General features: G+C 43.2%; 3 protein-coding genes across 3 annotated transcripts; all 3 read left to right on the forward strand.

The window, feature by feature from the left end:
• Positions 1-8,996: 8,996 nt before the first annotated feature.
• On the forward strand, positions 8,997-103,859 carry PASD1 (PAS domain containing repressor 1). The gene is made up of 18 exons (XM_082609689.1): positions 8,997-9,112; positions 12,745-12,962; positions 35,333-35,373; positions 36,303-36,457; positions 38,902-38,990; positions 41,134-41,223; positions 48,561-48,660; positions 49,079-49,192; positions 51,132-51,259; positions 52,952-53,034; positions 78,461-78,533; positions 87,352-87,478; positions 93,046-93,227; positions 98,623-98,823; positions 99,158-99,355; positions 99,706-99,908; positions 101,205-101,466; positions 103,255-103,859. The coding sequence occupies exons 3-18, from the start codon at positions 35,342-35,344 to the stop codon at positions 103,381-103,383; spliced, it is 2,166 nt and encodes a 721-aa protein (XP_082465815.1). The 5' UTR covers positions 8,997-9,112; positions 12,745-12,962; positions 35,333-35,341; the 3' UTR covers positions 103,384-103,859.
• Positions 88,406-89,607, forward strand: LOC309796497 (stAR-related lipid transfer protein 7, mitochondrial-like). The gene has a single exon (XM_082609688.1). The coding sequence runs from the start codon at positions 88,458-88,460 to the stop codon at positions 89,343-89,345; it is 888 nt and encodes a 295-aa protein (XP_082465814.1). The 5' UTR covers positions 88,406-88,457; the 3' UTR covers positions 89,346-89,607.
• Positions 103,860-130,840: 26,981 nt separating the features above from the next.
• On the forward strand, positions 130,841-131,836 carry PRRG3 (proline rich and Gla domain 3; the record flags this gene model as incomplete). The annotated part of the gene is made up of 2 exons (XM_082610528.1): positions 130,841-130,915; positions 131,309-131,836. The coding sequence occupies exons 1-2, from the start codon at positions 130,856-130,858 to the stop codon at positions 131,834-131,836; spliced, it is 588 nt and encodes a 195-aa protein (XP_082466654.1). The 5' UTR covers positions 130,841-130,855.
• Between the last annotated feature and the right edge of the window lie 1,674 nt (positions 131,837-133,510).

The raw sequence follows: 133,510 nt of genomic DNA on the forward strand, positions 1-133,510 counted from the left end.
TTATGATCAGGAAGGAGATGACTGTGCCATACATGCCACCATATTGTTTTCTGAGGATTGCCGGACTTGCTAGCCTAATGAGTCACCCAATGTTTAGCTACAACACAGAGCTGCAAGATATATTTTATTTCCCCCAACTTTGCATACCTGGGGCTTCCAAATCCTTACTCGAGTTATGCAGTTTTTTTTAGCTCCCTTTCCTTACCTGTTTTTGTTTTGGTTCTTCCTCATTTGGGCCCCCAGCATATATAGAAACATCAGGCATGCATTCATCTACTTCACATTGTTTTTCCTGTTTTTGTTTCACTTTCTGTGAATGTTTTCACATCTTCTCCCATTGGATTTTGTCAATCTTATGGAATCTGTTCACTGCGACAATAAACACAGTCCTAAATTCCATCTCATCTACCCTCAAACGTACATTAATTAGTGTTCTAATTAGATTTTATTCCACATAGTATTCCTCTGCGTGTTTTACAAAATCATATTATAACCTTTCGCTTATGTGTTCTCTTTTTTTAAATTTAGAGCAAAATTTTTTAATTAAAAAAGATGTAATCTAGTTTGAATATAAAATGAGTCCAGAAGTTGCTAAACCTACAATTAGGTAATTGTGAGCACAATTAGCTACCGGCTGTTCGTTGTAAAGTAACAAGAGTTTGCCTGTGTCACTAATTATTTATAGATAAAATTTTGCACTTTGCAATTTGGCAATTAATTACATCATGCAGTTAAATCACGCATGATAATTGGGCATGAAAGGACAAAATGCAAATAGAGAAAACTTAGAAAATGTAGCCCTCATGAAGAAAATATTTTCTAGCTATATAGGAAGATGCGTGTTGAGTAGCCATCTGAAATGCCTTTTTATGAAACTAGTTTTGCAGTTAAGGGGAGAGATTTGCTAGAAAGTCTTTCCCTTTATGCTGTATGTCCTGGCTTCTCCCAGGAATTCCTGGGGACCCAGGACAGGTTTGGGGGTCTCTGAATGCCCTCCTGTTTATCTCTGCCTGCTGAACCACCCCCCCTTTCCGCTTCAAATTACAGAAGTCTCTGGGAAGTGACTTGTCATCTCTTCTAATACCCATTTTCCTGATCTGCCTGTAGGCAGCAGGCACTGTTCTAAGCACTGGAGTTACAGCAGTGAACAAAACAAAGTCCCTGCCCTCATGGATCTGACTTTCTAGAGTGGGGAGACAAGATAAATATACAAGTTAACTGCACACAATTTTAGGTTGTGATAAATCCTGTCATAAAACAATAAAGTAGGAGAATGGACTAGAGATAGGGAATTGAGGTCTATTTCAGTGGTTGTTGGGAAAGAATTCTTTGAAGAGGTGATACTTGATCAGAGACCAGAAGGAGGTGAGGTAGTGAGTCATGCAGATGTCTTGTGGGAAGAGGTTTCTGAATGTAGAAAGCAAAGGGTGAAGCCCCCAGAGTGAAAACATGTATGGTTCAGTGACCACTAAGAACACCAGTGTGGCTTGAGCAAAGAGGGTGAGGGGAAGAGTAAGATGAGTACAGAAGTCCTTCAGATCAGAGGATTTTGTAGGCTACAGTAAGCACTTCTTTTGGATTTTACCCTGAGGGTCCTGGGAAGTCAAGGGAGAGTTTTGAACTGTACAAGCAAATCACCAGATAGAGAACTTTTTATGGGGCCAGACACTTGACCTCACCCAACTGCAAGGGAGGCTTGGTCCTAAAGTTCTGGTGACAGAAAAGGAGCATGTTTAACACAACTTATCTTCTGGATTAGTTAACAACTGCTCTACTGTGGCATTACAAATTACCACCAAACCTAGTGGCTTAACACATGTTTATCATCTCATGGTTTCTGTGGGTCAGGTATCCAGGCATAGCTTAGATGCAGTCTCTGCTATAGAGTCTCTAACAAGGCTACCATCATGGTGTTACCTGGGGCTGTAGTCTTATCTGAAGGCTCATCCTAGGAGAGATCTGCTTCCAAGATCACTCACATGGGTAGGTAGCAAAATTCAGTTAACTATAGGTTGTTGGAATGAGGCCTGAGTCCCTCATGACCTGTTGACTGGAGGCATCTCTTGGTTCCTTGTCATGTGTACCTCTCCATAGGGCATCTCACAACATGGCAGCAAACAAGCAAGAGGAGGAGACAGTGACAATGACAAAGAGAAAAAGAGCTAGTGAGATGAAATTCAAAAATCACAGTCTTTTGCAATCTAATCATAGAAGTGTCATCCCATCATTTTTGCCATATTCCATTAGATAGAAACAAGTTACTGGATCCAGCCCACACTTACTGGGGAGAGGATTACACAGGTCATGAATACTAGCAAGTGGGGGTCAGAAGTTGCCTACCATATCCTTTATCTTCAGGGGGCTCTGATTAGCCTACAGCATCTGCAGTGTGGTTCAGACCAAGGCCCAGCCCAGGCCCAGCATGTGAATAGGAGCTAAGGACCTGGGACAGAGTGAGCTGGAGCAAGTCAAAGGAGAAGATAATATGTTCAAAAGATCTTACAGTATTCAGGAATATTAGCAGTCAGAAAAAAGGAAGTAAGTAACAACCAGAGCAAAGGGTTGGATTAATAACACTCTTCTGGGCACATTCTCATCATAAGTCTATGCAAAGCCCTGCTTACATTTTTATTTACTTATCTATATCATGTATTCATGCATTCCTTTTTTATTTAAAATTTTTTAAAAAAATTTTTATTCTTTTTGGCCACACCATGCGGCTTGCAGGATCTTAGTTCCCTGACCAGGGATCAAACTCGGGCCCTGGCAGTGAAAGGGCCGAGTCCAAACTACTGGACCACCAGGGAATTCCCCATGCATTCCTTTTTTTTTTTTTTTTTTTTTTTTTTTGCTGTACGCGGGCCTCTCACTGCTGTGGCCTCTCCCGTTGCGGAGCACAGGCTCCGCGGCCATGGCTCGCGGGCCCAGCCGCTCCGCGGCATGTGGGATCTTCCGGGATCGGGGCACGAACCCGTGTCCCCTGCATCGGCAGGCGGACTCTCAACCACTGCGCCACCAGGGAAGCCCCATTCCTTTTTTAAATAACAGATTTATTGTAATATAATTCACATACCACAAATTCACCCATTTAAAGTGTACAATTCCATGGTTTTAGTATATTACAGAGTTGTGTAACCATCACTACAATCTAAGTTTAGAACATTTTCATCACCCGAAAAAGAAATTCCATACCCATTATCAGTCAAGTTCCTTCTCCCCCCACCTCTAGCACCTGGCAACCATTAATTTACTTTCTGTCTCTGTTGATTTGCCTATGCTAGATATCTCATTTAAATGGAATCATACAATATTTGTCCTTTTGTCTGGCTTAGCATGAATCAGTACTTCATTTTTATGGCTAAATAATATTACATTGTATGGATAAAGCACATTTTAAAAATTCGTTCAACAATTGACGGACATTTAGATTTAGACTGGCTGTTATGAATAATGCTGTTATGAACATGTGTGTGCAAGTTGAGATTTTATATCTATGTATGCACATATATATACATATAAATACATAAAAACATACCTATGAAAGGAAAATTGCTGGGCCACTGGGTATACTTTTTAACTGAGTAATGCTTGACTGCTCTCTAAATGACTGGCCGTGTTCTGTATTCTGACAGCAAAGCATGAGGATTTCAACAATATCTCAGCTTTGTCAACACTTGGTAATCTTTAGCTTTCTAATTTTTCTGGGCCAACGGGTGATATCACATAGATGTTTTAATTTACATTAATCAATGAGTAGGAACATCTTCTTATATGTTTGCTTTTAGAGTCGCTTCTTTTATAAATGTCTTGGTCCTTTATCCTTTGCCCATTTTCTATTAAGCTTCCTATCTCTTTTGTAATGCTTTAAAAATATTTTTGTAATGCTTTTAAAATATTAGTCTTTGTTGGTTTTAAATATTACAAATATTTTCTCCCAGACTACCATCTGTCTTTTTTTTTTTTTTTTTTGGTGTGTTAGTTTCTGATTCATAACAAAGTGAATCAGTTATACATATACATCTGTTCCCATATCTCTTCCCTCTTGCGTCTCCCTCCCTCCCACCCTCCCTATCCCACCCCTCCAGGTGGTCACAAAGCACCCAGCTGATCTCCCTGTGCTATGCGGCTGCTTCCCACTAGCTATCTACCTTACGTTTCGTAGTGTATATATGTCCATGCCTCTCTTTCGCTTTGTCCCAGCTTACCCTTCCCCCTCCCCATATCCTCAAGTCCATTCTCTAGTAGGTCTGTGTCTTTATTCTCGTCTTGCCCCTAGGTTCTTCATGACCATTTTCCTTTTTTAGATTCCATATATATGTGTTAGCATACGGTATTTGTTTTTCTCTTTCTGACTTACTTCACTCTGTATGACAGACTCTAGGTCCATCCACCGCACTAGAAATAACTCAATTTCGTTTCTTTTTATGGCTGAGTAATATTCCATGGTATATATATGCCACATCTTCTTTATCCGTTCATCTGTTGATGGACACTTAGGTTGCTTCCATGTCCTGGCTATTGTAAATAGAGCTACAATGAACACTGTGGTGGTACATGACTCTTTTTGAATTATGGTTTTCTCAGGGTATATGCCCAGTAGTGGGATTGATGGGTCGTATGGTAGTTCTATTTTTAGTTTTTTAAGGAACCTCCATACTGTTCTCCATGGTGGCTGTACCAATTTACATTCCCACCAACAGTGCAAGAGGGTTCCCTTTTCTCCACACCCTCTCCAGCATTTATTGATTGTAGATTTTTTGATGATGGCCATTCTGACTGGTGTGAGATGATATCTCATTGTAGTTTTGATTTGCATTTCTCTAATGATTAATGATGTTGAGCATCCTTTCATGTGTTTGTTGGCAATCTGTATATCTTCTTTGGAGAAATGTCTATTTAGGTCTTCTGCCCATTTTTGGATTGGGTTGTTTGTTTTTTTGATATTGAGCTGCATGAGCTGCTTGTAAATTTTGGAGATGAATCCTTTGTCAGTTGCTTCATTTGCAAATATTTTCTCCCATTCTGAGGGTTGTCTTTTCATCTTGTTTATGGTTTCCTTTGCTGTGCAAAAGCTTTGAAGTTTCATTAGGTCCCATTTGTTTATTTTTGTTTTTGTTTCCATTACTTTAGGAGGTGGGTCAAAAAAGATCTTACTGTGATTTATCTCAAAGAGTGTTCTTCCTATATTTCCTCTAAGAGTTTTATAGTGTCTGGTCTTACATTTAGGTCTTTAATCCATTTTGAGTTTATTTTTGTGTGTGGTGTTAGGGAGTGTTCTAATTTCATTCTTTTACACACAGCTGTCCAGTTTTCCCAGCACCACTTATTGAAGAGACTGTCTTTTCTCCATTGTATACCCTGGCCTCCTTTGTCATAGATTAGTTGACCATAGGTACATGGGTTTATCTCTGGGCTTTCTATCCTGTTCCATTGACCTATATTTCTGTTTTTGTGCCAGTACTATACTGTCTTGATTACTGTAGCTTTGTAGTATAATCTGAAGTCAGGGAGTCTGATTCCTCTAGCTCCATTTTTTTTTCCCCTCAAGACTGCTTTGGCTATTTGTGGTCTTTTGTGTCTCCATACAAATTTTAAGATTTTTTGTTCTAGTTCTGTAAAAAATGCCACTGGTAATTTGACGGGGATTGCATTGAATCTGTAGACTGCTTTGGGTAATAAAGTCATTTTCACAATATTGATTCTTCCAATCCAAGAACATGGTACATCTCTCCATCTGTTTGTGTCATCTTTGATTTCTTTCATCCATGTCTTATAGTTTTCTGAGTACAGGTCTTTTACCTCCTTAGGTAGGTTTATTCCTAGGTATTTTATTCTTTTTGTTGCAATGGTAAATGTGAGTGTTTTCTTAATTTCTCTTTCAGATTTTTCTTCATTAGTGTATAGGGATGCAAGAGATTTCTGTGTATTAATTTTGTATCCTGGAATTTTACCAAATCCATTGATTAGCTCTAGTAGTCTTCTGGTGACATCTTTAGGATTCTCTATGTAAAGTATCATGTCATCTGCAAACAGTGACAGTTTTACTTCTTCTTTTCCAACTTGTATTCTTTTTATTTCTTTTTCTTCTCTGATTGTCGTGACTGGGACTTACAAAACTATGTTGAATAATAGTGGTGAGAGTGGACATCCTTGTCTTCTTCCTGATCTTAGAGGAAATGCTTTCAGTTTTTCATCATTGAGAATGATGTTTGCTGTGGGCTTAATTTTAATCTAATCAAGTTAATTAATTTTCACCTTATGTCTTTGGTTTTAGAGTCTTATTCAAGAAATCCTTCCCTACCTCCAGACAAAATTTATTTTTAGAAATTTCTTCGTTGATGTTACTATTTTTTCCTTTCATAATTATTCTTGAAACAATCTGGAATTATCCTTCATACAAGTTGTTAAATGGGAACATATTTTGATTTTTCTGCTCATAATGAGACAATTTTCCCAGCACCACCTACTAAATAATCTATCCTTTCCCATAAACTGTGATGTCACTTTTATTGTATCCTATAATTCCGTATGTACCTCTGTCTCCCTCTTAACTCTATTCTATTCCAATTGCTACTGAAATTTGATAGTTATTTCTAGCCATGCTTTTAGCTTGGCTCCATTTGCATTCACCTTGGTAATTTTCTTCAGTGCTAGGAAAATAATAACTTTCCTCAAAAAAAGAAAAGAAAGAAAGCCAAGTTTGGAAGACAAACCTGAGAAGAGGCTCAGCTGCTGGATTCAGTGTAACAACCCCTTTGGGGAAGAATTAGGTACACTGTGAAGAATATTCACTCCAGTGTGCCATTAGTTCCAAGGAAGGGCTCCTTGTAGAGCTGAAGGCTCAGTTCGGTTTCCAAGAACTTCCTCACTGTTCTTCATTCTAAAAGGTTTGTGGCAATTCCTTGCCCCATGAGGCAGCCAGGAACTTGTGTTATAAACTGCTATCAATCAAGATCTTTGATGCTGTTCTGAGTAATCCAGTAGGAACCAGGCTTTCTCAAATAGTTTAACTAAATGATGCTTATTGTTAATTTACCCTAGCATCCCATTAGCTTTCCACAGAGATTTTTATTATCCAACATAAATAGTGAGAATGAGGTGGATCTTGTTTGAAAGACATGGGGTTAGGGTATATAATTACCTTCAGGTGGTTTCAAATAGAGTATTAGTATATATTTATATTATACTTATTTTTGAATCCTCTAGTTAGCCATTATGACTAGTATCAACTGTGTTTTACAGTGATTTTGTGTCATGTTTAAAATAATCATAAGGATGTATATATATTTTGCTCAAACATTTGATCTCCAGATGAAGCCCACCCTTGGTTTGAGCCAACTGTGGTTCATGATTGTGTGCGAGCAGAATATGATGAGATCTTTGTAGCTGGGCATAATCATCAACTTCCTACCCTTCTCAGTTTCATGTCTGCCATACACACCAGCTCCCACTCCTAGACTTCTATTTTATCATATAAAATTTGTAATCGATATATGATTTACTTATCCTAAAATATACCCTTTAGAAGAGTACACTTTAGTGGTTTTTCAGAGTGTTCAAAAGGTTGTGCAAACATCACCATTATGTAATTCTAGAACATTTTTGTCAGCCCCCCAGGAAACCCCTTACCCATTAGCAGTCATTCCCCATTCTCCTTCCCCCTAGATCCTGGCATCAGTAATCTATTTTCTGTCTCTATGAGTTTGCCTATTCTGGACAGTTCATTCATTATAAATGGAATCTATTTTTATTGTGGTTAAATGCACATAACATAAAATTTCTATCTTAATCATTTTTAAATGTACAGTTCATTAATGTCAAGTACATTCATATTGTTGCATAACTAATCTCTAGGACTGTTTAAATCTTGCAAAACCTAAGTTCTATACCCATAAATGACAATTTTCCATTTCCTCTTTTCTCTAACCTCTGGCTACCAGCCCACCATTCATTCTACTTTCTGTCTATATATATTTGACTACTCTAGGTACCTCATATAAGTGGAGTTATACAGTATATGCTATTTTGGGAGCAGCTTATTTCACTTAGCATAATGTCTTCAAGCTTCATCCATTTTGTATCATCAATTAGTACTTCGTCCATTTTTATGGCCCAATAATATTCCATTTTATGGATATTCCATATTTTGTTTATCAATTCATCAATTGAGTGACATTTGGGTTGTTTCCATTTTTTTGGCTCTTCTGAATAATGCTGTATGAGCATTCCTGTACAAGTTTTTGTATGGACGTATGTTTTCAATTCTCCTGGGCATATACCTAGGAGCTGAACTGCTGGGTCCTATAGTAACTCTATGTTTAACCTTTTGAGGAACTGCCAGACTGTTTTCCAATGTGGCTATATTGACATTCCCACCAGCAGGGCATGAAGGTTCCAATTTCTCCACATCCTTGACAATATTTCCTCACCCACCACCCACCCTCATAATTTCTGATCCAACCCAGGGCAGAGGGAGCCAGATGAGAGGGGACTATAGCTGTTCCCAAGGTATACTGACAAGAAGGCCAGTAATTGGATCACAAAATTTTTTTAAACAAGAACTCTTCGTTTTCTATTTTTTTTAAAGCTCATTCTGAACCCTCAGTTTTTGACTGATTACAATCATCAGGTGATTGTACTGCTCGAGGTAGGCTGGGTGGAGCCAGTCCACTCTGGGTTTGAATGCCAGTTCTATCTCTTGGGACTAGTTATTTAACTTTCCTGGGTCTGTTTCTGTCTTCTGTAAAGAGAGGTCAAATCACACTTACATGAAATGTATGTGAAAGAATCTACACACATCTGGTGCAAAATAGGTACACAGTAAATCTCCATTTATTTGTTTTTTGATTGAATGTTAAAATCTTTTAAAAATTGAATGTTTACTAAAATTTCCTTTGATTTCAGCCCTTGGGTATTTCTTGTTGAGGTCTGCTGGTTTTTCATGACAGGTAACACAGAGAAAGTGGTGAATACTCGGGTGGCTTTTCTGGAGAGAAGAACATTTGGTTGATGTTTTAAAAAGGAGGGACATGAAACCCCTACACATTTCAGTATTTTTGAAGCTTCATGGCCTGAGACGAGCTGTGCACCTTAAGCGGCTACAGTTGTCACAGTAAGTGGTGTTTTCTTTCCATAGCAACGGAAGCCACAAATAATTACACGAATGCTGGAAAAAAAAAAAAAAAAAAAAAAAAGACCAGAGGGCAAAAGATTGCCTCGCTCACAGTCTTTAGGTGAGGATGTTTTCTCCTACGAAGTCATCTTAGGTTCTGCACCAGAAGCCTGTGCTTTTGGTTTCAGCTGCCCCAGGATGGCTCGGGCAGTAGTAACTACTTCAGAACAGAAAGGAGTAGAGTCCCAGGGCTCTTTACTTGGGGTGGGGAAGTCAGCTCTAGGGTCTTTATCATCCACCTTAAAAAGATGGAAGAGGTCAGTGATGGCCCAACCTTCCTGAGGTCTCCCATAAAAAGAGAACTGAGCAAAAAGGCTGGAACTAGGGTGAGCAAGGGAGGTGCCTAGGGCACAAAATTTAAGGAGGCACTCAGTCTCAGTGTTGTGGAAGACTACATGGGCTGTTTGGAGATATGAAAGGTGGGACTCTGAGGCTGCTCAGAGGAGAAATTTATCTGACCTATGTAGCATGAAATCACAAATTAAATTCACCCCCGCACCCTGCCCTGTCCTGTTCCTCTACCACACATGGGCTTGATGCTGTAAACCCCCATGGGATCTCTGGTCTCTGGAGTTGCAGACGGTTGTGGTGGAATGGAAGAGCGTCAGACTTGAGAAGCTTTGGGCAGGTGAACAATGTGGCACGGCTAGCACAGAGGTAGTACCACTGCAGGAACCAGGAAGCTGGAAAGGAGTCCTCGGGCTAGATTGGGGAGGCAAAGACAAACTAACATCTATCAAGTCCAGTATTTGTCAAACAAAGGGAAGCCCCCCTCTCTCTGCAAGCCCCAGCCACTGGTTTGGATGGCTAGAGAGGCCAGAGAAAACCAGGACAGCTAAAGAACCATTGTCATGGTCTAGCACCAAGGTCTACACTAGGGGTCCAGAACAATGACCAAGATTCTCAACTGAAACTGACTTGAATGCACTGGAATGGGAGGTGTCTTGTGCCCACTATATTTATTTCTTTACCAAAGAAGTTACTGAAAAACTGCGTATAGTTTGGAAGGCAGCTTTTGCCAGAGACCCCTTTCTTTTCTTTCCTTTTTTTTGTTTTGTAAAAATCAAACAAAGACAAATGAACCAATGAACAAAACTTGTTTGCTTTTATTTTTGGCTTCTTTATTTTTAAAAAAGAAAGGTTGATCTTAAGAAATTGGGATAGCAACTCATCCTGTCATGTGAAGTCCAGGCCACCTGTAACTCCCCCACATCCCTGACCACTTGGCCATACGTGGGCATGCACACACCACGTACCCATACGAGAGTCCTCTTAGATTCCGATAAGAGGAAAAGATGGTGTCAGTGGCACAGAGCCGGGGACTCTCTGGTCACCTTGAACCAGAGTGTTCCCTGTTGCAGATGTCCCAGAAACATGCCCTTCTATTCTTTCTTTTGTTTTCTTTTAAACTAGATTATCAGTTTATTATAAAAGGATATAATTCAGGAACAGCCAGATGGAAGGGATACATAGGACAGGTATGTGGGAAGGGGGACCTCCTTGGTTAAGTTTATTTCTAAGTATTTTATTCTTTGTGAGGCTGTTGTAAATGGAATTGTTTTCTGTTACGTCTTCTTAAATTGACTCTTTTATTATTATGAAATGTTACTCTTTATCTCTGGTAGTATTACTTGCTCTGCAGTCTACATTGTCTGATATGAATATAGCCACTCCATTTTTCTTATGACTAGAATTTGCATGGTATCTAGTTTTTCATCCTTTAACTTTAAACTGCTCTTCATCTTTGTATCTAATTGTCTTTCCTGTAGAAAAGAGTAGAGGTCAGCCTCGATTTATTTCTCCAGTCTGACAATCTTAATCTTTTAATTGAGGTTTTTAGACTATTTTCATTTAATGTAATTACTGATATGCTTCTGTTTAAGTCTATCTTTCTGTTTGTTGGGGATTTATGAAGAGCTTTAGAAGCCCGTTCATCCTCTGTTTCAAAGCAACCTTTTTGTAGGGGCAAAATACATGTGGGCATGATAAAGTGGGAGCAGCCCAGGCTTGCCGTCTGGGCACAGCCGAGCTCTAGCCCTCAGATTCTGCACTATCCTTCTCACTGGATTCAATGGGCCTCAGTGTCCTCAGTTAGAAAGTGATGGGCTGGGGCCGGGCCACCTAGGAGGCCAGCCTGGATATGCCAGCATCACCAAGGCAGGAGCCCCAGCAAGTTCCCTACTCACACCCACCCACATCATTGTAGGAGCCTTTTGGGAGCTTCACGAACACTCTGTAGGTTGAAGAACATAGGTAATGTCAATGTTCTAAACTGATTCTTTAAGTTGGAAGTAGAGGAAGAAGGAAGCATGTTTGTTTGAGCTCTCTGAGAACATATTTTAACATCTTTTTGTTTTCTTTTTAGTTAGTGATCTCCCAGAAGGAACCATTATTTTTTTCAGGGTTCCAATGTCAAAACATGTCTTTCCATAGTTCGTCACATCAAAATATTTAGTAAAAGTTATAGCAAAGTTATATGTATATAAGATATATATATATAATATATAATAAATATCGTGTATATAGTAAGATCACCTATGTATATGTATATAATAAGATTATATATATATCTTCTAACTGTTGTGGAGTGAGGACAGAAAAGTAGCCATTAAAACTGGGATGGTATTAGAGGAGGTGAGGACGGGATTGGGCCTTCCTCAATAGCCAGGAATGAGGGAAGCCAACAGCATCCCTGCCATGGGAATGATGTAACATGAACACTTTTAGAGGCCACTCTGGCTGCTGGGGGGAGAACAGTTTGGAGGGGCCGAGAGCGTGGGTAGTGAGGACTCTAGTCAAGAGTGCAGGTTAGAGCTGACGCCGTCGTGGACTTAAACAGGGCTAGTGATGGGGGAGGACAGTTCACACACCTTTTTCGCCTAAAGAGCATTTTTAGCACCAGAAAGTATGACTCTGTTTTTGGAATTTTTGCACGGTTGTTGTCCAGAGCAACAACCATGCTCTATAGGAGGGGCCTGGCATCTAGAAGCAGATCTTTTTTCAGGCACATACTCCTGGCTTAATGGAGAATGTTGTACATAACAAAATAGCGGCCATCCACTTTCTATTTGATGGATAGAATGGAAAAGCATAAGGATATTAAGGGAAGATCCTTCCAGAATTCCTTGATGGATTTTTAAAACTTCAAAATGAATTAAAATAGCACTCCTTAAATTCCTCTCATGTGTTTATCATTGAATTTTCCGAAAAGTAAAATAGACCATAATTCATTAAGGTATACTACTCTATATTCATATCATACCAGGAAAAATGGGGGACTTTTAATGGAATCTCAAATCACACACTGATCAGTGTTTTTCAGATGTAGTAGAAATATTACCACAGCTCCACAAAATGGCCTCTGAATGAACTGGAGATGGACGAGTGTGTGGGTGGCCTTACAAGCCAGGAGTGACTTGATGTCGGTTTTGTACAAGCGCCTTCTCTTTTCCCTTAAGAGATGTGAAAATGAGATACTTATCTCCTTTGGGGATGAAACAAAGAACCAGCAGTTTGATGACCACACAGAGATAAAACCTTACATCACTTGTTTTTTTTTTTTTGTCTTCCAGGGAAATTCTTTGGAGACGTCCATGGAATTTGGGGGCTTGCTATAGAAGCCACTCATGGCTGTCCTTTCTTTGCAGAGGAGTGCTTACCTAATGTCTGATATCAACTGGTCCCCTGTGAGAAAGACCAGAGATAAGGTGGTACCTCCAAGCAAGACCAGTGGAAGTTCCTCAAATCCTGCATGCTGTGTCCAGGGGGGATGGAAGCCCTCCCTGGTTTGGTGAGCATTCTATTGTGATTCCTGATGGTAATTACAGCCGCACTGACCAGGGCCTCCTTCCTCCTAGGCCCTGTGCCAGGCACTCTGCATGCATCATCCCATCAAATCCTCCCAACTCTATGAGGCAGGTATTATTTATTATTGGGCCTGCCATGGCTTCAGAGATGTTAATTACCTTCTCCAGGACTGGCCAGGATTTATACTCAAGCCCAAGCTCTTCCTGCTCTGCTACTGCTAATCTCTCTGCTTTGGGGGGTGAGTTATGCCTCGTTTCCAAGGAAGCCTGGCTGATGGTTATTAGGATTAATGCATTTAATAATCGCTCTCTTTTGAATGTTGTCTCTGACAACTCAGCACTAATTGCATAATTAAAGTTAATTAATGCTAATGATGTGCTCTACAAATGACAAGCATTACATACCTATATGCTATCATTACCCCCTTGCATGCAGTCTGCCACTGAAAGAATCCATTTATTTAAGGATAAAAAGAACATGAAAGTTGGTGAAGATGGGACCTGACCTTTCTGCCCCCCTTGCAGCATTGTGCTTTAGGACTTGGGAAGTGTTACATAAATGCCTGCCTCACTAAGCATCTTTTTGCTCTATTGTTTCCTGGTTCTTGCAGATGTAATGCCATGCTGAAGCTTTTAAACTAAATAATTAGAGTTTGTAGTGCTTGAAAGGTGTAATACAGCTACAAATCAGAATGGTCTACTTAAAATACACTTCGGGAGGACTCATGCTGTTTCAAAATTAGTCCCTCCTGAAACTGAGTTCAGGAGCTTCTTTCTAAACTCCATAACCGTTCAGGATTTTTATCTTTAATTTTAGCATGGAGAAAAGAATACATCCAAAGACTACTCCACAGAGCAGTGCATCCCACCTCCCCGAGTTTTAATGAGATATGATTGACAAGTTAAAAATACATATTTAAGGTGTACCACGTGATTTTTTATTTTATTTTATTTTTTTGCGGTATGCGGGCCTCTCACTGTTGTGGCCTCTCCCGTTGCGGAGCACAGGCTCCAGACGCGCAGGCTCAGCGGCCATGGCACTCTGATTCCTCTGCAGAAACTCCGCGGCACGTGGGATCTTCCCGGACCGGGACACAAACCCGCGTCCTCTGCATCGGCAGGCAGACTCTCAACCCCTGCGCCACCAGGGAAGCCCCCACGGGATGTTTTGATATGTGTATACATTGTGAAATGATTGAGTGATCCAGTTTTTTGTTTCTTTGTTTGTTTGTGGGTTTTTTTTTTGTTTTTTGTTTAGTTTTGTTTTTGCTGCACCCTGCTTGGCTTGTGGGCTCTTTGTTCCCTAACCAGGGATGGAACCCGGGGCTTGGTGGTGAAAGCGCAGGGTCCTAACTACTGGCCTGCCAGGGAATTCCCTTCAGTGATCCAGTTTTGAAATCAGAAGGATTGCATTGGAGATAGAAAGCTCTGGAGAACTTTTTGTGGCATATCCTCCTTGTCTGAGGGGCAAGGGTTGTCACTATTATGAATTAAGTTTAATATTAGTGGTGTTAAATTCATACTTTCTTTGTTCATCGTGCACTGCATGCTGGATCTGGATTAAAGTTGGGTACCCATCTTTCAACTCACTGAAGGTCCTTTTCCCTTGTCACAAAATTGGCCAGCTTGAGAAAACATGTAGTGGTAAATCTTTCCTCAGGCAGGGTTATTCGATTCTGGAGGGGCTGACTGAGGGAAGCTGCGAAATTGTCTTCCCTAGAGAGTCTTTAGAAACAGACTTGATGCATTAGATAACGTAATAAAGGGAAACTGTGAAAACTCTGCTGGGGGTCTCTCCAGAGAAAGGCAGGAAATGAGCGCAGATGGGGGAGGGTGGAAGAAACTTTTGACCTCTGGATGGCCCCGCTTTTAGCAGGTAAAATGCAACCTTCATTAGTTGCTCTACCTCTGACCTCTCGGGGTTCTGGGCACAGCTCAGCCCACCCTGCAGAGCAGAGAGCGGCGAGCAGCGAGTCGAGCGGTGAGTGGCGAATGGCGTCAACCGGTCAGGACTGAATACTCGACACTTAGCTACGGACGAGATTTTAGTTCCTCTCCAGGTACAGCAGACCTTTTGATTAGGGGAGATGTGAGCTTGTTTAGTTCCACTTTGGAGCCCAGATTAGACCTGAAAAGCCTCCATCTTCTGGCTCCACGCCCCTCATCCGGCACTACTTGGTGGGAATCCGGGTATCCAGGAAGGGCGGAGCGTTCCGCCCCTCAGGCCCCCAAAAGGCCTCTGGGACCCAACAGCCAAGAGCCCCCGCTTTGCACCCTGGGAGTCTCACTTGGGAACCTTTAGTGACGACTGGAGGCCACGGAGGAGCTTCGAGGGCTCGCCGTCCCCACCTCTTATATAAACCCCTGGCTCTCAGCTCCCTGCACACGGTGGAGACTTCGGACAGGTTGAGTGCGGTGGGCTGGGGCCTTGCTGGTGAGGGCCGCTCTAGCGGAATGCACCTTGAGTGGCGGGGCACCATTTTGTCCCGTGCTGTGTGAACCTCTTGGAGAGACGTCTCCCCTGGGCCTTTGTCTTCCTGAGCACCCCGGCAGGGAGGGCTGGTTGGGAGGCCCACGGGGTGCCTCGGTGTGAAGCCAGGCATTTTGAGGCTTCCATGTGGCAGACGTTACAGGTATCATGGCAGGAGGCACTCTGATTCCTCTGCAGAAACTTCGACAAAGTTCCCAGCATCAGCCTAAACTTCAGAAACAGATTTTTGAGTAAGGAACAAAGCCAGAGGCTCTCCTGGGCTCTCCTGGCTCTCTGATGGGCCCGGTGGGCCTCCATTAGCACAGTGGAGGGGGTATGGAAAGCAAGAGACCAGCCTGCTGTAGTAGACCAAGCAGTTGGTCTGCTGGGAGGCTGTACACTTTCTGGTTCTGAGGGCCGCTTTGCAAGGGTAGCTTTTCGAAGGAGCCACTTGAGGGTTTTGTTTGCTTGTTTTTGTGAGTTTTTTAATATTAAAAATTTAAATATTCTATCATTTCAGTGTTTTTTTAGAGATTGAAGTACAGTTAATTTATAATATTGTGTTAGTTTTGTGTTTATGGTGTAGTAATTCATTATTTTTGCAGATTATATTCTTTTATAGGTTATTGCAAGATAATGGGTATAAGTTGCTGTCCTATACAGTACATACTGTTGCTTATCTATTTTATACCTAGTAGTTTGCATCTGTTAATCCCATACCCCTAATTTGCCTCTCTACCCTCCTCTTTCCCCTTTGGCAACCTCTAGTTTGTTTTTCTGTCTCTGTGAGTCTGTTTCTGTTTTTTTTTTTTTTTTTTTGCGGTACGCGGGCCTCTCACTGTTGTGGCCTCTCCCGTTGTGGAGCACAGGCTCCGGACGTGCAGGCTCAGCAGCCATGGCTCACGGGCCCAGCCGCTCCGTGGCACGCGGGATCCTCCCAGACCAGGGCACGAACCCGCGTCCCCCGCATCGCCAGGCGAACTCTCAACCGCTGCGCCACCAGGGAAGCCCTGACCCATGACTTTGAAAGTACTTGGGCCAGTGTGGCCAGGTGGGAGAGGCCTCTGGGCTTAGTGATGAGAAGGCCTGGGTACCGACCCTCTCATCAGTCAGTCAGTACACAGGGAGATACCTGCCTCTGAGCATGGGCCTGGCACTTGCGGGGAGAGGAGGGAACTGGACCCTTCCATCTGCCAAGAGCAGGCTAAGCTGGAAACAAGACCCAGAATCGTCGAGGTTTCTGTGGACTCTTGGCATCTCTTGATGGCTCTGGTGTGGGAAAACTGAGTCATGTCTACCTGCTCTACCCATAAAAACTGCTCTGTCTGTCATGCCCTGGTCACTTGTGCTATGTCTGAATGTTGATAGGTGCCAGCTACGTGTGGCAAAGGTTCCCACTGGGTTTTCAAGGTGATAATCCCAGAACATCAGTCTCTTGAAAGACAAGAGGCAAATAATTGTCAGGTTTTGTAATAGAGCACATAAACCTCCTTTGAAGTTGGCCTCCCTGTTTAGGCTCTGCAAAGAAATTTTACATTTTCCCTTTGTCCTTTATCAAGAGCTTAAGATCTCTGGCAGGCTTTTCCTAAACACCACATAAATATTAAACTGACTTACAAATATTGTTTATGAGAAACAGAATATTGTTCTTGCTGTTTGATATATATTTTTGGGTATGTGTCTTGACTTGAGTCTAGCTAATGTCCCACTAGGGAAGGATGCTTTGGAGGTTGATGAGTTTTTCGTCTGATTCTATTTCTAACTATTACGTGGACTATTTAAGTAACAGGTTGTTCTTTAACTATACAGTGTGCATGACCACTAATAAATGTGCCCCATATTTAAATATACAAGTGGTACCTTTGGGAGGGCAGAGAGCTAAGGGCAGTCAGCCTTTCGTATGCTAATACCTGAGATCAAGGCATACTAGATAGTACTCAATCAAGCCATAATATTTAGCTTTGGAAATTAAAGCATAAATTCATGAATTTGATTAGCATTCTTCTCTCTGCATTATATATTTAACCATAATATATGCATGCACCAATGTTCCAAGATTTTTCCTTTTTGTTTTTAATTTTTGGCAATGTATCTTTTACTTCCTACAGTATTTGTTGAATTTGTGAAGGCTGTTGTTTTTTGGGACAAAACCAAGAGGTTTTGAACTCCCAGTGTGTCTTCTTGTTGCTTGTCCCCTTATTAATGTAAACCTTAGACTTTCCATGGAGCTGCCCCTCCTTTATGGTATCTGATGCTCCTCAGAGAGACCTTATGGGTTCGTGGTGTTAGGACTTAGCACCATTTTACAGGTGCTCAGAGAGGCCAGGTGACTTGCCTAAGGACACACAGCTACTGCAGAACGGGGACTGGATTCTAAGCATTCTGACTTCAAGAATGTTGATTTCCACTTTTTTTCTACTTTTTATTGAAGCATAGTTGATTTACAATATTCTGTAAGTTTTGGGTGACAACACAGTGATTCAACATTTTTATTGATTATACTCCATTTAATGTTCTTATAAAATATTGGCTATATTCCCTGTGCTGTACCTTGTAGCTTATTTATTTTATACATAGTAGTTTGTACCTCTTAATTCCCTACCCCTTTTTTGCCCCTCCCCCCTTCCCTCTCCCCACTGCTAGCTACTAGCTTGTTCTCTATACTTGTGAGTCTGTTTCTGTATTGTTATCTTCACTAGTTTGTTGTGTTTTTTAGATTCCACATGTAAGTGATATCATCCAGTATTTGTCTTTCTCTGTCTGACTTATGTCCCTAAGCATAATACCCTCCAGGTGCAGGAGTGAGCAAGCTTGTGTGCACACTGTTCATGAGTGGAGTCTAGGTCTCCTGCAGCCCCTGTTGTAAGTGCCACTGGTTTTCATACTAGCTAAGAGGTCTTCGAACTGCTCACTCACCGGGGGGCATCTCTGAGCCCACGATATCCCCCTCTTCTCCTGTGTCCCCCAGTAGGGGAGTGGGTCCTGACCTGCTCGCTTCTCTTCCCTTCCTACCTGACTTCGTGTGGCTATTTGTAGCCTTAGTTGTAGAAGGGTCTTTCTGCCAGTCTCCTGTTTGTTTTCAGTGAGGATTGCTTTTCATGTAGATGTAACTTTGATGTGTTTGCGAAGGGAGGTGAGCTCCAATCCACATCCTCCTACTCCACCATCTTCCTCCTGTCTGATTTCCATTAGTTTTGCAACCTTGTTAAGCCACTTGAGTAATAATTTTTAAAGCGTGGATTAAAGCAAGTTTTTTTTTTTTTTTTTTGGCTTGCTATACTCTAACTTCAGGTCTCCCATTTGGGGGAATGAACTTGTAAGTCCGTTGCTTCTTCATTTAAAGCAATAAATATATTCCTTAGTCTAGGCATAAGTTGTGAAAGCTTCACTATGCTTCCCAGGCTGGGTCAAGACCACTTTTAAGCATTCCTGGGTACCATGCAGACAGAACTTAGTCAAGGCTGTTTATTCTTTGCCTTCTCTAGTATCGGCTCTGTTTCCTGATCTTCTCAGGAAACCTAGGTGCGAGCTCTGCTGTATAGCATGGACCACACAGCGCTTTGAAATGAGGAAGTTTTAAAGTCACAGGCAAGAGTTTGACTGGGAAGTTGAAGGTCGGTCTGCAGGAACAGATTGTACTTTGAGGTGAAATTCACAAACAAAGGCAATCAACATGCAGAATCTGGAAACTCCCAGTGCGAGCTGTTTCATTTTTCTGTGCAGTCCCCAAGAAACAAGTGGAAACTTTTTGTGTAAAGTTCCAGCATATGTGATCCCAGAAGGTATTTGAAGTGTATTGCGCAGGGAGGATATTGCAGCTGTCAGCGAGGGCATTCGCAGAGCTTCCCTTTAACGTGGCTGTATCTTAACCATTAATTCGGAGAAAAGGAAATGTGCGAGAGTGGAGCCGGGAGGAGGGTGTTTGGCGTGGGCACAGCCAAGAGTCAGCAACAACGAGGGAGATCATTTTAAGTGAGGAGGTCCACAGTTTTTCATTCAGGAAATGGAAGGTTTCTTTGGCCCCTCTTTCTAATTCGAGAACTGTGTAGCTAATAAATTGAGAAAATTTTTAGTAAAGTGGTATATATATATTTTAATCTTTTATGTGATAGTGGCACATAATTCATATATAGATCTTAAATTATTTTTGTTGTATATGGGTTTTCATTATTGAATATGGCCCCTTTTAAAGAAAGTGTTCAACAGCTTCTGGGAGACAATTTCCCTGCTTTATTGGGTAAGGCAGCCTAGGGTACACAGAAGAATGGAACAGAATTCAGTAAAACTGGGGAATTACCTTAAGGTAAGGGGGTTAAGATAACTTAGGAGAAACCACTTCAATTTGAAAGGGCTTATTTGTTAGTTGAAAAATAGGGATCAGTTAGACTTGCCCTGAGGACAAACTGTATTTACAGAATTTTCAGAGCTACATTAAAAAGACTGGAAAGAAATCATCTGAAATGGCAGTATTTGCCTCTGAGTGGTAGAATTGTTTGCGTTGAGTCTCCATTCTGTTTTGTAAATTTCACACTCTCAAAAGGAAGAAAACAAAAATCAATTTCTTTTTAAAAAAATGAAATCGCAAAAGAAACCAGAAACCTGGCTCTTTCCCAGCGTTCTAATAGGAAATGATTATAGATTTCTACAAAACTGTGGAAGGGGCTTCACGGTGCTGAAAGGTTTTTGATCTCTTTAGGAAGTATTGTAGGGCATGGCTTTGCCGGAGCTCCCAGCTCCCTCAGCCCCTTTCCTCTGTGGAGGTCGGGCTCCAGGACCTTTGTCTTGAGTGGTGAGCGCCCAACATGCAGCCAGGAGCACTAGCAGTACGCACTCCCTCGTGGAGCACCTTTTGGGTCTGAGGCTGACAGTTGTCCTGCCTCTTATTGGGTAAGCCCTCAGCCTGTGGGCTGCCAGCTGCCTGAGTGTTACCAAAAGGAGACGGTTCGTTCATTCTTTCACTGTGGATTGTCAGCTGAATAAAGCGGCCCACCACAGCCTGGGGGACAAAAGCTCTCCATTAGGATTACACTGCCAGGTTGGAGAATGGCTCTTTCAACGCTGCCAGGCCTCAAATAGGGGCTGTACTCAGCAGACCACCTTTATGCAAATCCCTCTTCTTTGTCCAAAGGCCCCCGTGACAGAGGCCAGCTAAGCCTTTCTGGGCAGATAGGCTTTGTGCAGGGCTGGGAGGGAGATCACCCAGGTTAGGTGTTTCCAGGAAGAAAAGCAGATAGAACTGGTTTTGTAAAAATGCTAGTACTAATAAATTGAATGTGTCTGTTGTTCCCAGTTCTCTCCTGGTTTCTTTCCTGATCCTGGACTTCCTCCTAATTGTCCGGGGTGGAGAAGCTGCTTGGTCTGTGCTCCTTGCTTGCTTGGGCTCTCTTCTCTCTCCTGGCTGCTGCTCACTCCCTCTATTCTTCTCATTGAATATTTCCAAGGTTTTATCTTCCCCTCCTCAGGTCACTGCCTTGGGGCACTATAGTGATGGGTCGAATTTCAAATATTCTTCATGTGCCTCTCGTAGAATAGACTAGAAGAGATCGCCAAGTCATGTGTCCAATTATTGCTCTTATCTACGTGGTCGAATCGATAATTCTTATCAAATAGAGGGTGGGTTTTCCTACATGTTTCATTGATGCCTAAACAAGCAAGAGAACCCACAGCTGGTGAATTTTCTCTCCAGACTCTTCCATAACCCAGTTTCCCTCTAGTAAAGGACACCTTTGGCCTTGTGACCTTCAGCCTCTTGAGCCCCCGCTGCCCCCAGGCCCATAACGGAAGTATCACATCTGCCTTGTAACCCATTCTTTGTCTCTTCTCATTTTTGTCTGCCTCCTTTATGCCATGTCTGAAATCTGTCCTGTCTTGCAACTTTCTTCTGTTCCTTCAGCAGACCTGCTAAACTCATGGCTTTCCTCAGCCTGTCTGCTTCAGCCCCTGGTATCATCTCTCTTAAAGTTGCTTTGATTGTATTAGTCCCTTCTCAGAAATTTGCTGTAGTGCCCAACTAGCTTACAAATTAAATTAAAATGTTAACATCTTCAGTTAGAGAACCCAGCCTGTCTGACCACATCAATTTCCCCATCTGATTCCTGTACTTTTCAATATTCCACCTTCTCAATTTTTTTTTTTTTTTTTTTTTTTTTTTGGTGCGGTACGCAGCCCTCTCACTGTTGTGGCCTCTCCCGTTGCGGAGCACAGGCTCCGGACACGCAGGCTCAGCGGCCATGGCTCACGGGCCCAGCTGCTCCGTGGCATGTGGGATCCTCCCGGACCGGAGCACGAACCTGTGTCCCCTGCATCGGCAGGCGGACTCTCAACCACTGCGCCACCAGGGAAGCCCTCAATTTTTTATTTTCATTTAGTTTTGGCTGCGTTGGGTCTTCATTGCTGTGCACGGGCTTTCTCTGGTTGTAGCGAGCGGGGGCTACTCTTTGTTGCAGTGCGCGGGCTTCTCATCGCAGTGGCTTCCCTTGTTGCGGAGCACGGGCTCTAGGCGCATGGGCTTCAGTAGTTGTGGCACACGGGCTCAGTAGTTGTGGCAGGCGGGCTTCAGTAGTTGTGGTTTGTGGGCTCTAGAGCGCAGGCTCAGTAGTTGTGGCACATGGGCTTAGTTGCTCCGCAGCATGTGGGATCTTCTGGGACCAGAGCTCGAACCCGTGTTCCCTGCATTGGCAGGTGGATTCTCATCCACTGCACCACCAGGGAAGTCCCGAGATACACTTTTAGATCTGACTTTGTTTCTCTACGGATCTGGGTTTGCCTTTGTTTGTTTTTTGTTTCTTGTTTTTTGTTTAACTCATCTGTCTTTTAGGAACAGGATTAGCTGGGTGAGAGGCGTTCAGCAACGTTTGGCTGCTCATCAGCATTTTGGCAGTTAGGACTCGGTGCTTTTTCATTCATTTATTCATTCAACAAGCATATATGCAGCATGCATTTTCTACCAGGAACAGTGAGGGGTACCCGGAAATACAACAATGGACACAGTTGACCTGGCCCTGTCCTCAGAAGAGGCCAAAAAATATGCAGAGAATGAGCCTCAGCTTCGGTCTGGGAAAGAGTGGACGTGTGACCTGTGTAGATGTGTGTGTGCCTGTGCTATTGGGCTCATTTCCTTCATTGCTGCCTTCCCCCACCACCTCGCCCAGTCCAGCGCCCAGGTCTGTGCAGGGAGAGCCTGATGAAAGAATTCGTGTTCAAGAAAAGAAAAGCCACTCATTAGGGACACCCCAAAGGAATCAGGAAGTCTGATCCTGTTTCTGGATCTCAGTTGCAGCGTGACTTTGCCACTTGCCATTCTGGGCTTATTTGGCACTGTACGTGGTACATGAACTACATAATCCACTCTAGTTTAATTTCCATTCTTGATTTTATCCATTGGAAAATTATGTTTCCTTCAGGTGGATGAATAAGTGATGAGATATAATCTTATGAGTTGTAATTTTTTAACATCTTTATTGGAGTATAATTGCTTTACAACGGTGTGTTAGTTTCTGCTTTATAAAAAAGTGAATCAGTTATACATATACACATATCTCCATATCTCCTCCCTCTTGCATCTCCCTCCCTCCCACCCTCCCTATCCCACCCCTCCAGGTGGTCACAAAGCACCCAGCTGATCTCCCTGTGCTATGCAGCTGCTTCCCACTAGCCATCTACCTTACGTTTGGTACTGTATATATGTCCATGCCTCTCTCTCGCTTTGTCCCAGCTTACCCTTCCCCCTCCCCGTATCCTCAGGTCCATTCTCTAGTAGGTCTCTGTCTTTATTCCCATCTTGCCCCTAGGTTCTTCATGACCTTTTTTTTTTTTTTTTTTTAAGGATACTATGCTTACTTATTTAACCATTTCAGGATAATATTTTTTTAGGTTTTTTTTTTTTTAACAAATTTAATCAGTTATACATGTCATTGACATGACCTTTTTTTTTTTTTTTTTTTTTTTGCGGTACGCGGGCCTCTCACTGCTGTGGCCTCTCCAGTTGCGGAGCACAGGCCCCGGACATGCAGGCTCAGCGGCCATGGCTCACAGACCCAGCTGCTCCGCAGCATGTGGGATCTTCCCGGGCCGGGGCACGAACCCATGACCCCTGCTTCAGCAGGCGGACTCTCAACCACTGCGCCACCAAGGAAGCCCAACATGACCATTTTTTGATTTTGTTTTTTAGATTCCACATATATGTGTTAGCATACGGTATTTGTTTTACCCTTTCTGACTTACTTCACTCTGTATGACAGACTCTAGGTCCATCCACCTCACTAGAAATAACTCAATTTCATTTCTTTTTATGGCTGAGTAATATTCCATTGTATATATGTGCCACATCTTCTTTATCCATTCATCTGTTAATGGACACTTAGGTTGCTTCCATGTCCTGGCTATTGTAAATAGAGCTACAATGAACACTGTGGTGGTACATGACTCTTTTTGAATTATGGTTTTCTCAGGGTATATGCCCAGTAGTGGGATTGATGGGTCGTATGGTAGTTCTATTTTTAGTTTTTTTAAGGAACCTCCATACTGTTCTCCATAGTGGCTGCATCAATTTACATTCCCACCAGCAGTGCAAGAGGGTTCCCTTTTCTCCACACCCTCTCCAGCATTTATTGATTGTAGATTTTTTGATGATGGCCATTCTGACCTGTGTGAGCTAATATCTCTTTGTACTTTTGACTGACATTTCTCTAATGATTAATGATGTTGAGCATCCTTTCATGTGTTTGTTGACAATCTGTATATCTTCTTTGGAGAAATGTCTATTTAGGTCTTCTGCCCATTTTTGGATTGGGTTGTTTGTTTTTTTGATATTGAGCTGCATGAGCTGCTTGTAAATTTTGGAGATGAATCCTTTGTCAGTTGCTTCATTTGCAAATATTTTCTCCCATTCTAGGGGTTGCCTTTTCGTCTTGTCTATGGTTTCCTTTGCTGTGCAAAAGCTGTTAAGTTTCATTAGGTCCCATTTGTTTATTTTTGTTTTTATTTCCATTTCTCTAGGAGGTGGGTCAAAAAGGATCTTGCTGTGATTTATGTCATAGAGTGTTCTGCCTATGTTCTCCTCTAAGCGTTTGATAGTGTCTGGCCTTACATTTAGGTCTTTAAAGCATTTTGAGTTTATTTTTGTGTATGGTGTTAGGGAGTGTTCTAATTTCATTCTTTTACATGTAGCTGTCCAATTTCTCCATCACCACTAATTGAACAGGCTGTCTTTTCTCCACTGTATATTCTTGCCTCCTTTATCAAAGATAAGGTGACCATATGTGCGTGGGTTTATCTCTGGGCTTTCTATCCTGTTCCACTGATATATGTTTCTGTTTTTGTGCCAGTACCATACTGTCCTGATTACTGTAGCTTAGTTGAAAATAAACAAATGTTGTAACCTCAGTAATAGCCAAAGATGCATTCACCCCTATATTCTGCTTTTTTTCAGACCCTCTCTGGTTTTCTTTAAAATTCCATATAAACATTTAAAGTGATGTTTACTTGAGCCAACCACTTTCTGGCCATTATTGTGTGGAGGAGGCCACAGGGGCTTCCTTGTCTCTGTCAGCCTCGCTGAGCTGACTGACAGACTGGCAGGGGGCTGGGTGGAGGAAGCTCAGCGCAGTTCTGGCTGCTGCTGAAGTAGGACTAAATCAGCGTGACTAGCTCACGAGGCCTCCCAGCGACTGCCTGGGATTCAGGCAGCCCCGCAGAGAGGGCAGTTTTTCCTTGGTGATAGGGCACTTACTAGTTAACTTCAGCCCCTTTGGGGGTGTGGAAAGGTGAAGATGTGCTCGCTCTCTCGCTCTCTCTCTCTCTCTCTCTCTCTCTCTGTGAAAAACAATATTTTTCATGATTGCATTTGGTATTACCAGAACCGCTGGTGACATTTTCCGCTCATTCTCCCCAGTGATGCCCCTAACCTCCTCTTCTTCCACTGCCCTTTCTGTGATACGTTTAGTACCCTTGCTCTTCTCCCTCTTCTAATTCATTCCAGCCACTTGACTGCTGTCCTTTTTCCTCAGGGAACCTCCCCCATCCCTGCCCACAGCTTCTTTACTTAGTTAATCTTTACATTATGGTCCAAGACTTCAAGAACTTTTTCTGGCCAATATCCTTAGTGCCTCTTGTCCTCCTTGGTGCCCAGAAAAACTCCGAGCAAGGGTCAATCTCTTCATCCCCGCCTCCATTCCTACAGATGGGCAGCTGCACACTGCAGGAGGAAATGAGGCTTCTGTGCAGCTCGGTACCACTACAGAGTCAGGCTCTTCCGCCTCATGTTGCTGTTGATGAGGACATCCATTAGGTGTCCTGATGCCCTGACTCTATACCCAGACCTGAGACACCACTTGTCCATGGCATGTTCGATTTACCCAGCTTGATCTCAAGGTTCTCTCCTTCTTGCCCCAACAAGTGGCATCAAGAAACCTCCCTGTATTGCCAATTTTTTGCCATTGCTTCCCTCTCTGAGAAGAATGGAACTTCTTCAAAGTCCTTTAGATTTCTTTCTTTCTCTTTTTTTCCCCGACCAGGATTGAACCCGTGCCCCCTGTAGTGGAAGTCTTAACCACTGGACCACCAGGGAAGTCCCAGTCCTGTAGATTTTATCCTGCTGCTAATACCTTTAATTAAAGCTACAACTTATTGAGTGGCTACCATGTGCCACTTTATATATATATATATATATCAACTTAATTCTTATAAAAACCTTGACATGTCAGTATTATATTCCAGATTTTACAGTTGAGATACTCGAGACTCATAAAGGTTAAGGAACTCACCAAAGGTCACACAATTATAAAGAGGTAGAATTGGAATTTGAACCCAGGTCCACTTGATTCCAAAGCCCAGACTCTTCACTGTTCAACACTGACTCTCATATTATTTTTGAAAGGTGTTTCTTAATTTTGAATGCTACACATACTAATTAGAGCAAACTTTAAACATGCAAAAAAAGTTTTAACCTTCCAAAGTTCCATCACCCAAGGACACCTCTGAATGTTTTTGCCCCCAGTCCCATTTTTACACAGTATTTTATTTCTTCATTCATATATCATGCTTTAAATGATTGGGCTGATATAGTATATACAATATTGTTATCTTTTCCAGCTAATACTATAACAATTATTTTTTCATAAGACAGATTCTTCACAAACATGCTTTCCAGTGGACTCTGCATTGATTAAAAAAAATATGAAAAATCTACTGGGGAGTGTCACAAATGCTGAGACTTTCCATGAAATAAGGAATGTAATCTTAGGAGGAGAAGGATAAAGGGAGCTTGGACTCCTAGTTCTGGGCAAATGTTACTCTATTTCAAATTGCAGAATGCAACAAGTGTAGATATTTCACATGGAACTTCATTAAAATTCAAATGTATAAATCCTCAGGCAGAACAGGCAAAGGTGGCTGAGTTCCTGTATCTGTCTGAACTGTGGGAAAATTTGTTGGAAAGGCCATCAACCTTGAGATATGTAAGTAAATTTGTTACATTACAGTGTTGCAGGCTTTGTTCTAAGGCTTTCTGCTCCCCTAGGTTTGCACCCAGAGAGTCATGCTCTTGCTACTCTGGTGCTTGTTAGCCCATTTTCTCTGCTTTGGCAGCTGCAGAGTGTAGCAACTCTGAGACTCTTGAAAGCAGTGCAGGGATGATGGAAGATTGAACACACACGGGGACTAGCTGAGTCCTGCAGTAGTTCTCAGGATGTGTTCACTTTAATTCTAATTCAGGATTAAACTTTTAGTGTCGCTTAGTCCTGAAGTATTTGTACTGGGAGACGATGGCACATGTTATGTGTGTCACATAGGCCCCAGACGTGGCCCCTGCAATATGTTTTCAAGAGCATTAGCAGCAGAAGCCCAGATTTGATCAGCAAGTCACTTGTATCCAGAGGTGAATACTGCAACGGAGCCTGAACTGTGAGTATGTTAATTTATTTGGTTCTGGCAGGTATGAGACTGAGAAACTGAGTGAAGATTCCTTTGACTGTGAATTTTATCCCAACAGAACATTGATAACCTATGCCATCATAATTGTCACACTAGAAAGTATCTGCGTAAGTGATTCCCAACCACAGAGAGCTGATCATAACCCATCTATTCAGTGTGCTTTCTTGTGAACTAAAAATATGTGTGTATGTGCGTGTACACACACACACACACACTCACACCAGAAAATTGAAAGTGCCTTGCCTTCCCAAAAGAAGAAATCTTTGCAAGCATGACCTGCTTGAGTTTTGACCTTTATATTATACTTTAGGAATAAAATTTGATGAGGTTTTAGGTTATTTCCCATTGATTTTGGAAAAAGGCACTTACACTCTGCTATTCTGAATGAAATAATTGTTACTTTGCATAGGAAGGCTGGCTACTTTTGGCCTGAGAACTTTTAATTAACTATATTCTTTTTTTAGTCTTTGTATGTTCTCCCCCTGCCCCCCAGACCCGTGTAAGTTTTTAAGTCTTTGTTTTAGAATGAATTACTGAGTGGAACAGGCCAGTAATTAACAGGTGTCTGTGCTGACCCTGTCCAATGGATAAGGAAAGTCGTTAGATATTTAGTGGCGTGAGCTTTTTAAAAATAATGATTAACATTTATTTAGTACTCAGCATTTACCACTATGCCAAAGTGATTTACATACCCATTTAACCTTTACAACAAGCCTATGAAAGTGGGTACTATTATTATCCCCATTTTCCAAACAAGGAGATTGAAACTTAGTTTAACTTGCCTAATCAATGGTGGAGCCAGTATCAAATCCTGCCCCTTATACTTTATATAATCTGAGAATTTATTTGGAGGTTCTGGCAGGAGAATTTAATGGTGTGTTTTGAGTGTCTTCTCTGTGTAGAGCTGGGTGCTGTTGGAAATAGCAAAGACATATAAGGCGTGACGCTTGTATTTAAATAGCTTGCAAACAAATTTTGTTGCCTCAGTATACAGAAAGGACTATATTAAAACACACACACACACACACACTCCATGGTAGAAATTTCAAAAGTATAATGCTTCTTTTGTCACAAATCAAATTTCAGTTTATGCATCGATATGTTCCTAATGGGTCTCTTCTGTCCTGTTTTTCTCTACTTATGCTTTGCACCATTATCCATTTACCTAAGCACTACATAGCTTTACAAGAAGCCTTGATGTCTAGTAGAGCACATCCTTGTACATTGTTGTTCTTAAAAATTATTGTGGATATTTCTGACTTTTTGCTTTCCATGGGAATTTTGTAATTAACTTTTGAAGTTACATAGAAAACCAAACCCAAAGCAAAATATCTACTGAGTTTTGATCAGTTATGTTAATTTGTAGATTAGTTGGGGAGATCAGATAAATTTATGATATTGGGATTTCTGTCCAGGGATATGACCTACCTTTCCATTCATTTAGATCTTCTTTTATATTCATCAATAAAGACATTATTTTCTGTGAAATAATTTTGCACATTTTTGTTAAATTAACTACTAAGCACTATATAGTTTCTTTTCTATATGAAGAAACATAAATGTAATTTTAGAACATGAAAAAGTGATTTGAGCAATTATATAGATTTGACTTTTCTTGATGGAAATATATGATACCATAAATATGCATAATGCAATTTTAATACATTACAATTAGATTATTGAAGTTTGGGGAATTAAAAGTTAATATTATCATTCAGTTAGAAATATTGTCTAATTTTCTTTGTTTAAACCTTTTCCAAAGGTTTCTTCTTTGACTCAGAAATGATTTAGAAGTGTGTTATTTAACTTCCAAATATTTGGGGGTTTTCCAGAGATTTATTTATTTATTATTGATTTTCTTTTTTTGTTTGTTTTTATAAATTTATTTATTTATTTTTGGCTGCATTGGGTCTTTGTTGCTGCACGCGGGCTTTCTTTAGTTGTGGTGAATTGGGGACTACTCTTTGTTGCGGTGCACGGGCTTCTTACTTGGTGGCTTCTGTTGTTGCGGAGCGCAGGGTCTAGGTGCATGGGCTTCAGTAGTTGCAGCACGCAGGCTCAGTAGTTGTGGCTCGCAGGCTGTAGAGCACAGGCTCAGTATTGTGGCACATGGGCTTAGTTGCTCCGCAGCATGTGGGATCTTCCCAGACCAGGGATCAAACCTGTGTCCCCTGCATTGGCAAGCGGATTCTCAACCACTGTGCCACCAGGGAAGCCCTCCTATTGATTTGTAATTTAATTGTTTTCATCAGAGAACATAATCTGTATGATTTTAATGCTTTAAATTTACTAAAACTGGTCTTATGGCCCAGCACATTTTGAATCACTATTTCTGTTACAAATTGAATGGAAAATGTGTGTTTTACAGTTGCTGGGTGTAGTATTCTGTCAACAAATGGGGCCAAGTTTGTTGGCACTATAGTAAGTCTACAATATCCTTAATTATTTTCTGTTTACTTGTTCTACTGATTACTGATAGAAGAGAGTGAACTCACCAGCTGTAATTGTGGGTTTGTTTATTTCTTCTTTCAGTTCTTCATTTTGAAACTTTATAATTAGGTGTATACCTATTTTGGATTGTTTTGTCTTCTTGATTGACTCCTTTATCATTATGAAAATGATAAAGGAGTCAGGTCAATCTTTTTCTCTAGGAACATTCCTTACCTGGAGTCTTTGATACTAATTAGCCACTCAAGCTTTACATCATTAGGGTTACATAGCATATATGTTTCTAATCTTTTACTTGCAAGCTATCTGGGTCTTTATAATTAAAGTGAGTATCCTGTAGACAAGATAGTTGGTCTTACTTTTATACCCACTTTTAACAATCCTAGGCTCTACATTTGTGCCTTTAGTCCACTGACAGTTAATATAGTTATTAATATGGTGAGGTTTAAATCTACCATCTTGCTATATGTTTTCTGTTTGTCTCATTTGATCTTTGTTTTCTTTGTCTTTTTCTGCTTTCTTTTGGATGAAGTGAGTAATTAGTATTCCATTTTATCTATTTTGATTTATAATCTATATCTCAGGTGAGTTTTATTTGTTGCTCTAGGCAATTTATAGTATACATCTTTAATTTATTACTCTCTGTGAATTAATATTGTGCCACTTCATGTATAATGTAAGAACCTTGCAACAGGAGATTTTTGTTTTCCACCCTCCTGTTTTCTATGTTATTATTGTCATAGGTTTGATGTCTACATGTATTATAAAGCTTACAGTTCTTTGCTTTTATTTCAGTTATCTTTTAAAGAAATTAAAGATAAAAAATTTATTTTTATTCACATATATATTATTTCCAGTGCTTTTCATTTCTTTATATAGATCTGAGTTTCTATCTGGCATCATTTTCCTTCTACCCGAAGTCCTTCCTTAACATTTCTGGTAGTGCTAGTATGCTGGCCTTGACTTCTTCCAGATTTTATTCATCTGAAGATGTCTTTATTTTACCTTCAATTTCTTTGAAGGGTATATTTTTGCTGGATATAGAATTCTGGGTTGATCTCTGCCCCCCAGAACTTTAAAGATGTTTAATTTTCTTTCGGCTTGTGTTATTCTGATAAGGAGTCAGACAGAGGACATTCTTCCCTACTCTGTATTAAATGTATCTTTTATTTCTGTTTGCTTTTAAGATTTTCTCTTTGTAATTGATTTTCAGCAGTTTGTTTACGATGTGCCTTGGTAGGTTTTTCATTGTGTTTATTTTCTTGGATTCATTGAGCTTGAATATATGAGTTTATATTTTTCATCCAGTATGGGAAAAAGATTGGCCATTATTCAAATACTATTTTTCTTGCCCCTTCTGGGAATCTAGTTACATATATTTTAGATTGCCTGATACTACCCCATACCAAAGCTCTGTTAATTTTTTCAGTCTTTTTCCTACACTCTGCTGGATGAAACTCAAATGACTTCCAGCCATGTGTAAGCTGTGATTGTTATTTAGTTTTGGATTTATTGTATTTGTTCCTGGTAGTTATTCTTTGACTGGTCTTGTAGAGTGTCACCTTGCACGGGCAAGCTTAGTATTCAGCCAAAGGTTCAAGAGAATGGATATTCAGATTTCTGGAGGATTCTACCCCACCCCCACCCCCACAGGTTCTTTCTTTCTGGTGTTCTGCTCCACAAATTCCCTCCATCTTGGCCTTCCTGAACTCTTATTTCTGTCTCCTAATTTTAGTGAGACTGCTGTGCTCTGCTTAGGATTCTGCTCCCTGAACCATGGTCTGGATGTAACTTTAGGTAGGGCTGCTCTCATTTTTGTTCTTACCTCAGTGATCACAGTCTTGAGCTGCCTACTGTACAGTGTATCCGAATAGGTATTTCCTATGATTTGTCCAGTTTCTTAGCTGTTCATGGTAAGAAGACTAGTCCCATATCAGTTATTTCATGGCCATAAGCAGTAGTCCCTATAAATTTTGGTTGTTATTGTATCTTTAAAAATATTTTCTAATTTTGGTTGCCAGTATATAGAAACAAAATTAATTTTTAAATATTTTTCTTGTATACAGTAACCTTGCTGAACTATTTAATGATTTCTAGTAAATTGCAGAATCTCTTGGATTTTCTATGTAGATAATTATAGTATTCGTGACTGAGGACGGTTTTATTTTTCCTTTCCAAGAGTAATTCACTTTAGTTTTTTATATTAATGCATTCGTTTGTACCTTCAGCACTATATATTAAATATTTTAGCAACCACTCTTGTTTTTTTTTTCCTGAATGTAAAGAAATCTTTAATGTTCCACCTTTAAGTATGTTTTTAGTTGATTCCCTTTACCGGGTTAAGAAAGTTCCTGTCTATACCTAATCTGTTAAGAATATTTTTTAAAGTCATATACGTATGTTGAATTATATCAAATGCATTTTCTGCATCTACTGAGGTGATCACATTCTTTTTCTCTTTTTGTCTGATATGTTGAATTATATTTTTTCTAATGTGAAATTATCCTGGTATTTCTGGAATTAGCCCAAATTTTTAAATACTATGCTGATTTGGGTTTGATAATTTTATTTAGAATTTTGAATATGAATCACAAATAAAATTGGCTTATAACATTTTCCCTTTTTCCCATTTTCCCTTCCCAGCTTCCCTTTTCTGGTCTGGTATAAAGAATATACTAGCAGTATAAAATGAGTTGGGTGGGTGGCTTCCCTCTTTATCTGTTTTCTGGCATAATTTGCATGTAATAGGAGATACCTGTTATTTAAATATTTGGAAGCATCCATTTGTGAAAACATTGGGGCTGTTTTGTTCGAGTTTGGTTAGGTTATTATTCTGTGGATAAATTTTTAATTACTGAATTTCTTTCCATTTATAGGATTTATTCAAATTTTCTTTGTATTATTAAATAGGTTTGGGTAAAATACATTTTTTTCTAGGAAAAACTCCATTCTGTCTCTGTTTTCAAATGTGTGGGCACAGAGTTGATAATACTGCTTTTACCATCTCTCTTATTCATAGGTATGCATTTTTCATTCCAAAATGTATCTTCTCCCTTATTTCTTGATCTGGTTATAACAATGTTTTTTGAAAATTTTATTTTAGAAACATATTTTAAAAATCTATTATTTTTTTTGCATCATTTTTTTGGTCCTATGTTTATTATTTCCTTGCTTCTCCTTTCTTTAGCTTTACCCTTATTTTTACAATTTGTTTTGATGACTGTTTAGCTCATTTACTTTTATTTTTATTTTCTGATAAGCATTCATGCGTATAAATTCCTTGGTACTGCTTTAGGTGCATTTTAGAGGTTTTAATATGTAGTATTCTTGCAGATCTTCATTTCTGAATATTTTCTGATTTCTAAAGCTATTTAGGAAATGTTGTTGTCATTGCTATTGTTTTAAGTATTCAAGTGTAGAGCATTTTATATTATCTTTTTATTCTTGATGTGTAATGCAATTAATTGCATTAGGGCCAGAGCAGATGGTCTGTATGATACTATTCTTTGGTATTAATCTGTTTTATTGCCTAGAATGGCCTAGCTGTCTGTCTTTCATGTTCTGAAATTTTGCTATGATGTTTCTAAATGTGGTTTTATTTTAGTTTATCCAAATTGGGTCGCATTTTACATTCTGGAAAAATTTCAGCTACTGGCTCTTTACTGCCTGTCTCCCATTCTTACTAGTCTTTTCATATGGAACTCCTATTAGATATATTAGGCCTTTCTATTCTGCCCTTCATGTTTCATAACCTCTTGTTTCATATTTTCCATTTCATTATCTCTCTGTAAAGGCAATATGGTAAATTTCCTCATATCTGTATTTCACTGACTAATTTTCTCATCTGGTTTGTCTTAATATATTGCTTAATCCATCCTTTTGAAATTAATTTCATTGAACATGTCTTTACAGAATTTCTCTTTTATTCTTTTTTACGTCTACCTGGTCTTTTCCCATATTTTCAGTACCATCTATTTTGTTTTAAATATTTTTAAACAATTATTTTATAATGGCTTTCAGATATTTTAATTATCTGAAGTTCTTGGAGGTCTCATACTGCTGGAGGGGAAGGGAGTATATGTGTGTGTCCTAATTCTAGCATATGGTAGATTGGTTTCTTTATTTTATTTTTTATTGAAGTATGGTTGATTTACAATGCAGTGTTAGTTTCAGGTGTACAACAAAGTGACTCAGTTTATATATATATATATATATATATATATATTATTATTATTCTCAGATTCATTTTCCTTATAGCTTATTCCAAAATATTGAGTATCGTTCCCTGTGCTATATAGTAGGTCCCTTTTGGCTATCTATTTTATATATAGTAATGCATATATGTTAATCCCAAACTCCTAATTTCTCCCTTGGTAGATTGTTTTCTTACGTATTTTCTAATTTTGGATGGTGAGCTCATCTTCAGCCGGTGCCTTATCTGTGGAAGTTCTGTGGAACCTGGCTTTAGAGAGTCTCCCTCCGGAATGGGTTTGTCTTTGCTTCTCCTGGAACCCTGAGGTTTACCCAGTCTAATAACACCCCATTTTTTCCCACCCCGAGAATATGCTGAGACAGACAAACTTCCTTGTTTTCTTCCTTTGTTGGTGGGACAATTCTTTAAATGAAATTGTAGCCCCTGGGAGTCTGGGCTATACCTAGGGAGGGGGTGGTAAGTTTTAGTTTCAATTCCCTGCTTGGATTCTCCTTCACCAAAGAGGGCATTTAATGCCCAAGCTCCCCTGTTGCATAGCTATGCTTCCCCATCCCCACAGCATCACAGGTTGGTGTACTAACCAGCTTGTTCTCAGGATCTTCCCAGTGTTTGACCCCTGAGCTTTCTCTTCCTTCCTTGCGAGCATTTAAAGATGTTTGCTATGTTTTAAGGGTTCCTTCTTATTTAACACACATGTATTTGAATGTCATTGGCTTCTATCTTGAGGTTTTGACCTTGAGGTGATGTGCGAGTCTAATTATACAATCCAAAGGAGAGGACTGTGGTGATTTCAAGGTCATTTTTATATGCCAAGGATTTCTGTGATATCAACGATAAATGCAGATTTTTGTCTATTGTGACATGATATTGTAGCTAGATCTGAAGCTTTCAACGTACATCTGTCTTTGTTTCACTGTGTTCTTGGAATCAGTGGAAGTTAAAGGAATCTAAGGGTATGCAATTAAACCTACAAATACTTGACTTTGGGATTAAGTTATGTAGCTTCACAGAGTGTTTTTGTAACTTTTTCAAATATATTCATTTGTAATGTTATTGTGACAGACATTCATCGAGGATCACACAATAAAGCAAGTCTTCAACATCTACATAACGTATGAGAAGGTTATTGGTATTTAGTGAAATTCTATCTTTAAAAGAAGTAGGCATTCCTTGAGGGAAAGGTGCTATGCAATTGAGAATTTTGATTAGTCTTATTGCTTTATGTGATTCATCATAGACTGATTTCTTAGTAAAATGTGGCTCCACCTTGATTTCAGAATTCTTTGTTACAGCACTGAATAATGGATGAGGATGGGAAAAACCAAAAGAAGAGGTATGAATTCCTAACTGACTGATATTTCCATCAAAGCCCTCTCCCCTGCCCTCCGTTCCTATTTCACATCTAGCAAAATTCTCCTTCCTTGGGGAAACCTGACTGTCTGGCGGGTGTTCCATAACCCCAGCCCCAACTCTATTCTAATACTGTGTACACTACCTATGTCCTGACAGCCTCCCTCATCAAACTGTGTCCTCCATGCCTTGCACAGTGGCTGCCCAGAGCTGACACTGAATAAATGGTTTATAGTCCCTGATCGGTTGAGAAACCTGTTTGGGGGCCTTGGCTTGCCTAGAGTTGAAATTCATTTACATTTGAGAAGATAAATTACCGTATTTTTCCAGTTCGAGAATCTAAAGTAAATTCCAGTCTACTGATCAAAAAGTTTTGGTCAGAATTTTTCAGAATGGTCTGTGTTTTTTTAAAGGTAAAAAATAAAATCTCAATTAGCATTTCATTGCTCAGCCTTCTCTCTGAGAAGGATCATTGGCTTTTAGAGAGCCTCTTGAATAATTACAGATCATTTAGAAACAATTGTATTTAATCAGAGGTACTCTTGAAAAAGCAGGTAAGAATGTATGGTGGAACAAAGGCCCACCATTACATTCAAATTATTTTGGATTTATTTTATATAATTCATAGGCCACTGTGCCAGACACTGTGTGGGCTTTGGTATGGGAGACATGGAGACAGATACCCTCAAGGACCTCACAGTCTGAGGGAGATGAGATTGGCTTTCATTTTCTTATTTTAATATTGACAGTTTTTGTTGTTCTATGAGTTATCAAGGGACCAGATTTTTGCTCAGATGTTGACATTAACATCTCCCTTTCTCTCTTCTTATTTCTCCCCATCCATTATCCATCATCTGAATTCCTAGCCCTACCCTTATTATTAATAACCTTGATTGTTGTTTTGTCAATTAGGGATGCACCTGATGTATCTGAAAATAAAGCGAAGGACTCCGTCAGCACCTTCTTCACAGCACTGCGTGCTATGCTGCAAAGTCATGGTTATCCTGTGAAAGGAGGCAAAGCTAAAACATCGCAGAATGCTGCTGCCCTTTCACAGAAGAAGAGAGGTTGGAACTGAGCACCCCGACCCATCCTTATAGCTGTGGGTGGGACAGCTGGGTCTCTCCCTTTACCTCAAACATCTCCAGGAGGGATTAATGACGAGATGATCTCCTGAGGCACCTTCTGATACATGGCTATTTATTTTCTCTCTATTCATAAGTTTGTTATAGTCAATGCTGAAAATATTATTGAGGTTCATGCAAAAGTAGAAAAAGGAAATGAGAATTAGTAGAAGTATTCTGGGCAATAACAATGCAAATTTCTGTATCTTAGGCACTTGAAGGCATATGATAAATTTTTCGAAGGGAAACAGGACCCCAAGGGTGTCAAACAGTACCTGTAATATTTAAGTAGATTTAACTCAAAACATCTGAGCAGGTTATACCCATAGCATGTAACCATGCTGTAAAGAGCTCTTACCTAAAAAAATGTTTTCTTGACCAGATGACACCTTCAGCTGTTGCCTTATTTCTGTGCCGTCTTCACAGCAGAGCTTTTTGAAGTGATTGTATAGACCCTGTGTCCACTTCCTCACGCCCCATTCTTTCCTCAACCCACTTCACTGAGGCTGGAGCTCCCACCAGTCCAGGACAACTACTTTTGTCAGGAATAGCAGTGGCCTCCACATTGCTGAATTCTTTGGTCCCTTAACTGTCCTCATCTTTCCTGGTATTTCAAAAACATTGGACAGGTGACCACTCCCTCCTTCTTGAAGCATTTTTCTCTTGGCTTCCAGGATAACTGCATAACTTGATTCTGGTTTCTCTCCTAACTCATTGGCCATTCCTTCTCTCTCTTTCTCTGTCTCTGTCTCTCTCTCTCTCTCTTTTGCATCCCCTATTTCCCTCTTCAACTTCTAATCATTGATGTGCCCCAGGGCTCAGTCCTAGGACCTTTTCTCTTCAATATCTACACTCATTTTCCAGCCCCTTAATTCGAAGGGCTACCTGGATGTCAGTGCCCCCCAACTTTTTAAATCTATCTGTAACACTGACCTCCTCCCTGAGCTCCATACTTGAGAATCATACTCATTATTAAATCAGCAAGAGAGTTTCCTCTGTGACTTCTTTGCTTGGATATCTAACAGGAAAGTTAATATGGCTTTTCAGGACCTCTTGATTCCTCTCCACTCCATTACCTCTCACACCCCCAGCCTTGGTTCTCCCAATTTCAGTAACAGGTACTACCATTCTTCTAGCTGCTCAAGATAAAAATGTAGATGTCATTCTTGTGTCCTCCACCCCCTCAACCAATCCATCAGCAAATCCTTTTGGCTTTACCTCTAAAATATATCTCAAATCCATTCACTCTGCCCACTTCCATAGCCTTGGTGTACCAACCTAATCCAGGCCATCATCATCTGTTCCTTTCAGAGAAGCTTTGCAGCGAGACTCCCTTGCTTCTACTCTTGTTCCCCAATTTGACCTATTTTTCACAAACAACCATAGTGACCTTTTAAAAACATACGTCACTCTCTTGCTTAAAAGCACGTCCTGTGCCACTCAGAATATTGCCAACTCCATACCATGTACCCTACATAATCTGGTCCTGCCCATCTCTCAGACTTAATTTCCTACTGCTCTATCCCTTGGTCACCCTACCGTAGCCCCTTTGACCTCCTATCTCCCTTTGTACTTACTGCTTCCTCTGTCTGAGATGCTTTTTTGGTCCCAGGTCTCTAACATTTTTGTGAGGAGAAGAAACGAACGTTTATTGACATACATTAAAATAACTGGAGACTGGAGGGCTGTGTTTAGTGAGGTCCCTGAGTTACTGAAGTTAGGGGTGTGGGTGGGATTGGGGGAGGTGGAGAGGGGCAGATGTTGATAGCAAAGTCTCTGAATGAGCACAGGAGCCGGAACACTGCTCATTGGGAAAACCAGAAAACATTGAAGAATGGAGAAGGTTGTGTGAGAGATAGAACATTGTCAGCAGCTTTGGAGAGTTACAAGATATGACTTAAAGATTTTCTAGTTAAGGGGCCTTGCTAAAGCTTAATTCGATGAAACTAAATCATGGAATTCCTTATTTTCGCTACGGATTGAGGAGATTTTAGATGTCTGAATACACCTAGAGCATTCGACACAGCCTGTACCTTATCTGGTTTATTATGAATACTGGGTTTTGATAGAATTCAGAAGACTTAAAGAAGTCAAGAAAAGAAAAGAATTGGGGGTTGAAAATCATAATGTTGTTAGAGAGGTCATCATGTAGATGAGTAGAAATTCAGGTGGATGATCTTCAAGGTCTTTTTCAATTCTGAACACTTCTTTGTTTATGATAATTTATAAGCAATTAGTTAGTCTACTTCAGGTCCTTCATTAGCACTCAGCATTTTCTCATGAGAGTCGTTTCCATAAAATTAATTATAACTTTGAAAAATCTAATACCCATAAGCTAATCATTTTAATGTGACAGTTTTTTATCCTTTCTTCCTTTTTCTAAAAAGGCAAAGTCAATCCAGAAGCCTCTAGAGAGAAATCTAATTGGATTCCATCACTTCCTAGCTATGAAGAGTTCAACCAGGTGATGCTACAAGTAAGAGGGAGTTTGTTCTTTGATTACTTCATATGTAGAATACGTGCAATAGAAGATAAAGAATAGTGGTTTTTCAAAGTGTGGATAGGAGACCATGCATTCAGAATTACCTAGGGAGCTTGGTAAAAATACAGGTTCCTGGGACCCACCTTAAACTGTCTGAATTGGAATCTCAATCCTGGTAGGGCCAGGAGACTTCATGTCTAACACACTGCCCAGATGCTTCTTATGCCAAATGAACCCACTGATCTTGAGTGACAACACAAATGAACAACTCTTTCTATAGCTTAGTGGCAAGTTAAGTAATTATCTGGTAGAGTCATTCAACACAGGTTGCTAGACTCTACTGAATAAGGCTTTTAAGTCCTTATTTTTTTCCTCAGTGACGTGAGGAAACATGTTCATGGTTTCTATCTCCAATGGAACTGGTAAGTTTCACTGAGTTCAAAGGCCACAAACTAAAGCCCGAATGACCATGGTCTTTCTTTTGAGTGAGACAGACAGGGATATGAATTGTGCCTTTGTCACTTACTCGTTATGCATCCTTGAGAGAATTACTATTACTAAGATAACTTGATTTCTTTCTCTGTAAAATATCTCTGTTTCACAGAGTTGTCATGAGAATAAAGGGAACATGTGTGAAATGTCTAGTTCACTTTTTCACTCTCTTCTCTGTGTCATTTAATTTCTCTTATTTTCCATCCCTTTGTCTCCTTGTGTTGCAGTCTGAGTCACTTCTTCAGCTGTGTCTTCCAGTTCAAAAATTGTCTTTCCAGCTATGTTCTAACTTGCTATTTAACCTACATATTGAGTTTTTATTTTGATGATATTATTTCTAGACATTTTGTTTATTTTTCACATCTGCCTAGTCAGTTATGAGTCTTCCTCCTTCATTATATTTTCAATACCCTTTTAAAATTTATTTAAGCATATTAAACATGCTTATTTTATAGTATATCCGTGATATTTCCAGTATCTGCACATTTAAAATCTGATTCTGCACTTTATTATTTATACTGCCTCTTGTTCACGATGTTTCATTTTTTCCTGGTTGTTAATCATTCATTGCAATCTCATGTTATTTGGGAATTTATCTGCATGAATTCTTTGAGGGCTTTAAAATCATTCTCTAGAGATGATTTCAACTTCTTTTTACTAGATATCTGGGGTCAGGACCATGTGAAAGTAAATAATAGGCTTGGAGTGTTGAGGGCTACACAGGTAGTTTGTGAATTCCAGCTCCGAATCTGTGTGAGTGTAGGCTTCTGTTTGTAATTCCCAGATGACACTCGTTTTTCTTTTCCTTTTCTAGTCTGAGTGGAAGCTGAGGCAGGATGGGCAGGTTGTGAATCCCCTGGCTTCCTTTGCCGGATAAGATCTTTCTATTTTGTCTGCTGAGAGTGTTACCCTTTGGGAGGCCTGGCTTTATGCAGGAGTTTCTGATTTCACCCCCGACCTTGTGCGGGCCCAAGCTTTGCTTTCTGTCCCCCCAGCTCTATGCCATCAGTGTTGTGTAGATATTCCCAAGGCATATGCAAGCTCTGATATCCCCTTACCTCTAATTCTCATGTTCTAGTCATTTCTGATGTCAGATCATTTCCCTTACTTTACCATAAGCTTGGCCCTGTTTTGAAATATAAGTTTTAATATATTTTAATCATCATTTTAGGTATTCTCTACCAGGAGGCATTTGTCTGGATATCTAATCCTTTATATAGTAGGGAAGTGATGACAATACCCATATTTATAAATAGATGACTAAACTAACCACAAATGAAAATGCCCTCCAAAATAGCCGTACAGTTTTTAAAATTAATTTTGAATTAAATATGAAACAACCTACACACGGAAATGAATCTTCATAGCTTGTGTTGGAGAGTTTTGTGTTAATTGGTTATACATTGAAATTTGTTTGTCTTAAGTGGCACATCATTTGATAAACATCTCATGCTTAAGGTTAAGTAGATTCTGTGTAGGAGGCAGAATAATGGAATTTTAATTAAGTCTGTGCCTGCTTTATTGATATTTAAGGACCACAATACACTTTCAGTGTGTGATCATAATTATTTATGCATTTAGAAATAAAGCTATCATTTTATTATTGTTCCACTATTTAATTACATTATTATTCTCTCTTCATTAGTCATTAGATGGCTTTATGATAATAGTGAGCACAGATGGAGTGATAATTTTCGTGACTGACAACATCTCTTCTCTCCTTGGCCATTTACCAGTAAGTTCTCCCAGCTTTTGGGAAAGGATCATTCGCTTTGTCATTTAGGGGTTCATTATTTGTTTTCAGCAGCGTATAACTCATCAGAGAAGACATTCTCAGTGTTGTCAAAACGTGCACCTGTTTTACTGTCCTCTCCATTGGTTTCAGTTTTAAAGCTATGAAAACAAACTCTGATATAAGGTAGTGAAACGGTGTGTGTGCATTGGTGTGTGGTTTGTAAACTGCCCCTGAAGGAGAGCTCCAAAGAAGACTCAGGGGATAATTCCCATGGTGACTACTTTGCAAGACAGCCCTCACAAGATGGATGTGTTTGATTTTGTACATTTCTTGAGTCCACCACATACTGATTAAACAATGAATGTCATGGTTTGGTCATGCTGGCTCATGACATCCATTTCCAGGTCTGATTTGCTTTTTGTTTCTTTATATTGAAGAACAAACCCGGATCTCATTTGGAAAAAATTTAGAAATGATTGCCTACTTTAGCAATGTTGTAAATATTGCTGGAGAGACCTACACATGAGTTATAGTCAGAGTCTCTGATGTTCAAATTAGTCACTCATTCCTGAGCCCTTTGGTGTCACTATATCCCTCTCAGGAAAGCTTTCTGTATCTTCCTAGCACCATTGACTTAGAATATATGACTTCCTAAAATTTTTCTGGATCTTCAGGCTGGACACCTACCAGATATATCACTTAAACATGAAAGTACTGCATACCTTCATATTGCATGCATGCCTGTGTGTGAAGAGGGGCTGTGTAGAGTACATCCACCACCACTACTCTTGAATCTCTCTCACTTGGCTGGTTGTGTTAAACGTATCTGGATTGTTGCTTTCATTGCATATTTCTCACTCCACAGAGTTGTCTTAAGAACTTGACCCACACACAGATCTATAGCACTCAAGTTTGAAACACGTAAATGAATAGAAGTTTTGTTTAATTATTATTTAGTTAAGTTAGAAGAGGATTAGGAGCTTATCCCACTAGTTATGCTGTTCCAGCCAGCATGTTCTATGGCCCACTTGGAAACTCAGAGAGCTTTTCTGCTCTTTTCTTTTTATTTAAAGATACTAAGGTCCATTTCTTTATTTCTCATTCTCTTCCTTTCTTTTAGAAAGCAGTTTGGATTTCCAAATTCAGCTTATATTTATAGAATACCAAAACAGCTGAATAAAATGCAAATATTAGAGATATTCATTGCATTGGACCTCAGAGGAGTTATATCATAGGAGAATGGTCTTATTAAATGCACATTAAAGGAAAGAATGTAGTAGTATAATCCATTACACATTAAATTTTGTTATAGTGAAGACCACAAAACTACCCAAATTCTTGAGGTATTTGACATTACTTAAACCAAACTGGCCATTGACTGAGACTGGTGACTTTTCTCTGAGGATCCACACATGAAGATTTTTCACAGCAATGGTGTTAGTTATATCATTTTCCTTGATTCTTTATGTATTTTGGTTCAGAGTTTTCACTCTTAAGAGACTCTTTCACCCTTCAACATTTGAAGTAACAGACACACAGACACACAGACACACACACACAGTCATCCTAAGGTAGAGGTGTCTGGGACATGGGTTTGAACTGTTAATCTTAAACCATGGACTTGATAACCTGAGACTGGTGTACTTAAAAATAAAGCTATAACTATTATTGATACATCTGTACGTAAGGCATTAAATGGGAATGAATTTATATATTCTTTTAAAACAGGGTTGAAAAGGACTATACCTGAGGCACAATTTCACACTTTTCCTCATTAAATCCTAACTTGTAATTTTTAACAACATGCAATTTTTCCCAGGCTTTGACTAAAAATTTCATTTTATAAGTCACCCATCTTATATTTATATGCAAACCAAACCATTTCTAGAGTATCTGCCTGGCTCCAGGAATCTACAGTTTCATTAAAAATCAAGGAACCTCTGTCTGATGGGCAACTCTAAGCCAATAGGATGGTGAGGTGGAAAGAACTTGGTCTTTGGAGCCAAATAATCTGGAGATTAAAATTTAACTCTCACTCACTAACGACATGAGCTTTAGTTTCTCATCTGTCAATAGGGGACAGTATTACTTAGAGAGTGACCGGAGGTGGGATATTACAAATGGTGTGGTTAGTGTCATTGATCAGGTGACATTTAGACAGATACTTGAATGGAGTGAGTATGTGAGTCATGCAGATAAGTGTGTTTCAAGTAGAAACAAACGCAAGTGAGAAGTCACTAAGGCAGGAGTCTACTTGGTGTGAAAAGCTATGGTAAAGAGGCCACTGGGACGGGAGTGCTGTGAGTAAAAAGTAAAGTGGTAGGAGGTGATGGGGTCAGAGCAGTAACAGAGGTCCACCTTGTTTAGGGCCATTTGCCTTTTCCTCTGAGATGGGAGGATGCTATTCGGAGCAGATGCAGGAAATGATCTGAACTTGTTTTATCAGGATCACTCTGGGTCTTGTATTAAGAATAGGCTATGGGGCTTCCCTGGTGGCGCAGTGGTTGAGAGTCCGCCTGCCGATGCAGGGAACACAGGTTCGTGCCCCGGTCCGGGAAGATCCCACGTGCCGCGGAGCGGCTGGGCCCGTGAGCCATGGCCGCTGAGCCTGCGCTTCCGGAGCCTGTGCTCCGCAATGGGAGAGGCCACAGCAGTGAGAGGCCCGCGTACCACCAAAAAAAAAAAAAAAAAAAAAAAAAAAGAATAGGCTATGGGGGTAGGCATGGAAGTGGGAAGTCACTTGGAAAGCTGTTACAATAGTCCAGGCAATAGATGGTGATGGATTGCATTAAGGTGGATGTGGAAGTAGTCAGTGTTTTGTAGGTGAAATAAGTTTTGCAGATGGATTGGATAGGGGGTGTGACAAAAAGATGGGAGGAGTCCAAATTATGACGTTACAAAACACACCATGACTGAAATGATGGCTGTTAGCATCATCGTGGTATTAAACTTATGTCTGAAATCTGGCACCACATTTTCCCAAGCATTTTGTACCTCTTGTTAAGGTATTATTTTATACTTTGCATCAGAATTGTCTGCGCATGTGTTGTCTGCCCTCTGAACTATGCGTTCATGGAAATTAGAATGAACATGTCAGGTTCATTTTTTAAAACTCTCATAAGTTTCAGCAAAAAAATAATAAATTAATTCATGTAGAATGTCCAAAATGCAGAAACTGGCCCAGTAGCAAATTGGCTGCTCTTGGTGCAAATTGGATTCAAGGTAGCTATGTTGTAGTGGAAGGAACAATGGATATGGAATTAGATGGAGCTGGGTGTGAATCTCATCTCTGAACTTGTGACCTCTCAATAATCGGACAAGCCTTCGTTTTGTCATGAATTCAATAGAGGAGAATTCTTCCTCTCACAGGAGATTAGGTGAGCTAGTTCGTGTGAACACACCTAGCATAATGTTCTGGCATGAAGCAGTTGTTAATCAAGTGTTAGGTGAAGGAATAAATGAGTGGTCTCCACTGACCAGAGATAACTTGGTTTGGTACCTAAAGTGTATTTTTTATAACTAAATCAATAAAAGCATTTTTATTGAAAAAGTTAAAAGTTGAATGAAAAATACCTTTTTCGGGAAGTCAGTTTCTTACTATGTGACTTTCATTGTCAAAATCTGTTGCCTGGCACTTCCCTGGCAGTCCAGTGGTTAAGACTCCATGCTTCCACTATAGGGGACAAGGGTTCAATCCCTGGTCGGGGAACTAAGATCCCACGTGCTGTGTGGTGTGGCCAAGAAAAAAAATCTATTGCCTGTTAATTTCATGTTTTCTTTGCTAAATTAGGGTTACATTTCTGCCCTGAATTGAGCCAAGACTTCTCTTGATTGAGACAGGATCCATCTGCTAATTTGAGCATTGGCCAACTCGTAGGCTGGCTTCTACAAATGGGCCATAAAAATATATTTGTGTATTTTGACTGTAGATTATTAATATTAATCAATTAAAAATCATTTGAATTTGTGGTTCATCAACCAAAGCCATAATTAAGCTACAAAGAGTACTTTATTATTTTGTTCCTATCATATTAAAAACTCATTACTTAAAGGCTGATATTCAGTTTATTCATGTGTCACCACACTTCAACTACGTGGTACAGTATTATTCACTCATTCAACTAATATTTATTGGGTGCTCACTTGTGCCAAGCTGTGTTCTAGGTGTTGAGGATGTAGCAGTGAATAAGACGGCCAAAGTCTCTGTTCTAATGCAACTTACATTTTATTGTGGGAGACAGATAATAAATAGGTAAACATATACATGTGACTATGATGTCAGGTAATGATAAGTGGTATGAAAAAAAGGCAGGAAGAGAATGTCAGGGAATTGATGCTATTTAAAATACTTTTGAGTAGAGACTTGAATGAAGTAAGGGAGAAAGTCATTGCAAATATCTGGGAAAGAGTGTTTCACATTGAATGAAGAGCAAGCTTAAGGGCCCCAGGATGACTGTTTGCTTGCTGTATTTGAACATGAGCAAGGAGTTCAGTGTACTTGGAATGCAGTGAGCAAGAGGGAGGTTGGAAGTATACTTTGTCTTTCACTCTGAATCACTTGGGTAGCCAGTGGAAAATGTTGAGCAGAGGAATAACTTGATCTGACTTAAGTTTTAAATGGATGACTCTAGCTGCTCTGTGGAGAATGGAGTGGGAGCAAGGGTGTGGCAAAGATAGATGCAGGGAGACCACTGAAGGCTATTGCAGGATCCAGGATAAGAATGATGGCTTAAACCAAGTGCTGAGAAGTGGACTGATTCTATATGTATTTTGAAGGTAGAACCAACAGAGTTTGCTGATGGACTGGATTTGGGGCTTGAGAGAAAAAAGGCAAGTAAAGGACAAGCATGTGGGTAAATGGTGGTGCCATTTACTGAATTGGGGAAGATTGAGAGAAGAGCATGTTTGTGAGGGGAAAATATCTGGTGCACTTGTTTTGGATGTCTTTTTATTTTTATTTTATTTTTTAAAATTTATTTTATTTTTGGCTGCATTGGGTCTTTGTTGCTGTGCGCAGGCTTTCTCTAGTGGCGGCGAACGGGAGCTACTCTTCATTGCAGTGCACGGGCTTCTCATTGCAGTGGCTTCTCTTGTTGCAGAGCACAGGCTCTAGTCGCGTGGGCTTCAGTAGTTGTGGCTCATGGGCTCTAGAGCGCAGGCTCAGTAGTTGTGGTGCACAGGCTTAGTTGCTCCGCAGCATGTGGGATCTTCCCAGACCAGGGACCGAACCCGTGTCCCCTGCATTGTCAGGTGGACTCTTAACCACTGTGCCAGCAGGGAAGCCATATTTTGGATGTCTTAAAATTGAAATCCTATCAGACATCCAAGTTTAGTTATCAAGGTGAGTTCAGGGAGAAGTCTGGACTGGAGGTGAGAAGTTGGTAGTCATTAACAGTTAGATGGTATTTGATGAGGTGGAACTGGAAGAGACCACAAGAGACAGGATAGTAAGAGAAGAGGTCCAATGACCAGGCTCTGAGCACTCTTGTGCCAAGTGGCCAGGAAGAGGAGAAAGATCTAGCAAAGAAACTGTGAAGGAGTAGCCTTTGAAGCAGAAGGATATCCATATGTGTATGGTGTCCTGGAAGCCAAGTAAACAAAGTATTTCAAGCATGAAGGAGAGGTCAGTTGTATCAAATGCTGAGATGTTAGGCAAGATGAGGGTTAAAATCGACTATTGAATTTGGCAATATGACATCATTGGTAACCAGAACAGTGAAGTGGTTAGGGTAAAAATCTGACTAGTGTGGTTTTAAGGGAGAGTGAGAGGTGAAGAAATGAGAGACAGCAAGTATAGTTCTTTTCAATGATTTTTGTTCTAAAGTGGACCAGAAAAGTAGTTAGAGATGGAGGAGAGGATGTAGTGTCAAGGAAGATTTTGGATTTTTGTGTTGTTCCTGTTTTGCTCGGTGCTTTGTGACCGCCTGGAGGGGTGGGATGGGGAGGGTGGGAGGGAGGGAGATGCATGAGGGAAGGGATGTGGGAACAGATGTATATGTATGACTGATTCACTTTGTTATAAAGCAGAAACTAATAAAAAAAATTTTAAAAAAGATGACATATTATAGCATCTCTGATTTAGCATTTGTGTGCTAAGGGAAAGACCCAGCAGAAAGGAAAAGCTTGAAGATGTGGGGGGTAGGGGGAGAATTTCTGAAATGATGTCCTTGAATAGTCAACAGAGGATGAAGGACAAATGCACTAGACTTAGGTAGAAGCTTATTTGGTGCAATAGGAGAGAAAGCAGATCTCTGGCCACAGGAGCAGATAGGTCGGTAACATTTGGTGCAGGGAGATATTGACATTTCCTTCTCCCTTTTTTTTCTTTTTTTTTTTTTTTTGCGGTACGTGGGCCTCTCACTGTTGTGGCCTCTCCCATTGCGGAGCACAGGCTCCAGACACGCAGGCTCAGCGGCCATGGCTCACGGGCCCATGTGGGATCGTCCCGGACCAGGGCACGAACCCGCGTCCCCTGCATCGGCAGGTGGACTCCTAACCACTGCGCCACCAGGGAAGCCCTCCCTTTGTTTTTAATTGAAATAAGAAATGAGATCCCAGCTGAATATGAGGAGGGTGGCAGGGGAGGGGGCGGTTTCACAGCTTTGAAGGAGGAGAAGGCAAGAAATAGTCATATTGAAGAGTAGAAGAGTGAATTATCTAGGGAAATGTGGAATGATTTCTAGGCAGAGCTGAGTGCCCATTTAAAATAATACACAGTATGGGTGTGGGGTTTTCTCCATACACATTCAGTTGCTCGGGGGAAGGTACGGGGTAGATGAAGAGTTGAAATTAAGCAGAGGTGGGACTTCCCCAGGCAAATAAGAGCTCATGGCAGTGATTAGAATGATTGACTATGGCATCTGAACTGGGTAAGGAGGGATGTGACAATTTGAAGGAGATAATGTTCAGTGAAAATGGGATGCGAATGGAGTGGAGGTCTCAGTGGGTGGGATAGTTGTTGGAGAGGTGGGGTACTTGCATGAGCACACTGGAAAGGTAGGTGGTGATGGTCATAGAATGGGGTAATGTGAATTGGCACTTTAGAAGTCTAACAGGTCTGACTGTAAGATGGCTGACATGGGGCAGATGATAAGCTTTTTTTAAAATTTTCTTATTTATTTATTACTTTTTAAAACATCTTTATTAGAGTATGATTGCTTTACAATGGTGTGTCAGTTTCTGCTTTATAACAAAGTGAATCAGTTATACATATACATATGTCCCCATATGTCTTCCCTCTTGCATCTCCCTCCCAGATGATAAGCTTAAGTAAGGAGACAGAGGAAGTAAATATAGTAGTACAGATAACAAAATTTATTCCCTCTTTCCCTCTTCAGGGTGACATCATGGGTAAAAAATTATTAAGCCTTCTGCCTGATGAAGAGAAAAATGAAGTCTACCAAAAGATTGCTGTCCAACTTCCTTTGTCAAACTCAGGTACAGACTGTTTGTTTCAAATAGTAAGTTCTTAGATTTTAAGAGACAGATACCAATCACTTAGAGGAATAATAAAGACATTTCACAAATTATATTTCTAGTATGAAAAAATCTCTCCTCTATTAAATCTTTTTTTATATTAGTTTCTGCTTTATAACAAATTAAATCTTGTTCTTAATCACGAACCCTGATTATTTCAGCTTTTGTATAATTGTATTAGTGTTCTATAAATTACGTTCTAGCTGATACCCCACTCTACAGATACAACATAGATAACTGTGCAAGTGGTAATGTTCATGAAAAGAAAAAAAATATTTTTGTAAAATCTAGTCTAAATAAGACAATAATCATATGAAAGAATCCTGCAGAATATAGTTAAGTACAAATGTAAGCACGTTTTGTATCTGTTTTCTTTTAGTAGAAAAACATATTGATTTTTGCTGTCATTTAAAAAGAGGAGGTGCTGAACATGGTAGCAGCCCTGCTTATGAATATGTGAAATTCATCCTGAGTATAAAAGATATTTCTAGTGGTAAGCAAAACAGTTTTTAATCTTATCTAGATGAAGTTCATGAATTATGCAGCCCTTCATTGGTAATATAAATGGCTTTCTACTGTTGGTACTCTCACACTCTCTCCTACTCCTATGATCACAGGTTTTGGTGGACCACAGACATTAATTAGACTTTAAAAAAATTAATAGCAAAATTTACAAGGCGGGGTTATATGGTAACATGGTGGACTGATCTGATAAGGATGGCTCTTTCCTTCTACAAAAAACAAGGAAATTATTGTTAAGACACAATCTAGAAGTTTATTGCATAGCCAGTGTTAAAAGAAAGGGAAATCCATGGGTGCTAGAAATTAAAGGATAAAGTACAAGACCCAGTGATAAGAGGGAGCTGATTTTGTGCTGGGCCTAAGTGAGTCTTAAATCATACATCGGCTCCATTGGCTGGGGTCTGGAGTTCTAACACTCATTCAAGGACCAACACATAAAACCTAGAGACTTAAAATGATCAGTAAAATTCTGTCCACTGGCCTAGAGGAAGAGTAAGCTTGTTATCTCTCTCAGAGTTTAAATGGAAAAAATGTGTCATTTACAGGAAATCAAAACCCAAATCTGTGTGTCTTACATGTGGATATGGGATCTGAATTTGTAATTTTTAAGGTTTCAGGAACCACAAGCTGATAAATTAACATAAACACTGATTTGGGGCCATTAAAAGATCTAGGGCTTGAATCAAAGGTAAATAGCCCAACAAATATGTGAAAAGATGCTCCAACTCACTAGGAAGCAAAGAATGAAAAATTCAAAAACCAATGAGTAGCACTGTACACGCATCAAAATGTAAACAATTAGGAGTGTGAATAATACCAAATATTGGTGAGGATGTGAGAAATGAAAACACTAATACGGTGTCGAGAGGAATGTAAACTCATGAAGCCGTCCTGGAAAACAGAATTAACTGAAGTCAATTATCTTGTAACTCAGCAATCCTATCGCTGGGTGGAAATATCGCAGAGGCGAAGTTGCAGAGAGATCTGTGTCTAAGGGGACGTTCTATGTATGTCATAGTGTTGTTCATGGTAGGAGGGAGGAATGATGCACAGCCTAGGTGTGCATCATTAGGGGAATGGACAAGTAAAATCTGGGGAAATATACAATATGGAAAACTTTGTAGTAGTCAAAAGCAGTGAACTCTAGATATACATAGTACAACATGGTTAGACCTTAAAACCGTATTGTTGATTGACAAACAGATGAGATCTATAGCACAGTGCCACTTCTGTAAATTGTAAAAGCATATAGTACATAGAACCAGACTACATGTTGTACAAAGTTATATATTAAATGTGGTAGATGACAGTGGGTACCTGTGGGTGGGGAAGGGACAGAGAGAAGAAAAAAGTAAAACCAAGAGTGGGAATTTTATCTGTGTTCATAATATGCCATGAACTAAGAATATAATTAACTCACTTCTTTGCCAGTGAGGTCTAAAGATATAACAAATGAATGAATGGGTAAATAAATAATGAAAATTAGCTCACACATGGTTGTCTGATATCTTTGTCACGTGCCTTTGGAAACCAAAGGTCAAATAACTTTAAAAAAACTTGACTATATACACACACAAATTATACACACATTTTTGATACCCACATGGTCTATGTAAAGAAGGGGAGCTGAACTTTTTTGGAGACTGAAATGTCCATTCACAGGGTAAGAACAGAAGACTGACAATCACCCTGAACTCACAATTATTTCTCAGTAATTACTTCATGTTTTGGTGGAGACTAGGGTGGGGAGGGTGACTGGGAAGGAAGACAGAAAAAACTGGTGGTTCAGAATTCTGAAAATTGTCAGTGGGTTGGCAAATGGCACACTGATACGGTAGGTGCCCATCCTCTTGTATAATTGCCCCACCTTTCTATTAGATTGTCACATGTGTGTCTCTTGTCTCCCTTAGAGCCTTTGGTGCTCTTCTCTAGCTCCTTCCCCAACCAGTCCTGTGAGTCGTCTGCCACAAATCTTTCTTTGGAGGATCGGTTTTATCTGGTGGGGACCGTTTGTATCCTCAGGACTGAAACTCTAAGGGTGAGTATGTTGTGTGTGTGCCTCCCCCATTGTGACCATGTGGGCTTCCTTTAAAGGGACATGTCCCCTTTGGTCTCTCAGCCACTGCACGGCACTGCTAAAGCACCTGATGTGTGCAGAGGGTTGTGTTAGGATATGTGAATGAGAAAAGATCAGCTCCTGTGTTTCAGAAGTTGAACATCTGAGTGGAGATCTGGACATACCCAGAAGAGATGCACACTCATTGACAAATGGTTTTGATATAATATTAAACAGGTATACAGGGGCTGCGGGTTGGGACTTAGTAAGAGAAGAAGTGACCATTTTGGCAGGTGGATAAAGAAAGGCTTCTCTCACCAGGTGAGAATGGAAGCAGGTGGAGCTGTGTGAGAGGTGATAGGGGTTGGACTAGGACTGCAGTAACAGAGAGAGAAGCTCACCGATTTGGGTGACATTTTGGAGGTAGAGCCCTAAGTCCTTGCTGATGTATTGGAAGTGGGTGGGAGAAGACAGAGAAAGGACTCAAGGATGACTCAGCTTTTAGGCCCGAGTAGCTCAGTGGATAGAAGTGCCACCAACTGACTTGAACAAGACTGGGACAGTGTGGATTGGGCAAATGAGGTGGAGGGCATGGGGACAAAATCAGAAGGTCTGTGTGAGCCCTGTTAATATTGTGATGATGTTGTAACACACAACACATTCAACTGCCTTACAAGAGATGCCTCTGGATCCATATTTCACATCCTTCCTTACTAGCTACAGGACCTTACCTAAGTCACTTACATCTTTTAGCCTCAGTTTCTTTTTCTATAAATGGTGATAATAGCACCTCCTTGAGGGTTGTTGTGAAGCACAAATAAGACAGCACCTCTTATCACTCAGTAAGTATGAGCCCTTACAGTCATGATCATTGTCATTATTATCATTATTATTGTTATCATTACGATCCAGAGAGGGCAAAAGACCTGCTTTACTTTTCCTCTCAAGTTTAAAATCTGGGCTTTAACTGACCACATTTCAGAAGCTGTGAAGGACCCCTTTACATCCAATTTTAGAATAGTGATCTATGTCATCATTTTTCCAAATTTAAGACAGTAAGAAAATTGGTCGAGAGAAAATCAGCTGAAGGAAGTTGCTGGGTCTGATGGCCCCACTCAGTATCCCTCTCCGGCAACTCTCTGGGATTTGAGCTCTCATATCTGCCATGAGAAGGCAGACATCCCATCTAGAGGATCACCCCCCAAATCTTCCTCCTCTGAGAAAGAAGTCTCATTTGACACACCACCCTCACCCTAGGCCCCCTCTTAGCACAGGGATCTCTATTTGTGATCTATGCCAGTTTTTCTCTGGGTTTCTGGGATATTTGTTCTATACTAGTGGTCATTTTAGAGAACAAATCTTGTGAGAAAAGAGGGCTTTTTGGAGGAAGATTTTGTTCACAGGGTGGCTGTGTAACAGTGGAAGGGCAGTGAACTCAAGAGTTCAACTTTGAAATGGACCTACTTTGATCCTGCATGTACTGGCTGTACGTGCTTGACCAAATCATTCTATCTCTAGAATCCTCAGTTTTCACATCTGTAAAATCAAGTGCCTTTCTCACACTGGTGTACAGATGAGTTGGATTTTCAAATTTACTACATCCTACACAAATATGTCAGGTATTTTTACTCTATAAGTACATTTTAAGTATCTAAAATGCCACTTTTTCTGCAGGACCTTTTCATTGTAAAGGAGTCCGGTGAAGATGTTCTGCTGGCCCCAGATTCGGATGAGGAACATCTACCTGTGGACCACAGGTGAGAGGCTAATGTTGACATGAGTAATGGAGACCTAGGGCACAGTTTCATCAAACAAAACTGAAACAAGACAAATCACTATGAATATTTTTCCTTCAAAATGAAAATAAAAAAACAAACAACTGAATCCAGATGAGCAATCTACTAGTTTGAATTTCCTTTCCCAGCTAGTATAATTCATATTTTTCTAACTGAATATAAATACAAGTGATTGGCTTTCTATAAAAGAAATGAAGCAATAAATAGAGCAACCTTAACTGACACAGACATTTAATTACTTTCAAATTAAGACAAATACGTTTACAAACAGACTTGATTGCTTCCTTTTCTTGAAACACTTTAAATGGTAGAAGAACAAATAAGCATTGTGGTAACTGCTATTATGCAGGTGTCCCTCTTTTTTGTGAATCTAATCTATAACATTTGTTTGTTAACAAATTTTCAGAGAACAAAGTGAGTAATTCCATTATTTTGAGTGGGAAGAAACAAAAATGCATTCCTAACCCACAGGAAAATGCCAACTTGCTAGGTATCACTAAAACCCCTTAATACGACTATTTAATAATCTACCAAGAATTTCTACAGAATAGAAATTACTTTAGTACTATCTAGTCATTGCATATTTGATACTCATTAGTAGGTATTTTGTATGTAGTAAGCCATAATAGTAGACACTGCTCAGTGTAGAATATTGAGAATGGATTACATTTTCCTTCTATATTACAGTGTACATGGATATATAAATAAATAACAAAACAATACATTAAAGATGAGCACTAGATGCCAGTAATACTTAGCAAAATAAAATAAACTAGATGATGTTTTGAGAGGCTTCTTCTGATTGAAGGCGTGTTTGTGTGAGGTCTGGTGGGAGGAGGAAGCTGGAGGCTGTGCTGTCTGTCACTGGAGGCTATGGGGGGACGAGGTAAGGAAGAAAGAGCTGGTGGAGAAATGAGTTAAACAGGAAATGTCTGAGTTTCATCTGTGTCTGGATCTGAGGAACAGGGGAGAATCTTCCCTTCCTGGCAGGAGAGCTCAGAGGTGTTTGGCTAAGAACCGTTGTCTGAAGCTACACACAGAGCCACGGGATGCAAAACAGAGCTTGAGGTGGCAGTCTGTTTGCATTCCCTTTGCTGGGTGCACTACAGCTCTTGCTAACACGAGACCGAGTTTGTAATTGTGTGTTGAGTGTCACATGTCTGCTCGTGCCACCATCACACTCACTTGCACCGGCAAGATTTTTTTTGCAGAATCTCAATTTCTTGTAAATATTCACCATTGTATTTGTGGTTCATAGGAGTTAGGGACATGTGCACCACCAAGCTTAAGCCTAATAGCCATTCAGCTCTCTTAATGTGCTTTTATCATTCCCAATGGTTCTTGTAGTGTGTGCGCTTCTTTGGGCCTCTTAGGCTTACCCATTTCCATTATTAGTTCCTCTACTTTATTAGAAGACCTTTTATTGAATAAGGTGAGAGAGAGACATCTATAAAACATAACGTGTTTAAGCAACGTGAACTCTAGGCACTATTCTGTGAGAATACCTGAGGTACAATAGCAGCCCACCATATCCTTTTCACCCAGGAGCACATGACTTAAACATATTCTTGTATGCAACCTAAAACAGATTTGTTTAGTAGGTTTGTGTAGTGAATTTTGTGTAAATTAGCAGATAATTATAGCAAATCTTCAGAGAGTGAGAGTTCAGAGACAGAGGAGACCTACATTTTATTTTTAAGTAGAACTTAATTGGATGAAAAATATTCTGATGCAGAAAAGAGCCAGTTACTACATCTGTGCCACTTGGTCTTCACACAATACAAGAAAAGTGTTTTCTTAAGGCTTAAAATCATATCCTTTCTAATATAGTAAGAAACTATCATTATTGGGTGAATGCACTACAATTTTATATATTTTAAGACTTTCATAAAATAGTCCTAGTTTTCTTCAAATATTAGGCAATGGATTGTTTATCATGTAGACAGTAACATGGAAAAATGACACTTAGGAAACAACTGATGGATTTGATGAAGAAAATTCTGTTTAATTCCAGCCCCCTTCTCTTCCCTTTTATATCCCTCTGCTCTCCTCAACACCATGGCCGCTGTTCTGGCTCCAACGACCTCAGCTCTCACATGATGGATTGTTGGTGGACCTGACTCGTCCACTAGTCTGAGGTCTATAAAGGAGGGCCGGTCAGCCTCATCCCTGTCTAACACAGATCTTGACATTGAGCAGGGAGAAATGAACATCTGCTCAGGGACTGATTGATTGATCCTATCAAAATGGTAATCCATTCCATGCCATGAGACCTCGCAAACATAGTGCAGTATTGTTATAGCTCAGTGCAAACCAATATTGCATTATTTTTTTTCATAGACTTACTCCTTGTCTTCAGGATATTTTCAGATAACAAGAAGAAGAGATTGTGGCATGTTGGATATTAGTTTGTAGGCACCCTGAGCAGTCATTGATAACCTGGCTCCCATTTTACAGTCTGAGGGATGGTTAAAAAAGTAATCAGGCACAAAGGTCATGGGGACCTAGAGCTCCCCAGATGCTTCTGGAACTTTCCTTGGTAATTCTCAATGTTCTTTGAAAGGGAAGAAGCATCCTGCTAAGAGGCTTGAAAGTTTTGTCTGTGCCTATGAAAGAAACACAAAGAGGGGAAGTTAAAATGTTTAAAAGAAAGGGTAGGATGTCCTGTCCTTTCATGTTTCAGATTTGAGGCTAAAGAACCTTTCATTTCAGGAGAGGGACTCAACAGCTGGGTTTTCCATTAGAGCCAGAGATGCACTGGAGTAGAAGGTCTTGCTTGAACATAGATAGAAGTAAGGAACACTTCAGAGTTGGTGAGGGGCAGGCACAGAATTGAATACCGCAGAGTCCTTTCCCATCTTCCTACTGCTAGAGTCAGAGGAAGTAGCGATCTACTCTTAGTTTGTATGTATAAGTGAGGCCCAGAGTTCTGTCACAGCATCATCTTAATAGAATTGCATCCTGTACTTTATTCTTCATGATGCGATTTCATGTTTATTGGCTTACTCTCCACAAATCAACAACATAGATTTTAGACCCATTGTAAAGATGAAAAAGTGCAGTCGCAGAGGATGTATGATTTCCCCAAAGTTACCCAGTTGGTTAAGTAGTAGAGCTGGAATTGGGACCCAGATTATCCTGGGCTCGTTTCTCTTAGGACATCAGTTTCAGGAGCTGTGGCTGGTAGGGGATTCCAAGGAGAAAACTCAAGAAGTCTTTGGGAAGTACTTGATTGGGGATGTTAATGTGAGAAAACTTGTTTTTTCTTTAATTTCATCTTAAGTGTAAGGAGAAGAGAAGAATTATTAGGGAAGGCAATTACACTGATTAGCCCTAACACTTTTTACAAAGATAGTATCTTTTCACCCAAAAGTAGAGTAGACAATACTGGAAAATCAAATGGCAGGTATTTCCGAGAGTTCTAGTAGCTCTTACCTTTGTTTGCAGTCTTTAGAAACTGCTACAGAGTTGGTCCCCCGGGAGGAGACTCCACCCATCAGCAACTGCACTGAAAAGAATGTTCCTGGCTAATTCCCCTTTCAGCTTGTTTCAGAGAAGCGTTATCTTGTACAAAAGTGTGAGGAGAATTTTGCAAAGATGCACAGTGATCCTCATTAGTGAGGTTTTGTTGTATGGAGCCTTGGTACTATTCTGTACTGACTTCATCCCTTATGTCTGCATCATCTAGACCAGGGGGAGGGCCCTGTACCTCACTGTATAACATGCCATTTGGTTTGGTTTCTCTAGCACTAGATATTTAGCTTGCCCAGTCTCATCACTCCAGCCCAATGAAACTTATTCATACAGCAAATATTTAACACCTACTATGTGGGAGTTTCTGTTCTAGGCTCTGAGGATACAGCAGTGAACAAAAGTCCTTATCTTCCTGGGAAGCTTATATTCTAGTGGAGGAGAAAGAAAATCAATCAATAGACCAAAATAGGTTAAATGGTGAGGAGGACCGAAGGAAAATATTAAGCATTGAAGAGAGATAGGGAAGGTTGTAGGGGAAATTAAATTGTATTAGGTTTTGCCATATGCAATTGACATTTTTTTTTTTGTTTAAGAGATGGTGCAATATTGGCAATTTCCAATGGTCAACATGATAGGGTGGCCAGCTAAGGCCTCGACAAGAAGGTGACTTTTTAGTTAACACCTGAAAGGAGTGGAGGAGCAAGCCTTGTGGATTTGGGAGGAAATATTCCAGACAGAAGGAAGAGCAGATGCAAAGTCCCTGAGGCAGGAGCACATTGGGTATGTTTGAGAAGCCAGTGTGGCTGGAGCAGGTTCAGCAGTGGACAACTAGTAGGAGAGGGGGGCAGAGAGGATTGGAGGATTAGAACCCACAGAACTTGGGGAGGACTCCAGCCAAGACGGCGAAAGCTGCTTTTCGGGAGGAACTGGGGGCACACCAGCTCACCCCTGCACTGGTGGAGTAGCCCGGAGACAGCCTTGTTAGAGTCATCCACCATGAACCAAAACATGGGATTGGGATTTTTAAAGCTACAATATTTGTTTTTGTTTTTTTCTTAGCTTGGCCAATTATAGGCTGTGTGATCTTAGAGAAGCCTCATTAAGTCTTTTGCTCTTTATCTATAAATGGTGAGGATAATTACTGCAGAATGTGCATGACCATGAAATCAGGAAATGAGATCTATCTGTTTTGATAAGTAAATGAAAACTATATGCTTTGTAAAGTACTATACAAACTCAAGTTATTATCAGTTAGGAAGTACTTCCAAATTATAGAATAGTTACAGTTTTTGTTTGAATAGTTAAAATTTAAACTACTCAATCCTGGGAATTCCCTGGTGGTCCAGTGGTTAGGACTCCATGTTTTCACTGCCAAGGGCCCAGGTTCAATCCCTAGTCGGGGAACTAAGATCCCATAAGCCACGTGGCCAAAAAAGCAAACAAACAAAAAACCAAAAAAAGTACTTAATCCTTACTGAGCTATAAAGACATTATTAAGTGCAAAGGGCCACCTGTGAACCCGGCTTACGGACATGATTTGAAGTCTATATTTGGTGATTTCTTCAATACTCTTACTACTTTTCTGTTAATTTAAGGTTGTTCTCCTTTTCTGTTTCAAGCCAGCATCTTTAAACCTCCATCGTTATGAGACGGTTCTGTATTCATTAACACCCAAATTGTTCCATGAAAAGTGTCTATGCCTCCTCTCTGGGTGGAGGAGGTGTGACCCAGTCTAAAGGTGATGGAATTCTCAGCTTGGAGGCTGCATGCAGTCAGATGATTCTGGGTGGGCCCTCACACCCACCTGGGAGGCGGGCTGACAGATAAGGAAAGGAGTTGGGGATTTCCAGCAGCCTGGTGTCAAAGGAAATAGCCCCTGAGCTATTTAACTTGTCCTATTGTTATGTTCAGGGTCTGGTCCTTAAGAAGGGCAGACATAAAACAAAAGACAGAAGAAGGGGTGCAGTCTCAGGATTCCAGGTTTTAGATTTCGTCGTGCTTCTCTGACCTCTAGCCAACCGGTATCCCATCTTCAACTACATAACAAATTATTTTGATCATCTAAAAGCATAAAATCATTAGACAGTCTTATTAGATTTACGATTGATAAGAGCAGTTTCAATGTTAATATTTTTTTTTATTTATTTATTTATTTATTTATTTATTTATTTATTTATTTATTTATGGCTGCGTTGGGTCTTTGTTGCTGTGCGCGGGCTTTCTCTAGTTGCGGCGAGCGGGGACTACCCTTCGTTGCGGTGCGAGGGCTTCTCATCGTAGTGGCTTCTCTTCTTGTGGAACATGGGCTCTAGGTGCGTGGGCTTCAGTAGTTGTGCCTCATGGGCTCTAGAGCGCAGGCTCCGTAGTTGTGGCACATGGACTTAGTTGCTCCGTGGCATGTGGGATCTTCCTGGACCAGGGCGCGAACCCATGTCCCCTGCATTGGCAGGCGGATTATTAACCACTGTGCCACCAGGTAAGTCCCTCAAAGTTAATATTTTTTGAAAAGCTCAAAGTAAGTTTTGTACTCCAAACTCATGGAAGCAACCCTGAAATCACTGAGGGTTTAGACCCTAATGAAAAGAAGGCTAATAAATATCAAAGTTTAGAAAAATCTGGGTTGAATTATCTGAGTATTAGCCTATTTAGGAAAAGTAGTTTTGGAGAAATATGCTGGCAGCTGCTTGTTCTACTCAGACAATTAACAATGTAATATTTTTTCCTGATGGTATGCATTTGTCATCCTGTAATGAAGATGTCAGGCTGTGTATTAGGTATCTGAAGAAGTGGGATAGGATCCTGCTCTCTTTCAACTTAATACTTTTTGCTTTATCTTTTTTTTAAATTGAAGTACAGTTGATTTACAAGGTTGTGTTAGTTTCAGGTGTACAGCAAAGTGATTCAGTTATGCGTATATACGTATATATTCTTTTTCATTATAGGTTATTACAATATACTGAGTAGAGTTCCCTCTGCTATACAGTAGGTCCTTGTTGGTTATCTGTTTTCTATACAGTAGTGTGTATATGTTACTCAAACTCCTAATGCTTTACCTTTTTTTAAATCCCAGGATATTCTTTTGCTTTAGCTCCATTAAATATATTTTTTTAACTTTTAAACTTTTTATTTGAGTCTGACAGGAACTACCATATGCATCCTCCTTTACTCACAACTGTTTACATTTACATTTTGCCCCATTTGCTTTATCATTATCCTCTCCTTCTCTTTCCCCTCTGTCCCACTTCTGCCCTCCCTTTCCTGTCTCTCCCGTCTCCTCTCCTCCCCTCTCACCCCTTTTTCTCCCTTCTCTTCTTTCTCTCTCTCCTCCCCTCTGCCTGATTCATTCATTCATTATTTATTCATTTGTCTATTCAGTGGATTTTAATCTTTTGCTATTATTATTTATTTCAATGCTCTGATTGTCCTAGCATCGACCAGTGACAGCCCCTTCTGTCTGGCTCTTGTGTCATTTTGATACTTCACACCATTCTTGGAACATTCCTTCCTTTCTGGCACTATGTGATGTTCCAGGTTCGTTTTGTACTATCTCCACCTCAGCCATGAAATCAGCTTGTTCTCTAAGACTTAGTCAAAGGGGAATCCTGGCTTCCTTAAGGGCAGCTATTTAGAAACTCTCGGTGCTACTTGTACTCATTGCTACTGATTTGTTACTGCTTATAGGTGCTTTTCGAACTGGGAAAGAAATACACACACAATACACATATTGTATACATAGGCATAAAGATCTATATCTATATTTATTTCCATATCTACCCATCTATATGTATGTATACCTTTGTGTATGTGTCTGTATCAAATAATACATGCCATGACTTCATACCGATACCTCCAATCCTGAGCCAGCACTACAAGGTTCATTCCAGTCTTCCCGTTTCCACTTTTGCAACACTCTTCTCCACGAGTCAGAGAGGCCTGGGCTCATTATCCTCCATATATTTACTTATTTGCTCAAATCAGGAATGCACAGAGAGTAATTGTAGGGTTGCCATGTCATGTCATTGTGAAAAGCAAACCTCCTCAATTAAGTTCATATTACTTCCATTTTTTAAGGTGAAATTTACACATAATGAAAGGCACAGATCTTAAGTATATTTGACAAATGCATAAACCCATGGGACCCACATTCCTATCAAGACATACAGTATTTTCAACACACTAGATAGCTGTTTTGAACCCCTTCCCTGTTATCCCCACACTTAGAGGCAACCCCCGTTCTGATGTTTTTAACCATAGATTAATTTTTCCTTTACTAGAACGTCATAAAAATGGAACCATATAATATATAGTCTGTTGAGTCTGCCCTTTTAAACTCGGCATAATGTCCCTGAGATGCATCATGTCACATGTATCAGTAGTTCATTCCCTTTTGTTGCTGAGGAATATTCTGTTCTATGGATAGACTATAATTTGTTAGGCATTTTTCTTTCAATGAACATTTATGTCTAGTTTGTGGTTACCATGAATAAAGCTGCAATGAACATTCTTTTACAAGTATGTTTGTGGACACATATGTTCATTTTTAAGTTATTAAACACATTTGTTCAATTATACAGTAAAATTAATTTGTTTTCTCTTGGTGTACCATTCTGTATTTTCTAATGCATGCATTGATTTGTGTAACCATGAACGTAGTCAAGATAAAGACCAGTTCCGTCACACCTCCATAAGTTCCTCGTGCTGTCCCTTTATAGTCAGTCTTATCTCACCTCACCCTTAACCCCTGTCAACCACTAATTTATTCTGAAGCCCTATAGTTTTGTCTTTTTGAGAATATCATATAGAGTCATACAGTGTATAATCTTTCAAGATTGGCTTCTTTCCCTTAGCATAATTCCTTTGAGATTTATCTGAGTTGTTGCATCAATAACTGTGTATTGTTGAGTGGCATTTTGTTGTATGGATGTCTCACAGTTTAGTCATTCACCTGTTGAGGGACATCAGAGTTGTTGATGGGTTTTGGCAATTATTAATAAAGCTGCTATAAACATTCGTGGACGAGTTTTTGGTGTGGATGTACGTTTTTATTTCACTTTTTCAGGGTATTGAATTATGCTTTTAACTTGCATTCCAGGACTTCCCTGGCGGTCCAGTGGTTAAGACTCCACGCTTCCACTGCAGGGGGCATGGGTTTGATCCCTGGTCGGGGAATTAAGATACTGTATGCCACACGGAGTGGCCGAACAAACAAACAAAGAAACAAAAACACTAACTCGCATTCCACTAATGACTAAAGATGTTGAGTATCTTTTCATCATTTGAATGTTCAAATGTCTTGCCTATTTTCAAAATTATGTTGTTTGTTTTCTTACTATTGAGTTTTGAGAATTCTTTGTATATTCTGGATACAAGTCTTTTGTCAGATATTTAATGTGTGAGTACTTTCTCTAGTCTGTAGCTTCTTTTTTCATTCTATTAACAGTGTTCTTTTGCACAACAAAAGTTTTTAATTTTGAAGGAGGATAATTTTACCATTTTATTTCCTTTGATGGATTCTGCCGTGTCATGGTGCCATGTCTAAGAATTAACTGCCAAACCGAACGTCACATAGATTTTATCCTATTTTTTTCTAAAAGTTTTATACTTTTATATTTGGGTCTATGATCCATTTTGCATTCATATTTTTATAAAGTGTGAGTTTTAGGTTGAAGTTCATATTTTTTAGCATATGGATGACCAATTGTTCCAAAACCATTTGTTGAAATATGATCTTGTCCCTCTTCTACTCAAAAGCTTTCAGTGGTTTCCCCTCGCTCTTAGAAGAAAATCCATAGTCCTTTTGTATGATCTGTAAGATATGCTGCTCTCATGCCTGTCTAGTCCTCAGATCTCATTTTGTGCCACACTCCCTCTTATCTATCCTGCTCCAGATGCACTGGCCTCTTGTCCTCTGTGAATTCTCCAAGCTCTTTTCCAGTGCAGTGCCTGTGCACATGCTTAGGTCCTCAACCTGAAACACTCTTCAACTCTGCTGTCACATGGTTGGCATGATGCTCTCCTAGGTGCATTTTGAGTTCTCTTCCCATGGCACCCTGCCCTTTTACTTCGTCATGCTTTTTGCAATTTGTAAATGTATAGTTATCTTTGGACTATTTGTTCATTGTCTGGATCCCCCATGAAGCTATAAACTCCACAAGGCTGCGTTCTCCGTGTCCAGCACTGTGCCTGCCCTCAAAACTTACTGCCTTGTGTGGAGATGGACAAGTAAACCAGAAACGATAATAAAGTCACCATTCCATGGAAATGCTGTCGAACCCCTTTCACTGTACCTCCATTCCTGTTTTCTGCATGGACTAAAATGTCTTTTCCCTCTGTGCTTTGTATGCTCACACCCTCCTCACCATTCAGGAACCAGTTCATTCCTCCTCTCAGAAGTCCTTCCTGCCACCCAGGTTGGAAGAGCTCTCCCCTCTCTACTTTCTACTTTCCTACTGACACTCTCCACTTTGCCTTGCAATCACAGGGACTGGCTTAGCTCTTCTTCTAGAGAATCAAAAGCTCCAAGAGGGAAGTATCCAAATTGCATTCAGCTTGTGTCTCCCTCAGTTCAGAGAATAGGTCATCTTCTCCAGTTAACTCACTTTCTGATTTCTGGGAGACAAGCGTGTGATAGGCCATGTGTCCATCTGGCCACTAGAAGCTAAGGGGTCTAATTTGCAGGATGAAAAAGGAAAAGGAGGCCCAATTTAAAGTCATATCTCATATCTACACAACCAACACTTAGGCCACCAGTGCTTTAATAAGCAGCAAAGACACATAAAAAGTTTTTTTTCTTTAACGTGTGTTGGGACTTGACTGATTTCTGTTGCTTTATTTCCACAACTGGCTCAGCACTAGTCCTATAAAAGTGACAGAAGAAACACACAGAATGTCACCTTTGAGAAATGACTGAGAGAGTGGATTTTAAAGTAGGAAGATTGGGATGCCAAATAAAACAAGGCTGTTTGGCAAAACCTTACCATGAACATGTCCCCAGGCCGGGCCTTCTGGAGCCACTGGCTGTATTAAAAAAAAGTTGGTCCTGCTCTGTTTTGAGATGTAGAAATGTTATGTGTGTTTCCTTCCTTTGAAGTGCTGTGTCAAGGGAGTCATTTTGACTGAACAGTGATGAACTTCAATTTTTTTAAATTAATTAATTTATTTTCGACTGTGTTGGGTCTTCGTTGCTGCGCATCGGCTTTCTCTAGTTGCGGCGAGCGGGGGCTACTCTTCGGTGTGGTGCGTGAGCTTCTCACTGCGGTGGCTTCTCTTGTTGCAGAGCACAGGCTCTAGGTGTGCGAGCCTCAGTAGTTGTGGCACATGGGCTCAGTAGTTGTGGTGCACAGGCTTAATTGCTTCACGGCATGTGGGATCTTCCAGATCAGGGCTCAAACCTGTGTCCCCTGCACTGCCAGGTGGATTCTTAACCACTGCGCCACCAGGGAAGCCCTGATGAACTTCAATTTCTAAAAAAGTTTTTAGAACATTTCACGCTGGAAGAAATATTTGATAGTAGATCAAAATTTTTGATCATCAAATATTTGATAATATGAAAATAATGACATCTGCAAGTAAATATGGTAGCAGATGAACTATAAAAACACACCTGAGCTGTCAGTTCTAGTGTTTCAAATACTTTGGTCTCTTGGAGTAGGAGATGCATCCGTATAGAACACTCTGTCCTCTACTGAAAGGCTTGGCCTAAAAGGCTTATTAGTTAGTGGGAACAGAGCAAACTCTCTTTATATCTTACCACACAGTGCTTAGTATAGTCTCTAGTCTGATTTATGCATTTCTCCTGGAATGAATTTTCCACAAATATATGATGGAAAACTGTGTAGCCTTGACATTCATTCTGCCTATGAATGTCTTTAGTGTTAGCAGCTGGCATTCAGGCTGGGTTCCAGGCATGCTCCAGTGACTCACCAACCAACACTATATGTCACCTTCTCTACCTTTGAAAGAGGATCAGACCACAGAACACTAATCAGATTCTAAAGGTGCCTTCTTATTTGCTTAATATTTCTACCAGTGTTCAGAAGAGGCCAATAACAGCAATATTCTTTTCAAGATGATAAAATCTTGCAAAAAATATTTTGGTAATTGATAGCCTACCATTATTTTCATAGCAATAGGGTTTTTGTTTGATTGGTGTTTGTCTGTTTTCTCTTGATTCTTTGGCATCAGAACACTTCTCATCATAGACTACTTGCCCTTTGAGGTACAGGGGACATGAGACTAGGATTCTTACTGTGTTGATGATTTGTATTACTTTCGAAGTGTTATGAATGCTATGCATTTCTTGTTTTTCCATTCTGGTGAGGAAATACCACTGAGTGCCATTAGATGTTTTTCCTCTTTTGATGTGTTTGTGGAAAACTGGCGTAACCAAAAAAGCACATTAAAGAAGTTCAAACTGGCCCTTTAGAGAGTGATGTTTTCTATGAAATGGATGGAGTAAGCCTCTGGTGGAAACTTTCCCATTTGGACTCCATCCTTTGTAAAACATCGAAATATATGAGGGTTGGAGCATTTGAGTTTTGTTCCTTTTTAGTTGTGTATGAGTAGTGTTTTGAAGCAAGTCTGTTAACATATAACTAAGACAGGGATTGAGTTTTCTTAGCTGTGTGATAAAAGTAATTACCTACCAGATAATTTTAAAAGCGACTCCATATTTTAAATAGTTTAAACTCAACATTTTGTTTTAAATCTTCATAATCCAATATGTAACATCATCTGGACTATTCTATATAAGTTCAGTTATATATTAGCTTAGATATATTAGCTTCAGATCAGATATATATCAGCCCACACAAACAGTACGATTTTTAAAGCCCCAGGAATCTATGTCCATGGCTTGAGCGGGAAGAATGGAAGGTGCTATTGGTAAAGTACATTTGGCTTGCAGACCTGATGTCATCCTCTAATGGGCACCAATCCTCTCTGCACTTTGGTCAGGGAGCAGTGAGGGATGTGGTGCTCATAGTAGGGAGTCTGAGAGAAGAGCCGAGTATTTCCCAAGCCACCTTATTTCATTTTCTGCCTATCTCCCAACACACACACACACACACACACACACACACACACACACACACACACACACACACACACACACACACACACACACACACACACACACACACACACACACACACACACACACACACACACACACACACACACACACACACACACACACCACCACCACCCCCCCCCAAACATTCTCCTGCTTTACCCTTTTTGACCCTGGAGTAATGGGTCAGAAAATGCATATTCTTTTTGCCAGAGCTTGAACCTAAAAACTGCCAGAGGCTTTAATATCGGATAGTCAACCGTATGAATTTCTCTACTGAAGAAGAGTCTGGTAGATTCAGATAATGCACTCCTTCTATTCAGAATATCTGAATAAGATATCATATTTTACCCTTCCCATCAAAAAAAGAAAGAAAGAAAACCTTTTTGAGACTGAAAATGATCATTTAATCCAAAAATATTTCTGGAAGCAGCCACTCAGAAAGTGTTTGTATATTCAAATGCTAAAATGCTTTTTTTTTTAAAAGGGAGGGTGGATTTGTTGTCTATTTGTTAGCAGGAAACTATAATCTTTAACAATTTCAGATCCTTCAAGATCTTTCCCAAGTGAGAATAGACGGGGCTTCTTTGATGGGACTCTGAGTTTTCCCCTGGCTTCCATAGTCATTGGGGGAAAAGAAGTCCTTTACCTACTTGTGTTTTTTGAAATTGTGATGTGTTTATTCAGTGCCTTTCATTTGGGAGAAGTCATGACCAGCTCCAGGTGAATTCGTCAAAAACAAGTTCTTAAAAAGCTTTCTGCTAAATGGTCAATTTGTCCAGTGGCCAAATTGCAAAAAATTAATTTATCCAAAAATAATCCATAGAATGACCAATGTAAAAAATTTACCCAAATTTATTGATTCATCAAAAAGCATGTCTTAAGAAATACTCCTCCTGAATGTATTTCAAAGATTGAAAACATTTTTCTGAAAGGGACCAGATAGTAAATATTTTAGGCTTTATAGACTACATAAAGTCTCTGTAGCATATTCTTTGTTTGTTTTACAACCTTTTTAAAAAGTAAACATCATTCTTACCTCGTACAAAACCAGGCTGCTGTCAGTTTTGGCTCACAGGCTGAGCCCTTATATGTTCAAATAATTTGTATTTTTTCATATGAATGTTATTCTTAATTATATGCAATGACTACATTCTTGAATATATTCAATGACTATATCCTTGTGTTGATCTAAAACAAACAGATGGCCAGATGTTTCTCCAGCAAAGATGCGTTTATTTGGGATCAGCACTGAATTGCAGTCAGGGTCTGCAACCATGACTAGTCACATGCAAGTCCCTGCATATCAAGGAAAGGGGAGCACATTTCTAGAGAGGAAAAGGAAGTTGGGAGGGCCATAGTAAACATAGTCCATGGCTTCTCATTGGCTGAGTCCTTGCCAGCAAATAAAAGTCTATTCCTTTCAGTCTGGTGGCACAAGGGTTGGTTAGCAGTACTTCATAGAGGCCTTTCCAGCAAGGTTGAAGAAAGTTCTTCTGGAGTTGTCTTTTCTAAAAGATAAAATCTCCACATTGCAAAGTGTAATGCTTAAGGTCTTCATTTCCCAAAGGTGCATGGTAAAAGGATTGCTTGAACAAAACATGGATATTTTTAATGGAAACAACTAGGCCTTTGCAATTTTGGAATATCTCTCCTTTTATCCATTGTGAGTTAGAAGAAGCAAGAGTCAAGTGCATTGGGTGCCCTGTGACTATCTCAAAGGGTGAGAGTTTATATTTCCAAAAGGGATGGATCTGAGATTTAGAAGGACCAGCAGCAGTGCTTGTGGCCAAGGTATTTAGAGGGCCTCTGCATATTTTGCCAGTTGAGTCTTAATAATGCTATTAGTGCATTGGACTAAACCAAAAGATTGAAGGTGGTAAGCAGAGACAGTGTTGTAAAACCAGCCAAACAGCACAGACTTGTCAAAGCACCTGGCCAGTAAAATGGGTTCCCCAATCACTATGAAGTTCAAGAGGAGTTTTCCAGGTAAGGATAATCTTTTCCAAAAGAACATAAGCCACCGAGATAGGAGTAGCCTATCTTCAAGGGAAGGCTTTAGTCCAGTGTGAAAACATGCAGACCATGCCTAAAACATGTTTATATCCATCAGATGGAGAAAGTTGTGTGAAATCCGTTTGCCAGACCTCGAATGGTCTGTTAGGCAGTTTAAAATGTCCAGGAGCAGTACGAACAGACTTAGAACAAGTGGGATAAGTGATGTGTAGGCACTTTTTGTGACCTTATTGATGTTTCTCCACCAATATTGGTTCATGAAGACTTATCATTTTGTTATTAGACCAGTTATTTAATCCATGTACAGTGGTGAGCAGTGGGAATTTTAGAGTCTCCAGTAGGACTGGGTCATTATTTGGTCCAAACCCAGAGCTTTCTCTTTTTATTAAACCAACAACTGTTGAATTTCCAATCTTGTCTTTCCTTTTCTGAGGCCAATTTTGGGGCTTCTCTAGCCAGTTTTTCTAAATTATCTTTTGGGGAAATATCCCTTTGAACCATGACAGAGGTTTGGCTGCTGTTGGTCCCTTGAACGGCAGCAGTCCTTGCAGAAATATCAGCAAGCTGATTTCTCTTAGCTTCCAGAGAGTCAAGTTCAGAATGCCCCGGAATCTTAATAATAGCTAAACTGACAGGTAAAAGTATTGCAGTGACAGTGATGGCTCTAAGGCAAGGGGTGTATCCCTGTGACTCAGGGTCCACTTGCTGTGGGTTACTGGTCATCCCATGTTTTGGGGTGAGTTCCCCAAGGGCATTCCCTTCCTTTTCATATAAAACAAGGAAAAAAGGGAATCTGGTAATTGGGATGCCCAAGGGCAGGTGGATTCATCAGACTCTAAGGCTTTGAAGGCTGTGCCATCCAGTTCATCCCATAAAATTGTGTCGGGGTTGTTATTGTTTAGTAATACATCCAGAGGTTTGACCATAAGAGAGAAATCTGGAATTCAATTTCGGCAATAACCGACTAGCCTGTGAAAACCTCACAGTTGGTGCTTAGTTTTGGGTTTGAGGAAACTTAGGACACCATGAAGTCTAGCTGGATCTAGGTGTAACCCTTGTTCTGATATGAGATGTCCTAAATATCAAACTGGGCAAACTGTAATTTTTCTCTGGCGCCTTATGTACCTTTAAGGCTAAAAGCTTTACAAGTGGATGGTGTCTTCCTGTGAGGAGGCTTGAGAAGGAGAATAAAGAAGCAAATCATCCATATAGTGCAATGAAGTAGAACCTCTAAGGAAATTCATATCATCCAGGTCGGCCTTCAGGATCTGTGAGCAATAAGGACTCTCAGTAAAACCTGAGGTGTTACTGTCCAGGTGAATTGTTTCTCTTCCCCAGCGAAGGCAAAAAGGTATTGGCTAGCTTCATCAACTGGAACACTAAAGAATGCACTGCATAAATCAATTATAGTAAAGAATTTACTTCTGGTAGGAATGTATGTTAGTAATGTATGAGGGTTAGGAACAACAGGGTGTCAAGGGATAACAGTGTAGTCTACTGCTGGGAGATCCTGGACAAACCTCCACCCTCAGCCATTAGGTTTTCTCACTGGTGAAATGGGAGTGTTACAGGGGCTAGAACAAGGGATAATGAGGCCTTGAGCCTTGTAAGCTTCTATTATGGGCTCTATGCCTTCACTGGGGTTCTTTACTTATAGGATATTGGTTAATTCTGAGAAGAGGTTTTGAGGGGTCTATTTTAATTTTGATGGGAGGTGTGCTGTGAATTTTGCCAACATCAGTTGGAGATTTTGCCCATAAAGAAAGTGGTAGCTGATTCAACAGGGATAAATGATCAGTGTTTCCAGAATCTATTTTATTATCATCAGAGATGAAAAATAAAAGATGCCAAAGGGTCATTTAATTCATCTGGTGAGTTACTTTGATGACCGCTATCAATTTCTAGAATTATTTCCCCCTTTTGTGAGACAGAAATTCTAGCATGATACTTCCCTAAGAGGTCTCAGCCTAGTAAATGGGTAGGAGCAGAGGAACTAAGGAGAAAAGAGTATGTATCTCTCAAAGGGCCTAAACAAAAGGGAATCAGTTCAGAGACAGGAACCTCTTGAGGTTCATTAGAGACACCCACTATTTGAATTGTTTTAGTACTCTGAAGCAGGGGCTGTTTTACAGCAGTGGACTTGAGCACTGAGAGTGTGGCTCCGGTGTCCATTAGGACTGGAAGAGATTCACTCCACATCTGGAGAAATATTTCTCAAAGATGATTAAAAGGCCTCCCTCTTTTTTTTTTTTTTTTTGGCGGCACGCGGGCCTGTCACCGGTACGCGGGCCTCTCACTGTTGTGGCCTCTCCCATTGTGGAGCACAGGTTCAGTGGCCATGGCTCACTGGGCCCAGCCGCTCCGCGGCATGTGGGATCTTCCCGGACCAGGGCACGAACCTGTGTCCCCTGCATCATCACGCAGACTCTCAACCACTGCGCCACCAGGGAAGCCCAAAAGGCCTCCCTCTTAATGGGATTAGGAAGAGCCCCTGTAGTTAGTTCCTCAGAGCCCATCACTGGGGGTTAGGAGAGCATTGAAAAGGCTGGTTAGAGGGCTAAAGGTGCCTAAAATCCTTAAATTTGTAACAATCTGTTTTCCAGTGTCCTGGCCCTTTTCAATAATAGCAGAAACTAGGAGGGTTTTGGTTTCATTTAGGAGCCTTCATTTACTTAAGTTGAAGATTAAGAATTTTGGTGGCCTTCGTTTTAGGTGAGTTATCTAGAGTGTGAGAGAGCTGGTTTGCCAGATTAATTAAATCTGGAGTGGACATAGTTTTGCATTCCATCCTGGTCCTTTTTACTAGAAGGAAAACGTCCCAGTTCAGTCCATTGATAAACATAGAATTAAAAGCTACCCAGGTGGGGCCTCCCTGGTGGCGCAGTGGTTGAGAGTCCGCCTGCCGATGCAGGGGATACGGGTTCGTGCCCCGGTCTGGGAGGATCCCATATGCCGCGGAGCGGCTGGGCCCGTGAGCCATGGCCGCTGAGCCTGTGCGTCCGGAGCCTGTGCTCCGCAACGGGAGAGGCCACAACAGTGAGAGGCCCGCGTACAGCAAAAAAAAAAGTAAATAAAAAATAAATAAATAAATAAATAAAAGCTACCCAGGTGGAATTGACGTCTGAAGGAAGACCAGAATTTGTTTTTAATAATCTGAAGTCAATTATAATATTCATGAACAGGTTTGTCATATTTTTGTGTTCATGCCTGAATTTTGTTCCAATAAACAGGCTTTAGCCAAGCCCTAGGAATTGCTCACAAAGTTGCCTAGTGATTGCCTGCGCCTGAGCATATAATAAGTCAGTGGGTTGGTCTCCCCATTGTAATTCTAGAGACCTTTCAGGATTTTCCCCATTAGTGGTTTTCATCTAGTGCTGGGCCTGGCCTTTACAGACAAGCATATGAACTAGCTCATGTAAGCAGAGAAACCAGGTTGATAAGTTTGAATGACTATATTAAATTCTTCAGAAAATCTGTGAGGATCTTTGGTTACTTTGGGAAGGTCTTTGACTATGGCTCACAGTTCAGCTTTAGTCCAAGGAATATGAGAAATAAATGATTTAAGCCTTTGTATCCTCAGAAGGCTTAACTTTAAAGGGACAGGTCCTGACAAGTTCAGAGGAGAAGAGAGTGGAGAGAGTTTCAGAGAAAAGGGAAAGTTTGGTGGGAGAACTGGTATGGGAGATTTGAAGGTATAGAGGAGGCGTAGGTGGTGTAGAAGGGAAGGAGGAAGATGGTGCTGGAAGTGAGGCTATGAGGAAGTGAGGGAGAGAGACAAGATGGTGCCAAGGCAGAACCTAAGACAAAGAAGCCAAGGAAGAAGAGTCCAAGGCTTAGGGAGCCATTTTATCTGTCCATAATCCTTTGTTTGCCTCAGTTAATCTTAAAATCTTATTTTGCAGAGAGGCAATTTTAGACTCCTGATCATACTGGGAAGCCTCAAAATACCAATCAAAATCAGCATTCCACTCAGTCCTGGAAAAGTTTTGAGCTACTATAGTCCAATTCAGTTTTAAGGAAATTAAGTTTGGGGATTTCAAAAGTTCCCCATCATGGCCATGGATATTCTAAATTGCCTTTGGTCAGGTCAGTCCATTCAGTTAGAAATGTGCATGAGGAAGGACCAAAGGTTTTTCAACATAAAACGAGCCAGAATCCCTGTCGGCGGGGGGTGCCCACAAAATACTTAGATAACTGGGACCCATTTCCTAGAGGTTTTTCCTCTAAAGAACAGTTTTCAAACAGCTAAACAGCTTACAGCACAAATGGCTCAATGCATACAGCTTGCAAGCGAATCCCAGCCAATCTTAAGGAAATAGCTTGGTTTTGGAGGAGCCATGCTGAAGGTTTTTTTTTTAAAAGCCAGTCTCCAGAAGACAGCCCTTTCAAAGGAATAGGCTGAAGGCTGAACTGGCACAGTTTTATTTGAAGCAGCCCCTTCCTGATGGAATTGGGCCAAAAGCATTTTCATTGATTAGCTCTAGTAGTTTTCTGGTAGCATCTTTAGGATTCTCTATGTATAGTATCATGTCATCTGCAAACAGTGACAGCTTTACTTCTTCTTTTCCGATTTGGATTCCTTTTATTTCCTTTTCTTCTGATTGCTGTGGCTAAAACTTCCAAAACTATGTTGAATAATAGTGCTGAGAGTGGGCAACCTTGTCTTGTTCCTGATCTTAGTGGAAATGGTTTCAGTTTTTCACCATTGAGGACGATGTTGGCTGTGGGTTTGTCATATATGGTCTTTATTATGTTGAGGAAAGTTCCCTCTATGCCTACTTTCGGCAGGATTTTTATCATAAATGGCTGTTGAATTTTGTCAAAAGCTTTCTCTGCATCTATTGAGATGATCATATGGTTTTTCTCCTTCAATTTGTTAATATGGTGTATCACGTTGATTGATTTGTGTATATTGAAGAATCCTTGCATTCCTGGAATAAACCCCACTTGATCATGGTGTATGATCCTTTTAATGTGCTGTTGGATTCTGTTTGCTAGTATTCTGTTGAGGACTTTTGCATCTATGTTCATCAGTGATACTGGCCTGTAGTCTTCTGTTTTTTGTGACATATTTGTCTGGTTTTGGTATTAGGGTGATGGTGCCCTTGTAGAATGAGTTTGGGAGTGTTCCTCCCTTTGCTATATTTTGGAAGAGTTTGAGAAGGATAGGTGTTAGCTCTTCTCTAAATGTTTGATAGAATTCGCCTGTGAAGCCATCTGGTTCTGGGCTTTTGTTTGTTGGAAGATTTTTAATCACAGTTTCAATTTCAGTGCTTGTGATTGCTCTGTTCATATTTTCTATTTCTTCCTGATTCAGTCTTGGCAGGTTGTGCATTTCTAAGAATTTGTCCATTTCTTCCAGGTTGTCCATTTTATTGGCATAGTGTTGCTTGTAGTAATCTCTCATGATCTTTTGTATTTCGGCAGTGTCAGTTGTTACTTCTCCTTTTTCATTTCTAATTCTATTGATTTGAGTCTTCTCCCTTTTTTTTCTTGATGAGTCTGGCTAATGGTTTATCAATTTTGTTTATCTTCTCAAAAAACCAGCCTTTAATTTTATTGATCTTTGCTATTGTTTCCTTCATTTCTTTTTCATTTCTTTCTGATCTGATCTTTATGATTTCTTTCCTTCTGCTAACTTTGGTTTTTTTTTTGTTGTTGTTCTTCTTTCTCTCATTGCTTTAGGTGCAAGTTTAGGTTGTTTATTTGAGGTGTTTCCTGTTTCTTAAGGTAGGATTGTATTGCTATAAACTTCCCTCTTAGAACTGCTTTTGCTGCATCCCATAGGTTTTGGGTCGTCGTGTCTCCATTGTCATTTGTTTCTAGGTATTTTTTTTATTTCCTCTTTGATTTCTTCAGTGATCACTTGGTTATTAAGTAGTGTATTGTTTAGCCTCCGTGGTTGAAGCAATCTGATCTCAAGATCAGACCTAAGTGCCAAACGAATACTCGCATACAGAACAAGGCCTTTACCAGAAAAATGAAACCTTAATGAAGATACTGAATAAAGCCTGGAGAGCTTCAAACGCAAAGAGGGTGTGAACCCAGATCCAGGAGAAAGACATACTTTCAAACTCCAGGGTTGGTGAGAAAAACAGTGAACAACAATGGGCTCAATGTAGGTACCACACCGGCTTGCTCACCAGTCCTGGAGCCGTTGTGAGTATTCTCTGGTCCCTGCAAGAGCAAGCAAAGTGTTGACCTCAGACAACTAGACAGCCAGATGTTTCTCCAGCAAAGATGCATTTGTTTGGGATCAGCAGAGAATTGCAGTTTGGGGTCTGCAACCATGACTAGCCACTTAGAAACCCCTGCACGGCAAGGGAAGGAGAACCCTTTTATAGAGGGGAAAAAGGAGTTGGGGTGGCTACAGTAAACAAAGAGTCCATGGCTTTTCTTTGGTTGAGTCCTTGCCAGGAAATAAAAGGAGTCTTTCTTCGTCTTGTTGTGCTCTGTTGTTGTCACAGGATGTGAGTGCACCCCCCCTTCTTGTTTCCCAACTCTACTTAAATGACCTTTCTGTTTATTAATTTTTTACAGACCTTATACATTATTCACCTTATGGAGCTTTATTTTCCTCATCTGTAAAGTGGGAATTAAAACAACACACATACCACTGACTTACTTTAGTATCCAGAAAGATAATATGTGTAAGATACCTACCACATGATAGGAACTCAGTAAATGATGATATCTCCCCTGCCAGTCAGAGGTGAGATTGGTGGTGGGTAAGGAGTAGGGTTACTTAACAGTTACCTTACGATAACTGAAGGTGATGGATGAGCACTCACTTCAAGTTATTGATTTTCTGAACTGATCAAAATCATCTCCTTTGCCTATCTGCCTTTGGATAAGGTTCCTGAAATAAACTAGTTAAGTCTTCGGATCATGTAAGTCTATTAAGATGACATTTTCCAATGATTTCTTTACTGAAAGAAGCTATATTAAAAGAGAAGAAATATTTTAAAAGCAGAGTAGGGCTTCCCTGGTGGCACAGTGGTTGAGAGTCCGCCTGCCGATGCAGGGGACACGGGTTCGTGCCCTGGTCCGGGAAGATCCCACATGCCGCGGAGCGGCTGGGCCCGTGAGCCATTGCTGCTGAGCCTGCGCGTCCGGAGCCTGTGCTCCGCAATGGGAGAGACCACGACAGTAAGAGGCCCGCGTACAGCAAAAAAAAAAAAAAAAGCAGAGTAGTTATTTTTCAATAGGGGGGATCAGTTTGTACATTCATTCAGGGGGTATTGACAAGAGTGAATTGTATGCAGAGCCCTGTAGCCATAAAACACCCCTCTTCCTCCCTCCATCCCTGCCCAAAGGAGAGTACTGGTCTAGGTGGTGGATAGCAATATCAACTCTTGATCCCAGTCTGCTTACATGAGCACTGGAGAGTCTGCTTCTTGGCTCTGAAGGAATAAATGATAGCACACGCAGAATTCATCTCTGAGGAACACATTTTCTCGAGAAGAGAATTAAAGTCGTAAAAGAACCATTTTGAAGCAAATTACAGTATTATACGTCCTAAATCATATGTTTAAGTGGAGAAGAAACTTAGAGGAATGGAGCGATCAAAGGGAGAATGGCTAACGAGGGCGTTTGAGAGGCTCATGTTGGACGGTACAGATTACCAAGCACTTTTTTCCAAACACTATTTTATCTTTACAAGACACCTACAAGGTGTGTATTATGAGTCTCATGTTAAGCACTGGGAAACTGGGGCTCAGGGAAGTTAAGAGGCTTGCTCTAGGTCTCACAGCTAGGAAGTGTGAGAGCTGAAGTTTGAGCCCAAGTGTGTGACCCCCAAATTCTCTCCATCTTCCATGGCAACTCTGACATACTAGGCACAATGATGGGGGCTGGGAAGAACAGGAGGCCATTTCAGGCATGATCCCTAAGGAACCACTTAAGTGCATAGTGACTCTTGGGGACAGGTAGGCTCTGGAGATGCTAGTACTAATGCAGTTGCCAGGGATGGCTGAGATGCAGTTGGGCCTGAAGGAAAAAAGGATACCTATAACTTGACTCAAGATTTCACATTTCAGACGTGGGGTGGTAGTGGGTTTCTTCTGTGAGCCTACGGAGTAGCTTTGGTTAGAATAATCTTAAAAATTAGCTCCTTAAACTTTGGTCACAGCCTGTAACCAAGAAGGGAAATCTGATTTGCCTTTCTTCCATTGCTTCAGATTAGATCATCTCGGCTGTAAATTAAACAAGCAGAGACATTTAGGATTATATTTTTACTGTCATCAGTTTCTTGACTCTGTGCCACAACTGTTCAAAACACACCTTAGTTTGTGCCTCATTGATGTATGAAAGGACAGTATTCATTGGGGCGTCTTTTTCATATTTACAGTTTCATTTATATAGCAAGTAGAAGCAGATGCTTTTCTGAGCCAAGAACAACCTTCCATTAAAGTAATTCAGCAGCGTTGACTACTTTACCAATGAATATCAAACCTTGGGGAAAGATTCAAAAAGAGTAAAAAACATTAAGGGCCCAATTTAAGAGTAACATTTTGAGATTTTTCATAATGAGACAGAGGTACTTTTCTTCGTAAAATTAGAAACTGTTCTTTTCATGTAAATATAGCTAGGAAAGTGTTCTTTGATCGTTTTCTTTCTTTTCGAGAATTAACTGATGCAAATTGGAAAAGGAAAGTTCTGTTTGTATCCATTCCTAACCAAAGACCAGCAATGGATGTGACTGCAAACCCTCTATTTTATACATGCATAGACTGGTTAGGTATGAAAGAGTCCTCAATACTTTTCATTAACAATGTATGTGTTTATTGGTTATTTGTACATTCTGATTTTAAGTCAAATATTTGCCATCTATATTGACACCTAGAGGAGTATGAAATGTAAAGTCATGGAAGAACTTGGAAAATTTTGCTTTTCTTTATTTTATATTTTCAGTATTCAAGCCAGTGGATTTAAAGCAAAACCTAATTGCCTCATAATGTTTTCTTGTCAAAGTTAGCGTCTTGTCCAGTAACAACCACTGCATCCTTTGATATAACACTGTTCAATAGAACATTTTGTGTTGACAGAAATGCTCTTTAATCTGTTCTGTTTAATACAGTAGCCACTGGCCATATATAGCTATGGAGCACTTAAAATATGTCTGCTGTGACTGAAAAAGTAAATTTTAAATTTTATTTAATTTTGATTTTAATTTAGCCACATGTAGTTATTGGGTACCATATTAGACATTCATTCACATGCTGTTTATCTCAGGCATAAAGATATTTAGTATTTAGAAGTCAATATGGAGTCATTTAATTGCTCTTAAGGAACAGATGGAAACCTCAGCTGGTCTTTGAAAATAATTGTGTCAAGCTGAGCAGGCCTGGGATGAGGGATGTGCAGATATTTTAATGAACTAACTGGTCAGTTTGTTTATTCCTTTATGCACTCAGCAGATATTCATGAAAACACCTAGTAAGTGCTCTTCACTGTGGTAGGTGCTGGGGATACAAGAGGTTCAAAGGAAGTGCACCGCCTTCAAGAAATACACCAGGTAGAAAAGGCAGACAGAAAGTAATAACAAACTTTCATACAAATCAGAAGAGAGTTGAGAAAGAGGGAAAAGTCAAAGATAACTACCATACGACCCAGCAATCCCACTACTGGGCATATACCCTGACAAAACCATAATTCAAAAAGAGTCACGTACCACAATGTTCATAGCAGCTCTATTTACAATAGCCAGGACATGGAAGCAACCTAAGTGTCCATAGACGGATGGATAAAGAAGATGTGGCACATATATACAATGGAATATTACTTAGCCATAAAAAGAAATGAAATTGAGTTATTTGTAGTGAGGTGGATGGACCTAGAGTCTGTCATACAGAGTGAAGTAAGTCAGAAAGAGAAAAATAAATATCGTATATTAACACATATATGTGGAATGTAGAAAAACGGTACAGATGAACTGGTTTGCAAGGCAGAAATAGAGACACAGATGTAGAGAACAAACGTTTGGACACCCATGGGGGAAAGTGACTGGGGGGGGGGGTGGTGGGATGAAATGGGAGATTGGGATTGACATATATACACTAATATATATAAAATAGATAACTAATAAGAACCTGCTGTATAAAAAATAAAGAAATAAAATTCAAAATTCAAAAAAAAAACCTTCATTCTAATGAGGGTCCAAATGATTTACTTTATTATCGATATGGTGCAGAACAACTTTCTCTGTAGGAAAAGTGACACGTCAAAGATTGATGATGTTATGTATTAATAAAAATAAAACAGATTTTTCTTTCTTATTTGAACTGTTAAAAACCAAATTTTAACTGAGTAAATTTGAAAATTGAATTGGCTTTATTAGGCTATTCATGAATTGGGCAGTGTCCCATCTAGCAACGGGAAGAGTGCTCCAAGGGGTTGTACAGAATGGAAGGTTTTTATAGGAATAGGGGTGGGGCCAGGGAGTTATTAGCAAAAGAAAAGAAAGGATTATTTTTAGGCTAGGACATCTTTTGGGGGAGAAGAGTAATGTCAAGAGTTTAATCCTGCAGGTTGCCTCTTCTTCCCTTGGGGGATAGAGAGGACCCATGTGACAGATTACTTACTTGGTTCTGACCAGGAAATTCCAGACTGTAAATAAGATTACGTTTGTGGTGAAGGTTGAAACTACAGTTAAGTTAGGTAGGTATGAAATCTGGGTTTGGTATCATGGACTTTAGCACAAGTGATGCCATTTGGGGCCTATGGTTTTTCTCTTTAACAGAACCTCATTTTTATTGTATTATAGAGAATTTAGATTTAAATGGCAAGTGAGATGTGTTTACCATCTCTCTTTTCACTTATTTATAGAAGTGTTCAAGGCCAAAGAAGAAGTTCTAGAATGGAACACCTGCATGCTGAACCTGATGCTCCTGCCTCAGAAGTACGTACACTGAGTACATAGAGTAAAAGCTTGGACCCTTACTCCCATAATGTTGATTCTTTAGTAAATGTGTGCTGCCAAGGTGGGGGAAGAAAACAAATTTCCCTTTACGCTTCTAGGTTCTTGGCTGAGATGCCCCTGTAATTAAAAGACAGGATTAATAGGAGAAAAATAAACAGATGTTTAATAACATGTACATCTCCTTGTATACGTGGGAGAGACCCCGGAATACTGCATAACTCTCCAAAATGGCTCAAGCTACCAGCTTAAATGCCATTTTCAGCTAAAGATAAAAGAAGATGTTGGGGGCGGGGAGTCAGTTGTGGGGAAGCTTGCTATGCAGATTTGAGTCCTGGCTTTCTGCATTGATAAGAGCTCCTAGAAATTTCGACTCATCCTTTTCTTCCCGGTGCAAAGAGGAAGACACACTTACAAGTGGAAGTATCTCTTACAGTAGAGTAACTTCTGTTGGTTTTCAGAGCTTCTCCTCTGTCTGCTGTTTCTTAAGCATAACCAGCTCGAAATAATCCTTATGCCAAGGAGGCATATTTTGGGGTGGCAAATTCAGCTTTCTTTGTCCTACATAGGTTTTAATTTCAAGAAATATCCCATATGGGCATAGCACCTGAGCGGTGTTACACAGTTGCCTTTTTGTAGCCATTTCTTATTGGGAGCCAGTAATGGCCATGCTTAGAATGATCCCTGTAGTAGCTTTAAAAAGAATTAAGCTGTGCTCTACGCCAGACATTGTTCAAGGTATTTTTGACTTGTGAGTGCATTTTGAAATGAGAGGTTAGTGACCTGCCTGCTACTGTAGGCTATGTGAGTAGACCCATGAGATGGCAGAGTCATTTGCCCATTATGGGCAGAACCCAATTCCTAATTAATCTGGATTGTCCTCCATCCTTTCCTTTTCTTTTTTATAAACTTATTTATTTATTTATTTTTGGCTGTGTTGGGTCTTCGTTGCTGTGCACGGGCTTCTCATTGTGGTGGCTTCTCCTGTTGTGGAGCACGGGCTCTAGGCACGCGAGCTTCAGTAGTTGTGGCACGTGGGCTCAGTAGTTGTGGCTCACGGGCTCTAGAGCACAGGCTCAGTAATTGTGGTGCATGGGCCTAGTTGCTCCGTGGCATGTGGGATCTTCCCAGACCAGGGCTCGAACCCATGTCCCCTGCATTGGCAGGCGGATTCTTAACCACTGCACCACCAGGGAAGTCCTGCCTCCATCTTTTTCTTAAGCCATTAAATGTATCATCCAATTATCCATTCACCAGACGTTCCTCTAGAGAATCCTATAGGGATACACATTAATAGAAATATGACACCTGGTTCTGCCCTCAATGATCTAAATTCTAGTCTGGGAGATAAGTTCAAACTGCAAGAAAAACAGATATAGAAGAACAGAAAAAGCATCCTAGGAAACCTTCCCAATGGATAGTCTTTCACCTTACCTGCCATTCCATGGGTGCATGCAACATAGCTGCTAGGCTGGTTCGCTGTGGTGGTGACAGTACTACTGAGAGAAAAGATGACCTAGACATCAGAAGATAAGGGTTCAATTCCTGATTCAGCCATTTACCAATTATGTGACTGGGGGAATGTTATTTTACCATGGAGAGCCTCAGTTTCATTATCTGTAAAATGGGAGTGGTAATAATCTCTGCCAGGCTACCTCATAAAGATATATGATAATGCTCAAAGGAACCTCATTTATTAATATATTGTCTGTATTCGTGCAATAGAATGAAACTTCTGTGAGAGCAAGGGTTCTCTTGTTCATCAGCATATCACCAAATACCTTGAACAGGGCTGGCCACACATAGTAGGTGCTCATAATAAATATTAGATGCACAAATGAATATTGTACGTTAAAGCACTCTATTATTTTTATAGCACTCTTTAAATGTCTGGTAAAGGGATTTCAAGAGCAGTATCAACAGGTTGGATGTGTAGACTCTCACTTTGGTTTTCAGGCTTCCATGTGATTTTGCTTGAAAGGATTTTCATGTTCCGTGGACTATGCAGGTATTTAAGTTCTTCTGTAACATGGAGATGCTGTGAACACATATTTTCAATATGAAGTGCTGATTTTTCTATTGTATTTTCCAACTCTTGCTCATTCAACAAGCTACTTCTGTGTAGATAAAACTTCCTCCCTTCTGAAGACGTACCTCTGCTTAATCTAGCATTCTGTTCAAGACAGTAGGAAACAGTGAGGAAATTAGGTAGAAGAAGGTTAATTTAAATAGAGCAGTGCTCTGTTTACACACAAACTAATTTTCAGCTATGCTAGGAAAAAAAGCCAAGGCATCCATATAGCTCTGGCCATCAGTCCGACACCTACACAGCTGACAGCCAGACTTCATCAGTCAGTCAACAGATATTTACCCAGGATCTGTAGTGTGCTATGTGTGAAGAATCCATTCCTTCAACTTAATGTTCTGAGGAAAGTTGGATTAAAAAAATTCTCCCTTTATAAAATTTATAAAACCTAAGTAATTTTAACATTGAAAGGTAAGTTTTTTAAAAGAAATTCATAATCTTATCACAATGGCACAGTTGCTATTTAATTTTGCTAATTTCCATTCAGTCTACCATCACATCTGTTTTTTACTTAGTTATAATGATAGCTTGCCTGCTACTCCATTCCCTTTGGCTTTCACTTATCACTAAATTCTACCTTTGTACAGTCCCAAGTTTAATCATTTCAGTAACTGTACAATATACTATGGAATTGGGGGACTTCTGTTTCCAATTAAGATGGAGTGACAGGGACCAGATTGACTTTTCTGCCCAAAACAGCCAAAAATAAAAGACAAAAATATATGAAATAACAGCTTTCAAGATAATGGACATCAGGCAACAAAGGACAGGGACTCTTAAGAGATGGGAAACGAATGAAATGAGCCCTACAATTGCCCTAGCTTATACCTAGCGAGTTTTCAGGCCATGTAGCCAAGAGGGAGAACACACAGGGATCCCAGTGGAATTCCTGAGCTGAGGAGATTGACATGAGACTAGGTAGTCTAAAGTTGCTAGCAGAGTGCCAGAGGGGAGAGGGCTGCATGGGTAGAGGATGCCAGGGATCTGTGAGGAGAAAGAACCACCCAAGAGGATTAGAGGGAACAGTGCCAGCATTCATACAGGGCTGGTGGTACTTCCTGTTCTACCAGCCACACTAGAAATCCTCATAATACTCAGGACATGAGGTATAAATGTACACAGAAAGGTCTTGCCTTAGTTATAGGGAAAAATTAGCCCTAGGCTAACTATTGCTCTGGTTCTGACTATCACATCATTAAGGCAAGACCAAAGGGATCAAATCAAGTAATTTAACTACATTCCAGAACAAAGATGAAGAATGTTTATAGGAATGCAAAATTATCCAATACCCCTAGAAGGTAAAATTAACAATATTTGGCATTCAGTCAAAGATTACCAGGCATTCAAAAAAAGCAATAATAATATGTAACTCTTATTGAAGAGAAAGCCCAATCAATAGGAACTCACCCAGATCAAACACAGGTTTTAGAATTAGTGGACAGGAATATTAACATATGTGTTACGTATGTTCAAAATTTTAAGTAGAGACGTGGAAGATGGGGAAAAGCCTCAAGTTGAAATTTGAGCAGTGAAAACAACACCAGATGGGACTGATGGCAGATTAAACATTGCAGATTTAGTAGATTGGGGGATTTAAAGACAAAGCAATAGAAATTCTCCAAAATTAAAAAAGTTTTAAAAGAACAAGCAAAAAGAAAAGAGCATCAATTAGCTGTCAGAAACTCTTCAAGTGGTGAAATATATGTGTAAATGGAGTCTCCAAAGTGTAGAGGGAAGTACAGAAATATTTGAAATAATAATGGCCAGAGAATTGTCCACGTTTGATAAAAGCTATAAACCCAGAGATTCAAGGATCTCAACTAAACCTAAGCAAAAGAAACATGAAGAAAACCACACAAAGCATACACTGGCCCCTGCCAGGGATCATCATATTTTGATCTGTCAGCTGTTACTATGGACAATGCTGTATTCAAAAAAAAGGCATGTTCTGTTGAGAACAGCTGTTAACTGGCAAGGAGTTGAGAACAAGGCAATGTATTGAGAACAAAGTTCTTTCCACAAAACCACCATTTGAACAGCAGTGGCTTTAAGTAGTAGCATCAATGCCAATCCAAAACAAATTCTTCCTAATTGACTCTGTCCCAAATACTTTATTTTAAATGATGAGTTTAGGTGACTCGTGCTGCCAGCTTCTGACATCCTGTCATCCATCCCTAGAGATCTGTTGTTCCTGGACTGTGTTGCACTACGCAGGCATTTTGGCAAAATTGGAGCTTGTACATTATCAGGTTGCTTTTTCACTCAAATCTATTGTGCCTGGAGCTGGTAGACTGTTCTGTAGAAGGAGCTGGCTTTGAGCATGTACCAGGGGCTGGGTGGGGCAGGAGAGCCATAGTATATATCAGACTCAGAAGCACTCTGCCCAACTGATTATGTGTTAATGAGGAGGACAGGACAAACCTGAGTTAGGGAGCAATCATGAAAGCATCTTCCGTTGATTTTACACCTACTGCGTGCTAAGCACTTAATCGTGTTCATTCAACAGATACTTATTGTATCCAGAAAGTGGTCTAAGAAGGTCAGCCCTAACTCAATCTAGGGGTGTTGGGAGTGGGGGGTAACATGGTACTTAGGATTAAGTTTTATTGAGGACTTACGTGTCAAGCATTGGGCTAGGTGCTTGACCCCCACAATAACTCTACGAGGCGTTATTATTCCAGTTTTACAGATGGTGAATCTTGGATTCTTGCTGTTGAAAAACTTGCCCAAAGTTACATAATAAGTGGCAGAGCCCAGATTAAAACCAAGGCCTGTCTGGTCCCAATATCTATGCCCTTCCTACACAGTGAAGCATCTGCCTTCAAATCAAAGCTCTTTGTTTTCTCATATTGTCCTATTCTTTGTTTTATGACTTCCTTTTCTTTATATTTTTGAACATTTTAAACATACCTATTTTAAAGGCCATTTTAGATTCATTTATTAATTCATTGACCAAATATTTATTCAATACCTACTTTGTAACATACACTGTTTTAGGTGAGGGGAGTAGATACATCAGTTAACAAAACTGAAAAATTCCTGTTCTAGAGGAGCTTACATTCCAACAGGAGGAGATACACTTACATAAACAAGATAAGTATAGTAAATAAACAAATCATATATTAGAAGGTGAGAAGAGCTATTGAAGAAAGTAGAGTAGGAAGCAAAGGGTTGGAATGCAACAGATGAGGGAGTGCAGTGTTAAGTATGAGCAAAGATTGAAGGAGGTGAGAAAGCTAGCCATGAAGATATCTGGGGGAAAATTCAAGAAGAGGGGAAACCAGTGCAAGGCCTTGAGGTGGAAGTGTGCCTGGTATTTAGAGGAATAGCTGGAGCAGAGTGACCAAAAGTGAGAGTAGGTACGGATGAAGTCAGAGATGTCATGGCAGTCGGGTCAGGTAGGGCCTTGGAAGCCATTGTATGGATTTTGGATTTTACTCTAAATGAAATGGGGAGCCATTGGAGAGTTATGAGCAGAAGAATGATGTGATATGTTTGGTTTATTAAAAAGAGTCACTATGTTGAGAATAGGCTGTGGGGAGCAGAGGCAAAAGTGGAAGCTGGGAGCCTAGTTAGGAGGTTATCTCAGCAATCCAAGTGAGAGATGATGACGATGGCTTGCACCAGGGTAGTAACAGTGGAAATTGTGAGAAGTGGTCTCTTTGTAGATATATTTTGAAGATAGAGCCCTTGGATTTGCTGACATCAGATGAAATGTGTGAGAAAGAGAGAGAAGTTAGGGATGACTTTAAGGTGCTTGACCTGAGCAACTGGAAGGATGGTATTGCATTAACTTTGAAAACTGTGGGGAGAATTTGCAGGCTTAGGAGTGTTTGTTGGGAGGTGTAATACAGGGTCTCAGTTCTGAAAATGTTTGAGAAGCCTACTATATAGTTAATTGGAAATGCAGAGCTGGCCTGGAGATAAGGATATGGGAATCATCAACACGGATGGTCTTAAAGCTAAAAGCTTGGATGAAGTGACCAAGGGAGGAAGTAAAGATAGAGATAAGGACAAAGGACTAAGCTTGGAGCACCCCCAATGTTAAGAGATCAGACAGAAGAGAAGGACTCAGCCATGGAGACTTGAGAGGGAGAGACCAGTGAGGTAAGAGGTAAGCCAAGTGAAGAAAATATTTCCAGGAGGAGGGAATGATGACGGTGCCAAACACTGCTGATAGATTAGGTAGGTTGATGACTCAGAAGTGACCATTAGATTTAGGACCTGGAAGCCACTGCTGACTTTGAGAAAAGTTTTGGTGGAGTATAGATGGGGGCAGGGAGATAACATCTGATTGAGTAGGTTTAGGAGAGGATAGTGGAACTGGAGATGTTGAGGACTTCCCTTTGAGACGTTTTGCTGTCGAGGGAATCACATAAACAGAGCAGTAGGTGGAGAAGAGGTGGGATCCAGAGAGAATTTTTAAAATTTATTTTTATCTTGTTTTGGCTTAGCTTTATTTTACTGTATTTTATTATTATTATTGCTACACTGTGTGGCCTGTGGGATCCTAGTTCCCCAACCAGGAATCGATCCTGGGCCCTTGGCAGTGAAAGCACCGAGTCCTAACCACTGGCCCACCGGGGAATTCTCCAGAGAGAATTTTTTTTACCCTATTTTTAAAGAAAATTTATTTTATTGCCATAAGAGTCATAACATGAGATCTACCCTCTTAACAAATTTTAAGTATACCTTATTGTTGACTATAGGTACAATGTTGTCCAGTAGACCTCTACTCTCTAGAGCTTATTCATCGTGCTTTTGATCATTCCTATGACTTTTAATTTATTTCTGTCCTTTTTTTTTAAAGGAGTGCATTTGTAAAATTCTATTCTATTTTACCTAGGGTTTTTCCCATGGCTATTCAATCTGTCATCTGACTGCAAGCCCTATGGCACTTTTTTTTTTCCAAAAAGTAAAATGCAAGCATCTCTTAAAAATTAGGCAGAGCACTTCTGACATTAAGCTAATCAAGGGGAAAATGTGAAAATTGGGGGACATACTTCTGGAGTGCCACCCCCACAATGTACACTCCCTTCTAGGTCACAAGAGCATCAGATATTGGAGGCTGCATTGGAAGCCTGCTCTGTGTCTAGCCTCAAAGGCCATGCTTCTCTTTAAAATCCTTTAGAGTATTGTTCATGGAAACTGTTATGGAGTAAAAGTGAATCCAAAACTCCTCTTGAACTTGTAAAAGCTTATTGATTGTCTTCCTGCCCCCATGTATGCATGTTCATTTCATCTTTCTTTTTAGCATCTAGCTGCCTCTCTTGAAAGACTGTCTTCAGGCCTTCATCCTAATTGTATTTTAAACTGGAATCTTTTAGCTTTCAAAATAGTTTCTTCGTGTTGTTTTTTCCCAAGCCATTTACTATTACTGCACATGATTCCATCAGTTGAGATCATTTAAGCTCACTACATTTATATTGATGGGCTAAAAATTATGAATGCACAAAAATGGACATCTTAACACCCAAGTATATACATTTCTATTGAAAATCATCCAGGAAGCAAGGAGCTAGTGATTAAATTGACATATGGCTATGATAAAGAGCAGAAGCAAGAAGACAGAGAAAGAGAGGTCATATCCTATCTCAATGAATACCACCCCAGCAGAATATCTTTCTAAATAATGAAAAGATTGCCACATCCCCAGAAACATATTGCTTATTTTGAAGAGTACAAAGCACGGTGTACTTGAACAGTGAAGTTGCACAATTTCCTGAAGTTCAAATGCTGGGATTTGATCTGGATGAAAGTGCTCCAACAAACAGCTTCCTTAAGGAAAAATGAGCATGAGTCTATGTCTTAATCCAGTCCCAAACAAACAAACACACAAACAAACAATTTTTTGGCAGAGATGTACAAGATTTCACTGATAAACCAGGTATTTAAATTTCATATGAGCAGTGAGCCCCAGCCTATTCAGAAAGGATCCAGTTGTTACAGAAATGGAACTGCATCACTAAATGGGAATATAATGTATATGGTTTAAAGCAACAAATGGCTTAAATTGAGGTACTAGGGTTAGGGAAAGTGGTGCTGAGTTTGAACTCACTGGATTACATCACTCACTCTGCTCCTAACTTGCTGTATGTGCTTCTTCTCTTTGACACTATCAAATGGGGAAGTTGCACTAGAAGCTCCCAAGGGCCACTTCCATCTCTCTGCTACTATATATTAAAGGTACTTTTGCTACTAATACTTTCAACTTTAATTTGTGTAAAAAACATGAAGTGGTTAAACAGCCCCCAATCATCCTCTCCTTTCTCTAAGCCTAGCCTGTACGTGCAGGACCTCTAGAAAAATGGCCCCATCAGTGGGGGTAGTTCTCCTACAGCCTTCCCACTTCTCTGAACCGGCATGCTACCAACACCTCTGCAGTGCATATATATATATATAGCCACGGCCTTTGGTTGGCACACATTTTTCTTATGCTTGTGCCTTTAGCACATCTATACCGTATTTCTCTTCTGAGTTTTGACATTGGATAGCATGTGGCACCCATAATCTTTGCTTGTTGTTATCTTCCAGCAATTTTTTTCAAGTACGTGTTTCATGATGGTTTTGTGTTAGGTATTCAATTTATTGAAACAATCTTAGAAATGAAGTGAAATGCATCAAAGTTTGTGTTCTGCCAGTTTCTTGTTGTTTTATATATCTTTGTCGCCAAATTGAAATGTCATCTTCTCCGTCCCTTTTGGAAATTCATAGGGTCAAGATGGTGGTGTAGTGGTTGACCAGTATGGATCACAAGAATTTGTTCGTGTCATTAAAAGAAAGTCTGTTATACATTATGACTCCAGCACATCCACCTCGGAAACCATACCTGAATTGCCAGGTGGGTACATTTGGACATTTGGATGGGGACTCTCAGAAGAAAAATAGTGGCCTACAGAGTAGTTACAGTTTTTCAAATGAAGATAATGTTCTATTTATAATGGTGTGAAATTGCAAGAGTGATTTCTAACTTCCTTCATCTTCTGTAAATTTTTTGAGATGATGATGTGAGAGCAGTGAAAATGAATATCTTCTCAATGGTTCAAGTGCTTGGGAAGGGTATTATTCTCTCCCACTTAATTTTTTAAAGTTTTTATTGAAATATAATATGTGGAATCTAAAAAAATGATACAAATTAACTTATTTACAAAACAGAAATGGACTCACAGACATAGAAAACAAACTTATGGTTACCACAGGGGACTGGGGGGAGAGAGAAACGAGGAGTATGGGATTAACTGATAAGACACCACTATATATAAAATAGATAAATAACAAGGACTTACTGTATAGCATAGAGAACTATACTCAATACCTTGCAATAACCTATAATGGAAAAGAATCTGTATATATACATATACATATGCATATATATATAAATTATATACATGTAAATTAGATATATATATATATAATAACTGAATCACTTTGCTTTACACCTGAAACTAACAAAACATTGTAAATCTCCCATTTAATTTTAATCTAAAGATTGGTGCTAGATCTCAGTCCTAGGAGGAGTAGCATCTTATCTTCTCATACTTGTGCAGCCTCTTCTGCTATGGTATAGTAGTTGCAGTCCAAAGAAACCTCTTGTTTTTTAAAAACTGTACTATACAAAGAATTCTTAGTAAAGGGCGAAGTGATAGTCTCTCAAAAACAGTGATACTTACTACAGGAGTTTCAATATTAAAGACATTTCATAAATATAATTGTATAAAAAATACAAAACTTAAAGCAGTGGTGGGGAGAGCTCGCACCGCATCCTCCTTGGTCGCCTCTGGCACCAGCTGCATGGACTCCCAGGCCATGCCTCTGCCTTGATGGTGGCGCTTGCCGGCGCGTTCGCGTGGGACGAGGAGAGGATCCAGGAGGAGGAGTTGCAGAGATCCATTGATGAGATGAAACGGTTGGAGGAAATGTCAAGTACATTTCGGAGCTCTGGAGTTGACCACCACCCTCCAGGACCAAAATCCCAAACAGAAAGGGATGAAGATTCAGGAGGCAAAGAGCACCTGTGGGAAATGGTGATGGATAAGAAACACTTCAAGCTGTGGCGGCGCCCCATTACAGGCACCCCCCTTTACCAGTACAGAGTTTTTGGAACCTACACAGATGTGACACCTCGGCAGTTCTTCAGTGTTCAGCTGGATACAGAGTATAGAAAAAAGTGGGACGCCCTGGTGATCAAGCTGGAAGTGATCGAGAGGGATGTGGTGAGTGGTTCTGAGGTTCTTCACTGGGTAACCCATTTTCCTTATCCAGTGTACTCATGGGATTATGTTTATGTTTGGCGGTATAGTGTGGATGAGGAAAACAACGTGATGGTGTTGGTGTCACGGGCCGTGGAGCACCCTAGTGTGCCAGAGTCTCCAGAATTTGTAAGGGTCACATCATATGAATCCCAAATGGTTATCCGTCCCCACAAGTCATTTGATGAGAATGCCTTTGACTACTTGCTGACGTACAGTGACAATCCCCAGACAGTGTCTCCTCGCTACTGTGTGTGTTGGATGGTTTCCAGTGGCATGCCAGATTTCCTGGAGAAGCTGCACATGGCCACTCTGAAAGCCAAGAACATGGAGATCAAAGTAAAGGACTATACCTCATCTAAGCCTCTGGAAGTGGGTAGTGAAGCCAAGGCCACCGCCCCATCTTCTGAGCAGAAGAGCGAGGGTAGCTGTGGCCCTGCCCAGATTGAGTACGCCTGAAGGACTTTCAGATAAGCAGGGACAGGCTGCTTCTAGCCCCGTCTCCGTGTCTTATCACTCACTCTGTTGCAGAACAAACAGGACGTGTATTTGAAGGTGTCTGCTGTAACCACCAGTGCAAGATAATTCAATACTGGTGTCTGGTCTTGTTCAGAGCCCTACTGCACTTTATTAAAACAGAAGAAGGAGGCATCCGAGGGGGCATCATCATATTCTCAGGCCAAGCATTTGGAAATTTGGTGTTTCGCTGAGCTAATCTGGAACAAGCCTCTCACCTCAGGCCAGAGGAGACAACATCTTTTACTTCCTCTGTGTGGTTTCCTCTGCCCACATTCCATTCTCAGCCTCGATTCTGCAGCCCTCTGGGTTTCCTTCTGTTCTGAAGGTCCAGCTGGCCCACCTGGACGGTTGCGTCTTCAGTGAGGGATAGTGGGGGGTGCTCTTGCTCACAGTCCTGGTGTTGAGTGGGTGTGAACTGTTGCTTGGCAGTGTAAGTGCCTTGTCCTCACCTTCTCCTGTCTTTAGGGACATAAAGTTTGTACCAAGAAATATCACTCTTGGCCTCCCGTTCACACCCCATTGACTCCCTCTACCCAGAGCAGTTTCCTTTGAGTTGACCATTTCTTCTGTATTCGTGTGCTGTATTCATCTGGGTCGTTGCCTCCTCCCGCAGGCCGTTTACCAAGAACACTGGGGAGATGGTGGCTCTCTGTATCATCAGTGGTTGTTTTTTTTTTTTTTTTTTTTTTTTTTTGGCTGTGTTGGGTCTTCATTGCGGTGCACTGGCTTTTCATTATGGTGGCTTCTCTTGTTGTGGAGTATGGGCTGTAGGCACGTGGGCTCAGGAGTTGTGGCGCACGGACTTAGTTGCTCCGCAGCATGTGGGACCTTCCCAGACCAGGGATCGAACCCGTGTCGCCTTCACTGGCAGGCGGATTCTTAACCACTGCGCCACCAGGGAAGTCCCCTCATCAGTGTTTTTGATGGGGTCAGTGGAGATGCTCGACACATTACACTTTAGCTCTGGTTTTTTTTTTTTTTTAACTTTGTGTTAAACAGTGGGAATTGAGGAGTTGAATAGGATTTTTCCATAGTCTGTATAGAAAACACCATTTTGATTGAGGCCTAATTTTTCACACTTCAGGTTTGACTGGATGCTGAGCATTTGCCCATCCTGGAAGGCTAAAGGCAGAGGAGTGGGGACTGGGTGCCTCCCTTGGAGCTCTCAGAGCTGTAGACAAGCTGTATGAACAGATAGATGGAACCTTGTCCCAAGTGCTAATATAAAGGGGGATGTGGTTTATGTGACCCTCTTGTCCGTCTGAAAAGCTTTTCCTCCTCTTCCAAGCTAAAATAAGAGCAAACTACGCTGTTCAGATAAAGTCACAACCAGATGGGATCAGTCTGACTGGAGAATCGGGAACAGCTTTCAAATCCTCCTCCGTCCCCTTATTTCTTAGAATTTGAATGACCAGATTGCTCCCCACCCCACTCGCTGCCCTTTTGCGTTGTTGAAAGGGGAGCTAAACCTGAGACAAACTTTAAGCCCCTCGACCTTTCTGTTGCCTAAGTACCGTGCCAAGGAAATGCCTGCCCTGGTGTTTAAAGTCTTGTGTTCTCTGCGTCATTGGCAGAGCAGGGAGATGCATCAGGCAGTCCCAGCTTCTTTTCGTTGATCATGTCTCTTTCCTCATCCCCAGGACCTGACAGACCAGGAAGAGTCCCTCGGTTATGTTGGAAGTTAGCGCCTGTGATTGTTGGGACGTGGGTGGCGTGGACGAGTGGTGTGAGTGCACATGTGATAAGGGGCTGGGCGTTGCCCATATGCTTTTTGGCAATTTGACTCTGCACTTGGGGCTGGTCTATACAGTTACTTATGTCATTGTAACGATTTCACTCCTGTGACATTTTTATCAAATGTGTGAATAAATACATAAAGATTGGTATGAAAAAAATAAATAAAGCAGTGGTGGATACATAATGCAAATCATGTCCTCCAATTAGCTGACCTTATCATACTTGTATTGTGGAATGTCCACATATAGAAGTAATGCTTCTATTTTTGAAATATTCTAGTTAACAGTTCTTCCATTATTGCTGTCAGTCTCAAAGCTTTGTTTAAAAAATCCTTTCAAAACAAAATGGGGACAAAGTCCATGAACCCATTATTGTGATTTCAAAAATGTATAAGAGCAATTTACTTTACACACAGTAAAATCCACTCTTTGGGGTGTGCAGTTCTTGACAAAGAGTCATACATCCATCACCACAGTACCAAACAGAACAGTTATGTCACCCCCCAAATTCCTTTGTGCTGCCTCTTTGAACTCAAACTCTGTCCCCCATCCTCTGGCAACCATTGATCTGCATTCCATCTCTGCTTTCCTTTTATCAGAATGTCATGTAAATGGAATCATACAATGTCTAGCCTTTTTTGGTCTGGCTTTGTTAAAAAAAATAAATTTAAGATTCATACATGTGTGAATCAATGGTTCATTCCTTTTTTCTTGCTGAGTAGTACTTAATCTTATGAATGCACTACAGTGTTTTCTGTGTGTGTGTGTGTTTTTCTTTTTTTTAACTCATTCATCTGAAGAAGGACATCTGGGTTGTTTCCAAGTTTTTGGTGATTATAAATAAAGCTACTGTAAACATTTGCATAGAGGATTTTTGTGTGCCTATATATTTTTAATTCATTTGGGTAAATTCCTGGAAGTGGGACTACTGGGTCATATGGGAAGTGAGTGTGAAGAGAACTGCCAAACTCTTTTCTGAAATGATTCTATAATTTTGCATTATTCAAATAATGTTCTCCACTTTGCTTTTTGTGGCTGCCGAAGGAAAGTCATGTCACAACACCTCCAAGAGCGCTTCAGGCACTCCCAAGATCCCACATTCTGGGGAACCTAGTTTTACAGAAGTGATTTATGACTAGGTTTGATTTGGTTTTATCAGTTGGAAGGTACCAAATTCCAGAAGCAGAGCCAAAAGAACTTTTATAAAGAAAAGACACTTAACACGAATGGGTTGGGTGCCTGCTTATGCTTGGATGGATGGAGGTAAAGTGAGACATTCCCTTCTTTTACTTCATTTTCAAATATGAACAGATTTTTTTAACAAATTTTTAAAATTAATTAATTTATTTATTTTTGGCTGTGCTGGGTCTTCGTCGCTGCACACAGGCTTTCTCTAGTTGTGGCGAGTGGGGGCTGCTCTTCATTGCAGTGCACGGGCTTCTCACTACAGTGGCTTCTCTTGTGTGGATGGAGCACAGGCTCTATGTGCACAGGCTTCAGTAGTTGCAGCACGTGGGCTCATTAGTTGTGGCACACAGGCCCAGTAGTTGTGGCTCGTGGGCTCTAGAGCACTGGCTCAGTAGTTGTGGCGCATGGGCTTAGTTGCTCCGCAGCATGTGGGATCTTCCCGGACCAGGGCTCGAACCCATGTCCCTTGCATTGGCAGGCGGATTCTTAACCACTGCGCCACCAGAAAAGTCCCTCAAATATGAACAGATTTTTAAGTAGTGTTCTGTATTACTCCTGGTACCTGGCACACCTAATCATTAATATGGAATAAAACTGGACTTTCCTGTTTTTATAATTTATAACCGGAAATAAACAGAGAAATTTGTGTAATTTGTTTGATAGCGTTAGTACTTTTGCTTTTTTCATCATGAATTCCACTGTCTTTTCTTCCTCAGCAACACCATCTTTGCTGAGCTTTGAATTCAGACGTGAGGTGGGACATATGGAGCAGGTGGACCAGATGGGTGAGATGGAGCAGGTGGATGAGGAGGAAGAGGTGGACGAGGTGGACCAGGTACACCAGGAGGACGAGGAGACCCTCTCGTCCCAGAGTGTCACTACTGACATCACTGATGAGGTATCTCCGGGAGCCTTGCTCCACATATTTGTCTGAACCACTAACCTGCAAAGCCCGTCTTACTGTGAAATATGCAAAGACACTTTGTGCTTGAAAGAAAGTTCAAGCCAAATAGGAAGCTTAACTATTAAGAAAAGGCCCTATTTTTAAGAGCTGTGCTCATCACCTGTGAGGGGATGCTAACTATCCCATGGGAGGATGACTTTCCTGCCTACCCATACCAACACTTCCCCACCACGAGCTAGGTTTCTGCAATGGAATTGTTATTAGGTTAGAAGCATCCCTTTCAGAATGTTAGATATATCCAACCTTCAACTGTCAGCACCAAAGTATGGTTCAAGGCCAAATCAAAACAGTTGGATTAACTATTGTGTTGCTCTTCTACCCCCAAATTTGTGTACATAATCACAGATTTGGGTGATCGTCTTTTATATTAGACAGGATTATTATAATCAGGATTGGCAACCGAGATAATGAGTTTATGGTCTGTTATGTGGAATTGTATGCATTAATTACCAAGCCTTAGACGAGGCTCTTCATTCCTAATGCCAAAGGCATCCTTTTCTAATGAGAAGAAATGAGGGCTGGAAAACAGTTGTTTGAGTTTGGCCCCAGTACTGTGACCTTGGCACATCTCTGAGCCTCAGTTTCTCCAACTTGAAACGGTCTGCTTGCCTTGCAGGGATGTTTAGACTGCTATGAAAATTCTTTGAAGTATTTAAAAGAAAATTTCTGTAGAAATACATTTGTCTTTATGTCTCTATCATGCTAAAAATTTGTGGTTCCCCTTTCACTGTTGATAGGTTCCTCTTCTCCTTCGAATTAATTTATATTTAAACTTTAGATATAACTTTAGTTTAAAATAGTCAAAATAACCAGCAATGAGTGTGTGTAGCCTGGCTCTGCATGTGAGAGTGTAATAGGCTTGTTTCTGGGCGCCATGGATTGACAGACTGGAGTGTACCCAGAAGATTGAGAGCAGGGTGGAGAGGGGCTGGAAAATGTCACATGGTCTTTAATGGAACGCACTGGGGAAGGGAGACTGGGAGGGACAGGACAGCTTGATCCAAATAGCTGCAGGGCCGTCCTGCTCCTTAAGTGGAAGATATGTCTCCAGTGGATCAAACTATGGCAAAGAGCGAGCAGCTCAGGGCGGGCAGCTTTCTTGCTCCCTTCAAGGAAGTCCTTCTAGATGCTCCCTCCTGGGGAGCTTCCCTCCCCAGGTGGTGAACCCCCTCCCCTTCAGTGTAAAGGTTTGAGCCAAGGCTTGGTAGCTCATCTGCCAGGGACAGCAGAGAAAAGATTCCTACCTGGAGAAGTGAGGGTAGATGTGATGACCTGTAAGGTTTGTCTCTTCCAGTCCTGAGTTAAGAGATTTTCTTTTGTCTAATGAATGCTTGCTTTCTTAGAGGAAGATAGACACTATATTGTGAAAGAAGGACAATTGGGCAATTTTCAATGGATTAAAAATAACATAGAACTTTTTACTACAAATGAGAAAAAAACAACTTGAATGTTTTTTTTCTCTCTCTCTAATAACTCAGCTGTATGTTTCCACTAACCATAAATAGGTTGAAGGACCACAGTCTTATCTTCTTTTTGTCTTTAGCGATTGCCATGTGTATGTACCTTTTTCTCATCATTAATATGGGGATTGTGGGTTGGGACTGTGGCTCTCTCATCTTGTTATACACAGAGTGTCTAGCACAGATCAAGGCAAGCAACCGTTGTTTCTAGGTCCTACTTACAGCTCTGACAGCTCTTTTCCAAGAATCTCACCTCTTTGCTGTCTCCCTCAGCCAGTCAGTTGAGAAGTCCTATCCACTTCCTTAATTTCTCTAAAATGTGTCCCTGCATTTGGACTTTTAAATTGTCTTTTTTTTTACTTCCAGTTTTATTGAGATGCAGTTGGCATACAGCACTGTAAAAGTTTAAGGTGTGCAGCATAATGAGTTGACTTACGTACATCATGAAGTAATTACCACAATGAATGTAGTGAACATCCATCATCTCACATAGATACACAATTAAGGAAATAGAAAAAACTTTTTCCTTGTAATAAGAGGCCTTAGGATTTACTCTCCTAACACCTTTCATATATAACGGACAGCAGTGTTCATTATATTCATCATGTTGTACATTCCATCGTAGAACTTACTTATCTTTAACTTGGAGTTTGTATCTTTTGACTGCCTTCATCCAGTTTCCCCACCCACCCCCTTACCCACCTGTGATAACCACAAATCTGTTTTCTTTTTTTACGAGTTTGTTTCTTTGTTTGTTTTTGAAGTGTAATAGACCTACAACACTATGTTAGTTCCTGGTACACAACACAGTGATTTGATATTTCTATAAATTTCAAAATCATCACCACAATAAGTCTAGTTACCATCTGTCACCATAGAAATATATAATTATTGACTGTGTTCCGCACACTGTACTTTTCATACCCGTGACTCATTTATTTTGCAGCTGGAAGTTTGTACTTCTTAGTCTCCTCACCTTCTCCTCTAATCCCCCACTCCCCTCCCCTCTGGCAACCAACTGTTTGGTCTCTGTATCTATGACTCTGTTTCAGTTTTGTCTTATTTGTTCATTTGTTTTGTTTTTTAGATTCCACATTTAGCGAAATCAATGTATTTGTGTCTCTCTGTCCTGACTTATTTAACTTAGCTTTAAACACTGTAGGCCCATCCATGTTGCTGCAAATGGCAAAATTTCATTCTTTTTTTATGGCTGAGTAATATTACAGTTGTATATACGCTCCATCTTTATTCATTTATCTGTCAGTGGGCACTTAGGTTGCTTCCATATCTTGGCTATTGGAAATAATGCTGCAGTGAACATAGGGGTACCTATATCTTTTCAAATTACTGTGTTTCTTTCCTTCGGATAAATACCCAGGAGTGGAATTTCTGGATCTTATGGTAGTTTCACTTTTAATTTTTTGAGGAATCTCCATACTGTTTTCCATAGTGGCTGCACCAATATACATTCCCACCAACAGTGCAGGAGGGTTCCCTTTTCTCCACACTCTCACCAACACCTTGGTTATTTGTTGTCTTTTTGATGATAGCCATTCTCACAGGTGTGAGGTGGTATCTCATTGTGGTTTTGATTTGCATTTCCCTGAAAATTAGTGATGCTGAGCATATTTTCATGTGCCTGTTGGCGATCTGTATGTTTTCTTTGGAAAAATATCTATTCATATCCTCTGCCCATTTGGGGGTTGTTTGTTTGCTGTTTTTTTTTAACATCTTTATTGGAGTATAATTGCTGTATAATGGTGTGTCAGTTTCTGCTGTATAACAAAGTGAATCAGCTATACATATACATATATCCCCATATCCCCTCCCTCTTGCGTCTCCCTCCCACCCTCCCTATCGCACACCTCTAGGTGGTCACAAAGCACCGAGCTGATCTCCCTGTGCTATGCGGCTGCTTCCCACTAGCTATCTGTTTAACATTTGGTAGTGTATATATGTACATGCCACCCTCTCACTTCGTCCCAGATTACCCTTCCCCCTCCCCGTGTCCTCAAGTCCATTCTCTATTAGGTCTGCGTCTTTATTTCTGTCCTGCCTCTAGGTTCTTCAGAACCATTTTTTTTTAAGATTCCATATATATGTGTTAGCATACAATATTTGTTTTTCTCTTTCTGACTTACTTCACTCTGTATGACAGACTCTAAGTTCATCCACCTCACTACAAATAGCTCAATTTTGTTTCTTTTTATGGCTAAGTAATATTCCATTGTGTACATGTGCCACACTTCTTTATAGATTCATCTGTCGATGAACACTTAGGTTGCTTCCCATGTCCTGGCTATTGTAAATAGAGCTGCAGTGAACATTGTGGTACATGACTCTTTTTGAATTATGGTTTTCTCAGGGTATATGCCCAGTAGTGGGATTGCTGGGTCATATGGTAGTTCTATTTGTAGTTTTTTAAGGAACCTCCATACCGTTCTCCATAGCGGCTGTACCAATTCACATTCCCACCAGCAGTGCAAGAGTGTTCCCTTTTCTCCACACCCTCTCCAGCATTTATTGTTTCTAGATTTTTTGATGATGGCCATTCTGACTGGTGTGAGATGATATCTCATTGTAGTTCTGATTTGCATTTCTCTAATGATTAATGATGTTGAGCATTCTTTCATGTGTTTGTTGGCAACCTGTATATCTTCTTTGGAAAAATGTCTATTTAGGTCACCCACCCTAGGGGTATGGGTCTTGACTATCCTGTGTCTCCATCCCTGCCACCCATCTCTTGATGGTTCCTTCTTTATATATGTAGCTGTGGAAGATCTTTTCTGCTGGTCTTCAAGTCTTCTGATCAACAGTTGCTCTGTAGACAGTTGTAATTTTGGTGTGCCCATGGTAGAAGGTGAGCTCAGTGTCTTCCTACTCTGCCATCTTGGACACTCCCCTGACCCTTCCTTTCTGTTTCCTGTCTCTGATCTGTTTTAGGCCCCTGTTATCTCTACCTTGAATTACCTCTACAGCCTCCTAACTAGCTTCTCTCTGACTCTAAACTTACTTCCTCCTGTCAGTTCATCTTCCACACAGCTGCCAGAAGGCATGTTGTACAACATTGATGTGAGCATGTTACTTCCCCAATCAGATTTGTGTTTTAGAACACTCCTCCTGGAAGCAGTGCAAGGTGGCTGATGAATAAAATTCAAGTTCCCCGGCCACCTAAATGTGTATGGTTTGCACAATGCTCTTTTCCTGGCTTCCCTTCCACATGTGATTTGCCTCATCCTTCCTTTCCAGCCAATCCGAAGCATTAGTTTGTCCTCCAACACATTCTCTAATTTTATCAACCAGTACATTTGTTTATTTCCAGATCTGAGGCTGGTACTCAAGTTAAAATTAAATTTCTAGGGCCAAGCAGAGAGTATTCCAAGTACTATGGTTGTGTATGGACAGTACCTACTTGATCAGGGATTGTGAAAATCGGATCTGTGAATTCTGTACAGTGCTTGGACGAGTGCCTGGAATAAAGGAAGTGCCAGTTGAGCATCCTTCTTCTTCCTGCATTGCTAGCAGAGGCATCGATAGGTGTTTCCCCATGTCTCGTTTGTGATCTGACCTGTTTCACTCTGACTCTTTCACTAAGGAATTTGAGAAGGTTACTTCATGTCGCTGGGCCAATTCCACAGCTTTATGTTTAGGGGGAAAATTAGAGTAAATGATCCCCGTAATCCATTTCTGATATAGAATTTCTGGATTCCCTAACCACTTCTTTAAACTTTCTAGTAGTGAATGAAATCAGGGTTGGAGTGTCATTTTTTTCATTCTCAGTATTTAAAAACTTGGAAATAAAACAATATGGTAGAATTTGGAGAACCCAATGGCCCTGTGTATGAACCATAAGTGATTCCTTCACACAGTCACTATGCCTACCGCCATCCATCATACAGTACATCAACAGGCGGGAGCAGAAGCTGAGGAAGAAGTTCTGGGAGCATCTGGGGAAGATGGCGCAGCTGCTGCAGAATGAGATCCAGAGCCAGAGCCGAGTGCTGGAAATATTGAAGGAGGAGCTCCAGGAAGTGCAGGATTCCAAGTTGCATGTCAGAGACCAGTTCTATGTAAGTGGCGGAAGGGAGAGGAGAAAGGGACCTTGACAGTCCTCAAGGAGTTAGTCAATAGGGCCTGCTAACAGTAACAGCTGCTGCCTCCAGGGCAGCATGGGACATCTGGAATGATCTTCAGCAGGGACTTATGGCTTTGCCCCTTTTCTCTTGGCTGCAAGAGCTGAGATGGGCCCAGCCAGGCCCTGGCAGTGGCAGATGTGGCTCATGTACAGCCAAGGCTTCCTGTGGGCTGGCCTGTAGGCAGTCTTGCTCCATGACCAGCATGTCTTGTGCCCTAAGGAAAGCTGTGGCCTCAGAATAAGACCTTTGTGGTACTGTGTCCTTACAGATGCAGCCGTCTACCTCACGCCACATTCACAGTCCTGAGCCCCAGTCTTTGGAGCCAGTGCCCAAGAAACGACGCATTGAGCCGATGAACAGGCCCTTCCCAGACCTCAGGGAGGCCAAGCATTTCTGTGGTTCATGTTCATCCCACTGCTTCCAATTTCCTGAGGAGCTTGAGGAGCCCTGTGACGCCTCTTCCCAGGTATAGAACGCCTGTTTCATCTGTGTAGCTGAAAGGCGATTCATTTTCATGAAAATGTGTGCTCAGCTGTTTCTCCTTGAGGGGTCAGTGGCTACCCAGTTGGCTGCAATTCGTTTGCCTGAGATAAAAAAAATATCCTGGCTAACCAGACCTGGACACACATGCACATGTGCATGTACATATGTGCCGCACCGCAGCTTCTCACAGCCGGGAGCACGACTGCAGCTCGTGCCCAAACAAGCAGACAGTCACCCAGAGAGGCGGCATTGCTGTTGTCTTCCACCTTGGGAGAATGGAGTGTTTGTGTTCCATTTCTGAGAGGCTCTGTTATCTCTTTTCTTTTGACACAGCAGCCCGCTCAGGAGGCGGTGCAATACGTGCAACAGCAGGAGGAGAGGCTGCAGGAGCAGTCAGAGCAGCATAATGTTACTGTGGAAAACCCTGTGCTGCAAATACTCCTGCCATGCGAACCTGGTCAATTAGTAGCTGAGCAACAGCTCTCCAGCAGCTCTCATGGTGAAAACCCTTGGGGCCAGGAAGACAGGAGTCATAGGTAAGGAGTGCATGGAATGGTAATAAGGGCTGAGGTCACTGCTTTCCTCTCGTGGCTGGACACCATACCTGAAACCATGGGTGACTTGCCCACGGGCACCAAAAGTCCCCTCAGCCCAAGCAGTGTGCTCCCACTCATCCTGCTCTGTGGCCACTGAACCCCGCCTCCACAGGCATGGTGCATAGCCGAGCATGCCTTGATGGAACAGAGGCATCTCCATGAAAATAAGAGGACTAGATCAGGAAGTCTCCAAGCTAGGGAATTAGCATGGCACTCTTGAAATCACTTGACTCACCCACCCAAGCCGAGTCTCACAGCACAGGGTGTCTATAGTAAAGTCTTGAGTGTCCCCAGGTGAATGACTCCTGGCTCCTTCTTCCACTTCCCTGGGATCTGGTGGTCACAGTAGACTAGGTGAAGGGGTCTCCAGGGCACTGACGATCTCTATGGGGGAAGCAGGTGTGAAAGAGTTGCTAGATTGCCATTGGATGCCTAAAGAGCCAAGAACACAGAAGGACCAAGTCCTGGGAGGCAGTATGAGCACATGAACACATTTTCTGCTCAGGGATAAAATTTTTGGTCCCAAGTGCCAGAAAAAGAAGGTTCCGCTCAGCAATGAAGTGTTGTGTAGCACATTCTTGGCACCCAATAACTATTTTTGAATGAATGCCAGTTCTCTGAGCGGGTCTCCCAGAGCTCTCTGAGCGGGTCTCCCAGAGCTCTCTGGATGTTCTTCTGCATTCCTTTAGGATCAGTGTCCCTGACATGTGGGGTGGGTTAATGCCATGTTTCCCACTGGCCTGATGATCCGAATCAACCTGAAGAGGTTGTTAACAGTACAGATTCAGAGTTTGGGATGATGCTCAAAAATCTCTGTTTATCACACGACCTCCAGGTTTAGGGTGATAGAGGGAGCCCTGGACTTAGAGAAGGAGAACAGACCTTGCAGGCTCCTCTCGGCCATGAGCTCCTTCAGTGAAGAAGGGCAAGTTCCTGAATTCGGGGTAGGTGAAACGACACAAGGCCGCAGAAGTTACCATCGTGGAAGAACCAGGACTGTCCACGTAATAGAAATAAAACCACTTGATATAAATGACTAATTTTTCTTAATATTTACATTCGCTTTACTTTGGCAAATTGAGACTTATTCGGGCCAAAGTGAGAGTCCAAGCAAATGAATCCTGATTTAGCCACTCGAAGCAAATGTTGCTTGAGCACCTAGTGATGAGCAAGACAGTGTCTCCTGGGCCATCGTTTCTAGACCCGTGTCACTGTAACATGTTTCTTCTCTTACAGTTTTCTTCCTGAGGACCAGCAGGGTCCCTGCCTGAATCCAATGCTCTTGGCACATAACCAAAGCTCTGAGATGATTTCTTCTACCACCATCCCTCAGTTTCAGATAAGTTCTGACCCAAACTTAGTCATGCTGCGGATCCCAGAGTGTTTTATCCAACTTCAGCAACAGCCACAAGACCCACAGCATCACCTTTACCTCCAAGTTAATTCTTGGCCTTCCAGTGAGCAGACCTCCCTGCAGGACCAAGTTACCTGGATCCAGGTATACACCCCCTTCTCCTCTGCCCCCCGGCCAAGGTCAGGAAGTTCTGCACCGAGGCTGGACCCTTCCCCATATGTTCCGTGTGTGAAATCCACACTTCAAAGCTCAAAGAAATCTGAGGGTGGGTACCCACATGGGGTAGCAGTCACGCCTGAGCAAAAAGATTTTCTAGGCTTCCATGAAAAAGTGAGCTGTCCTCGGTGATATTAAAAGCAATCAGATTTGGAAACCTCTCACAAATATGTTTCCTGGGCAAAATGAGTCCTGCCATATGCTGAGCTCAATGCCCCAGCCCAGACCCCTTTCTGAACTTCTGGATCTTTAGTTGTGCTACAAAATCCAAGGCCTGGTGTGGCATGTTTCCTTGTACTGATAATAAACCAGGAGTCCTTCCACTGAATGAATGTGCAAGGTATCCATCCATGGGGTGCCCCGTATTTGGCAGGGCACACCCCACCTTGGGGACCATCTGTCTTGGCTGTGTTGCTAGGGCAGTGGCGGGAGCTGGTCCAGATGGCAGTCACATAGCAGGTTTTACTTCCCAGGTACACTCCCAGCAGACCCCTTGGGGACCACAAACTCTCAATCTGCCTAACAGCATTTACAAAGGGTGTTTGGATTCTGGCTTTAGAAATCTTAATAGAACTTAACCTCTTTAAAAAAAAAACTAACAACAAGAAAAAAAAACAGTAAACTAAGGCAGAATGAAGGGGATTGGATGTTTTAAATGGCTATGATTAACTTCACATAGACCCTTTGACCAGCTGGGCCACCAGCCCTCCAGAAAGTTGGCCCATTAAAGGGACTGCCCACACGAAGACATCAGATGGTCAGTGAATCCTGTGGTTCACTTACCAAGCCGGGCTCTGGTGAGAGCCTTCCTCATGCCTGCTCTCAAGGCACTTACCCTCTGGACGGGCCCTGAGAGGCAGAGCAAGCTGAGCAGATGTCCCAGGGAAGTGGGGAAGGGAGGACGCTGCGAGGTTACACAGATGGGAGAATGCAGTGGACCAGCCAAAGGTAGGACTGTGTTGGAGGCTCCCTGTCCACGAGACTTAGGGGCTCCCCACACCCTGCTCTGGTTCGTCTTCTCCATGCTCTGGACCCTCCCTCTCCCCGGGTCCCCAGACACCTTTGGCTTCTGCCCACAGCGCAGCCCTGCTCCTTCTGTCTCCTCTACCTTCTCCTCCACCTTCTTGAGTTCCACTTGTTGAAACCTTATATCACCTTCAAAACCCAGCCCAAGGGGTCCCTCTTTCTCCAGCAGAAAAGATTCACACAGCCCACTCCTTGGAACACCATCTGTGTGTCTGTCCTGCCTCCCCTGTCCACAGCCCAGAGTGCGTTGTTACCTCTCTCTGTCTCATTGCTCTAGTGAGCCTGGTAGCTGCCAGTCAGGCTCAGTGTGGAAGTCACCTAGCCTGAGCAGAACGGTGAGGGCCAAAGGTAGGGGCAGGGAGAGACCTTCTAAGGCCTCGGCTGGCCATGGCTGGTAGGGAACTCGACCGGGAGGCCAGACGCGGGGCCCAGTAGCCTTAGGCATTCAGACAAGTTTGGGAGAGCCCAGGACTGCTTCTGCTGGCCTTTAAGGCAAGATGCCATTTGGAGAGAGAAACGGGGGTGATCCCATTTCCTCAGCTCCAACTTCCACCGGCACCTTGCAGGCTTGTGTTCCAAAGACTTGCTTCTCACTGGCTTGCTGACTCGGACTAAAGGGATTCTCCCACCGCTGCAAAATGGGCCCAGGAACTCTAGCAAAGGACTCTACTTTGTACCCCTTTTTCCCAGCAGGCGCCATCCACTGAGGCAGAAGTCCCGGACCCTACAGGTCTACAGACTTCCCAAGACCATGCGGAATACGGGCCAGGCCAAATCCACTACTACGTTCCTGTGGAGGAGTCCAACTTGCACGAGTAGCAGCACCACCTGTATTTTCCTCTCCAGCCTCGAGAGAAGAGGGGGAGACAAGCTGATGAGGCCTGCATGACCAGGGGGCCTCCAAGGTTCACAGAGTCCCCTGGAGTAAGGGGTAGGGGGTGGGATGGATCCTTCATTTTCTTTCTGGTAAGTTCTTTTTGTAATTGCTAGTTGAGCACAACCTGTTTCTTTGAAGTTGTGCTGCAGAGGCAGCCTGTGATCCCTAGCGTGCGCTGCTCAGCCTCGCAGACACCGATTCTACCATGGGCAGGCAGGCTGTGGGGTCTGCTCAGGGTAGAATAGCCTTTTGCTGACAAGAAGTATTTTCCAGCATGATTTGCAGTCTAGTAGGAGCTGTTCCATATCAGGCTGTGAAAATTCCAAGGCCTTGGCCTTGACAATCAAGGCCGGCACTTCCTCCACAGTCAAGCTGGGAAAATGTGTGGAGAACCGCAATCCAACTGTGGGAAGCTGAAACCAGGTCAAAAGTTTTGTGCTTAAAGTAATCATAGCTTTGCTGCTTAATAAAAATTGTGTTTTACTACAACTCTCTGTGAACTTATAACTGACTTTTGGAACCTAGAAATGGTACCTGCCTTCCCAAGTGGCTGTGTGCCCAAGTCTTCTGGGTAGCTGAGGCCCAACACAGTTGGCCTGGGGCTACCCACTCTGTGTTGACTGTGCCAATGCCTAATACAGCCTGTGAGAGGTGAGCCTGGTTGCTCAAGGGCACAGTGCCCATTTGCTTTACGTGCAGGTTCCTTCTCTTCTTTCTGGCAGGAGTACTTCCTGGAGGAAGAGTGATTTGCTCTCAGTCAAGCACCAAGGAGAGCATCTTCCCAGCTGTCTGCACAGAGGCGGGGAAGCCGGGGTAGGGGGGGCTTGGATAACCTAACCTGAAGTCATCATGTGCCTTGAATGTCAGTCTTAAAGTAATGAACCATTGCAGGAAGAAGGCAAAGGAAGCTCCAGTCCCCAGTGGCAAGTTACAATAAAGGGGACAGTGAGGCCACATACCCACAGGAGAAGCTTGACACTCCCCAGGTAGCCTGATCTCTGCCAGGGTGCTATGGACTGAATGGGTCCCCCTCAATTCATATGTTAAAGCTCTACCGCCAATAGGATGGTATTTGGAGGTGGGGCCTTTGGGAGGTGATATTAGCTTTAGATGAGGTCGTGGGGGTGGTGCCCTTATAGTGGAATTAGTGCTCTTAGACACAGAGAGCTTGCTCCCTCTCTCACCTTGTATGCACAAAGAGGCAGTCACATCAGCTCACAGCAAGATGGTGGCTACCGACAAGCCAATAGAAGAGGTCTCAGAATAAAACCTACCTTGCTATCACCTTGATCTTGGTCACCTTGACAGCCTCTAGAACTGTGAGAAATAAAAATCTGTTGCTGAAGCCACCCCCACCCCCCAGCTGTAGTATTTTGTTATGGCAGCCTAAGCTGAGCAAGACACGGGGGCTGTTTGATTTCTGGTACCACCCTTCGCAACCATTGGGAAGAAGCAGCTGCAGGCCCAGTCACTTGTCAGAGTGCCTCCTTGGTACGTTCAGGTACATCTCCCATTGTGTCAGCACGTGCAGAGCATTTCCAAGAGCCAGTTCTCTTGGGCTGCCACACAGAGATGGAAGCAAAGGTCAGGGTTATTCTTGGTACCCTCTTTGACTTTGGATGGGTAGAGTTGGAAGTGGCTGGTGTTCTAGGATGTTGGCAGAGACTGTTGCCTCCTTGTCTCGGGAGGCCATGGGACCACCATACCCCCTCCTGCCCAACACTGCAGGAAGGACCATATATGTACATGACCATGCCACACTCATTAAAGAGAGTGATGAGAGATCACAAGGGAGCAAGAGGCACTGCTTTGCTGGCATGCAGAGTGGCCCAGGCTCGGGGTCAAGAACTACCTCTAGACCGTGGGGGGGTGGGGCGGGGCATTCGGGAAGGCAGACTCCTTCCAGCTACTCAGCTGGTAGCATTCCAACCTTGGGGACAGCTCAGGGGCAGCTCACAGGCTGACTGTGCAGCATCAGAAGTCTCCATAGCCAGATCTGGTGTTTCTAACAGAAGGATTTGGTCCTGCTCTGTTTTTCCCTTTACATGGAAAGGAGAGGTGGTCAGGCAGGCCCTAGAGTAGCACACTCCCGAGACACACAGCTGAGACCACTTTCTACCGTGGACAAGTCACTGAAGCTCTCTGGCCTCTGTTTCTCCATCAGAAAAAAAGGAGAGAGGAGGAGACAGTGCCTTTCCTACGTAGCTCCCAGAGGAGATGATGATCAATGGCCTTGTAGAGCCTTCAAGAGAGGCCCTATAAGAGCTGACTAGGCTGGATGCATTCAGTTGGGGTTATTGTTTGAATTCCATGTTTAGGATTTGTCCGATCTGGCCCAGCTTACTCTGGCTTCACCACCCTCTGAATTTCAGACAAGGATCCTGAGCTGAGGAAGTCTGTGGTCCCCTCAGGCTCTGCCTCAGTCACCAGCTTAACTCCCGGCTCAGCCCCCAAGCCAGGTTGCCAGAGGGTCAGAAGGGCCAGCTGCCCAGCTCTGCTGTTTTCCAAGGATCCCCACAGGAGTAACTACAAGGCTGCCCCATCTCAGAATGGGGAAAGTTGAGGGCAGAGGGGCTGAAAGTCCAGAACCAGTGCTCACATGCTGGCAAGTCCCATCATGAGTTTGGATACGACTGAAGTCAGTGTGCTGAGTGTGTTCTCTTAGTCAGTTCCGGGCCCAGCCCCGGCTCCAAGGCATTCTTGGTACTCCTGGCCGAGACCTTAGACTTGGCTGCCTGGGCAGACCAGTGGCTTTAACTAGGATCAGTTGGTACTTTCTTTTCGCTTATCTTCCCAGGCACGAGCCCTAGAGTGTCTCCTGATGATTGTAGCCCGGGAGAAAGTTGTCCGCTCTCAGGCTCTGGGAAAGGCAGGGCTGACCAGGCCAAGAGATGCCAGTGTCCTCAAGAGGGTCAGGGGTGGCTTTAGCAACAAAGAAATGAGAAACTGGTGACACTTGCACACACTCCAGATCGTGAACTGAGTGAGGGGTGGGTTCTGTCCCAGCCTTGCCCAGGGCAGGAGAGAAGTCTGGGCATGACTTGTGTCAAGAAGACTGGTCATGGGACAAGCTTCCAAGGCCACAGTTCCATCCAGAATAGCTGTGGCTGTCCCTATGGTCTGTGCTAAACTGCTCCAGGAGGTTCTGGGGACTCTGCAGCCCATACCACAAGTGGACACTACATCCGGAGCTACTCAGGACAAATGTTTTCTGTTCATCACGCTCCCTCCTGGTCCCACAGGCCACACACACACACAGTGCACAACTCACACAGCTACCTCGACTTTACTCTCAGACTCTTTTCAGATGAATAAGACCAGACTCTTCCAGCAGCCCTAAAGCAAGCAGATCCCCAGGAAGGGGACGCCCACTCCTAGCACCCCAGCCACGGCCACCCAGCTCCCCTTCCTGGGTGGCCTCAGAGAGGCAGCAGCGTTCAGCCTCAGGCCCTGAGCACCATGACCCACATAGCACTCAATGGCTGGGCACGTGGCTTGGGACACGAGGGCTGCTATCCCCAGAGTTTCCTGGCCTTGCTGCATGTGTCTGCTGGACAGCCTTGCCCTCACCCCAGCTGCCTGGCCCGCACCAGCTTCGTCCTTGGGGGAGGGAGGGGTGGAGAGACAGAGTGCCCAGAGCATCACGATCTTGTGGGCACGGGGCTCCTACAGCAGAAGTGGGCCCAGACACAGTCCAGGACCCCAGACCTTAGCCTGCCTTCCCTCGACACTGGCACCAGCAGCCCCAAGATGCAAAGCGGGCAGCCCCTCGCAAGGAGGTCAGCAAGGTGGACCCTGACCCAGAGCATCATCGCCTTACCGTTACCCCACAGGACCTCAAGGTGGCTTGGTGAGGATTTCTTTACCCCTCTAGCATGAAGCCAAATTGGCATCCCCTGTCTGGAATATTATGGGAGTTGCATTTCTCTGGGGGTTGATAGGGTGGAGGAAGTTGGAGGAACATGACAGAGCTGCCCCTGCTGCCACACGTGGCAGACCTTCCAGGCACAGCTGCCATGGCCCCCGCCCCCATCAGCTCACCCCCAGGTGGACAGCACAAGCTCTTCACTGAGCAAGACTCAGTCAGGACGGAATAGAATATTCCAAGCACAGACTTTAACGGCTGAATATTCATGTGGTTTCTATGTCATCAAATATTTATAAATGTTCCTATTCCCAAATGACTTTGATGATAAAGAAGGAAGAGTCATTAAAACCCCAGCCCTGAGCCATGCTCTTCCTTGCCTGCATCGACAGGACACAGCACAGCACCGGCCAAGGCCCTCCATGGTGTCTTGAGTGTCCCAAGTACTTTGAAGGCAATGAAAGTGAAGGCGGCCTCTGAACGTTCTGGGCTGTGAGTGTTGTCCACTTTTGCCAAAATCTCTGGGAAGGAAAGGTTGAGGGAGAAAGGTCAGGCAGTGACAAGCCAAGCTGGTGAGGCCCTCGAGCCTTCTTGGGCAAACTCCCAGCAGGCCGTCCCTGGGGCCAAAAGGCAGCCCACCTTCTACTGAGCTCAGGTGTAAGTTTTCTTAAGCTCCTGAACATTAGCCTGCCATCTTGCCGCCCTTCCTCAGGCTTCGTCCTCAGGCAGGGACTCAGAGATGAGGGCGGGCAGAACCTGCCATGGGGCCACAGTCTTGGCCCCTGAATCACCATTTTCCAGTGGGACTCAGCGGAGGGCTTGGTGGATGAGAGAGCCAGGAGGAAGTCGTGAAGTGCGAAGCATTGCCCCGAGTTGGCACGTCCCTTTGTGGCCCAGGCGAGGCAGGAATACTGCAGGGAGATGGGGGGGGAGGAGCACAGGGCGGGGTGGCAGTGACAACTAAATGCCAAGAAACTCCCGGAGCCGTGGATGTTTCCTGCCCAGATGGAGGCCCTGACCCCAAAGGTCAAAGGGTAATTAAGCACACAGTCACCTTGTTGATGAAACAAAACCCACAACCCTGGAGAATCAAAACATGTCAAAGGCATGGAGGCAAAGGTCAACAGGCAGGACAGACAAACTGTAGTATTTAGTACTGCGCATGCAAGTGTTTGTGCAGTCTATTTAGAGGTTAGCCTGCCAGCCTGTGGGGAGGGTAGCTGGGAGAGGGGCTGGAAGTTCAGCTGAACTGCAGTGTGATTTCAGCTGAGAACAGGGTGCAGGTCTCCGGGAAAGAGCTGGGCTCACGGGGAGATTTACACCCAGAACCTTGGAGCACGTGGTCCACCAGAAAAGCCAGGCTTCGTGCATAGAGGGGCGTCTATGGACAGCAGGGCACCCGGGAAGGACAGCAGCCCCCTGGCAGCCACCCTTGAGGCCCACCTCCACCTTGACTACTGCACTTCCCCCTCCCCAGCCCCTAGCCCCCACTTGGGAAATGACCATGACTCCCAAAGCCCAATACCCCACCCTGTTTTCCCCACTGGCCACCGAACCCTTCGACCCAACTGCATATGGGACGTCTCCCTGTGGATGTCTCCTGGGCACCTCAATGTCAATGCAGCCAAAAACAGGCTCTTCAGCATCTCCGGAAACCAGCTCCCCTCTCAGGGACAGGCACATTCATCCTCTCAGTTACCCACGCCAGGAGTCAGACATTGGTCCCACTAACACACAGTAGGGGGCAGGGAAAGTGTGAATGAATGAGGGAGTGAATGGATGAACAGATGACTGGATAGTTGACGTTGTCTTGTGTTCCCAACATGAGCTGGGCACATAGGAGGCATCAGGGAAGACGTACTGAGCAATGGGCTTCTCCTCTCCTCCAGAAACTTCCCAGGCCCCTGCTTCAGCAAAACACCTTTCCAGGTTCTGGGTACGTAGCTCTAGGGTCCCTCTAGGGTCTCTCTAGGTCAGGGGCGGCATGTGAGGCTATATCCCATGGTACTAGTCTCAGAGGGAAGGTGGGATGGCTCCACAGGGCCAACACATAGGTTGGGCTTCTTGGTACCAGTTTTCTGTACCTTAGGGTGCCCAAGAACACTTAGCGTGGGATTGCATTTCCCAGAGCCCAGACATGAACCAGGAGCACAGGACAGGAACACACGAAGGAGGTTCCTTTATCTCTGTCTTAGGGCTCACGGTTTCTTCAGTTCCTGCCCCACACACTCCACCACCAGCCACCTGGTGGTGCCTACAGTAGACTCCAGCTTGGGTAGGCAGCATCATTTACCCCCAAGGCCTTGGGAGGCATAGAGCAGGCAGGAGGGCCCCTGGACCTCTGGCCACCCAGCCCCCAAACTTTAGGCGGGGCTTGGTCAGACTCATTTCTTGTCCTCTCTTGCCCCCTGGTGTATGGTCGCAGTATTGCCGCTCCCCAGTGGGCTCCCTTGTGACCAATTCAATTAATATTTCCGGAGCACCTACATTGGGCCAGGCTCTACGCCAGACAGAATGCTATTCTCAAGATTTCAGTCCAGCCCTTGGACAGCTCCCTGGTATATCTCGCTTCTGTACTCTCCAAATGCCCTCGGAGTCATGATCCATCATATCATCACTCCCTGTCCCGTCTTTCCGTCTTTCACAATTGACTGGCAAATCCCCAACCTTGGATGGACCCAACTATTTGTACTCTGTGCGCCTGCACTTAAGCACCTCTGTGTTGCTAGAGAGAATCACACAAGCTGGCAGATTGTACAGCCCTATAGATTTATGATCTCCAGCCTCACCCGGGCACACCTCACTGTGCAGAAGGACTTCTGTGTTTTGTGGTCTTCCAGTCCATTCTCAGAATGGTGATTTGCTCTCTCCTCCAAGTCCCCATGTCTTTCCACTTCCCTCCTGCTTGCCTTGTCCATATTCAATTTAGAAATGAGAACATATGGAATGGAAATTCCCTCACCATACCATCACCAAGCATATTAACCCGCCTTCCTCTATAACCAACATTTCCTCCTCTCCTCGAGCTAAAACAGTGGACATCTCCCTTCTCTTTTCTAAGGCTGATGCCTTCTCTGTAGTCTAGATCCCACCCCCTCCCACTTGCCACTCCGTCCAGCATCACTGGATTCCCTCTCTCAACTAGTCCCCTCACCATGCAAACGTGCTGTCATCGTTCCTGTCTTAAAAAAAAAATCATCTCTTGACTCCCACCACCTTCCCCAGAAAGTGCCACATTTTTTTCCTTCCTTTCCAGGCACTTGTCTGCAGGTACTGTCTTCAATTCCTCTCTCTTCCCAGTGTAGTCATCAACACACTTGAATTCAGCCTCAGCTGCCACCACTCCACTGAAATTTCTCTTACCACGGTCACCTATGAACTCCATGTTGCCAAGTTCACCCTTCATTTCTCTGCCCTAGTGTTACTCTGGCTCTCAGAAGTGTTGATTCACTGGACAACATTTCCTGTTAAACACTCCCTTCTCTAAGATTCTAGGACACCTCACTTCTGTTTACCCCACCTACTACCTCACTGGCTCTTGCTTCTCACTCTCCTTTGCTGGTTCTTCCTCCCGACTCGTAAACTTGGGTCTTGGATTTTTCTCTACCTCCTCTCACACACTAGGTGATCACATCCAGTCCCATAACTTTAAATCACACACACACACACACACACACACACACACACACACACACACACACACACCCCACACACACCACACCACACCGCATTTCTTCACCGAACCAGACTCATATATGCAACTGCCCCGTAGTCTTCCCTCTTTCGGTAGCTGGAACCCCTCATTCCCCCAGTTCTATAAGGCAGCAATCTGATGTTATGGGCTTAGCTGTGTCCTCCAAATATTCATATGTTGAAGCTCTGACCGTCAGGACCTCAGAATGTGACCTTATTTGGAAATAGGGTCATTGCAGATGTAATTAGTTAAGACGAGGTCATACTGGGGTAGGGTGGGTCCCTCATCCACTATGACTGTGTCCTTATACAAAGTGGAAATTAGAGCACAGACACACAGAGAGAGAACACCATGTGAAGATGAAGACAGAGATCAGGGTGACAAGTCAAGGGACACTCAAGATGGCCAATAAACCATCAGAAGCTGGGAGAGAGGCCTGGAACACGTTCTCACTCATGGCCCTTAGAAGAAACCAATCCTTCCCACACCTTGATCTTGGACTTCAAGCTTCCAGAACTGGGAGACAATACATTTCTTATTTAAACCACTGTTGTGGATTGAATTATGTACCCCCCTCCAAATTCATATGTTGAAGCCCTAACCCCCAATGGGACTCTTTTTGGAGAGGAGGTCTTTAGGGAAGTAATTAAGGTTAAATGAGGTTGTAAGGGTGGGGAACTAATCCAATAAGACTGGTATCCTTAGAGGAAGAGGAAAGGACACCAGAGATTCCTCTCTCACTGTGCTCACACAGAGGAAAGGCCATGTGAGGACACAGCGAAAAGGTTACCATCTGCAAGTAAGTAAGAGGGCTCTCAGCAAGAACCAAATTTGCCAGCACCCTGATCTTGGACTTCCCAACCTCCAGAACCGTGAGAAAATAGATGCCTACTGTTTAAGCCCCGCAAGCCTGTGGTATTTCATAATGGTGGCCCCAGGTGACTAAGACAGTCACCCAGTTTATGGTACTAATGCTCTTGGGATCAGCCTTAACTACTTTCATTTTCTAAACTCTCCATATCCACTCAATAGCCACGTCTTGTTGGCTGGGCTGCCGAAATCCATCTGGAATCCATCTGCTGCTCTTCACCTGCCAACTTCCCACCACCATCTCTCCCGTGTCTCACTGCTAGGATTTCCTCACTGGTCTCCTTACTTCCATTCTTGCTTCTTACAGTCCATTCCCTACACCACTTCCAGAGTGTTCTTTGTAGAATGTAAAACTGATCACATCACTTGCTTACTTCAAACCCTCCAATGCATTCCATTGTACTTAGAGAGATTGTGAGCCCCTTGCCAAGTCCTCTAGGGTCCCTGCCCTCTCTTTGAACTCCTCTCCTGTCTCTGCCCCACCCTTGCTCACCAGGGCCCAACCACGCCAGCCTCCCTTATGGCCCTTGAACATCAAGCACTCTTCTTCTGCCTTGGGACTCTGTATTTGCTAGTGCTTCTGCCAGAAATGCTTATCAGCTAATACCCCCTTACGTGGCTCACTCCACCTCTCCCTTTAGGTCTCAGTTTAAATATCTCCTCCTCAAAGCGGAAGTTGCAACTGTGAGTGGGATCTGTTTCCATTATATTTTCTAGCTGGTTATTGCTGATTAAGAAAAAAGTTGAGTTTGTTGGGTAAAACTGTCTTGTATCCATCCGCCTTGCTAAAAAGATTTCTTAGTTAATCATCTTTAGCTTTCCAAGCAAGCAATCATAGAATTTGCTATTAACGATACACCTTTGCCATGTATCGTTTTCCATATGTATGCCTCTTGTTTCTTGTTCTAATGTTACTATATTATTTTAACTATAATCCTCTCCCCTCTCACAAATGCTCCTAACAGCACTAATTATATCCATGTGTACTTAGATATTATTTTGTTGAATAAATAAGCGAATTAATGGACTTAAACATATTGAATAAATAGGTATTTGCCTTCTGCCCCTGCTTCTGAACTGCAAGTATCATAGAGTGGGCTCAAGGCTGATTTCCCACTCTCTCCAGAGCCCAGGAAACAGGGTGGACAAGCATTAGATGTATATTGAAAAAAAAAGTGGAAGACATGGAGATGCTCTAATGGAAGCATGTAGTAGTTTGTTGAGTGGAGGTAAAAACGATGACAAGATCCTTTCTAGCTAGAAGGGGAGTCCAGGTGCAGGCCTCTACTGGATTTCAGCTCCAAATGAATGTCACCAGTTGGAGAAGGGGGGCTGGTGGACATTACAGGGAGAAGAAACCTCCACAGCAAAGGCCTGGGAAATTTATTTTTTTCCTGAAACTATAAAGCCATAAAAAAAAAAACCTAAGAAAAAAATGTATGAAATATCTTTCTGATCCCTGGATGGATGAGGTTTTCTATGTTTAAAAGAAATAGAAAGGATCACAAAGGAACAACAAGAAGATATGCAACAATAAAAGGCAAGCGAGAGTGTAAATATGTACAAAGGGCATATGCTCATCAAAGAGAAAAAAAGGAAGATTGCAGCAAAAAAATGAGAACATACAGATAATTCACGGTAAAGAAAAGGAGAATGGTGAAAGAAAGTGTGAAAAATTGAGCATGATAGAAATGTAAAATAAAACTATGAAAAAAATTTAAATTAATTAATTAATTTATTTTTGGCTGTGTTGGGTCTTCGCTTCTGTGCGAGGGCTTTCTCTAGTTGCGGCTAGTGGGGGCCACTCTTCATCGCGGTGCACGGGCCTCTCACTGTCGCTGCCTCTCTTGTTGCGGAGCACAAGCTCCAGATGAGCAGACTCAGTAGTTGTGGCTCACGGGCCCAGTTGCTCCGCGGCATGTGGGATCTTCCCAGACCAGGGCTCGAACCCGTGTTCCCTGCATCGGCAGGCAGACTCTCAACCACTGTGCCACAGGGAAGCCCATAACTATGAAATATTTTAATAAACTTTGCAAAGAAAATTAAACGACCATATTTTTTTTTTGCTGGCAAAAGCAAGGTGAAATGAATACTTTTACACGCTGGGATTTGAACCAACCTTGTTGTATAGCAGCTCAGCTCTTCAGGATCAGACCCTGTAAAGGTTTACATTTTTAACCAATAATTTTACTGCTAGGGACCCATAATTCTACTTTTTTTTTTTTTTGGCCGTGCCTCGCGGCTTGTGGGATCTCAGTTCCCCAAGCAGAGACTGAACCCGGGCCATGGCAGTGAAAGCCCAGAATCCTAACCTCTAGGCCACCAGGGAACTCCCCATAATTCTACTTTTAAGGAACAGATGTATATTCTCATTTACATGAGGACACAATGACCAAGAGACCCTTAAAGGCAGAGGCTGGGTAGAATCTGCCTTTAATCCACACCTTCCCTGATTCACAAGAAGCACTCAGTGGTTATTTACTGAGTTAAATTAAGCTGAAAGATGAATAGAAGTCTAAAAAAATAGACTCCTCGTTCTGTGTTAGCTACCTCCTACTCATTCGAAAATTCACCAAAACTTAACTGCTAGAAGTGTCCCCCAACTAATTCGAGCATGGATGAATCAGAGAGATCAGCAGACTTGACACACCATTCCCAATACCAGATCCATAGGTGATGCTTGACAATCTAGGTCACTCACTTTTCTTCCTCCTCATGTAAAAAAAAAAAAAAGATGCATATCTATATTTTTAAAGAAAGATATTCATTTGCAGCATCATTTACAATAATGAAAACTAGAAACAACCTAGGCCTCCAGTTCCCTGAGGAATGGTTAGGTACATTTTGAATCCTCCATGCAATGAAATTGTATTCATTTAAAAATATGGCAAATCAACAAAAGTTATTTAATAGAATTCAACTTCTATTTCTGATTAAAATAACAAATACTAGTGAACTAGGACTAAAAGGATTCTCCCTCAACATGATATATTAAATGTATCTGAACCAATGGTAAATGAAACATTGGTATGCATAGTGAATCCCCAGAGGGGTTGCCATGAAGGCCAAGCGCAGGACATTGCAGTGGGATCAGAACAAGAAACAAATGGGAGGCATATTGGAAAGAAAGAGATACCTTTATCATCATTTGCAAATTCTATGATCACCTACTTGGAAAACTACACCTGATTAAGAAACGTCTTTAGCCAGACAGATGGATACAAGAGAATTTTACAAAAATCAGCACCTTTCTCATAAACCAGTAATAACCAGCCAGAAAAAAGATTCCATTCACTATTGCAACAAGTATATATACGTTACATGTTATATAATATATGCTAATATATTATGTTATGTAAAATGTATAATATATACAATAGACTAGATATAACATTATATAACATATGTTAACATATATGTTATATATTTATACACACACACTCTACATAAAATAGTAAAACGTATATAAGACATATGAGGACAAAACTCGAAAACCTTACTGAGGAACGTGACATAGGATTTAGTAAAATAAAGAGAAATATCATGAGCTTGATTGAAAAGATTTTCAATTTTCAACTTGATTGAAAAGTTATCAGTTTCCTCCAAATTTAATGCATAAATTTAATGCAGTTACAACCATGATATCGATGCTATTATTTTTCTTTTGTAACTTTATGAAACTATTCCAGAGTTTTGATAGAAGAGTAAATAAGCAATAATGAAATTATGGGGGGGAGAGAAGTAGATATAATTGGGCGCAGAGGGTAAGAGGGTACTTGCCCCAGCCTATATTACAGGTGTGTTAGAGCTACACTGGTCTTAACAGTGTGTGGCTGACATAGGAGGAGATGGACTAGACCAGAAACGGAGCCAAGGATATATAAGAAGGACATGGCAGGACTGGCACCTCAATCAGTGTGGCGTAGCTGTGGCTTCAGACTTGCTTTAGAGATGAATCTTCAGGGTGGCTCTCTGGTCAGTAGTGGGGGGGGTGAATCTTGAAGGCTGAGGGAATATTAACTGTCTATATCAAATATATGCTGGGGAGGGGAGGTTAATTAACATAGCTATTATAGGGGCTCAAGTCCCCTAAGCCACCCTTTCTCTCCAACCCGGATGGAGAAATGACGATGTTCAACAAACAGATTAAACAATTAGAAAAAATACAGCTAATCCCTAGCTTAAGTATTAAACCAAATTCAATTCTGGACAGATTAAAAATTGACATGGTAAGTAATGAAAACATAGAAATGGTGGCATGAGTCATTTTTGAAAAGAATGTTGAGGGTGGAGAAGGCCTTTGCAAGCATGAAAGCAAAAGGAGAACATGGTCAAATGCCAAGGATGAGTGTACCAGTGAGGCCACAACAGCGTTGTTTACAATGGAAAGAGAGCAATGGGAATTGGAATCAGAAAGAAGTGGGAAATCGGGAAGGTTTGGTTCAGTCATACGCTTTGTCAATGCAAGGGATGCCCACAAAGTCATGAGATCTTGTCAAGGGGAAAAAGCAGTGGAAGAAAGCATACAGAGGGATAAATCCCAAATACTAAAATGATTCTCACCAGGCGGTGGGATTATAGGTGATTTTTAACTTTCTATTTTATATACGTATGTTTGCCTTAACGTTTTTATAATGTGCGTACTATGACTTGTATAATCAGATAAAAACCAAAGTAAATTAACAAAAATCTTTACATTGCATAAACCAAATGATGTACATTTGGATTTATAGAGTGAAAAACAGGACGGCAATATATACAAAGTTTAATAATGGCTTTCTCTGTGAGTGGTTCTTTCTAAAATTGCCACAATGGGAGCATATTATTTTTATAATCAGAACTGAGAAAAATATGTACATTTCCTGGGCTAGATGGTAGGAAACGAGATGAGAAAGGCAAGAAGCCAGGGGTTGGGAAGGAGCCCAGAGTGGGGAGAGGCGGCCTCACCTGAACTTATCTTCTCCCACTGCTCCACACTGAGCTCCTGTCACCTCCTCGTGGCCTTAGTTCCACAAGGATCAGGTGGCCAGCAGCACAAGGCATGGAGCGCTGTGTTTGGAGGAAACAATTCCATACTGCAGCCAAGCGGTCTATAGCTTGAAGCTGCCCCCTGAGGTGGGGAGGGGCATGGTGGAAGGTCCTATCCCTCACCACAACCAGGAAAGTGGATGAGAGACTCCTTTCATTTCCAGGAACCAATGGCCATGGGGACCGGGTGGGGAGGTGGTGCCGAGGTAGTTAATCAAATGTGATCAGCTAGATGAACTACATTCCCCGAGCGGCAGTCCTAAGTGGGCTAGCCTCTGGAAATCACAAAGCCTGCTTTAGGGCTTGCAGGCTTTTTTTTTTTTTAAACCAAAACATTATTTAAAGAAAGGCCACCTCCCCAATATTCCTGATGACTCAGAGGACGATGGTGTGTGGGAAAACAGTGCCGTCAGCAAGACTCAGTCAAAAAGTGATTCAGGAGAGTTGGTCTCAGAAGCAAGTTTACTTTAATTAATTTTACTTATATTTTCCTTTTTCTGTAAACACAAGAGAGATCTATGATAAAAATCAACGTCTGATGACGTCTAAAATAGCTCTTTCAGTAAGTACAAAATCAAAATTGTGTGTGCTAAGAAAGCATTGTATCGTGTCCTAATAGGCGGCATGGCTTAATTGCTAGTTCGTGCAATTGGTGTCATCTTAGATTTGATGGAATATGGTCTGTATTGTGCTTATTTACTAGTGCGCTGTCTGTCTTCCCTTGCTGTAACGTCCATGAAGATAAGGCCTTTAGTTGACTTGGGTCACTGCCGTGCCCTCAGCTTCCAGAACATACCTGTGTGTAGTGAGTGCCCAATAAACGTTTTCTGTAAACTTTGAACAGAGAATTCCAGGCAGAGTGAACAAGAGGTGCAAACATCCTGAGGCAGGAACATGCTCCTGGCGCTCCTAGAATAGCAAAGAGGCCACTGTGGCTCGAGCAGCATGTGGACTGACCACCACAGTTGTCATTTGACCTCTCGGATCCTTCATCAGCATCCTCTTCCCTAAAGTGTCTACTGAAGACCAGAGGCTGGTGGCTCGTGGCACCTCTGATTCCTGGTGAACATTCCTATCAAGGCAGTGGCTCCAGGAGGCTCAATCCCTTCTGAAAACATGATTCTAGCGCCCCAGGCCCAATCATCAGAATCAGGGACAAAGAATGTATTTGGACTTGAATTTGGAGCCCTCAAGCATGGTCGTCGCAACTTGTGTGATCATGGTATCCAGAGAGGAAAGGAGTGTGCTTGCTGGGGACCATGGTTGCCGTCACCATGCCCACAGTGTCCAGGAGAGGGCAGCAGGGAAAGTAAAGTGCACGGGGGCTGAGGGCCTTGGGAGCTTATCTGCTTAAGCATCTTTTCCTGACTTAGGCTGTGTGTGTGTATGTCGGGACAAAAGGAGCATGTGGGTATGATGAACTATATAATGGTCACCCAGCCCTGGCTTTGGTTCCTCAGCCCTAGACGACCTGGCTAGCCCAGGTAAGCCTGCTCAGACCCCTCAGGAGCCCTGTCCCAGGTCTTGAGATGCTTTTGCTGGCTCCTAGGCTTTCTGAGGACCTCATGTGCTGGCTCACTTGACATCCCCAGTCTGAGGTTAGGCTGCTTCCTGTTATAGTCCATCCTCTGGGAGTCCTCTGCTGGGGTGTATGTGTGTGAGAAAGGGGGAGGGCACTTCCCGAGCAGAAAGTCAAGATCAGAGCAGTGTTTCTGAAAGTGTGGCTCACCCGGGCCCCACGTGCACATCACAGAACCACCAGCACGCGGACCTCGGGCTCCCCATCAGGCCTATTGTTTCTGTATGGGATACAGAGCCAGCCGTGAGAACTGCCATGATTAAAAAGCTTCCCAGAGGATTCTTGTGCATCATAGTCTTTGAGAAATGCTGGTCTGGGGTTCTTCTACCCCTAGTCAGGGCACATGGTCAAAGGGAAAATGATTGGTCAGTGAAAGGGAGGAAAATCCACTGCCAGGGCAGGTGTGCCAGGGACCTTTCAGCCACTGAGGGATCGTTTCTTCCTCTTTACAGAAGGACCGACCTCTAATCTCAGGCACTTCCTCAGCTGTCCTCAAGCCCCCAGGACCCTGGGCCCGCAGAGCCTGGCTCCCCAAGGAACACTCTGGGCCACATGGCAGGGAATTCTCAGAGGCAGTGCAACACCAGCTGCTCTGATCCCCCTAGACCTGCAAGCTCAAGATCAACAGCCTCTCCTCTTGTCCCACTTCCCCTGCCAGAGTTTGTCAGAAGAACATCAGAACTTGCTGGGAATGTTCCAAAGCCCAGGGTGAGGGTAGTGCTGGTAAAGATAGACCTTCCCTTGTGATGGTATGCAGATTTCCAGGCTGGATGAAAGAAATCAACCCAGAAACATCCACTGTGCCAGACCATTTGCCCAAGACTAGTGTAATTTTGTACTTAACGTTGATTGAGACCCCTTGAACCAGGTGCTGTGCTAAAGTCTTGGCTTGCCTTGTCTCGTTCAGTCTTCACACGGATTTTTGAAACTGAGATCTATTATTATTCCCATTTTTCATATGAGAAACCTGAGGCCTGGAGAGGTAAAGTCACTTGCCCAAGGCACCCAGTTAGCAAATAGAAAGGCTGACTTTGAACCTAGATGGTCTGACTCCAGAGCTTGTGCTCCTAGCCAGAAATGGTGGAAGACATGGGGATGCAGGAAGCTTAGAGACGTGTTGTGTGATCAAGGATGGGGTTGTGAGAAGTTGCAAGATGAAGTGAGGGGCAGGCAGGTGTACTGAGGGGGATGTAAGTGGTCGAGAATAGGAGCTACAGTAGGAGCTGGGAGAGGAGGAAGGGAGAGACAGCAGATGGAGTCCAGGCTGAGTGGGAGGATAGGTAGTATTGGAGTGGGGCTCAGGAGTAGATCATGAACCAGCTGACGGTTGAGGAATAGATGAGGGATGTCATCGGGGGCTGTTCTGAGGTCAAGGCCAGGAAGAAGGTGAAGGTCAGTGCTTGGAGTGGGGAGACTCTGGGGGAGTGATTGAAGCTCTCTATTGCCACCATGAACTGGTCTGGGGTGAGAACGCCACCAGGCTGGGCTTAGAATCAGTATGAGGTAACAGTCAGTGTTCCTGTCCCCCTTCCCAGCTTTGCACCTCTACCAACTGCCTTGTTAGGTCTTCTCCATGTTTGCTAATTTATTGTCTCTCTCCTCCAACCAGAAAGGAAGCAGGGCAGAGACTTGGTCCATTTGATTCACCTTTATGTCACCAGCAGGAGGCAGAGTGCCTGGAACATAACAGGTACTCAATAAACGCTCAGGGGCAAGGCTCAGGGAAGGGATGGTGGATTAGCACATGGGGTGTGGCTCTCGCTAGGGTGTAGGCTCAGGAAAGGTGACCTCCAGGACAAGTGAGTTTGAAGGAGGGGTGAGGTTCTGGGAAGAGGTGAAGCTCACAATGAGGTGCCCCTCAGGCTCACAAAGAGTCCAAGGAATGGAGTGAGGGGTTGGGGAGAAGGTAAGGCTTCAAAGGGTCTGGTACAAGAGCTGCTTAAATATGTGCCTTCTCGGTGACTTCAACATCCACGTAGATGATTCAACTCCTTGGTCTCTCAGTCCATTGACCTATTCTCCACCAATGCTCTTTCCCTTCTCCCTACGTACCGCAGCCACTTACTCCTCTGGTCATATCCTAACACCTTGCCTTATCTGTTACCACCACCCCTCCACAATCACCATTACATCCTGCTTTCCGAAAGTCAGTTCATTCCTTTTAGTACTACAAGAACTCCAACAATCCTCCAACTCCAACCACCCACAGGACCCTTCAACCAGTCTCACTCTTCTTTTGCTTTTTTTCACTGTCTTTCACCAGACCTTGACTCTATCCTTACCTTCCCTCCTTACACAGTACAAAATCCACGATCAATCATCATCATTTCTCTCTAGAATCCACATGAAACTCCTATGTCCCACTGCCATTTCTTTGTACTCAACCAGCAAAACACAGCCCTGATAAAATCCAACTTTCCACCTACTCTGGGTCTGCATCTGTGATGTTGAACGTGGCTGGAGAAAACCATGCAGACATGCTGAGTAAGTTCACTTTAAATTAATGGCCGTTAAACCTCAAGTGAGCCCTTAGCGCAGCCCAGCAATCATGTTATATTTCCATAGAACATCCAGCCTCTCTATCTCCCAGAAGACCATTTCAAGCCTTCTCTCCTCAAACTGCTGACACCCCTCTCCCACCCTTGCTCCCAGCTGGTAGCCTGGCTTCCTGTTTCACTGAGAAAATAGGAGCCATCAGAAGAAAGCTGCTCCGAGCTCCACCATCACCTCTCCCACCTACCTGCATCTGGGCATCTCTCTCCTGCATCATCAATTTTTCCCTCTTTACTGGCTCGTTAGCACACACACGTTACTGTGGTGTAGTCTCTCCCATATTAAAAAAACCACTTTCATCTTGTCCCCACGTATCCCTACAACCACCACTCTCCCACTTCTCTGCTCTCCTTTACAGCACAACTCTTCAAGAGAACTGCCAGTCGCTACTCACTGGCATTTCCCTTTTCCCACTATGGCTTGAAAACATTCTCATCTGCCTTTATGCTCCCATGTCTCCCTGGAAATTGCTCTTAAACATCACCAGTAACCTCCATATTGCTAAATACAATTCTTTGTCCTCCTCTTACTCGTCCAGACAATAGGACTTGAGGAGTTGATGACTCTCTCCTTCTTTTTTTTTTTTTTTTGTGGTACGCGGGCCTCTCACTGCTGTGGCCTCTCCCGTTGCGGAGCACAGGCTCCGGACGCGCAGGCTCAGTGGCCATGGCTCACGGGCCCAGCCGCTCCACGGCATGTGGGATCTTCCCGGACCGGGGCAAGAACCCGTGTCCCCTGCATCGGCAGGCGGACTCTCAACCACTGCGCCACCAGGGAAGCCCGACTCTCTCCTTCTTGATACACCTTCTTCAGTTGGCTTCACATTCTTCTGGTTTGCCCCTACCTCACTGATCACTCTTTCCCGGTCTCATTTGCTGGCTCCTTCTCAGCTACGACCCCTCTAAATGTTGGCCTGCCCAGGGTTTGGTTCTCGGGTTGGTTTTCTTTTTCTACAATCACTTGTTCGTTGATCTCATCCAATCTCATGACTTTTAATACGGATTAGACTCTAATTATTCTCCTATTATATCTCCAGCCCTGACCTTGCCCTTGAACTCCAGAGTCCTCTGTCCAACCTACTCCACTGCTGTCTTCCTTTAATTCAGTTCATGTACTTCCATCCTTCTTGCTCCTCTGACCAAAATCCTGAGAGCTGTCCTTGACTCCTGTCTTTCTGTCATAGCCCAATACCAATCTGTCATCAAATTTTAGTGACTCTACCATCAGAATTGACCCAGAATCTGCCTACCTCTCACCACCTCCACTGCATCACCATTGTCTCTCACCTGGATTATTCCAATAGTCCCTAAATAGTCTCCCTGCTTCCGTACCTGTCTGTTCACCTCACTCGAACAGTCCAAGTCATTACAAAGGCTTTAAGGCCCTGCATGATCGTTCACCACCCCCGTCGTGGCCTCTCTGGCTTCATCCCCTACGATCTTCCTCTCTCACTTGCCCCACTTCAGCACATTGGCCTCTTGGTTGACACTAGGACATGCAAAAGCCATGGCATCAGGGCGGAGAGCGTTTACATGCAGTGGGCAGGGAAGACCCCACAGAGAAGATGGCATTTGAGCCAAGACCCTTCTCTATTTCATTTTTATCATCACCCAACATCCTGTACCTTTGACTTCTTTGCTGTTTTGTCTAACCTCCATGAGGGTAGGAATTGTTTGTTTTGTCAGCTTCTGTAACCCCAGGTCCTAGAAGAGTACCTGGCACATAGTAGCACTGTGTAAATACCTGATGTCTTGGTGTGCTGTGGCTGCCACAACAGAGTCCCACAGGCTGGGTGGCTTAAAGAAGAGACATTTATTTTCTCACAGATCTGAAGGCCGGAAGTCTGAGATCAAGGTGTCATCAGGGTTGCTTTATTCAGAGGCCTCACTTCTTGGCTTGTCGATGGCCGCCTTCTCCCTGTGTCCTCACATGGTCTCCCTCTGTGTATGTCCATGCCCTAATCATCTCTTCTTATAAGGACACCAGTCAGATTGGAGTAGGATCCACACTAATGACATCACTTTACGTTAATTACCTCTGCAAGGTTCCTGTCTCCAAATATGGACACATTCTGTGTGGATTAGAACTTCAATATATGAGTTTAGGGGGATGCAATTCAGTCCAGAATACTTGCTTGATTTGTTGATCAGTGTACAGAGATGGATTAAGACTCTTCTGGAGTAAGGACCAGTGTTTAGACTCAGGAATGGGGCGAAGGTCAGTGAGGACATAAGAGGATGGGGGTCAACAGGGCTTATAGGAGGGTTCAATCCTGGGCTGGATGACGGTAGGGTAGAGAGTGAGGTGCCAGGATTGAATGAGGCTGGAAGAGGGTACTTCTCTCAGTCAAAGGGAGAGGCCATGTGGAGGAATTTGATGGAGTCAGTGCACTTGAGGGGTGAGGAAAGGAGAGACAGGCCAATGTTGGCAGAAAGGAGGAGGGGAGGAGTCAAACAGTGGTGGGGTGGTTGAGACCCTGGGATGGGACCATCAAGGATGTTGAGAATGTCCTCGAAGGGCAGGGTCAACTATATACTTTGAGGGGCCCAGTGAAAAATGAAAATGCAGGTCTCTTGCTCAAAAAAGTATTAATAATTTCAAGATGGTGACAGCAGAGCCTTGAACCAAGCATAGGGAACCCTTCTAGGCATCGAACTGTGTCCAACTCCATAGGTCCAACAGTCATGAAGCTGGTCCTGCCAGATGGGATCTGGATCGAAAATGGAGACAGGTTAGAAGTTCGGATCAGGTTGGGGTGGAAGGTCTATCCTCTTGCACTGTATTGGGAATTTTTGTTGAAATATGATCTGCCTTTTGCCATCTTTTTGTCTTATTAGCAAGTGTACCATATACTGTTTTTCGGAGCTAGGTCTTCCCACGATGTGCTCTACACATGTGAATTTGATGTGCGCCAAGGTGTGTTTGTTGTGATCGTCAATGTAGTGAGTAAAGAGAGGCTGCACGTTGGATGTAATGAAGATGGAGGAGAGGGAGTGAAGGTTCACAGGAAGACCAGAACATCTCTCTAGGATTCAGATTATGAAGATCTGAACTGTGCAAGTAGCCTGGGGGAGATTATAAAGGAATTGTGATTTGATTGGAAAAAGAAAACGCCTCAAAGTGCACCAAACTGCCCAGTGCCTGGCCAAGGTAGAGAAAGCAGTGGCCAAGCCCTTCCCATCCTGGTGCAGAGGGGGCTGTTCAGACCACAATCTAAAAGCAGAGGCGGAGGTGGGGGAAGGTTGCAGCCTTCCCCAGCCTGTCCTTGGGAGTGCCTGTAGCCATCTTGAGGGGTGGCAGAGAACCCTCTAAGGGTGCCAAACTCTGGAGGAAGCCAAGGCTCAGGCTCCCCACAGGGAGGATTCAGGGGCCAGAGCTGCTGGTGGTGTTGGGGACAATATCTTGGTGGTAAGTTGAAGGCTGACCCCCACTCCAGCTTCTCAAAGCAGCCCAGCCTCTCCTGCCTCAGCTCTGCAAGCGCCTACTAAGCCTGCTGTGGATGAGGCTCTCTGTTGGATGCTAGGGACACTCGAAGAGGCAAGGTCCCTGGCCTCGAGATAGAAGAGGCAAGTGTGCAACACAAGTGAGCCACCAAATGAACACAACGCAGCTGGACGCAGGCAAAAACCAGCACGCGTCACACTCATACTTAAGCACCAGGAACCCTTGACATGACTATCCCATTTGCCCTCTTCCTCACCGTTTGAGGCAGGTACTATTATCATCACTCCTATTTGACAGATGAGGAAACTGAGATGCAGACAGGTTAAGTCACTTGCTGAGTATCAGAGAGCTGAGCTGGGGTACCGCCAAGAGTTGAAGCAGGTAGTGTGCTTCAGAGGCACTGCTATTGTTCCTTCCTGCCCTTGGCAGCCACAGAAGCCCGCACGTTTATAGTCTCTGCAGACAGAGAGCTGAGAATAGAACAGTCAACACAGGTGGGGGTGGAGAATCCCACAAGACCTCAAGAGTAGAGATGTCACCTGAGCTGTCTGGGAAGAATGAGTACAAATGCACAGAGGATGACGGTGAGAGGAAAGGCATCCTGGGCAGAGAGGGAACTAGAATTAGACTGGCTTTGCTGGAGCCAGAAGCTTAGCTGGGGATGCCAGAAGGCGGTGGAAGCCATGGACCCTCACCTCACCCTGAAAGCTACATAAAGTCATCTGTGAACGCAGTGGATGTTAAGATCAGGATGGGACATGTTGGTGGACTAGGAGACCCACGAAGTCAGTTCCTGAAGAGCCTCAGATCATTTCCCCCACCAATCAGGGCCCAGGATCTCGCCCTCTGATCTGAGGGTGCTTTGAAAAGATACATAGCCCTTTGGGCCCCAAAGGAGCTCCATTCTCAATCCTAAGTGAACTTGATTTGTTCTGTGGAAGCCCACCCCACAGGCCAGGGAGCCGGGCCTGCTGCCTTCTTCATTGAGGAGGGTTCAGATGGTCTGTGCTGTGCAAAGAAGGCTCCTGCCGCCTTGGAAGAGCAAGCAAGCCAGGGGAGGACTCTGCGAACAGGAGGCAGGGATGGAGAGGAAAGCACCACTGGGAGTGGGGAAAGGGGAGGAAAATGGGGAGCTGGGCCCTGGCCAAGGCTGCCTTCTGCCAGCCCGGAGCTGAACTGGAAGCCGCTGGGGTGATGGAAGCTTTCCCTCCCTATTTTCACCAAACCGAGGGTGGTGGGCAAGTTGGTATTTCTCTGCCTGGAATGGGGGGCGGAGGTAGTTCGGGTGACGCCTTCCAGGCTCATTCTGCCCCAAAACACCAAATTGTGGGGTGGGGGGCGTCAACTCCCCTGCTGGGCTGGGCTCCAGAAGCGCAGAGAACAAAAAGAGCCCCAAAAACCCAGCAGGACGCACAGGGCCCCTGGTGGGAGGCTTTGGCAGACCCAGACCCTGAGCTCCCCTGGAACCGTCCTGCCCTCTCTTAGCAGTCCACCTCTTCCCGCGGTTCTCCCAGGACTAGTGTCATCCCTCTGCTACCAGCGTCTTGTCCTGTCATGCTGAACCTCCCACAGCGCGGCCTCCTGAGGGCCCCACCCCCACCCAGCGCTCCCCTTGCAGGCCCAGAAGATTCCATCCTCTCCCATTTCTGCGCGTCAAGTTTCCCAAGCCCATTTCTTCCACTACTTCGCTGCAGCCCCGTGAGGGCGGCAGGATGCTCCCCATTTCCCAGATTTGACCAGAGAGAAGACTGCCGTCCTGGGACAGGGTCGGGGGGAGGTAAGTGACGAAGCCAAGGTCACCCAGTAATTGGCTGAACGCGGCCTCGACCTGGCCCTTCTTCTGCAGGCCCGCTGTCACCCTGACGAGGAAGGCCCGGGCTGCGGGCCCCCGCCCCTTTTCTCGGCTGGTAGTCGGGGGCGGGCCCGCCGGAATGACAGGTGAGCTGGGGTGGGGGACAGTTGGGGGGTTGGGCTGCGCGGGGACGCCTGGCGCGCGGGCTTTGGGTGCGGCTGCCCGAGCCCGCTGTGGCGCCGGGCTTCCGAGGGCCCGCGCCCGGGGGCACGGCGGTGCCCGCGCCTTCGGCCGAGGGTCCCGGGATCGCCCCGGGCCCGCCGGCCAGGCCCCGCCCCCCGGCGGCAAGGGCGGGGGCATGGGCGGCGCTGGCGGAGTGGGGCGCGGGCGCGCGGTGCTCGGTGCGCGCCACCGCCCCTCCGGCCCAGCTCGGCGGCCCGCCCTCCCTACCCCCTCGGCCCGCTCTCGTCGCCCCCTACTCCTTCTCCTCTCCTCGGCCCGGTGGCCCGGCGCGCGGTGCGGCGCGACGATTGCGGCCTGGCGCCCGGGGCGCGGTGGTCGTGGCGCTCGAGGGTGGCGCGCAAGGCGCGGGGCGCGAGGCCAGACCTGGCGCGGCGGGGTGTGGGGGGCGGGCAGCGGCGGAGCCCCCAGAGGAGAGCAGGGCCAGGGGGTACCGAGGTATGGGTAGGGCCTGGGCGTCCGGCGAGGGGCGGGAGCCCCAGGCGCATTTCGGCCCCGGCCGGGCTGAGCCACGGGGCGCCCGGGGCGGTGGGAGGGCAGCGGGGCGGGGAGGGAGGGTGGGAGGAGACGGCTGGGCCGGGCCGGGGGGCTTGGCCGACGGGGAGCAGGTGGGCGGGGACAGGGGCCCTGCTGGAAGAGGCGCAGCAGCGAGGTGGCGGGCTGCGTGCGCAAACAGGGCTGCCGCCTCCTGGGCCCGGAGAACGGTGAGGCCGCTGGGGTTGGGCGCCCCAGCCCCGAGGGCACGGTGCCGCGTCCAGGGCCACTGAGCTGGGCGCTGGGCCCTGTTGGGGGAGGATCTGGAGGCCCGGTCGGGCCAGGGCGCTGGGGGTTCACCAGCAGACCCAGTTGCTGGGCCAGAAGCAGGAGTTCTTGGGCAGGGCTCTGGTGGCGGGCACTGGTGGCGGGCACTGGTGGCGGGCGACGGTGGGCGAGCACGGGCACTTTCAGGGCTGGCATGAGTGGAAGGGGGACGAGGAGGGCCCAGAGTTTGAGTTGGAGCGTAATTTGGGAGTTCCGTGTCATCGGGTGGGTTGATGAGTCATGAGGTTTGGAGATCACAGAAGCCTTTCCTAGTGATCAGTTCTGAGTGAGGGAAGTGAAAAGGGCTGGGATTTGGAGAAACGTTTTTGAGGCCACGTCTTGGGACACTAGATGCTCAGATGGCTGCCAGTCCCCATGCGAGGGACTTTGGGAGTGATGTCCCAGAGTGGTGGGACGGGTCAGCTGCAGCCTGGCGGGGGTTGGGGGGGGGGTTAAGGAAGGTCTTTGTGGTGGCCAGTCCCTGCCTTCCTTCCTTTCCAGGCCGTCAGGATTCAGCTGTGTTCCTGTGGGGAGTGGGTTAAATATTCCTCCGGCCTCCACTCAGCCTTACAGTATCCACCAGGGGCAGGAGGGACATATACATGCGTGACTGCAGCAGTATTCCCTGTCGTGGAGCCCTCGCGTGCTTCCTCACTGTTGCCATAGTAACAGCCTATTGATGGTGTATTTATAGGGGAAGAAGCAGGCGCTAAATTTTGGGGAAGGAGGGGGAGGAGGCCTCAGGGCAGCAGCAGTAGTGAGGGTGGCCACAGAATTGTTAATGGAGTAGTTCCTGGCATGTCTGAAGCTTAAAAATGAGCTAATGACTTATGCAGGTGTCAGGATAACACAGTGTGGCCTATGATACGTGTGGGTGTGCATGCACCACAGTCAGGTGTGTTTGGGATAAGACATAGCTATATGGAAGCTGTTACGTAATTTCTCCACAGAAAAAATCTAAATGCATTCTCACTGATAAGCAGTGAAACATGTATTTTTCTGTCGTCGCTTATTATTATTATTATTAAAGCCTTTGCTCATTCTTTTCAAACCCTGACACAACAGCTCCATTTTTCTTCGATCAAAAACCTTGCTGTTAGGCCTGCCACACCCACACCCTAGACACGTGACTGGCATTGGCCTTAGGGGCACCTCAGAGATCCATAATAGAAGCAGGATTTTGAGATAATATTACATCTTCTCTCCTATAATCAAACACTTGGGGTCAACTTTTCTCACAGTGGCAGGCTCAGCTGTTGACAAATTCCCATGCTGATTGTTGTAGGGTGCAAAGGAGAAAGGCTCCCTTAACACAGTGTTTCCATAGATGGATGCTACATTTGCTATTTTTCCTTGAGTTTTAATTTTATTTATGATCAGTATTCTACCTGTTTGCCAAAAGGATTAGAGGGTATATTTTAAATATACATAAGGTTGAAAACAAGTAGAAAAGTGGATACTATGTCACAGGGGAGAACACGTAAGTGTTTAACAGCTGGGCTTCCAGGGCGCCTGTCCTTCACGGTTAATGTTAATACTGAACTTCCTGGCAACCTAGGCAAAAAGGGTTACACCGTTCCTGTGTCTTACATCCAGTTAGTCATAAAACCAGAGCTTCTGCCTGGGAGGGGAGCAGTGGGGTGGTTGCTCCCAGATGTGGACGGCTTGGCCAGTGCTCCGGAATATGTGCATGAGTTGGATTGTACGTTGCGGGGGAGGGCAGTGTGCTGTGGCCATGGTTTACATACTGGCCGGATAACTCCTGAGCTTTCAGATGATAGTTCCCATCAGAGGCAACAGTCTTGTCTAGCTAGCGGCTCAGTTTTGAGCACGTCCGTTGATGTCTAGGTCCTCTGCTGCCATGTTATTTAATGCAAACAGAAGAGAGATGAGTCTGTTTCAGGAGATCCTTGCCACCCTGTCTGTGGAAGACGAACACAGCAGGTCATCTGGGCTTGGGCCATGACTTTGGAGATGGTTGTTGTAGCCCCTTGTCTCTGAGGTCTTTTCCAGCTCAAAAGTGCAGAGATTTATGGAGGACAGTGAGGAAGGCGGAACCTCAGCCTGTAGGAGTTTTTCTTTTTTGAAAGAAAACCCTCAACCCTTAGGTCTAGACTCTCTGAGTGTGTTCTTGGAAAAGGATGAGAGTGGCAGGGCTGTAAGTGGCTGCGCAGAGGATGATGTGCCCCATGGGGTGCTGCTTTGCCCTTTGACCTGGCCAGTGTGGGTGGGAGTCACATCCCAGGACCAAGAGGGTGCCCTGTAGGTTTCGGGGTGTGATTTCACCATGACTCTGCTTTTCTCCTTTGTCAGGGAAGTGAGACACTGGATCTGAGGGAGTGCCATGGCAGGTGAGTTTTTCCGGACCCAGGCTGAGGGGGAGAAGAGCCATGCCTAGGGGCTCATGGGAAAGGGGCAAGTCTAACTATCAAGTCCTTTCCAGCTTTCCTCTCCCTGGGGGTTTTCCTGTGGCCCCTATCCAATTCGCTGGCTCACATCTTTACCCTCTCAACTCTTTGGCTCCCTTCTGGAGCGCGTGCTCCCTTGGATATGCGCAGCTCCCCAGGCTACTCTGAGAGAAACTAATATGGCAGGCCATGGGGTCTGGGGAGGGGTGCCTGCCTGGGCACCAAGAGGGGCTGCTTGACGTGAGGACTAGGAAGTCCCACCTCAAGGGGAATACCAGGAGCAGATGTCACTTCTTTTATCCTCTAAAGTCTCAGCTCAGGCTTATGGGGGTGCCAATCGGCTCAGCTGGAGGGAGCTGGGGTTCCCCTTGAGAATAAGTAGATACGGTTCCCACTCCATGACATTTTTGATGGATGCATCTGTGCCCAGTCTCCAAAAGCCTAGATTCTCCATCTAGACCCTGCTACCCCGCTTCCCAGAGGCATTCTCTGGTTCATGCGCATCCAGTCTCCCGATCTACCGCAGCCTGGGTTTGTACCAGACTGTCTGGGGCAAGACTATCGATGCCAGGCCACCTGACGGCACAGGTGTCCATTCAGGTGGAGGGACACCACCCTGGCAGCGTCTTCTGGGGCTCTTTTGTGTTGCCTACAGCGTCAGCCTCAAAGGGGAATACATTCTTATGATAAGGGCCCTGATTTTCTCTTTTTGAGGCCAGACAGAAGATACTAGGTACTTTTTCACTGAAACACTCAAAATCTGTCATGTCCACGGTTCCCATGCAACATGGACTTCACTCTCAGAAGGGCCCCATTTTCCTCCAGAGTCTTGTCGGGTCCATGGTATTCTAGGCAGATGCACCGTGGCATCACAGAAAGTCAGCCCTTCCATCCCTTTTATGTGTCTGGGGTGGTGTCCCGCCTGCTGTCTCTGTCTTGCTTCCCTCCATAATGGTGCCTCTGTGCCTGGGCTGAGTCTGGTCGGCAGGAGGCTCTGGGCCCCTCCCCATTCCAGACCTCAGTGTGACTCTCTCCTCAGTGTTTCTGGAGGCCAAGAATGCCCATTCGGTCCTGAAACGGTTCCCTCGTGCCAATGAATTCCTGGAGGAGCTGCGCCAGGGGACCATCGAGCGGGAGTGCATGGAGGAGATCTGCAGCTACGAGGAGGTCAAGGAGGTGTTTGAGGACAAGGAGAAAACGGCATGTACCACCCTGGGGCTGGGCGCTGGGAGCACAGATAGCCTCAGGAATAAGCAGAGTGGGCCCTGGGGATCTCAGACGAATTGGAAGCAATGAAGGGAAGCCAGCCAAGTCCAGGCCAGGGCCACTGGGACTACAGAAGAACAGATCACCTGTCCTTAGAGTCCCATCTGCCTGACTCTGGGGGCCTCCTGACTTGTGAGTGTTGTCCTTTGTCCTCGGGGCACTCCACAGCCTCTTTGATGGCTCTCAGAGGCTAGTCAGACAGGGCAGGGCGGGGGCAGCCGCAGACCCCGCTGAACGTAAAACCAGACCCGCTGAAGGGCTCTGAGCTCCATCTGGGATACGAGAGCTTACGTGTAAGTGTCAGCCACCTTCCTCCTACTTTTGCAGATGGAGTTCTGGAAAGGGTACCCGAATGCAGTCTATTCAGTCCGAGACCCTGCGCAGAGCTCAGATGCCATGTACGTGGTGGTGCCCCTTCTGGGGGTGGCGTTGCTGATTGTCATCGCCTTGTTCATCATCTGGAGGTGCCAGTTGCAGAAGGCCACCCGTCATCACCCCTCATATGCTCAGAACCGGTACTTAGCGAGTCGCGCGGGGCACAGCCTGCCCCGGGTCATGGTCTACCGGGGCACCGTGCACAGCCAGGGGGAGGCCTCAGGGCACCGGGAGACAGGGAGCCCCGCGCAGGTGGTGCTCGGGCCTAGTCGCGGGGGTAGAACCACGGTCCGCCTCGAGAGCACCCTCTACCTTCCTGAGCTGTCTCTCTCCAGGCTGTCCAGTGCCACCCCTCCCCCGTCCTATGAGGAGGTGACTGCTCCCCAGGAAAGCAGCAGTGAGGAAGCGAGCGTCTCTTACAGTGACCCGCCCCCAAAGTATGAGGAGATAGTGGCCGCCAACCCTGACTCAGACAAGTAGTAGGACTCGTGTCCTGTCCAGTGTGAAAGCCTCGTTCAGGGGCCTCCTGTTTTCTTTTTAACTTTTTTAAGACTGTGCCACCACGAAACAGCCTTAGCCTCCTTGTTGCCAAATAATTTCCTCTCCGTGGATTTGTAGGAAGTCGGGTGTCAAAGACAGGTGGAGGGGGTAGGGATCGTGCATGCATCAACACCTCTGGGGAGAGCCACAGGCCAGAGAGCCGAGCTCTTCAAGAAGCCCTCACGCCCCTGCCATTCTGTCCTCCTGTCAGGGACTGGCTTCTCTTATGCCAAAGGAATCACCCCATTGAATTGATTGTGGTCAGAAGGTCCATAGGCTCGGGCCCGGGGGCCACGCAGCTGGCCGAAGACCTGTTTGTCTGAAGCCTCGCCACAGAGATGAGGGAGAGAAGCCAGCCCTTCAGCGCCCTTTTCCCTCGCTAGCCCTGTGCTTTCTGTCCTTGCTCACCTTTGTCAAGGACAAGGACAGAAGAGAAACAAAAAGAGTAATAACACAACGAACACAATGAAACAAAACGATATCACCGGGGCCACTCATAGGGGTTCGAGGGAAATCAGTCACGCAGATCATCTGTGACACTCCCCTCCCCCGACACTCACCCCACACTCCCGACCAGGTTCAAAGGAATGTCTGGAGTCACCTGGAAGGAGGACGGGGTGTGTGAAGGATGAGGGGCAGGGCCTGGCCGACAGAGCTGCCTCCTTCAGACTGGGGACGTTGCCATCTGGAGGGTAGCTCTGATCCTACTGTGCTTGGCCTCCCCTAGCCTTGGGAAAACGGACGCTGCTGACCCTGCCTGTGGAGCCCATGGCCTTTGAACGGGCGGGGTCCAGGCTTGGGCAGAGAGCTGAAGTTTTCTCCTTGTGAGGTTGGCCCGTAGGATGATTAAACCCACAAACTGGGCTTCCTCAGCACTGTGCTCTCTGGCTGTGAACTTTTAGGCTACTGCCCTTTTCGTGAGTGGGTGTGTTGAGATGAACTTGAATTTCAGATGGCTGATTTCTTCTTAATGATGGTGCCCACCTGGGGAGAAGATCCAAAAGTGTCCCTTTTTAGAAATTTCTCTGTGGGGGAGATGGGGAAGCTCGTGACCTGGGGTTAACGGCCCATCAGTGATTTGCTCTGTCATAGCAGATGCTTGGTCCACTGTTAGTAACCCCTTTCTGTGGCCCAGGAGCTGCCCACCTCTCCATTTCAGTGAGGCTTCAGGCCGCAGCGGGGCAGAGGTGACCCGCCCTTTAACTGTCGGTGACCGCGCAAAAGACACTGTCAATACTGCCTCCCTACCCCTCCATCTTCATCCTCCTGGCCTCAGCACCAAACCATTTTTCCTCTGTGGTGCTTTAAAAAATGTAGCAAATTTTTGTGGGACCCCAAAGAGTGCACAGCCAGGGTCTATTGGCAACCACAGCAGTTTAAAACCCGCTGAGAAGACAAGCTTCTCTCTGTCTAAACAGCTCTCCAAGGCAGTCCTCAGGCCTCGTTCTTTGAATGTGGCCCTGCCTAGAGGCCACAGATGACTTCTGGAGGCTCCTCCAGTCCTGGGCACTCACCCAGGAACATGCTTCAAACGAGGAGGCTTTGTGTTCTTACCCCAGCGAGGCCACCAGCTTGGATAACACAACCCTGTGGCCGGGGTTTTCCATCCTTACC

Source organism: Mesoplodon mirus (assembly GCF_964341445.2).
Source record: "Mesoplodon mirus genome assembly, chromosome: X".
NCBI classification, from domain to species: domain Eukaryota; kingdom Metazoa; phylum Chordata; class Mammalia; order Artiodactyla; family Ziphiidae; genus Mesoplodon; species Mesoplodon mirus.

Bases quoted from the DNA above. Each gene is read 5' to 3' on its own strand.
- PASD1 (XM_082609689.1), top strand. From the start codon at position 35,342: ATGGATGAGGATGGGAAAAACCAAAAGAAGAG. The intron at 48,661-49,078 runs GTACAGACTGTT...GTTTTCTTTTAG, and splicing joins ACTTCCTTTGTCAAACTCAG to TAGAAAAACATATTGATTTT. The intron at 49,193-51,131 runs GTAAGCAAAACA...TGTCTCCCTTAG, and splicing joins TATAAAAGATATTTCTAGTG to AGCCTTTGGTGCTCTTCTCT.
- LOC309796497 (XM_082609688.1), top strand. From the start codon at position 88,458: ATGGTGGCGCTTGCCGGCGCGTTCGCGTGGGACGAGGAGAGGATCCAG.